A 144,179-nucleotide genomic window follows, 5' to 3' on the forward strand; every position below is an offset into this window, starting at 1 on the left:
CTACTATGCATGCCCCTAGAGGGATAGATTGGTAGGAAAAGACCATCGCCCGTCCCCAACCGCCACTCATAAGGAAAGCAATAAAAGAACACCTTATGCGTCAAATTTGTCACACAACTTTTACCATACGTGCATGCTACGGGACTTGCCAACCTTAACACAAGTATTTCTCAATTTCACAATTACTCAACTAGCACACTCTAATATTACCACCTTTATATCTCAAAACACTTATCAAGTATCAAACTTCTCACGATATTCAATGAACTCAATATGGAAGTTTTTATTATACTCATCTTGGATGCCTATCATATTAGGACTAATTTCACATTTAAAGCAAATTACCATGCTGTTTAAGACTCTCAAAATAATATAAGTGAAGCATGAGAGATCAATAATTTCTATAAAATAAAACCACCACCGTGCTCTAAAAGATATAAGTGAAGCACTAGAGCAAAAACCATATAGCTCAAAAGATATAAGTGAAGCACATAGAGTATTCTAATAAATTCCGAATCATGTGTGGCTCTCTCAAAAGGTGTGTACAGCAAGGATGATTGTGGTAAACTAAAAATCAAAGACTCAAATCATACAAGACGCTCCAAGCAAAACACATATCATGTGGTGAATAAAAATATAGCCCCAAGTAAAGTTACCGATAGACGAAGACGAAAGAGGGGATGCCTTCCGGGGCATCCCCAAGCTTATGCTTTTGGTTGTCCTTGAATATTACCTTGGGTGACTTGGGCATACCCAAGCTTAGGCTCTTGCCACTCCTTGTTCCATAATCCATCAAATCTTTACCCAAAATGAAAACTTCACAACACAAAACTCAACAGAAAATCTCATGAGCTCCGTTAGCGAAATAAAACAAACCACCACTTTAAGGTACTGTATTGAACTCATTCTTTATTTATATTGGTGTTAAACCCACTGTATTCCAACTTCTATATGGTTTATAAGCTCTTTTACTAGCCATATATTCATCAAAATAAGCAAACAACACACGAAAAACAGAATCTGTCAAAAACAGAACAGTCTGTAGTAATCTGTATCTAACGCAAACTTTTGTAACTCAGGAAAATCTACCAAAATAGGACGACCTAGATATTTTTTTTATTGATCTACTGAAATTGGAATCAGTATTTTATCACGTTCTGGTAATTTTTAACAATTGTTTTCGTGAGCAGAAAGCTTCTGACTTTTTCAGCCAGATCAAATAACTAGTATCCAAGAAGATCCTATAGGTTTCACTTGGCACAAGCACTAATTAAAACATAAAAACAAATCTAACCAGAGGCTAGATCAAATATTTATTGCTAAACAGGAGCAAAAATCAAAGAAACAAAAATAAAATTGGGTTGCCTCCCAACAAGCGCTATCGTTTAACGCCCCTAGCTAGGCATAAAAGCGAGGATAGATCTAAGTATTGCCATCTTTGGTAGGCAATCCATAAGTGGCTCTCATAATAGATTCATAAGGTAATTTAATCTTCTTTTTAGGTAAGTGTTCCATTCCTTTCCTTAACGGAAATTGGAATCTAATATTCCCTTCCTTCATATCAATAATTGCACCAATCGTTCTAAGGAAAGGTCTACCCAGAATAATAGGACATGAAGGATTGCCATCTATATCAAGGACAATAAAATCTACGGGCACATGATTCCTATTTGCAACAATAAGAACATCATTAATTCTTCCCATAGGTTTCTTGATAGTGGAATCCGCAAGGTGCAAGTTTAAAGAGCAATCATCAAATTCACGGAAACCTAGCAAATCACTCAAAGTCTTTGGAATCGTGGAAACACTAGCACCCAAATCACACAAGGCATAGCATTCATGATCTTTAACTTTAGTTTTAATTGTAGGTTCCCACTCATCATAAAGTTTTCTAGGGATATAAACTTCCAACTCAAGTTTTTCTTCATAAGATTGCATCAAAGCATCAACGATATGTTTAGTAAAGGCTTTATTTTGACTATAAGCATGAGGAGAATTTAGCACGGATTGCAGCAAGGAAATACAATCTATTAAAGAGCAATTATCATAGTTAAATTCCTTGAAATCCAAAATAGTGGGTTCATTGCTATCTAAAGTTTTAACCTCTTCAATCCCACTTTTACCAATTTTTGCATCAAGATCTAAAAACTCTGAATTATTGGGACGCCTTTTAACTAAAGTTGACTCATCTCCACTCCCATCATTATCAAGATTCATATTGCAAAACAAAGATTTAATAGGGGGCACATCAATTACTTTTAGATCTTCATCCTTATTATCATGAAAACTAGAAGAACACGCTTTCACAAAGCAATCTTTCTTAGCACGCATCCTAGCGGTTCTTTCTTTGCACTCATCAATGGAAATTCTCATGGCTTTGAGAGACTCATTGATATCATGCTTAGGTGGAATAGATCTAAGTTTCAAAGACTCAACATCAAGAGAAATTCTGTCCACGTTCCTAGCCAACTCATCAATCTTAGGCAAATTTTCTTCAAGCAAAGCATTGAAATTCTTTTGAGAAATCATAAATTATTTAACACTAGTCTCAAAATCAGAGGGCATCTTATTAAAATTTCCATAAGAGTTGTTGTAGGAATTACCATAATTATTAGAGGAATTACTAGGATATGGCCTAGGGTTAAAATTTCCTCTATAAGCGTTGTTACCAAAATTGTTCCTACCAACAAAATTCACATCCATAAGTTCATTATTATTCTCAATCAAGGTAGACAAAGGCATATCATTGGGATCAGAAGAAACACTCTTATTAGCAAACAATTTCATAAGTTCATCCATCTTTCCACTCAAAACATTAATTTCTTCTATCGCATGCACTTTTTTACTAGTAGATCTTTCAGTGTGCCATTGAGAATAATTAACCATAATATTATCTAGGAGTTTAGTAGCTTCTCCTAAAGTGATTTCCATAAAAGTGCCTCCCGCGGCCGAATCTAAAATATTTCTAGAAGCAAAATTCAATCCGGCATAAAAAAATTGTATAATCATCCATAAATTCAAACCATGTGTAGGGCAATTACGTATCATTAATTTCATTCTCTCCCAAGCTTGTGTAGCATGTTCATGCTCAAGTTGCTTAAAATTCATAATATCGTTTCTAAGAGAGATGATCTTAGCGGGAGGAGAATATTTAGAGATAAAAGCATCTTTGCACTTATTCCATGAATCAATACTATTTTTAGCCAAAGACGAAAACCAAGTTTTAGCATGATCTCTAAGCGAAAAAGGAAATAGCTTCAATTTGACAATATCATTGTCCACATCTTTCTTCTTTTGCATATCACACAAATCGACAAAGCTATTTAGATGGGTAGCGGAATCTTCACTAGGAAGGCCAGCGAATTGATCTTTCATGACAAGATTCAGCATCAGTAAGAGGAGCAATCAAAGTGCTAAGAAAATCATTGTTGTTGGTATTGGCAAAGTCACACAATTTAGTATTATCTTGAGCCATCGTGACAAACAAGCAATCCAACACACAAGCGAATAAGAAGCAAGCGAAAAAGAGGCGAACGGAAAGAGAGGGCAAATAAAACGGCAAGGGTGAAGTGGGGGAGAGGAAAACGAGAGGCAAATGGCAAATAATGTAATGCGAGGGATAAGGGTTTGTGATGGGTACTTGGTATGTCTTGACTTGTGCGTAGACTCCCCGGCAACGGCGCCAGAAATCCTTCTTGCTACCTCTTGAGCATTGCGTTGGTTTCCCTTGAAGAGGAAAGGGTGATGCAGTAAAGTAGCGTAAGTATTTCCCTCAGTTTTTGAGAACCAAGGTATCAATCCAGTAGGAGACCACGCTCAAGTCCCACGTACCTACACAAACAAATAAGAACCTTGCAACCAACGCGATAAAGGGGTTGTCAATCCCTTCACGGCCACTTGCAAAAGTGAGATCTGATAGAGATGATAAGATAATATTTTTGGTATTTTTATGATAAAGACTAAAAGTAAAGAAAGCAAAATAAACGATAATAGAAATAACGGTAGATTAATATGATAAAGAATAGACCCAGGGGCCATAGGTTTCACTAGTGGCTTCTCTCAAGAGCATAAGTATTACGGTGGGTGAACAAATTACTGTCGAGCAATTGATAGAATTGAGCATAGTTATGAGAATATCTAGGTATGATCATGTATATAGGCATCACGTCCATGACAAGTAGACCGACTCCTGCCTGCATCTACTACTATTACTCCACACATCGACCGCTATCCAGCATGCATCTAGAGTATTAAGTTCATAAGAACAGAGTAACGCTTTAAGTAAGATGACATGATGTAGAGGGATAAACTCAAGCAATATGATATAAACCCCATCTTTTTATCCTCGATGGCAACAATACAATACGTGTCGTTTCCCCTTTGTCACTGGGATCGAGCACCGCAAGATTGAGCCCAAAGCTAAGCACTTCCCCCATTGCAAGAAAGATCAATCTAGTAGGACAAACCAAACTGATAATTCGAAGAGACTTGCAAAGATAACAGATCATACATAAAAGAATTCAGAGGAGATTCAAATATTGTTCATAGATAATCTTGATCATAAACCCACAATTCATCGGATCTCGACAAACACACCGCCAAAGAAGATTACATCGAATAGATCTCCAAGAGAATCGAGGAGAACTTTGTATTGAGATCCAAAGAGAGAGAAGAAGCCAGCTAGCTAATAACTATGGACCCGAAGGTCTGAGGTTAACTACTCACACATCATCGGAGAGGCTATGGTGTTGATGTAGAAGCCCTCCGTGATAAATGCCCCCTCCGGCGGAGCGCCAGAAAAGGCCCCAAGATGGGATCTCACGGGTACAGAGAGTTGCGGCGGTGGAAATAGGGTTTCGGCTCTGATGTCTACTACACAACCTTCTTCTTGTAGACGTTGTTGGGCCTCCAAGTGCAGAGGTTTATAGGAGAGTAGCAAATTTCCCTCAAGTGGATGACCTAAGGTTTATCAATCTGTGGGAGGCGTAGGATGAAGATGGTCTCTCTCAAGCAACCCTGCAACCAAATAACAAAGAGTATCTTGTGTCCCCAACACACCCAATACAATGGTAAATTGTATAGGTGCACTAGTTCGGCGAAGAGATGGTGATACAAGTGCAATATGGATGGTAGATATAGATTTTTGTAATCTGAAAATATAAAAACAGCAAGGTAACTAATGATAAAAGTGAGCGTAAACGGTATTACAATGCTAGGAAACAAGGCCTAGGGTTCATACTTTCACTAGTGCAAGTTCTCTCAACAATAATAACATAATTGGATCATATAAATATCCCTCAACTTGCAACAAAGAGTCACTCCAAAGTCACTAATAGCGGAGAACAAACGAAGAGATTATGGTAGGGTACGAAACCACCTCAAAGTTATTCTTTCCGATCAATCCATTGGGCTATTCCTATAAGTGTCACAAACAGCCCTAGAGTTCGTAGTAAAATAACACCTTAAGACACACATCAACCAAAACCCTAATGTCACCTCAAGTATCCGTGGGTATGATTATACGATATGCATCACACAATCTCAGATTCATCTATTCAACCAACACATAGAACTTCAAAGAGTGCCCCAAAGTTTCTACCGGAGAGTCAAGACGAAAACGTGTGCCAACCCCTATGCATAGGTTCATGGGCGGAACCCGCAAGTTGATCACCAAAACATACATCAAGTGAATCAATAGAATAACCCATTGTCACCACGGTTATCCCACGCAAGACATACATCAAGTGTTCTCAAATCATTAAAGACTCAATCCGATAAGATAACTTCAAAGGGAAAACTCAATCCATTACAAGAGAGTAGAGGGGGAGAAACATCATAAGATCCAACTATAATAGCAAAGCTCGCGATACATCAAGATCATGTCGAATCAAGAACACGAGAGAGAGAGAGATCAAACACATAGCTACTGGTACATACCCTCAGCCCCGAGGGTGAACTACTCCCTCCTCGTCATGGAGAGCGCCGGGATGATGAAGATGGCCACCGGTGAGGGATCCCCCCTCCGGCAGGGTGCCGGAACAGGGTCCCGATTGGTTTTTGGTGGCTATAGAGGCTTGCGGCAGCGGAACTCCCGATCTATTCTGTTCCCCGATGGTTTTAGGGTATATTGATATATATATAGGTGAAAGAAGTCGGTAAGGGGAGCCACGAGGGTGGGCGCGCCCCCTACCTCGTGCCTCCCTCGTCGCTTCCTTGACGTGGACTCCAAGTCTCCCGGGTTGCTTTCCTTCCAAAAATAACTTCTCCAGAAGGTTTCATTCCGTTTCGACTCCGTTTGATATTCCTTTTCTTCGAAACACTGAAACAAGGGAAAAACAGGAACTGGCACTGGGCTCTGGGTCAATAGGTTAGTCCCAAAAATAATATAAAAGTGTTTGATAAAGCCCATAAACATCCAAAACAGATAATATAATAGCATGGAACAATCAAAAATTATAGATACGTTGGAGACGTATCAGGCTCCTGTTCTGATGTTTCCAGGGTATATGAGTATATATAGGCCAAAGAGGTCGGTCAGGAGAGCTACGAGGGGCCCACGAGGGTGGGGGCGCGCCTCCTTGCCTCGTGGCCTCCTTGTTGATTGCTTGACGTCCACTCCAAGTCCTCTGGATCACGTTTGTTCCGAAAATCACGTTCCCGAAGGTTTCATTCCGTTTGGACTCCATTTGATATTCCTTTTCTTCGAAACACTGAAACAAGGGAAAAACAGGAACTGGCACTGGGCTCTAGGTCAATAGGTTAGTCCCAAAAATAATATAAAAGTGTTTAATAAAGCCCATAAACATCCAAAAACAGATAATATAATAGCATGGAACAATCAAAAATTATAGATACGTTGGAGACGTATCAGCATCCCCAAGCTTAATTCCTGCTCGTCCTCGAGTAGGTAAATGATAAAAATAGAATTTTTGATGTGGAATGCTACCTAACATATTTATCAATATAATCTTCTTTATTGTGGCAAGAATATTCAGATCCATAAGATTCAAGATAAAAGTTCAATATTGACATGAAAACAATAATACTTCAAGCATACTAACAAGGCAATCATGTCTTCTCAAAATAACATGGCCAAAGAAAGCTATCCCTACAAAATCATATAGTCTGGCTATGCTCTATCTTCATCACACAAAATATTTAAATCATGCACAACCCCGATGACAAGCCAAGCAATTTTTTCATACTTTTGATGTTCTCAAACTTTTTCAATCTTCACACAATACATGAGCGTGAGCCATGGACTTGGCACTATATGTGGAATAGAATGGTGGTTGTGGAGAAGACAAAAAAAGGAGAAGATAGTCTCACATCAACTAGGCGTATCAACGGGCTATGGAGATGCCCATCAATAGATATCAATGTGAGTGAGTAGGGATTGCCATGCAACGGATGCACTAGAGTTATAAGTATATGAAAGCTCAACAAAAGAAACTAAGTGGGTGTGCATCCAACTCGCTTGCTCACGAAGACCTAGGGCATTTTGAGGAAGCCCATCATTGGAATATACAAGCCAAGTTCTATAATGAAAAATTCCCACTAGTATATGAAAGTGACAACATAGGAGACTCTCTATCATGAAGATCACGGTGCTACTTTGAAGCACAAGTGTGGTAAAAGGATAGTAGCATTGCCCCTTCTCTCTTTTTCTCCCATTTTTTTATTTTTTTTATTTGGGCCTTCTATTTTTTTATGGCCTCTTTTCTCTTTTTTTTATTTGGGCTTCTTTGGCCTCTTTTATTTATTTTTTCGTCCGGAGTCTCATCCCGACTTGTGGGGGAATCATAGTCTCCATCATCCTTTCCTCACTGGGACAATGCTCTAATAATGATGATCATCACACTTTTATTCACTTACAACTCAATTCTTAGAACAAAATATAACTCTATATGAATGCCTCCGGCGGTGTACCGGGATGTGCAATGACTCATGAGTCATGTATGAAAGAATTATGAACGGTGGCTTTGCCATAAATACAATGTCAACTACATGATCATGCAAAGCAATATGACAATGATGGAGCGTGTCATAATAAACGGAACGGTGGAAAGTTGCATGGCAATATATCTCAGAATGGCTATGGAAATGCCATAATAGGTAGGTATGGTGGCTGTTTTGAGGAAGGTATATGGTGGGTGTATGATACCGGCGAAAGGTGCGCGGTATTAGAGAGGCTAGCAATGGTGGAAGGATGAGAGTGCGTATAATCCATGGACTCAACATTAGTCATAAAGAACTCACATACTTATTGCAAAAATCTATTAGTTATCGAAACAAAGTACTACGCGCATGCTCCTAGGGGGATAGATTGGTAGGAAAAGACCATCGCTCGTCCCTGACCGCCACTCATAAGACAATCAATAAATAAATCATGCTCCGACTTCATCACATAACGGTTCACCATACGTGCATGCTACGGGAATCACAAACTTTAACACAAGTATCTCTGAAATTCACAACCACTCAACTAGCATGACTCTAATATCACCATCTTCATATCTCAAAACAATCATAAGGAATCAAACTTCTCATAGTATTCAATGCACTTTATATGAAAGTTTTTATTATACCCATCTTGGATGCCTATCATATTAGGATTAGATTCATAACCCAAGCAAATTACCATGCTGTTCTAAAGACTCTCAAAATAATATAAGTGAAGCATGGGAGTTCATCTATTTCTACAAAATAAAACCACCGCCGTGCTCTAAAAGGATACAAGTGAAGCACTAGAGCAAATGACAAACTACTCCGAAAGATATAAGTGAAGATCAATGAGTAGTTGAATAATTATGCAACCATGTGAAGACTCTCTCATTTTAAGAAGTTCAGATCTTGATACATTATTCAAACAGCAAGCAAAACAAAATAAAATGACATGACGCTCCAAGCAAAACACATATCATGTGGTGAATAAAAATATAGCTCCAAGTAAAGTTACCGATGAACGAAGACGAAGGAGGGGATGCCATCCGGGGCTCCCCAAGCTTAGGCTCTTGGTTGTCCTTGAATATTACCTTGGGGTGCCTTCGGCATCCCCAATCTTAGGCTCTTGCCACTCCTTATTCCATAGTCCATCGAATCCTTACCCAAAACTTGAAAACTTCACAACACAAAACTTAACAGAAAATCTCGTGAGCTCCGTTAGCGAAAGAAAACAAAACACCACTTCAAGGTACTGTAATGAACTCATTCTTTATTTCTATTGGTGTTAAATCTACTGTATTCCAACTTCTCTATGGTTTATAAACTATTTTACTAGTCATAGAGTCATCAAAACAAGCAAACAACACACGAAAAACAGAATCTGTCAAAACAGAATAGTCTGTAGTAATCTGTATCAAACGCAAACTTCTGGAACTCCAAAAATTCTAAAATAAATTGGTGGACCTGAGTAATTTGTCTAGTAATCATCTGCAAAAAGAATCAACTAAATATCACTCTCCAGTAAAAAGTTGAAGCAAATCTCGTTAGCGCTAAAGTTTCTGTTTTTTTTACAGCATGATCATAAAGACTTCACCCAAGTCTTCCCAAAGGTTCTACTTGGCACAAACACTAATTAAAACACAAAACCACATCTAAAAATAAGCTAGATAGATTATTTATTACTAAACAGGAACTAAAAGCAAGGAACAAAAATAAAGTTGGGTTGCCTCCCAACAAGCGCTATTGTTTAACGCCCCTAGCTAGGCATGATGATTTCAATGATCCTCACATAAAAGATAAGAATTGAAACATAAAAAGAGCATCATGAAGAATATGACTAGCACATTTAAGTCTAACCCACTTCCTATGCATAGGGATTTTGTGAGCAAACAACTTATGGGAACAATAATCAACTAGCATAGGAAGGCAAAACAAGCATAACTTCAAAACTTTAAGCACATAGAGAGGAAACTTAATATTATTGCAATTCCCACAAGCATATATTCCTCCCTCATAATAATTTTCAGTAGCATCATGAATTAATAAAACAATATATCCAGCACCTAAAGCATTCTTTTCATGATCTACAAGCATAGAAATTTTATTACTCTCCACATAAGCAAAATTCTTCTCATTCGGAATAGTGGGAGTATCATAAGAGACTTGAATACTATAAATTGTTTCCACATGAAAATAGTAATGTTTAGAAAAAGGGTACTCACAATCATGAAAAGTTTTATAAATATAATCATCACTACTTTTTATAGCATGAGTTTCATCACAATAATCATCATAAGTAGCAACTTTGTTCTCATCATAATCAGTTGGAACCTCTTCCGAAATAGTGGATGCATCGCTAAATAAAGTCATGACCTCTCCAAATCCACTTTCATAAATATTATAAGATTCCACATACTCCAAAATAGTGGGATAATTACTTCCTAAAGTTGACACTCTTCCAAACCCACTTTCATCAATATAATCATCATAAGTAGGAGGCATGCTATCATCATTATAAATTTGCATATCAAAACTTGGGAGGCTAATAACACCATCTTCATTAAACATAGCATCCCCAAGCTTGGGACAAACATTAATTTCAGCAAATATATTCTCAAAAACATCATCTTCATCAAACATAGCATCCCCAAGCTTGGGCCTTTTCATATCATAAGCATATTCACTCTCATCATTAATAGTATGGATAGCACCAATAGTATAGCAATTATCATATTCTTCCAAGCAAGTGCCAAAAAGATTTTCAAGATCATAAGAAGTATCATAATCTTCCCAATCATAATCATCACAACAAGCAATAGGCATAACGAGATCATCATCAAGTGCATCATCTCCCACAATTATTTTTGATTCATTTTCATGAGGCACAGCAATAATAGGAGCAACATTATTTGGGAGAAATATCTTTTTACCTCTCTTCCTTTTTCTTGTCTTCTTCTTCACCACATCATGTGTGGGTTCAATCCTCTTTTTGGAGCTCCTTATTAATGAAATTGGTTGAATAGAAGGCTCCTCCTCGTTACCTGATTCATCATAAGAAATAATAGGAGGATATTGGGAAGTCTATTCCCTTTCATTAGTATTCTGTTCATCTTCTATTTGCTTTATTTTCTTTATGTAATTGGCAATATAAGGATTTTCAATGCAATTCACCGCACAATACATATAAATTTCCTCTAGATCAAAACCAAGAAGTTTATAACGGGCAAATTCTGGAAGATGCTTAGTTGTACATTTCATTTCTTCGTAACCCATAAGCAAACTGAGTTCATTATAATGTGCAAGGGAAATCAAGTCATCACAATTTTTGGACACGATTAGACCATGAAACAATTTGCATCGGATAGCTGAATGACCCTGTTCATTGCAAAGTCCACAAGTACGGCCAAGAAAATTTAAATTTTCAGCACAAACATCTAGCCTTTCTTGCAACAATTTAGTTTCTAAGTGCTTATGCCTCTTGCAATATCTATCTTCCCTATTTGGTGTGTACGTGCAAACCCAATGCACTCCACAAAAATTGACATGTTTATAGGAGACATTTTCATCATAACTAGTGCAATCATCATTAGTACCATGGATATTCAAGGAGTTCATACTAACAACATTGCAATCATGCTCATCATTCAAAGATTTAGTGCCAAACATTTTAATGCATTCTTCTTCTAACACTTTGGCACAATTTTCCTTTCCATCATACTCACGAAAGATATTAAAAAGATGAAGCGTATGAGACAAACTCAATTCCATTTTATTTGTAGTTTTCTTTTATAAACTAAACTAGTGATAAATTAAGAAACTAAAAGATTCGATTGCAAGATCTAAAGATATACCTTCAAGCACTCACCTCCCCGGCAACGGCGCCAGAAACTGCTTGATGTCTACTACACAACCTTCTTCTTGGAGACGTTGTTGGGCCTCCAAGTGCAGAGGTTTGTAGGACAGTAGCAAATTTCCCTCAAGTGGATGACCTAAGGTTTATCAATCCGTGGGAGGCGTAGGATGAAGATGGTCTCTCTCAAGCAACCCTGCAACCAAATAACAAAGAGTCTCTTGTGTCCCCAACACACCCAATACAATGGTAAATTGTATAGGTGCACTAGTTCGGCGAAGAGATGGTGATACAAGTGCAATATGGATGGTAGATATAGATTTTTGTAATCTGAAAATATAAAAACAGCAAGGTAACTAATGATAAAAGTGAGCGTAAACGGTATTGCAATGCTAGGAAACAAGGCCTAGGGTTCATACTTTCACTAGTGCAAGTTCTCTCAACAATAATAACATAATTGGATCATATAAATATCCCTCAACTTGCAACAAAGAGTCACTCCAAAGTCACTAATAGCGGAGAACAAACGAAGAGATTATGGTAGGGTACGAAACCACCTCAAAGTTATTCTTTCCGATCAATCCATTGGGCTATTCCTATAAGTGTCACAAACAGCCCTAGAGTTCGTAGTAAAATAACACCTTAAGACACATCAACCAAAACCCTAATGTCACCTAGATACTCCAATGTCACCTCAAGTATCTGTGGGTATGATTATACGATATGCATCACACAATCTCAGATTCATCTATTCAACCAACACATAGAACTTCAAAGAGTGCCCCAAAGTTTCTACCGGAGAGTCAAGACGAAAACGTGTGCCAACCCCTATGCATAGGTTCATGGGCGGAACCCGCAAGTTGATCACCAAAACATACATCAAGTGAATCAATATAATAACCCATTGTCACCACGGTTATCCCACGCAAGACATACATCAAGTGTTCTCAAATCATTAAAGACTCAATTCGATAAGATAACTTCAAAGGGAAAACTCAATCCATTACAAGAGAGTAGAGGGGGAGAAACATCATAAGATCCAACTATAATAGCAAAGCTCGCGATACATCAAGATCATGCCGAATCAAGAACACGAGAGAGAGAGATCAAACACATAGCTACTGGTACATACCCTCAGCCCCGAGGGTGAACTACTCCCTCCTCGTCATGGAGAGCGCCGGGATGATGAAGATGGCCACCGGTGAGGGATCCCCCCTCCGGCAGGGTGCCCGAATAGGGTCCCGATTGGTTTTTGGTGGCTACAGAGGCTTGCGGCGGCGGGACTCCCGATCTATTCTGTTCCCCGATGGTTTTAGGGTATATTGATATATATAGGCGAAAGAAGTCGGTAAGGGGAGCCACGAGGGGCCCACGAGGGTGGAGGGCGCGCCCAGGGGGTGGGCGCGCCCCCTGCCTCGTGCCTCCCTCGTTGCTTCCTTGACGTGGACTCCAAGTCTCCCGGGTTGCTTTCCTTCCAAAAATAACTTCTCCAGAAGGTTTCATTCCGTTTCGACTCCGTTTGATATTCCTTTTCTTCGAAACACTGAAACAAGGGAAAAACAGGAACTGGCACTGGGCTCTGGGTCAATAGGTTAGTCCCAAAAATAATATAAAAGTGTTTAATAAAGCCCATAAACATCCAAAACAGATAATATAATAGCATGGAACAATCAAAAATTATAGATACGTTGGAGACGTATCAGGCTCCTGTTCTGATGTTTCCAGGGTATATGAGTATATATAGGCGAAAGAGGTCGGTCAGGAGAGCTACGAGGGGCCCACGAGGGTGGGGGCGCGCCTCCCTGCCTCGTGGCCTCCTCGTTGATTGCTTGACGTCCACTCCAAGTCCTCTGGATCACGTTTGTTCCGAAAATCACGTTCCCGAAGGTTTCATTCCGTTTGGACTCCGTTTGATATTCCTTTCCTTCGAAACACTGAAATAGGCAAAAAAACAGCAATTTGGGCTGGGCTTCCGGTTAATAGGTTAGTCCCAAAAATAATATAGAAGTGTATAATAAAGCCCATTGAACATCCAAAACAGATAATATAATAGCATGGAACAATCAAAAATATAGATACGTTGGAGACGTATCACATACCATGGCACCACGCTAGGCCATATGTTTTCCAACCATGTGTTTCATTTTTTGTATAGTTGTTAACCCAGTAAATGAAGCGTTTATGGTTGACTATTGCTTTCTTTTCAATTTCCATTCAAGAGTTTCTATCTGTTTCCACGCCCTTTCCGACCTTCCTTGAAATATCTGCCCATTCCTTGTAAAAGGCATGAGAATGTACTAAATAACACGAGCATGGTTTTCCAGACCGTTCTTGTGCACCTTTTCATGCACCGATTGTTCGAATTTGAATTATGTCCATTAATGCCTAGAAAATGCACATAATCCCCTAAATATGGTAAATGAGCCCGGAAAAATGTCAAATTTGAACACGTTGCATTTGAGGCGGTGTGTTCATCGTTGGAAAAAACTGAATGGCAAACTAGGACGGAAATTTGGATTCCCCTTCAATCTTGGGGATTTCCCTCTCGAAAGCATGGAACTTCCTCGGTGATGGTTCGATTTATGAAGGTTGTGCATGACGACATAAGCCAAACCTTCTCAAATTTTTACCATGGCACCATGCGAGGCGTCATGTTTTTTAAGCATTTATTTCATTTTTTCTATAGTTGAAAACCCAACAAACAAACATTTGTGGTTGACTATTGCCACACATTTCATCGAAATATCTGTCCATTCCTTGTAAAAGGCATGAGAATTTACTAAATGGCACGAGCATGGTTTTCCAGGCCATTCTTGTGGACCCTTTCATGCACCGATTGTTTGAACTTGAATTATGTGCATTAATGCCTAGGAAATGCACATAATCCCCTAAATATGGCAAATGAACCCGGAAAAGTGCCAAATTTGAACACGGTGATTTGCAGGCTGTATGTTCATCATAGAGAAAAACTCATGGACAAATGACAAAGGAAATTTGGATCTCCCTTTAACCTTGGTGATTCACCCTCGAAACCATGAAACTTCCTCGGTGATGGTTCGTTTTATGAAAGGCGTGCATGACAACATCCCAGGGCATGGTGAGGTCATACCATGGCACCACACCAGGCGTCATGTTTTCCAAGCATGTTTTTCATTTTTGTATAGTTGTTAACCCAGTAAACGACGCGTTTATGGTTGACTATTGCCACACATTTCCTTGAAATATCTGCCCATTCCTTGTAAAAGGCATGAGAATGTACTAAATAGCACGAGCATGGTTTTCCAGACTGTTCGTGTGCACCTTTTCATGCACCGATTATTCGAATTTGAATTATGTGCATAATTAATGCCTAGAAAATGCACATAATCCCTTAAATATGGTAAATGAGTTCGGAAAAATGTCGAATTTGAACACGTTGCATTTGAGGCGGTATGTTGATCGTTGGAAAAAAACTGAATGACAAACTAGGACGGAAATTTGGATTCCCCTTAAATCTTGGTGATTTCCCTCTCGAAAGCATTGAACTTCCTCTATGATGGTTCGATTTATGAAGGGCGTGCATGATGACATAAATCAAACCTTCTCAGCTTTTAACCAGGGCACGGTGAGGCCATACCATGGCACCATGCCAGGCGTCATGTTTTTCAAGCACATATTTCATTGTTCTATAGTTGATAACCTAGTAAATGACGCGTTTGTGGTTGACTATTGCCACTAATTCCATTGAAATCTTGAGAAATTACTAAATGCCATGAGTATGGTTTTTCCAGACCGTTCTTGTGCATCTTTTCAAGCACCAATTTTTTGAATTTGAATTATGTGCATTAATGCCTACAAAATGCACATAATCCCCTAAATATTGTAAATGAACCCGGAAAAGTGTCAAATTTGAACACGGTGATTAGTAGGGTTTATGTTCATCGTAGAAAAAACTCATGGATGAAGGACAAAGGAAATTTGGATTCCCATTCAATCTCGGTGATTTACTATCGCACATGATTCATCTCCGTCGCCTCTGCGAACTGTGTGTGTTCACTCACACATGCAAAAGGAAAAAAGAAAACCCTCGCCCACTTCGTCACCACTCACTCGCCGTGGACTCCTCCACAACTTTGCACCCTAAGCTTGACGGCTGTTGGCGGCGGGCGTAGGTCGCGCTCCAAATGGCACGGGATTTCGCCCCTACCACTTTCCGCCGCCTATCTGCACCGACGTTCTAGACTCTGGTCGACTAGGGTTTTCTGCGGGATTGGGCCGGGGATTTTTCTCATGGAGAAGGTAATCAACTTAATTAGCAAAATATTCACTCATCTCTTATCGCAGTCCATCCGTCACTGTTAATCAACCGGCGGAAATCGCCGTGGAATCATTTTTGTTCTAGCTGATTCGTGGGTGTTCATTCATGTGTCCACAGTGCGAGCACAAATCGAGCAACTGTGGTCGTGACCAGTCAGAAACAAAGTTCTATCTCACCATTCCGGGTGACTTCACGGAGCGCTCGGTATGTTCAATCTCAACCTACCACGGTCGGCATGGCCTAAATTTGTGAACATATACCGTCTGTTGCTATATTATCTATATATTTGCATCAAATCTTTGTTACATTATCTATTTTTAATTCTATATTTTTGTACTTTGCTTTCATCTATATATTGATCTGTTTTATCAGTTACTCGCATTGCTCTGTTATTTCAATATATCTAATTTACAATCTTAATTTCATTTCAAGCAGTACATCCATTGCTTTGCAAGAACAGGAGTAGAAGGAAATCTTGGGCTTTACTTTGCTGATGACTCCCAGGATGTCATATTGACAATGCAGCATGGATTTACAATGACGGTTAGCGTAGAACTTGATAAAGATGGTCACTCCTATTTTAATGCGGACCTTTGGAGAAAAATGTCTAAGTTTTATGAACTGAAAGCTGGCAATAAAATTCTAGTGCGTGCACCACAGCCTGGTCTAATTAACATGGATGTTAACTTCCCCAACGTCATCAGCCGATCAAAGTCTGATCGAGGTTAGTGTCCTTTCAACTTTCTCCATGCTGTCATATTACTATTTAAGCAACCAATTGATCACTATTTAAGCAACCAATTGTGATATCATATTCTTACTCCGTTCCTAGGCAGCAACAAATTCTATTTACCAATTTATGTGCACTATATATTCTTCTGCCATGTTCTCAATAAATAATACCTTTCCACCTTTTAAGCAGGATATGTTGGATGCATAGTGAATGATTTGTATGTTACTAAGCGTACCAAATTTCACTAGAAGGACATGAAGCATGTCATAAACTTTGTTGATAATCTGACAGAGATAGCACATCGTATGAAAACGCTGGATTTTGGATGGGATTAATTAGACCTATGGCGCACACACTGAACAAGACCAATTGTGTGCACAAAACGCTAGTGAAAAGTCTTATTTTAATGTTGATGCTCATAAACTATATATATCTTCAACGATATGTTACAATTGTTTTTTTATTATACATGTCAACAGAAATTGCCCCCTATAGCAGTTCCTGGATTGATTTCCCGGCGTGGTCGAATTACACTTGTGCCTGCTAATAACGCCAAAGTGATTGCAAGGTACTACATTTCCCGCAGAAATGGAACCATTCAAATTAACAAGTTCTCGATTCTTGTGGCAATGCATCCATACTGGAAAATTGGAGACACTATTCTACTCATGCTCTACCAAGGCACAGGAGGGCTCTTCCTTTTCATTGACGAGATGCCAAGTCGCCGTGATCAAGCTGCTTCTAGTGGATAGTTGTGGTTGTTGGCCCTCAGCCTCTTAAAATGTGCTAGCTATTACTATATATGTTAAGTATGTAGATATGGACCATATGGTTGTTGACCCTTAGCCTCTTAAAATGTGATAGTTGTTACTATATTAAGTATGTAGATATGGACCATATGGTTGTCAAAACTGTGTTACGAAGATCCTCCTTTTGTCGAATAGTGTAAGCACTATATATATGTTACTCAAATGCTGTTACCCAAGTTCATAAATTTTCATGGAAAGTATTAGTATCGTACACAGTTCATTGAGTTTAAGCATGTGCCTGATGTCCAGAAGGCATTTGCATATTAACTGTCCATATTGCAAATTCACACACATGTTAACATAAGGAAACGTATGTGTAACATAATAATCATCGCACACGAGTACTCGCAGACGCATTGTGTGCGATACTCCTAGCCACCGCAAGCAACTAGTTTGCATTTTTCAAAGTTTTTTGTACACACAGAATCGCACATGAAGTAACTGTATTGACCGTCTGTGTTGTAATTTCTCATCGCAAACAGTTCATCCGAGTCGGTTGTTTGCCATGTATCACACACATCTTGTTTACACGACTCGCTTGTGTTCTTTTGGCTCATCGCAAACAGTTCATCCATGTGAACTGTATGCCGCATATCACACACATCTTGTTAAGTTCAACCGTTTCTGTTGTGTTCCCTAATCGAAAACAGTTTGTCCGAGTGATCCGTATGCCGTATATCGCACCCACATTGATATGGCTGCCCGTTTCTGTTGTTCTACCTCATCGCAGACAGTTTGAATGGATTAACCGTGTGCCCTGCATCACACACGCAACTAAAATCTAAACCGTGTTTGATGGCTCCGCCATCGCAAACGTTTTGCACCTTTTTGACGTTTTTTGCACCACCGTTTGCGATTATTGCATCACACACAGTTTTGGCAAAGGGTCTCTGATCATAGTGTCGCGTTAGCAGTATCCTGCAGTAGTGGACAATGGTAATCCTTACAATATGCATCCTAGCCAATGCCTTTATGAATTTGATAACTACATTAGAAAGCAAGATCACTTCAATGCAAATGTTATGAAACAATTGAAATACAATTCTGATATGATTGCTCGCTTGTGACTTGTTATTTAGAATTACCAATGATGTTAGAGGTGTAGGAAAACATGCCTTTATGGTTCAAACTCAATTAGAACAAGTTGCTAAATCTCAAAGAGAATTTCTTGATGAAATGAATAATAATATCAATGATCATGCTGTTAGAGTAATGACTAGAGGAGGTAGAATGACTCAGGAACCACTTTATCCTGAGGGACACCCAAAAAGAATTGAACAAGACACTCAAAGAGTTAACACTGATGCACCTAGTCCTTCTAAAAAGAAAAAGAAGAAGAAAAATCATAGGACTTTGCATGCCTCTAGTGAACCCGAAGTAGAAAAACCTCCTGATAATGATAATGAAGTCTCTATCTCTGATGCTGAAACTCAATCTGGTAATGAACAATTACCTTCTGATAATGAAAAATATAATGATGAGGTTCATAAAGATACTCCAACAAATAATAAAGAACCAGACAATGATGTTGAGATAGAACCAACAGTTGATCTTGATAACCCACAACCCAAGAATAAAATATATGATAAAAGGGATTTTGTTGCTAGAAAACATGGTAAGGAAAGATAACCATGGGTTCAAAAACCTATGCCCTTTCCACCTAAGTCAACTAAAAAGAAAGATGATGAAGAATTTGAACGCTTTGCTGAAATGCTTAGGCCAGTCTTTTTGCGTACTCGCTTGACTGATATCTTAAAGATGCCTCCTTATGCAAAGTACATGAAAGACATCATCACCAACAAGAGAAAAATACCGGAAGCTGGAATCTCCACCATGCTTGCTAATTACACTTTTAAGGACGGAGTACCTAAAAAACTTGGAGATCCAGGAATACCAACTATACCTTGCTCCATCAAAAGAAATTATGTGAAAACTGCTTTATGTGATTTAGGAGCTGGTGTTAGTGTTATGCCTTTCTCTTTATATAAAAGACTTGATTTGAATAAACTCACACCTACTAAAATATCTTTGCAAATGGGTGATAAATCAACTGCCATACCTATCGGTATTTGTGAGGATGTGCTCGTTGTTGTTGCTAATGTTACTATCTTAACTGACTTTGTTATACTTGAGATGCCTGAGGACGACAACATGTCGATTATCCATGGTAGACCCTTTTTGAATACTGCAGGGGCTGTTATTGATTGCAATAAAAGCAAGGTCACTTTTCATATCAATGGTAATGATCATACGGTGCACTTTCCGAAGAAACAATTCCAAGTGAATGGTATTAATGTTATCAAAAAATCTCCGACAATCACTATTGGAAGTTTTCAACTACCTCTACCTACTGCCAAAAAGAAATATGAAATGCTTATTGTTGGGGACATTCATATCTCTGTTGAGGTAACCTAGTGATTTACGAAAGTTCTTCGGTTTCATGCCAATCGAAAGTGGTTGTTAATAAGACTTGATCAACCATATTAATGGATCATTTTTGAGAAGTATGGAGTTGATGAATTAGTGAGCACTACCTTCTGTCCCTACCTTTTTTTTCTATTTTTATTAGTTAAAGAAAATGAATGCCATGTTTTGTCTGTTTTTTGAATTTCCAGTGCAATAAAAAATGACCCAAAAATAAAAGTTCTCAGAATGCTCTAAAAATTTCATACGATTTTTTCTGAATATTTAAGTCTTTTTTATGCAAATAACATCAGAGGGGGGTGCACCAGGTGGGCACAACCCACCTGGGTGCGCCAGCACCCCCAGGCGCGCCCTGGTGGGTTGTGGTCCCCACGTGGCCCCCCTCACTTATCTCTTCATCCCATATCACCACCTACCTCTAGAAAAAATCACCATTGCTCTCTCTCTCTCTTGTGTTCTTGCTCTCGAACCCACGGATTTCGATCTCTTTATTCGAAGCTCCATTTCTGAAACTGTTTCAGAGGATTGTTGCTTGGTATGTGACTCCTCTGTTGGTCCAATTAGTTTTTGCTTTAATGGTTTATATTTTGAATAATTAGTTACTCTTGGTGCTACTGTAGTTGAGCTTGCATGTTGAATTCTTAGAGTTCTAAGTTGTTTGAATGCTTGATATGGCCTCTATGCATCCCTATGAATAGTTGCTTTCAATCTTGTGAAGTTTTGTTCAGAAAAATTTTGTGGACTAAAAATTTCAATTTTGTTCGTAGGAAAAAGATGAGTATCTTCAGGAAGTTTGCTTCCAAGAAGAACTCCAAGGGAGTTATTGTGGAGTCATCTGACAGTGATCTCCGGCATTCGTACGGCCGTGCGAATGACCGCATAACCCATTCATGGAAGGGGCCAGAATCCTTCAAGAGTTTGCACAATATGTTGCTAATGCCGGCCTCACCGACTTCATCGCAGCTGAATGTGAACGGTATCATCTCTCACAAATTCCTTTGTGCAAAAATTCATTTATTGATTAGGAGTAATCCCCCTGAGGTGCAGTTTAACTTATATGCTTAACCCCATCAGATACCACTTACTGAATTTTGTGACATATGCTTGATCCCTTCTGATGGGAATTTAGTAGAACCGTGGCCCGCAGAGTTTGATGGTTTTTATCACACTCTTACAGTGGGGGATGAGAGAGGGGTGTCAGGTGTCACCGCCACTAGCTTACACTTTACGGTTGTGCATTATTTTGCTCTATTCATTACGAAATGTTTGCTTGCTAGAGAGAAGGTAGGTGCACTCAGTGCCCCAAACTTTGTTGTTATGCCGTGCACTTTACGACGACAACACTTATGGCTTGGGAGCTATTGCACTTCGCCTCCACATTAATAGATCCGAGGGTAAAATACATGGTGGTATTTATGCTACTCTCCTAGCGAGTCACTTTAACATCTAGATACGCCAGCATGATTATCCCTTGCCCAAGGTTTACCTAGATCGCTCGGCTATGGCACACCACCACTTTATTGATAGCGAGAACACCACTATGGATGTTCCATATAACTTGGTCTTTAGTGAGACTACCCGTGATGTTATTCCTTTGCCTGCACCTGCTTTGTTTGATCCTATTTCCATGGGCAGATACATGATTATGTTTGAGGACATCGTCGCCTACCGGAACAACCTGGCTGCGGCACAGGAGGAGCCTCAGCAGTGGGACCCTCAGGTGCCCGCTACCCAGCACTTAAACGTGGGACTGATGGCTTCTTCGAGTGGTGATTACCAAGTTAGGCCAAAAGCCTCAGCTTGGGAGAGTACGTATTTCCATTGACATTACATTCATGTTCACACATTTCATTCTAGTTGTCGGTGTCCACACTCTTTCATTGTATTATCCATGTTAGATTTATTTTCTCGCGCTTCTTCCTGTGAGTTTGAAAAACTTTGAGAAAATCCAAAAATACTTCTTGCTTCTTTTCGGGTTTTCTTCCTAGTTTAATTTGTTGTAGTACTAAAAAGAAAACCCAAAAATATTTCCTTGTTCCTCTTTTACTTGTTGGGAGCTTTCCTGTGTAAATATTTTTTCTCGTTTTTGCTTTCCCTTTTATTTGCTTGTTCAAGAAAAAACAAAAACTCCAAAAATATTTTAGTGTGTTTTTCTGAATTTCTTTTCCATTTTACTGAGTCATACCGAGGAGAAGACCACGATGAAAATGTTGATTGGCTCTCATATGCATTATTGTTGATCTAACAAAGAGCCCATATTACTTTGTCTTCTCCTGTTGAATAAAATGTTTGCAGATTCCAGCTTAGTCCACGACACTCTTGCACTATTATTATTTTCATATCGTTCGGTCGTGCAAGTGAAAGGCAATAATGAAAATATTTGATGAACTGGTTGTGGCAGAGAGAAACAGGTATGAACTTAACTTGTTCTGTTTTTGTAAATATGTTTAACCTAGTATCCATGATTCAACCTATTATGATCAAACATGTTTGCAATGAAAATTAGAGATTATAGTTTCTCATGCCATGCTTAAGTAGCTAGGAGTGGATAATGATTTATCTTGGATGTCAACATTGCGTTAAAATGATTGTGATGTAGTGTGATGATATGGTATCCTCCTCTGAATGTTCGAGTGGCTTGACTTGGCACATGTTCATGCATGTAGTTGAATCAAAACCAACATAGCCTCTATGATATTTATGTTCATGGTGTTCATATCCTACTCATGCTAGTATCCAATGTTACTTATGCATAATGCATGTTCATGACCGTTTTCGCTCTCTAGTTGGTCGCTTCTCAACTTAATTGCTAGCCTTCGCTTGTACTAAGCGGGAATTCTGCTTGTGCATCAAAAACATGAAACCCAAGTTATTCCAGATGAGTCCACCATACCTACCTATATGCGGTATTACCCTACCGTCCTAGGTAAATTTGCATGTGCCACCTCTAGAAACTTCAAATAAATATCCTTTTTTGTGTGCCTGGATTGTTCATAGAGCGATAGGGGATAGTCAGTATCTTCCATGCTAAGCGGGTTATTCCCATGATGAGTGTTTATTCACTCGTCCTTGCACAAGAGGGGCGGTAATAGGGATTCGCAGTCCCGAATTCAAACTGCAAATAATTAAACAAAAATCCCCCAGGACTGTTGTTGGTATGGACGGTACCCGTTGTTTCGGACAAGCCGTGTAGTGTGATTATTGGTGGAAGGGGAGTAAACCTTTACTTTTATCGCTTGGGAACCGCCACTAATGTGTTTAGCATGGAAGATACCGATAACTAATGGTCGCGAAGTAAACAAGAAGGGTTCATTTCTCAAAATTTAATTTATCTCTGTTTAAAAAAACTTGAGCTCTGGGACTACTGCAAATTACTGCTTCCCTCTGCGAAGGGACTATCTATTTACTTTTATGTTGTGTCATCACCTTCTCAAATAGTGCCAGAACCTGAGAGCACTATTGTCATCCTCATGCATTGTGTGTAGCTAATGTTGGGTGCATCATGACTGGATCAGTTCTACCATGAATTACAATGTTTAGTCACTGCTTGAACTTTGGAGGTGCTCTGCATTTATGTTTTGCGGTCTCAGAAAGGGCTAGCGAGATACCACTATTGTCATATTCTATCATGGTTGTTTTGACAAAGTGTTGTTGTTTGAGATATCTTATTATTACTCGCTAGTTGATTATGTCATTGATATGCGTTAATATAATTTTTAAGAGTTATTGTCGACATGGTTAGTTATAATCTTGGCTGAAAACCTGGGTGCTACTTAAGCTTATTTATGTAAACAAGAGAAAAAGAGTTCGTAAAAGTTTTTCTTTTTCACTTTCAGTTTATCAACTGAATTGCTTGAGGATAAGAAAAGGTTTAAGCTTGGGGGAGTTGATACGTCTCCGTCGTATCTACTTTTCCTAATGCTTTTCCTCTTGTTTTGGACTCTAATTTGCATGATTTGAATGAAACTAACCCGGACTGACGCTATTTTCAGTAGAACTACCATGGTGTTATTTTTTGTGCAGAAATAAAAGTTCTCGGATTGGAATAAAACTTTGCGAGGATTTTTTATATAATAAAAGGGAATTTCTGGAGCCAAGAACCACCAGAGGGGGGCACCTGGGTGGGCACAACCCACCAGGGCGCGCCCCCCTCCAAGCGCGCCTAGGTGGGTTGTCCCCACCTGGTGGCCCCGCAAGCCTCAACCCTGATACTATAAAATCACATATTTGGAGGAAAAAATCAGGGAGAAAGAATTATTGTGTTTCACGAGACGGAGCAGCCGCCACCTCCTGTTCTTCATCGGGAGGCCAGATCTGGAGTCCGTTTGGGGCTCCAGAGAGGGGGATCTTCAATCTTCATCATCACCAACCCTTCTCCATCGCCAATTCCATGATGCTCCCCACCGGGAGTGAGTAATTCCTTCGTAGGCTCGCTGGTCGATGAGGAGTTGGATGAGATTCATCATGTAATCGAGTTAGTTTTGTTAGGGCTTGATCCTTAGTATCCATTATGTTATGAGATTGATGTTGCTATGACTTTGCCATGCTTAATGCTTGACACTTTGGGCCCGGGTGCTATGATTTCAGATCTGAACCGTTTATGTTATCACCATTATATCTATGTTCTAGATCCGATCTTGCAAGTTATAGTCACCTACTATGTGTTATGATCCGGCAACCCCGGAGTGACAATAATCGGGACATTTCCCGGTGATAACCGTAGTTTGAGGAGTTCATGTATTCACTATGTGTAAATGCTTTATTCCGGTTATCTATTAAAAGGAGGCCTTAATATCCCTTAGTTTCCAATAGGACCCCGCTGCCACGGGAGGGTAGGACAAAAGATGTCGTGCAAGTTCTTTCCATAAGCACGCATGACTATTTACGGAATACATGCCTACATTATATTTATGAACCGGAGCTAGTGCCGTATCGCCCTAGGTTATGACCGTTATATGATGAATATCATCCAGCGAATTCACCGATCCAATGCTTATGAATTTCTCTTATATTGTTTCTGCTAAGTTACTACTGCTACTGTTACTATTACACTTGCTACAAAATCATTGCTATCACTGCTACCATTACTATTGTTGTTGCTACTACTATCAAAACTATCTTACTGATCACTTTGCTGCAGATAATTAATCTTCAGGTGTGGTTGAATTGACAACTCAGCTGCTAATACTTGTAAATATTCTTTGGCTCCCCTTGTATCGAATCAATAAATTTGGGTTGAATACTCTACCCTCGAAAATTGTTGCGATCCCCTATACTTATGGGTTATCAAAGCCCAGCAAGGTTATCCTCCGGAGTCGCCAGCGGCTCCTCATACCCGTCCCCGTAAAGGGAACGCAGCGTCATGCGAGACCTCAGCTCAAAGGAGACGAAGGCTTCGTGCTCCACGGCTGCCGGCTTCTCGGCGGCGGCGAGGGTCTTCTCCCTGGCCTCCAGCCGGGCCGTCTCCTCAGAGACAAGCTTGGCATGGGACGCTTGGGCTCTGTCCACATCCTCCTTCAGCTTGCCCAGGCGGCCCCGCTCCGCAGCTTGGTCCTTGGCCGCCTGGGCCAGCTCGGCGTCGCGGTCGGCGAGCGCAGCCTCCCGGGCCTTGAGCTCCTCCTCCCGTTCTTGGAGCCGACGGGTGTGGGCAGCCTACTCCTCACGGAGGGCCTTCAGCTCGGCTTTCGCCGTGTTGCAGCGCTCCTTGGCGGACGTTGCGTCAGCCAGCGTTTTGTCACGAGCCGTCGTGGCCTCGCCGGCCTCTTTCCTGCCCTCCGCAGCGGCAGCCTCAGCCCAGCCCCAGGCCGCCCTGACAGACGCGTCGGCCTGGAGCCACCCGAGATCAGCCCCATGCACCCCGTTGCCATGCACCTGTCGGCGCCCTGAAGGTCGGTCCAGAGCTGGTTTAGCGCGGTGTAGGCTTCCTCCAGAGCACCGGGCTTGGCGAGGGGGGCATAGTTCGCCAACGCGAGGGCCTGGGGAGGAGGTGGCACCGGTGCCTGGACTGGCGCCGCCATAGTAGCAAGGGCCGTAGGGGGCTCTGGAGCCTCCGAACCCCCGTGGGTACAGCGGGAACGAGCGGCTCCGGAGCTTGCTGGCCCACGGAGGCAGCCGCCTCCTGAGGCTCCATCACGGCGCTCTGAGGGGCCTGTTTCGTCACATGGGAGTGCGAGGTGACCTCCTCCGTCTGCGCCACGGTCGCCGTGGCCACGGCGGGCGGTGGTGCCTCTGGCGTCCCGGCTTCCTCCTTCCTCTTCTTCACTGCGGTCTCCGCCCTGGTCACCAGGAGGGGAGTGTTAAGGATGGCAAACAAAGGTAAAGCAAGATGCTCACTCGTCAGTAGCGATGTACGCCCTCTTCCTGACCGGGGCCAGGGCGCCCCCAATCTTCCTGAGCACGGGCTTCACCGCGCCCTGAGGATTGGCGGGGCGCACGGCGACTGGCCTCGGTGCGGAGGCGACAGACGGCGAGGCTGAGGCGTCGCCTCGGAGAGGGGATGCCGCCTCACCCTTCTTTGGGGTCGCTCGGCCTAGCCTCCGCAAGGGGGTGGCCCCAGACCTCGTGACTACCCCAGTGGAGCGCGTGGATCCCTCGATCGGGGGCCGGCGTCGTCGTCATCAGAGAGACCGCGGAGAAGCTCGCTCTGCGACGGGGGAGAGGTCTCCGCCACATCGTCTACAGTCGCCTTTGAGTCATCCTCTCCCTTCCCTGCAGAGTCCTCAACGGAAGACACCGGCACCGGGAGGTGGGGAGCTTGGGCGGCACGAGCCCCAGCTCGTTGAAGACGGGCATGTCAGCAACCAGCTTTGCCCCGTCGCCATGATGGTACAACGGGATGTAGGCCGCCGGGAGGCCGCCCGAGTCCTTCTCCAGCAGGGTGTGCACGGCCTTGTCCAACTCCTCGCCTGTCAGGCTCCCTGGGCGCAGCCGGATGTTGTCCCTCGCGCCCTTGAAATCCCACATGGGGCGCGAGTGTGCCTGGAGCGGGGCCAGGCGCTGCGTCAAGAACTCCTTAACAAGCATGACCCCCGTCAGTTCCCCGGACTCCATGTCCGCCTTCATCTTCCTCAGGACCGGCGCCGCCCGGGGGTCGGTGAGCTTCTCATGAGCCCACTGTTCCAGCTTCTCCAGCATCTCGGTCGGCAATTCCAGCCATGCATGGAGGCCCCTGGCGTCCATGAAGACCCACTTGTGCCAGAAGTTTTCCACCTTCTTCCCGGCCCTCATGAGCGCGTTGCCGCTACGGACCGCGGTGAAGGAGACGCATGCGGAGTGCTGGTTCGGGTCGTGCATCCGGAGGTAGAAGAAGTGACGGAGGGCATCACGCCCACGAATGCCTCATAGTAGAAGGCGAAGATGGGCAGGAGAAAGATGGAGTTGGGCTGGACGTGCAGAGCCTGAACCTGGTAGTGGTCGAGGACGACGATGAAGAACTTGGAGAAAGGCGGGACGAGCCCCGCGAAGACACTGTGAAGGAAGAAGGGATAGAACATCTCTGCCAGGGTCCGTGGGTCGGTGGAGTCGGCCAGGAGCACCGTCTCCTTCCGCTCGTTGTGGTTGCTCGTCGTCAGCGGGAGCGCGGCGGCGAGGTGCCTCTCCTCGGTGATGGAGGACGCGCTGAGGGCCAGCGCAGGAGAGGAGGAGGAGCTTGCGGCTTGCGCGGCCGACTTCGCCTTCCCGGACGCCATCGACGAAGAACTTGGGAGGAGAGATTCGGGCAGATCTGGAGATGCTCTTGGCAAGAAGAAAGGGGATCTGGAGCAAGACGAAGAGAAGGCAATAAAGGCTCGGCGGCAGGCGCCAGTCTTTTTGTCAGCCTGGGCAGTTGCCAAGGCAGTGTGGGGAAGTGGAGGCGCCCACGTCCCATCAAGCGCCATGCGTCGGCTGGTCCGCAGGCGATTGGGGCCTGCGGCGATTCGCCTTTGCCCTTTGGCTTCGCCTCGAAGCCAAGTCCGAGCGTGCCTTGGGCCCGGGGCTACTGTCGGCATTCCGGGAACCAGGGTATCCAGACTTGCCTGCCTGCGGCCCATGGCGTGGCTCCATGGACGGCCTGGTACGGCCCATCTTCAACACAAGCAAGACAAGACCCTCGCGAGGGGCCAAGCCTCGCGAGGGGGACGACGCCAAGACCTCCGGAGGGAGCAGCTTCCCTCGGCTGGCTCCCGAGGAGCGGAGATTCCTATGCACGCGCCCACCTCATGAGGTTGAGGTGACGCAAGCCATGACGACCAAGGCCAGGCGGGCGCCAGCGGGTGCAGAGTGGCAGGTTTCCTCTTTGGTGCAAAGGAGGCAAGCACAGGTGCGGGGTCCCGAGGAATCGGCCAAAGGTTTCCATTCCCGTGCAACAAGACCAGGACCGCCAGGACGGCAGGACGGATGTCATTGTCGAGCCCACCACGACGTCACGACAGGAAGCTTTGCAGGCGAAGACCACCTTACGTCAGGATAGGATGTACTTCTTGTCCCCCTTCAAAATTGGCCACTGTGGGATCCCTTCCCGCCTTTGTTTGGAGGAAGAGGACCAAGGCCACTATATATATAGCTTAGCCACCACCATAGAAGGGGGATCCCAGATCGGAGGAGAGACAGAGAGAGAGAGAGAGATCTCACTAGATCACACCCACACAAGAACAGACCTCCTTAGGTTGTTCTTCCCTTGTACTAGTTCATCCTCAACCCCTCGCGAGGCTAATCCACCCCAAAGAAGGAGTAGGGTCTTACATCGCAAGGTAGACCGAACTTGGGTAAACGGTTGTATCCCTTTCCTTTCTTGTTCGCCGAGCTAGGCCATGGGGGTGACGAATTGGTTGGCTGGAGAGGTTGAGTTCTTCGCACACGCCCCCGAGTTCGAACCTTTCTTAGGTCTGCGGAGCCCTGAATCTGACATCATCAGCTTGAAAGTGGGCGGCGTTTCTAGATCGAAGCCGAACATGAAAGCTTCCATCGATATCGCTCTGCTCGAAGTCTTTTGTTCTACTCCGAGTTGTAGACGGATCGCTCGCTCTACTCCAAGTCCTAGACGAATCGGTTTTTCACATGAAAAATATTAAAATCAGAGGTGTATTTGTAAGAACTAAAGGACCAAGGATCGACGGTCAAGCATGTGCATAGCTGTGCATAGGGGCGCGGCTGCACCGCCACTGCTGCAAGCTGTATATTTCCTTTTCTTCAAGACCTAATCTTTCCTTTCTTTGAATTCAATTCCATTTGCTTCCTTAGTTACCTATCTACTCTTTGACTATTTCCTTTTGGTTTCAGCAGCCAGATTCAATCTATTTCCTTCTTCAAGACCCGAAATCCTCTTTCCTTCTTTGTATTCAATTTCATTTGCTTCCTTATTTGCCTATCGACTCTTTCCTTTTTTTTTTGTCACAGACTTGAAATCCCTCTTTCCATCCTTATTTTCCTCTCTTTTCCTTACTTACCGGGACAATTTATTTTCTTCCTTATTGATTCCCGAATCTGCTCCTTGATACCCGGGAAACTTGAAGACCTTTTTAAATTACGAAGTTTAGGTTGAAAGGAGCAATGTGGGACTATTTGAAACCTGAATGAACCTTCTCTTATACCATAGAGGGAGGTAACCTATTTGAAACTGCTCCTGTTCACCTCCGAGTGGACTTTGACTATTTTTTTCCTTTGAAAAACCAGGACGTAGATTAAAAAGATCGATGGACTCGAAAAATTAGGAGGAAGCGTATTACGACACGGAAGAAGCGTATTATGACGGTGAGCGGGATGAAGCAATTCGTGCTTTATTTAGGTATAAAGATTTGATACGGAAACTGTTGGTACGTGGCAAAATACATTTGATATGTGTGACTGTAATATAATGGTTGGGATCCCGAGGCAATTGAATGGGTGAGATACCAGTATGCATAGTCGCCGTGTGCTCCTAGGCATTTCCGTAGTCCTCGTTAACTATCGTCTCAATAAACTACAAATCAATGACATGAATGCATGTGTCCTTTATACCAAATTTTCTTCTCTTCCATTTGCTCCCTGCTATTAGGTAATTGAGTGCAAATATTTATGTGATCAGTGATATGCTATATTCTCCAAAATAATAATAATATGCTATATTTATTAATTTAAAAATAGAATCAAATCTCCCTCCGTCTCGAATTGCTTGTGTAGACAGTCTATGAAGCAGCAGTTTCTATTTTCCCATAGGAGCTGCGGCCTGGCCAGCTTGCATCCCAGTCATCCGTTTCCTCGCCAGTAGATCCCCTTCGTCCATCCACTGGCGCTTCTTCCAATTCCCCTCTTCCTTCCAATCCCACCCGCCTCGAGTCGCCCGCACGAGATCCGCCCCGCCGTACTGCGACATGCTGACGCGGGGCCGCCGCTCGTCTTCCGACTCTCCTCGTCCTGGCCGCGATTGAGTCAGGCAGACCAGCGCCGACAAACGAGCGGATCCGAGGGAGTCCGACGAGGATGGAGGCGGTGGGCGGCGCCGCGGAGGAGCGGTGGGCGTCGCTTTGCAACTGCGTGGTCAACTTCCTGCTGGAGGAAAAGTACCACCTCACGGCGCTCGAGCTGCTACAGGAGCTGCAGGAGGACGGCCGCCACGCGCAGGCGCTCCGCCTCCGCTCATTCTTCTCCGACCCCGCCTTCTTTCCCCCCGACCTGGTCGCTCGCGCCTCCTCCTCACCGCCGGGTACCACCATTTGTCCGTTCCTGTTCTGTCCGAGCTCCCGGTTCTTTTCCCCACCCGACGGAAGATCACGCAGTGTGTCTCTGACTCACGTGCCTCCGCTGCTCGCTGGCTGGATCTCGCGGGTGTTTTGTAGTAATTGCGACCTTGCCTTCTCTGACAGGCCCCCCTTCTCTATGATCGGGTTTGAGATGAACTTACTTCCTTGTTCTTGCGCGGTGTTAAATTTATCCTGTAGCTCTGTTATGCAATGTATTGGCATTCTTTGCAAGGAATATTATCTGCAGTGACGTGTTATATAGTAGTACCAATAAACATTTTAGTGAAAAAGAAACAATAGAACAAAACATTCAGTACATTGGTAATTTTTTGAGATGGTGGAAGTAAAGTGCCCGCTTTTTCTCTCACCTGCATGCCTTGATACTGACATGTCATTTGTGTTGAACAACAACACATGTATTGGGTTAGATCTCGTTACACCCAGACGTTACTTCTGTATGTGTCACAATAAGGTATGAGGAATGCGATGGATGAGTAAAGTGAAGTAGTTAGTCTAGACTCTTAGTGTAATACTTCCTCCGTTCCTAAATATAAGTCTTTTTAGAGATTTCACTACAGACTACATACGGAGCAAAATGAGTGAATCTACACTCTAAAATATGTCTATATACATCCGTATGTAGTTTGTATTGAAATCCTAGAAAGACTTATATTTAGGAACGGAGGGAGTATAATATTTCCTCTGATACCAAATGTTAGTCCCTTTAGAATCTGTGCCAGGAAAAACATTTTCATGTTTGACTACCAATATAGAACAATTACCAACATCGGCAGCATCAAATTGGGATCCATCATAAAAATATATTTTTATCATATGTAGGCAGTTTACTCACCTTTATGTGAAACAATGTATTTGTAGAAATTGATGGTCAAAATATCACCTTTGAGATTGTCTCAGTGTCTGAAAGGATTTACATTGGATTCAGAGGGAATCCAGTTTAATCCGTTGGCTCATTTTTTGTGATACTTATCCAGGCACATATAATTGCAAGATACCACCTGTATTAGCAGGTCTGTGTGATGAATCATGTCTGTTCTTTTTTACAGGTGCTGATCCACAGAGTTTGTTAGAAGAGAAAATTGCAGCAGAAGAAAAGTTGGCACTCACTGAGTATGATCTCCGACTAGCCAAGGAAGACCTTACATGCTTGAAGCTTGAGTTGCAAAAGCAACAAGAATCATCTCCTGATAATACAATTGGTTCGTCTCTTTGGAAATGATAGATTTGCTCGCTCTTTTGATGTTGTAGCATTTGTCGGTCTCCATGATGCCACATTGCGTGTGTCGTCAACTGGAGATATCTATGAATTTATATAAGAACGTGATAATGCTATAAAGAGATGAAAAAAATATCCTAGTGATGGCAGGTTATTCAAGATTCCAAGAAAGCACAAACATCTTTAATTCCTTGTTGGATGAAAACTATAGTTTAGATAAAACGAGAACAATTACATACAATGAAAATAAAAGGCAGATCTTAATATATGAAACTCATGCTTTTGAGTATTCAAGAAAAAAAAGGCAGATCTGCAAAACTTAATAAGCATTCCGCCTGGGCTGTATGGGAGGCGTCCGTATGAGCTTTGATAATACAGATTTTGCTAAACTGTAATAATTGATTATGTGTTGTCTTTGTTCAATGTCCACACAACCTCGCTTGAGACCTGTTAATTTGATTAAACGAAAAATGTAACACTTTCTTCTTGAAGAGCAGGTAGGTGATCTGCTGGTGCCAGTGACTCTGGTTAGATTGTATTGGCATCATCTATTGCATTTTGGCTATTCCAAAGTGAGCCATTGTATTCGCTAGGAACTGTTGTAACATACATATAGAATAACAAAGAGAAAGTCCTAGTGATAGCGTGCATCAAACCCATATCTATTATGAGATATATGACTAAAACATAGAACCAATTCTCACCTCTTGATGTGACATGGGCATTGGACCAGGACATATACCTGCTTCAAAGTGCACAGTTTGACTTTTGCTAGTAACCATGTGCTGGTAAATGTACACAGGCTTGGCCACTGGTTCTCCTGTCAAAATCCTTGCATGGTGTTCCACCAATTAGATAGCTTATATTCACTGATTTCATTTTCGTTTATTATTTGAACTCCACGAGAAGGTAGATTATTTCCGTGACATATAAGCTTTGGTGCTTTCACGTTTCACTTTGATGCTGTAGAGCAAACAATTTAACTCCTTTTGGACTATGTAAATAGTACTGCTGACAGGGCCTCTTTCAGATGCTTCTGCACATGAAGGATTCAACCAACAGGACCAACGAGATGTCAAAATTTCAGCATTAGGCCCTCTGAAAGATAATGAACGGAAAGATCTGAACTGTGCTGTAAAGGAATACCTGCTTTTGGCTGGGTATCGACTTGCAGCCATGACTTTCATTGAGGAGGTCTGCATTATCTGCGTCTCAGCGTTTATCTTCATGCTGTAACTTCCTCAGTTTTAAATTTGTGTTTTCAGTTATTTTTAAAATTCATGGAGAATGGTATTTAATGTTACACAACTACTTATGATCTATTTGTCATGGCAAGGTTGATGATGCTAAACTGTCATAATGCTTATTAGCTTGCTAGATCATTTGTTGCTACTAGTGATCTAGTGAGAGAATGAGAGATTCTTCATTGCTATCCAAACAGGGAAAACAGAAAATTTTAAAGTATATATGAATGATGTCACTTATTGTTAGAAATCAACTATAAGTGGAAACTGGTGCAAATCCACTGGAGTTGCATTTGCATGCTGCCATTACATGTAGTCAATGCACTTTAGACGTGCATATTTCATTGGATTTCTTATAATCTATTAATCTTAGAAGTTATCCATGCAAAGTAATTATTTACTTTCTCTTAGATGATCATATCCTTTTCCTATCTTCTTTACTCTGGAATGTAAAGTCTGTTTATGATTTGCTCAGTCATCATTTGCAGGTTCTTGATCAGGATCTTGATGTTTGGACAAACAGTTCAGCTTGTGTGCCTGATGCCCTTCGTCGTTATTACTACCAGTATCTTTCATCTACTACTGAGGCGGCTGAGGTAATCATGTATATCAAGTTGCTAGTAACCCTATAAAATGTTGCTAATCTTGTACTATTAGCTGTGCAAGTGTGCATGTGTAATGCACGTGGCTATTTTCTCTGAAGGAAGTCACCATCAAGAAAGTTTGTTCTGAGATTCAATTTTTCACATTAGTAATCTAAGGCAACACCTGTCTATTAGAGCATCTCCACTCGCCCCCCAACAGGCCCCCCAAGCCCCTTTTCTATCGCCGGCGTGAAAAAATCGGCCCAGTCGCGCCCCCAGAAGCCCATTTTCGCCGGTTAGGGCCGAATATGGCGCCGTCAGACCCAGGCCGAACCTGGCGCGCTGGCGGGCGCCTGGGGGTGCCGGGGGAAACGGTTTTGGCGTGAAATCGACCCGCCGAGTCAGCGACATGGGCGCCTTCGTCGTCCTCATCGCTTCGGTTTCCTGCGGCACAGTGAAGGCGCGCCGACGCGTGTCCCGCCCCTCCCGCCACGCGTACACACGGCTGCCGCCCGCTCGCCGCCCACCCGCCGCTATAAAAGCCGCCCCTCCCTCGCCGGAGCACGCTCGGCAGCAGCCGAGGTATGCCCCTGACAGCCACACGCCGTGGACGGCGTACTTCGACCGCCGCCACGCCGACCAACTGTCTGCCACGAACGGCGTCGAACCGAGCGGGCGCCTCAACTCCGAGGGGCGGCGCCAATGGTGGGGCGTCCCCGGGCGGACCCTCGAAGCCGTCCTCGAGTACATCGAGGGCGGCAACTCGCCGCAGCTGGAGTACCCGGCGCCCCCCTCCTCTCGCCGCCGCGGTAGCTCCTGGACGCCGAGGCGGATGGAGACGCCGTCGTCGTCCTTGTCGGGCTCCCGCTCCTTCGGGTTGCCGGCGCTCCTCCCTGTCAAGTCGGAGCCACGGGAGACGCCGCTCGGGCGGCGCACCCGAGGCGGTGCCCTCGTCATCAACAAGGGCGGCCGTGGCCCTTCTCCTCCCTCCTCCCGCCTCGTCAAGCCGAAGGCCGAGCCGGCGCTCCTTCCCGTGAAGAAGGAGCACGAGGCCATGGCCGCCGACGAGGAGACCGACCTCAAATGGGCGCGGGACGACTACGTCCGGCAGGAGATGGAGCGCCAGCGCCGCGCCCTTGAGGATATCACCGCCTGGCGCCGCGGCCGCGAGGAGGGCGTCGTCGTCATGTAGCTCCCACTTGCGCAGGGTCGAGGGAAGGGTTCGACCACTTTGGGTCTTTTGTACACAGCCTCTCCCTGCATTTCTGCAAGCGGCTGTTTCCAGGACTCGAACCCATGACCTCATGGTCACAAGGCAACAGCTTTAGCGTTGCACCAAGGGTCAACTTTGAATCTTTATCTTTTTGTTTTCGTGATGGATGAGGTCACAAGGGATATACGGGATATACAAGGAGATATTCGATGGTGTATGCTCTTTGCAGATGATGAAGTGCTAGTTGGCGATAGTTAGACGAGGGTTAATAGAAAGTTAGAGCCGTGGAGACAGACTTTGGAATCGAAAGGTTTTAAGCTTAGTAAAACTAATACTGGGTACATGAGGTGTGTTTTCAGTACTACTAGGCACGAGGAGGAGGTTAGAGCATCTCTAGCAGACCCCGCAACCCGTTGTCCCATATAAATTGTTTATGATATCCCCAGGACGCCGGGCGCGCAGTCAGAACAGATCCGCCATATTGATACTGCAAATTTAAACATACTAGTTCATGCTAAAACATCTCGCCGGAGTTCATCACACTCATAGCATAGCATAGGGGAGTTCATCACACGCATAGCATAGGGGAGTTTTTAATAATACAAACCGAAATGAAAACACTAGCATAGATCTACACATTGCCGAAGTCGTTGTCGCTGCCGTCGCGGGGCGGGGGCTCGTTGCTGTGGGGGATGTTGTAGATGAACGTGCTGGAGAGGGTCGTCGCGAGCTGGTACTCCTCCAGGAGCGCCGGCAGGTGCGAGCCGCAACTGCATCTCCGGCTGCGGCAACCTGCTTTGCCTCAAACCACGCGGTCTCTGCCACCCTACGGCGCTGGAGGGCTGGATCGAAGAGGTTGCCGAAGCGCCAGAAGCTCGCCCACGCCTGCGAGCAGGCGCTGCGGGACTTCGCGCCGCGGGTGCGCGCCGCCTCCCTCTGCCTGCCCGACACGGGAGGGTTGAGGCCGGAGCCGCCGGCCTCCTCGTCGTTGCGGCGCTTGCGGCTTCGGCCGCCATGGCCCCCGAACCCCCCGCGGCACCCGAAGCTGCCGCGGTCGCCAAACCCCCTGCCGCCGCCATGCCCCGCACCGGCGGACGCCATCGCCACCAAGATCCTGTGGAAAACTAGCCGCAAAATGCTGCCGGAGCGGGCTTGATTTCTCGCCGGAGTAGATGATATGCGGCGGAGAGGGGTAGAGGAAATGGGGGACGGATACCCTAAATCACCCAGACGCTGGCATATATACCGGATTGGAGGGCGGTTTACGGGCGTCCTGTATAGTTTTTACTGACCGGGCCTTTTTTGTGGGATCTGCTCGGGCCGATTTTTTGGGCCATCCCGTATAACGGCCCGAAAAGCGTAGTTCGCCGGGCTTTTATGGGATCTGCTAGAGATGCTCTTAGCCTTGATGGGCAGAAGGTACCTCAGAAGGACAACTTTTGATATTTGGGGTCAATGTTGTAGAAGGATGGTGAAAGTCGCGAGAGGAGTCGTTGAGAGTGACCAGCACAGCCTGCGGAAGACGCTGGGAGGGGATGGCGTCACAGGCGAACGAGCAAGCACCAAAAGACGACGCATGTGCGAGACAGGATCAGTGTAGGGAACACCGTCAAGAGTCAGCGGGCAGCAAGAAAGATGCATACCCGATGAAAGCATTGTTTTTTTAATTGATCTTGGTCACGTCGTCAACCGCCGCGCGTGTTGGCGGAAGGCACAAGCGTGTTGGAGAAGGTAGGAGGGGTGTTGGAGAAGGTAGGAGGGTCTGGCGGAAGGCAAGAACACCCGGGTGGAAGATAGAGCCGAGCAGCTGAGTGTACGAGGGAGACCTACAGGCGGGCGTACTCCAGTGGGCAGCTAGCTGGGTGAGTTGACCTGTGGGCGTGGAGGGGATGGGCGGCAGCCAGAGGAGAGGTGCCGCAGGCAGTTGCGAGTTCCTGGGCGAAGTGGCCGGTGTCCTAGGGGGAGCTGGACAAGAGCAGCTCGAGGCGGTGGCTGCCTGTTGGGGAGTCAGGGGAGACGACTTCCACATGGAGTAATCGATCTGATCGACGAAGAGATCAAACTGAAGGAGAGATAAAAAAAAGTCTGATCGAGGACGACAGATTGAGATTGAGCGTGGAGTTGCGGTACGTGGGAGGAGAGCTAAACCCAGTCCGTTTCTAAAGATTTGGGGCCCCGGGGCGAAATCTAATTTGGGACCCTAAAATTTGTATAGTTCATATGACATATCGGTTTCATAGCTTGAGATTAAAATGGAAAGAATCGCTCACATGCATGTGTGGTTGCTAGAGTCGATCTAATTAATTAGGTTATATTTGTATCCATCCCCATTATTTCTAATTATCTGATATGAACTGGTTAGTGCTGGTAGTCTTTTTCAGTAGAAACGGGATTAGCTAGCCTAGTTGAAAAAAATCGATTAATAAAGAACAGTTGATTATTATAGCAACAAGAATAATGTGATGATTGAACAAAATCTCAATCCACTTTTTTTTTTCTGATCTACAACTTGAAGATAAATAAAGTTCGTGCAACAAATCAAATCAGATCAGATCAACTTACCCTTTCTTGTTCTTGTCCTCACCATCGCTGCCGCATATGGCCGTCTCCTCCTTGCTCTCGTCTTCGCCCTAGCCCACCTCCTTCATGCACTTCCTGGCTTCCTTCTCCTCTCCGCCTCCCAACACCGGACTCGCTCGGCATTGATGACATAGACAGGCTGTGCAGGATCAGCAACGCCATCCTGCCCGGCTCGCCGCCAAGCACTTCCATGATAACGGCACCGGCACGATCAGTTACGACTTACGATAAAAAACTCAAAAAGGCAGACGGCGATCAGCAGAACAGGTAGGCAACGTGCGATTGAGCGAAGCCATTTTTTTTAGCAATAGAGAAGGCATCTGAATTCGATCGGTTCTCAATAGATTATTTTGGGCCTTCTCTTTCCTCCCTCGTTAAAAAGGAAACCTTCTCTTTCCCTGATTAAAAATGGAAACTGCACATATATTACAGGCTGCCTAATACCTATTGATGTGGGCCCCCCAAATTTTGGGGGCTCTGTGCGGGCGCCCACCTCGGCCCTCCTCATCAGCGAGGCTGCCTAAGCCTACGCTCTGATACCATGTTATGGATGCAACTTGATTGTATTGCAAGGCCCAAGAGGTATATATATATATATATATCTGTGTATGTATGTATGTATGTATGTATATTACACAAGACTTGGGGTACAAGGGAAGGAAACATAGCCTAATAGGACTCCTAGACTTAATACTAATACTCCTTCATAAAAATACTCCTTAATAACACTATCAATATTGCGTGAGATCCTGTGAAGCATGAGGTCACCAACCTGTACGTCTATATATACTGGCCTATGGCCCCATGGGAACACAAGTTGCATATTCCTAACAACCTAGAACTGCAGCTGCCAGTAGCTCTTCAACTTGATCTGTCACTGGCCGTTCCCACCACCTTTGTCCCCTCTTTAATGCCAATGAACCCTAACCCTGGCACTGGGTGCAGCTTCATGAAAAAGATGCCTCATGCATATAGGTTGGTTGCCTGCTCTCCCTACCAGGAAGCAATACTTGGGCCTTGGCATCCCATCCACCCTGCTCCAAACACTGAAAACCCGGTGCCAGATCGCGCACGTGTAGACACAGCCGAGAAGCATATGGTCTAGTGTTTCACTGTGTTGGTCACAGAAAGGGCACGCCTGGTGATCGGGGAGGCAATGCTGTGCCAACCTGTCTGAAGTCCAGCACCGGTTCTGGGCAGCGAAAGCGCGCAAGCTCCATATTGCCTTGGCCGTCAGCACATCTGCCAAACCGGTAAAGAAGGCTCTATATGCCTATCTAGTTGAGAAAATTCCTTTTTTCTTCCACGACCAACAAAGCATGTCTCTGATCCCAGCAGTTGGCTCGAAGAAGAGCAGTCTGGTCCACACTGAAATGAACTCCTGTAATGCCTCTGGGCTAAGGTCAGACCCAACGTCTTCAATCCAGAGGCCTCTGACGTTCGTCTCCGCCACCGTGTGGTTCGTCTTGAGGCGTGGCTGAACAGATGCACAAAGGTTAGGAGACTCAGTACTGCAGCCTATCGCCATCCAGTCAACGGTCCAACCAAAAAAGCGTTGCCTCGCCATTGCCTACAACAGATCTACCCTCAAACAGTACCCTGGACTCCTGTGTCACTTGCAGATTAAATTCCTTCCAGGGATTCGAAGCACCGATATGCTTCAGCCAAAGCCAGCGCGAGCGCAGGGCCATGTCCAGCCATTTCAGATCAGGCAAACCTAAACCACCAGCCCTCTTCGGCGTGCAGACTGCACGCCGGGTCACCACAGTGCCCGCCCCTGGCGTCGGCATGACCTTTCCAGAGGAATTTTGTTTATCCCTTCCACCACCTTAGCTGCTAGGTCAAGCGACATCTTGGTGTAGACTGGGGATGCGCACAGAACTCTCTTCACAAGGACTAGCCTCCCCCCTTTGGCCATGGTAGAGGCCCTTCATGAAGTCAGTCTGTTTGTCATGTCTAATTCCCCTGGAGCTGTGCCGCCGACTGCTTTCGGATGCTTAGTAATGGGCCCAGGTAAGTGCAAGGAAATGCTTCTTCCGGACAACAGAGATGGTTGGAGATCAGCTGAAGATGCTCCTGCTGGTGCCTGATCGGTAGGGCAGCACATTTATTCAGATTGACATGCAGCCCCAATGCGATTCCAAAATCCTCCAGCATGACCAAGTACGCACTGGTGTCAAGCTCCAAGTGTCTCAAGAAGATCATAGCATCGTCCACAAAGCAGGAGGGCCATTGCCACATACCTGTGCGTGCTAGCGGAGAGCCCGAGACAAAGCTCCGAGATCCGCTGCCTGGAAAAACAAGTGATGAAGAACGTCCATAAAAAAATAAAGATCATGGGCAACAACGGGTCGCCCTGCCCCAAGTCTAATCTGTTCCATAAGGTATCTCCTGGCAATCCATTGAGAAGAATCCGACTCGAGGCCGTCGAGAGCAGGCCACAAACCCCCGTATCCAGTGGGAACCAAAATCTAGCTTCCACACAGCACCTCCAAAATGAATGGCCAATCGATGGTGTCGAGTGATTTGGGTATATCCAGCTTTAGCAGCATGGCAGGTTGTTTCAAAGAGTGCAGCCATTGCTCCGTGCACTGGACGAGCATTATTGTGGAGGCAGCGTCCATGCACAAAGGCACTGTGATCTTCGCCAGATCAGCCGTGTGTCTGTTAGCTATGGTTTAATTGAAAATCTTAACCACCCCATGGATAAGACTCACTGATGGCAATCCCACATGAGTAGATGACTCATTTGGTTTTGGTGCACTGCATGCATTTTCAAATAGAACAGTTAAACAATCAATCAGTAGCCAAATTTACCATTCAGCAATACCTTTGCCTTGAACAATGTTCGTATCGCTGTTGAGTTTTAGATTTTTTCCCCTGGGTTACTTCACATGTCGGATTATCCTTTTTTCCCCTTGTAAGCCCAGAAGTTCGAAGTAGTATTAACTTGATCATTGATATTGTGTATTGAAGGAAAAAATATCCATCCTTCGCGAAAACGAAGCACTAAAGAAGGACAGTGAAAGGCTTTATGCTGAAAAGGACTCCTTGATGAAGACCTGTGAATTGGCTAATAATCAGGTTGCAGCTTTAAGGAAATCTTTGGATGCTGCTCACATGGACATAAAAGAGAAGGAGAAAATGGTAATTTTCTTAAGAATCATCCGTATGATTGATATGTTAACTCGTCTGAACTTCTAACATAGTTGTTTTGTGAAAGGTTCGAGACTTGAAGCAATCATTGGATGTCCATAGGAAGGAGCTGAATGACTGCAGAGCTGAAATTACAGCCCTTAAGATGCACATTGAAGGGACTCAATCAAGTAAACAAATGCCTGTTGGAGATACTGATGGTTTTTCTACCCAGTTAAATGCCAATTCTATGGGAGAAGCAGCAGCATTGATCAATGAACATGAAAACCTCAAAGGAACTGAATCTATAACTATTAAGCTAGTATCAGCAGCGGCTCTGACTGAGGACACACGGAAAGATCATAAAAATACCGAAAGTACTATTGAAGGTTCCCCAGGTTCACAAGCACCACTTTCTTGCTCAACTGCTGGGGGCGGTGGTTATGGTACTTCAGGAGAAGATGACTCTGGCACAGATACTTCTCCGGAAGGTATATCTGTTAATGGCACTCAGCATGGAGCTGGTAACAGCCAGGGGAATTCAGGCAGCATATCAGTTTATGTATCGGAAGATAAAGTTAACACTGAGATAGTAGAGAGTCCAAGTATACATAAATCGTCATATAAGATGGTTAGTGGCTTGATTTGTTCTGTTTTCATATGGTATTTAGTGGCTTGATTTGTTCTGTTTTCATATGATTTTTGAGTGGCTTGACTTGAGCTGTTCTTGTTCAATCCTGTAGGCCTTGGAAACTATCAAGATAGTTTCAGATGCTCTTCCAAAGATAGTTCCATATGTGCTCATAAACCATCGCGAGGTTCATCTGTAACCTTTGTAATTTGTGTCAATATTTATTTTAATATAACTAGTGTTACATGCTCCTACATGGTTACAGGAGCTTCTTCCATTGATCATATGTGCTATAGAAAGACATCCAGATAGCGATGTACGGGATTCGTTGACTCACACATTGTTTAATCTGATAAAACGGCCTGATGGACAACAGAGGCGCATCATAATGGATGTATGTTTTTGACTATTGCTTGATACGGATCAATCTGGGTTTCTCATGATGTGGCTTGCAACTTATTCTACAAGTGCACACTTATTATTATTCTTATCATGTAAATTACCATTTTGTATTTATTCGCTCGCTACCATGCAGGCTTGCGTGGAATTAGCCACGAGTGTTGGGGAGATGAGAACAGAGACTGAATTACTACCACAGTGTTGGGAACAGGTATTCCAAATTTTCTGATAAGTCTTTTGGCCATCTTCATTTTGAGATCTTATTTTAGTTACATTGCCTGGTGTTTAGATAAATCACCAGTATGAGGAGCGTAGGTTGCTTGTTGCTCAGTCCTGTGGAGAACTGGCAATATATGTTCGTCCCGAGATACGCGATTCCCTTATCCTATCTATTGTGCAACAACTTGTCGAAGATTCTGCAACTGTTGTAAGGGAGGCTGCAACACATAATCTGGCCTTGCTGCTTCCTTTGTTTCCGAACATGGATAAATATTATAAGGTCAGTTTAAGTCTCACTAATTCTCAGAATCAGTAAAGGAGTGGAAATTTTATTTCAGTGTATTAGCTAAATGCCTGCTTTGTTGTGGGCTAATATTTGGTTACGAGAGCTTAAAAGATAGCAAATCACTGAAAGATAATACTCATCTGGAAGTTGCTTAAATTTCTGTTTGTTTGGTAGGTTGAGGAGCTATTGTTTCAGTTGGTCCGTGACCCTTCTGGGGTAGTGGTGGATGTTGCTCTCAGAGAACTTGTTCCTGCAGTAGTAGGATGGGGAGGTAAACTGGATCAGATATTGAGAGTGTTACTGTCACATATCCTGGCATCTGCTCAGGTATGCATGGTTTTAAATTTGGGGACCTTATACTTTATGAATTGTAATACGTGTTCTGATAGAACTGTTATATTTCAGCGTTGTCCATCCGTTTCAGGGGTGGAAGGTACAATAGACTCCCATCTCCGTGTTTTAGGAGAACAAGAACGATGGACCATTGAAGTGCTCCTTCGGATGCTGACTGAGTTGTTACCATTTATTCATCAGAAAGCTATAGAGACTTGTCCATCAATAGACCCCTCAGAAAACTACATTTCAGAATCCAGCCTAAAGCTGTATGCAACGTAAGCTGTTTGCATATGTGATGTTGTCTTTTAACTAACCAATTACGATAAACAAAAAGAAATACTTCTCTTTTATTGATCAATTGCATCTTGGGGCACTACAGAGGTGAGACAGAATGGTCAGCATTTGAGTGGATGCACACTGAGTGCCTGCCGGATTTGATCAAGCTTGCCTGCTTGTTGCCTGCAAAAGAGGATAGCTTAAGAACAGTGATCACAAAGGTAAAACATACAAACAACAACATCTCCTATACTGATCCTACCATCTTTAAGTATAATTTATGATAAATTATTTCCTGGACAATTCAGTACCTGTTGGCCGTATCTGGACGCTATGGAAAAGATTATCTCGAGCACATTATGTTACCTGTATTTCTTATAGCAGCTGGTGATATTGATAGCGGTGATTTTACCTATTTTCCTCTGTCAATCCAGTCCAAAGTTCGTGGTAAGAATCCATGTGTTTAAATGGCGGGTCTGCTTTGCTATAGTTTTTTTGTTCAGACATATTGATTGTGCTGCAGGTTTCCGTCCGAAAACTTCTGTTGCTGAAAAAATCGCTATCATTTGTGTTCTTCCATTGCTATTGTCTGGTATTTTGGGTTCTCCTTCAAGTCGTCAACAGTTAGAAGAATATTTAAGGAAATTACTTATCCAAAACACGAAGGATGGTTCATTTTCTATGCATCACACTGCCGAGATCATTGATGCGATCCGGTTTCTTTGGTTTGTACTTTGTCTAAACATGCAGCAAATATCATGATGTTGTTGAATATGCACTATTTTCATGTATTTAACTTATCATGTGTAGCATATTTGAGGAGCACCATGGAGTCATCTTTCATATTCTGTGGGAGATGGTTGTGAGCTCTGATACCAATTTAAAAACCAGTGCTGCAGCTTTACTGAAAGCACTTGTAAGTTTACTGTTACATGAATGAATCAGGGGTATGGTATGTTTTGTTCCTTGCAGTACTATTTATTGCTTTTACACACAGGTACCATATGTTGGCGTGAAAGTTGCATCGACTCATGTTTTGCCAGCACTCATTACTCTTGGTTCTGATCAAAACTCGGCTGTAAAATATGCTAGTATAGATGCATTAGGAGCTGTTGCTCAGCATTTCAAAAGTGACATGGTATGGAAGCATCATTTTCTAATATTCCTTTATACTCCCTCTGTCCGAAAATACTTGTCATCAAAATGGATAAAAAGAGATGTATCTAGAACTAAAATACATCTAGATACGTCCCCTTTTATCCGTTTTGATGACAAGTATTTTCGGACGGAGGGAGTACATTACAATAGCTTTTGCAATGCCCTTACTCCATGACTGCACTGCCAGGTTGTTGACAAGATACATATTCAAATGGATGCCTTTCTTGAAGATGGATCACACGAAGCTACTATTTCGGTCATTCGTGCACTTGCAGTAGCTGTGCCGCATTCAACAGATAGACTACGTGAATATATCCTACTCACTACATTTAATATATACATTTTGACCAAAATTTGCATGTTTGATTCGCTCACTCGTGTGTTCACACATCTTCATATCAATCCGTTCCTCTGTTTCCTTTGACCTTGCATACATCTTTTAACCAAGATATTTAGACTTACAAGTGCCCCACCTACTGAAAATGATATTGAACGGCGTCGTGAAAGAGCAAATGTATTCTGTGAAGCGCTGCGTGCTTTGGATGCTACAGGTTGACCTTTATCCGAAATTGTCAGTGTTTCACATATTTAATAGCAGAAGCAAACTTTGTATTGAGTGTGCCTCTTATCTTTATCTGTAGTGCTGCCTGTGCCTTTTGTTTATAATCTCAGTATAATTTTGTACTTATTTGCTACATTGTTCACAACCTGAACAATGCCTAGGCAATAGAAACTGCATTTGGATTCATATATGGACTGTAATATCTAGCTAGTAATAGGTTACTGGCACATCCCATTTGTCCTACATATCAAAATTGTACCCGACAATAGAACAAGCCTTTATGTATGCTTATGCGTTTCTATTTCCCTTTTTCCGTTGCAGATCTTCCTGCTACAAGTGTACGTGATCTACTTTTGCCCTCTATACAGAACTTGTTAAAAGATGTGGATGCTCTAGACCCTGCACACAAGGAGGCACTAGAAGTTATAGGCCGGGAAAGGTCCGGAGGTACGCTGGAGAGCATCGGCAAGGCAATGGGGGCACACCTTGGGATCGCGACCTCTGTCAGCAGTTTCTTCGGCGAGAGCAGTCTGCTTGGGAAGAAAGAGGGTGGAGAGCAGCACGACCCTGCTGCTGCTTCTGTTCCTCCCCAGGTGGGCTTACAAACTCAGCAGGAGAACACGAGGTTTGGTCGCATAATGAGGGGTGGATTTGGAGACATGTTGCGAGGCAAAGCAAAGGGCGGTGATGAACCCAGCTGATATTATCAACGTTGTCAATCAATACAATATTTTCCAAGCTTGATTTCGGTCGTCACAGCATGAATAAGTTAATGTAGAACAACATGTTTGTTCATTGTTTGTACTTCGTAGTGAGATGGTATCCATGAGGATGCTGCGCTTTCCCTAGCTAAGCGATCCAAAACTAACGAGGTGTAATCTCAGACCAAACATGTTATATACGTACATGAAGGTAGCAAGTGCTCCTGTATTTTTATTTTATTTATATATAAACCATGGGGACAGTTTCTGCGTCGACAACTATTCACACCCGCCCTCGCAAAAAAACCTTGCCGGTCACGAGTGAGGTAGTTGCATTTCAAGCTTTTTTTAGCACAAGCGCTCATATACATGTACTCACCTCTATGAACGCACACACGGACACCCTATCCTTATGAGCACCTTCGAAAGACTGAGTCGGCATGATTCCTTTCGACCACGCCCGCAGCCTTTGGCACTTGTGGCGGTCGGGACCTCTCAGAGGGTGCCGCGTGACTCGGCTGGTTCCCCGTCGCGCCCTGCACCACCACTCCCTCATTTATGTCCACATGGCCATCCATCAATCCCTCCGCCTCCGTCCCAGAAGAGCAGCCACGTGCATCCAACGGAGCCGAGCCATCCCCCACCTTCGGAAGCACCTTCTCCCTCCCCACTATCTTCTCGGGATCCGCAGCGCGATCAGACTGCACTCCAGTGTCATCAAAGGAAAGCTTTTTCTTTGAGCCGCCCCGGCCCCCACCATCCGCAATCTTTAGGGGACTAGTAACCTCTTGGCCTCGTTCTTCCTCCTCCACCATGTGCTCTTCTTCCGCCATGACGATGCGTCGCTTCCTGATAGAGCTTCCTGACAGGGCACGGAGACCGATGCCATGCAAATGGCCATGCAGATCGACGTGAGCACTATGGGTACAGATGTAGGGGTGCTGCAAAACAGTGGCCAAACGAAGGAAGGAACGTGCATGGTTGGCAGAGGCACGTTCAAACGCGTGAAGGGGAGGGAGCTACCGAAAGGCACAGGTAGAGATGTAGTGTCTTGGGTGAAAAGCGGGGGATGTCAGTGGAGGTGGAGGTGGATGAAGAGGAGGATAGAAAGAAGAAGGTGAAGAGGATGGAGACGGAAGAGTGTGCGCAAGTTGATGATGTTAACGCCGGGCTGGAGGTACAGCCTGGCGGACAGCAATGAAGACTATCGCCTGGAACTGTCGAGGTTTGGGAAATGGCCCGACAGTTCGTGGTCTTCTGGCTCTCCAGAAAAAGGAGGATCCCGACATTCTCTTCTTGTCTGAAACTCATCTGGATAAGAAGAGAATGGAAAAGTTTCGTGGTAGGTTGGGGATGCAAAATATGCTAGTAAAGGATTGTGCGGGAAAGAGTGGTGGGCTAGCGTTATTCTGGAAGAAAGGGATTGATGTTACACTCAGATGGATGGGAAGGATGCATATTGATGTTATTGTGCAGGAGGAAGATGGTTTTAAATGGCGTCTCACGGGTATCTATGGGGAGCCGCGTATGGAGAAGAAGGTGGAGACTTGGCGGCTTATGAGGACGCTAAACCATCAATCCAATCTGCTCTGGGTCTGTCTTGGAGACTTCAACGAGATTCTGTTCAACCATGAGAAGCAAGGGGGCGTCCCTAGGGGGCAGTCCCAAATGCAAAATTTCCGTGATGTTTTACAAACGTGTAATCTCAACGACCTCGGTTTGAGGGGGACGTGTTTACCTGGCGAAATAATAATTTCCGTATAGAAGGGTATATCTGAGAGAGGCTGGATAGGGTTGTGGCCTCGCCGGTGTGGTGTGCTCGCTTCCCATATTACAAAGTTGTGAACGGCGATCCACACCACTCCGACCATAGACCTATGATTTTATGGCTGCATGGTACTCGGAGAATGGGGGGAAGGCAGTGTGGTCCACAGGCCAAACGTTTCGAATCTCGCTGGCTCCTTGAGGAGGGATGTGACGATCTCGTGCGGGAGACGTGGGAAGGGGCACAAGGACCGTCGGTGGCGAGCAAGCTGGGGGCTGTGAACAGAGCCCTTCACACTTGGAGCCGAGATGTTCTGGGTGATCTCCAAAAGAGGGCCAGGAAATTAAAGGATGAACTCGATCAGGTCCGCCGCCAACCAATCTCTCAGGCCCAACTTCGAAGGGAGTTAACAATAAAATATAAGCTGGATAAGTTAGAGGACCGACTTGACCTGGTATACCGTCAAAGAGCCCATGCTGACTGGCTATCAAAAGGAGACCGAAACACAAGGTATTTCCAGGCTTTTGCATCGGAGAAGAAGAAAAAGAACACGATCCATAAGTTGAAGAGGGAGGATGGAGTGGAGGTGTCGGGGGAGGAGGGTTTGAAGGCCCTCGTAACTAACTATTTCTCTAGCTTGTTTACCCCCATGGCAGGTTCGGAGGCGGCGGAAATTTTGAACCACATCGCTCCCAAAGTTACTCACCAGATGAATGACTTCCTCCTCGCTGAATTCACATCAGCTGAAGTAAAGGAAGCTTTGGATAGCATTGGTGATCTTAAAGCCCCGGGGATGGATGGCCTCCCGGCCATTTTCTACAAACATTATTGGCATTTGATTGGGGAGGATGTTGTACGCGAGGTTTTGCACGTGTTACAAGGCGACAGTATACCTGAGGGATGGAACGACACACTGGTGGTGTTGATCCCAAAGGTTAAAAACCCAGAGAGTTTGAAGGATTTACGCCCGATTAGCCTCTGTAACGTCGTGTACAAGCTGGTTTCCAAGGTGCTCGCCAACCGGCTGAAGAGTATCTTGTGCGAAATTATATCTCCCAACCAAAGTGCCTTTGTACCGGGCAGGCTCATTTCGGACAACACAATCTTGGCATATGAAATGACCCACTTTTTGAAGCGTAACAGAACGGGTGCCACGCATTTTGCAGCTTTGAAACTTGACATGAGTAAGGCGTATGACCGGGTGGAGTGGGCTTTCATGGAGAAAATCATGATCCAGCTGGGTTTTGCACCGGAGTTTGTGGCCCTGATGTGCAAGTGCATGAGCACGGTTCGGTATCGTTTCAAAATCAATGAGGGTTGTACAGATACGGTGATTCCAGACCGCGGTTTGAGGCAGGGAGACCCCGCCTCCCCGTACCTGTTCCTAATATGCGCAGAAGGGATATCTTCATTGATCAATCGTGCGGAGGAGATGGGGCGCATTCGGGGTATAAGGATCGCACCTACTGCCCCGTCGTTAACTCACCTCCTTTTTGCGGACGATTCGCTGCTGCTCCTAGAGGCCACGGAGGAAAGTATGACCACTGTCAACGAGATTTTGGAGGTATATGAAAGGGGTTCAGGCCAAACGATCAATAGGGACAAATCTGCGATACATTTCAGCAAGAACACCCCGGGCCAAAAGAAACAAGCTTTGCTCCACGTATTGGGCCTTAGAGGAGAAGGATCCAAAGGGAAATACCTGGGCCTCCCTAGCTATGTGGGCAGATCACACCAGATATGTTTTGAATACATCCGGGACAAAATTTGGGAGCTGCTCCAAGGGTACAAGATAAGGTTGCTGTCTAAGAAGGGAAAGGAGATTTTGATCAAAACGGTGGCCCAAGCAATTCCCACCTATGCCATGGCTTGTTTTGACCTGACGAAGGGCCTCTGCGATGACATCTGCACTATGATATGCCGCTTCTGGTGGGCAAACCAAGATGATGAACATAAGCACCACCGGGTGGGTTGGGAGAGAATGACTTTGCCAAAAGAGCAAGGCGGTCTTGGATTTTGGGATCTTCACGCTTTCAACATCGCCATGCTAGCACGTCAAGTCTGGCGCCTTCTGCAAGCGCATGACTCCCTCTGCGCCCGTGTCTTGCGCGCCAAGTACTACCCTAGTGGAGATCTCCTATCGGCTGTGCCAACACCGGGAATCAGCTATGTCTGGCGTAGTATCTTGCAAGGAGTCCAAGTGGTCAAGGAGGGAATGGTGTGGAGAGTGGGCGACGGGCAGCAGATACACATATGGCATGATCCGTGGCTGCCGTCGGGGCCAGTACGTTTCCCGCGCTCCCTTCGGGGGGCAACTCTGTTGACAAAAGTCTCTGAACTCATTGACCCGGATAGGGATGGCGCCCGCAGGGTTTGGGTATGGATGGAGCCAGCCCATACCCTTACCCGTCATCTCAAACCTTACCCATCACCCATACCCATACCCATTGACGGGTACAACTTTTTCCCATACCCATCACCCATCAGGGTAGATGGGTACCCGCGGGTAAAATTATCTAGATTTGCAATACATCAATTTGAGCATTACATAGTCATAAACAACAACTTTAACAATAATTTATAAACAACAACACATCATGACATCAACGCATACTTGTTTATGGGCTAGCTATTGTGGTGCGGGGGCCTACATGAATGCATGATGAGGTCTTGTTAGGTTTGTCGAATTTATGTATATATAATATGTTTACTATGTGAATAAATAATATATAAGGTCTATTTGTCAGAATATATGCGGGTAAATGGGTACATGGGTATGGGTTATACTAAACCATACCCATACCCACTATACCCGATGGGTATGAAATTTTCCTATTTATGTTCCCATGGGTATTTTTTGACCCATACCCTTGCCCTAATAGGGTTTTTACCCGCAGGGTACGCGGGTAATGGGTATCCATTGCCATCCCTAGACCCGGATTCTCACACCTGGGATGAGCAGCTTGTGCAACAAACTTTCAGCGCGATGGATGCAGAAATAATCCTAAAGATCCCAATTTTTGAGCACCATGAGGATTTTGTGGCTTGGCAATTTGACAACAAGGGGCTGTTCTCGGTAAGATCGGCATACAGGGTTTATACTGACATGCTCCAGAGACAACGACCGCGCCCGCGTGGGGAAAGCTCGTCCGGGGGAGAGGAGGACAGAAGAATGTGGCAACAGCTGTGGAAGGTGCGATGTCCCGGGAAGATACATCACTTTATGTGGAGACTGGCCCATAATAGCCATCCTCTTCTGAGGAATGTGGAGCGAATTAGCGTGCAACTGGAGACGGGCCGCGTGATATGCCACCGGCTACAGGAGGACGGAGGCCACCTGTTCCTTCGTTGCAAGGAAGTGAATAAGATGTGGAAGGCATGCGGTTTAGAGCAGACACGGCAGAAGCTACTCCCATGCCAGTCACCACGCCAACTCCTTAACCTCATTGTTTCCTTGCCGGAGGATGAGAAACTACATACTATCTGCCTTCTGTGGATGTGGTGGACGGAGCGAAACAAGGCAAACCACAACGTCCAGAGAGCTACGATCCAGGAGTTCGGCTTCATGATGGCAAAGCACATTACGGAATGGCGCCTATATTTTGGGGAGCAGGGTAATAGCAAAGCAAAACCAAAGCCCAGCTGGACCCGCCCGGCCACCGACGTCGTCAAGATCAATTTGGATGGATCTTTTGATCCGGGGGCTGGGCTCGCGGGTTGGGGTTGCATCGCTCGGGATCACACTGGAGAGGTGATCTTTGCCGCGGCAGGCAGCCTCTCACACATGGGCGAGGCCCTACATGCGGAGGCGTGTGCCCTGATGCATGCAATTAAGCTGGCTGAAGTGAATGGTATGGGACGTGTCGTTTTCGAGACGGACTGCATCGGGATCCAGCAAGCTGCAACGACGACTTCTCTTGACCGGTCCACCCTGGGCGCCCTGTTCCGTGAGATCAAATACCTCCTCCAGCTTGGTTTTATTGAGTGGACTGTTTCCTTCTGTCCTCGCGTGTGTAATGTTCCTGCCCATGAACTTGCGGCTATTGGTAAGCGGAATGTCAATGCCGGCTACCAAGTGTGGTCGGTAAACCTCCCTAGAGTTGTATCCGATGCGGTGACCGCCGATTTGGCTGGTCCACGGTGATTTTTGGAATGCAAGGTGTTCCAATTCAAAAAAAAATGAAAGACTGAGTCGGCATATCATCTTGAAATTTACGAAGTCACCGTAGGCACCTTGTCGTCGACGGGACTCCTCCCACTAAATGCGCATCGCTGGAAATCCTGAAATAAATCCAGGAATAAATACGAGCATTAGGACTTGAACCCTGGTGGGCTGAGGATACCACAGTCCCTCTAACTATCCAACCACAGGTTGATTCGCTTGCATTTCAAGCCTTGTTACTTGTTAGAGTGGCGCTTCTCTTCAGGAATGTTTACCTTTGTGAAACGAGCAGCAGCGATCGCCCGCGAATGGACACCAGCAGTTGTCCCAACAATAAAATTGACTGATTACCAATGTCGATGATAGGTAAATATTTGTTTTTTCTTTGCGAAATAATTCTTGTATTACTCAACACTCAAGCGTTACAATCACGACAGACAATGACAAGGACTTCCTCCGGTCCAGACTCCAGACCTAAGCCATACTACAGTTCATACTTGAGACCTATCAAAGTTGGCCATACAATGACTAGCTAAAATTTTGACTACGTATATGAGTAATGCAAGAACATACAAGAACTACGTTCCTTCAAATTATCATTGATCTCCTTAACCAAAAAGGCATATTTAGGCCTATTAATTTCTCCACTCTGCACTGCTTCAAGACAATCAGATTCAACATCTATTGAAAGATTGCTCCATTCCGAGGTCAGCATATGACCTTCCTTTATGGCAACACATCATCACAGGAGAGCAAGTGTCGACATGAGCTGAAGATGATGCCCCCATCATAATCTTTGCGTGCTCCGACTATTCCATTAGGAACCAACCCATCGGTGTTAAGCTTGACAAGGGGGAAGGGGAATGGGATAACATGAATCACTACCTCGTTATAGCATGTAGCAGCCATGAGCAGGAAGCATGTTGTGGCAGAGAACTTTCCTTTAGGCGAGTTTGTTTCTGCATCAAGTGCAATGTACTGTAAAGAGGCGAGGTAGCTCGCAAGAAATTTGCAAGATACATCAACAAGTGGTGCTGGCTTTGCATGAACGAGCTCGTTGTGGATGTACTTCCTATATTTAAGAACATTATAACTGGGCACCCTAGGAGCTTCCTCACACTATCAGCCTTTAGAGCCGTCCGATATCAAGATACGGCCGTCTCTAGACGTTGGATGCACACTAGATTTTTTCTTGCTCCCGTTCCCGCAGTTTCATGAGGGCAGCTACTCCCATAACAATTTTGGACCAGCGAGGTTAATTGGGCCAGATAGCCCACCACATAGCCGGCCGAAGCGAGGGAGCATTCGCTGATCCAAAAAGCAGCGAACCAATCAGTCGTAGGCGATTCGAGTGCTTGCTAACCCTAACCAACGCCAGCGGCGACGGCGGCGGCAGCGAGCCGAAACGTCTTGGAAGCGGGGCGGCGTGCCATCGGTGTCGATCTCCACTTGCATGGATTCGAAGCGCGGCAGCGTGGTTGTGGACGAGGGGCGCGACGTCCATGGCGCTCAAGCTTTGGCGACCATGCTGGTACCAATTTTGGGTGTTTGAATTTGTTATACTGACCGAACTGTACTGTGCTGGTAGCCATGGCGTAGTGAGTCAAGAAGCCTCATGTTCCTCCGCATTCCAGGAACAACCCAACTTACTCCGCAACGACGACCACCATGCATTTTTACCAACTGTCAAACCATCTTATCTCATCCTAGAAAAACATACTGTGTAGAGTAGGTGCTCGCTACAGTTGTCTATCCGGGCCTCCGGCCACCAAATTCGAACCATAAACATATGTTTTGTCCAATAGTAGGTGCAGATGCTAGGGGCTAGGCGTCGATACCTCCGGTCTCATGGCACTCCATGCAAAGCCAAGGCAGGTGACACTCCTTGCAATTGTTTGCATGCTTGCATTGGAATAAATGGCCATGTGATTTCTGCTGCATGGCGATGCTATTTTAACAAAGTATTGTTCAGTTTGCAGTAACAAGTTGGTACCCTCTTATCCTCTACAGGTACTACATCGGTTAAGCAACATATCTTGTCTTTCCTAGACATCAGCATTATTTTGCTAACATAATACAGATCTTAAGTTAAATCAATTGATAATGTTCTTCTTCTGACCGAAGAAAATCATTTTTAGATAGTTAGTGGCAGGGGCAGTTGGTCAGATATAAAGCCTTCTGGTAAACCAGGCGGATTTAATGGTCTAAGTAGCTACTGATTTGCTAACGGGTCACTGCTTTGCAAGATAAAACTGGCCCATCTTCGTCCCCCACATAGCTGACTTGTGCTGCAAAGACTGGATTCCCTCAAAGGAAAAAAAAAATTGAGACTGATGGTGGCAGAATGACGAAGAAGCTTGGTCATCTCTCTTCTGTTACTATTGCTGGCATTAGGCCTCGAGGTAGTCTGGCCTATCAATGTGTGATTCCCCGCCTTGATCTGTATATATCCATGATCTCATTGGTTTCAATCCTTTTGGTTTTTTTTCTGTTATGTATGTAGCGTCAGGATCATGAGTAGGGTGTGGAGGCTGTCGGGCTGCAGTCCCATGGAGTTCTATGCCTCCATATATAGGAAGTGGATATAGTTGAAGCGCCATATCCAATTCATCGACCTCGCCATGATGAGGGTAAAGCACCTATCACACCTTCAATATTGGTTGGGAATTGTGAGTTTAGGTTTGCTCAGTCTGTTGGTGGATTGTTTCTGTTGGGATGTGACAGGAGAAGGTGGTGACCAATAGGAGATATTCGAGCTCAGGAGTAACATGGCACAAAGGGATGTTGGTTGATAAGATTCATCCACATACCATGTCAATATTCTTGGACAAGTACGTATAGTGTTTTATACTCTCAAGGACTTTAATAACTTATTATTAGGTTGATCTACAGTCTCTAGGAGTTTGATAACTTATTATTAGTTTGATCTTCAGTCTATAGCTCTAAAGGAGCTCATACGACATATAGAGTTTTACTTTAAACTTTGGAGAGGATACTCGGATGTGTACACATTAGATGGCCACTTGCTATAAAAACAAAAGCCGTGGCTGGGAGATAAGTTATTTTTTCATACATAACTCCCACTTCCAGTTTAGGCCGGGGAACCGCATAAGCATTTGGAATACCATATAATTGCTGGCTCGAACATGACATGAATGTAGTGGCATTTATGTTTCATATTTAGCTTTGGGGATGAAATGGCGAAATTTGAGTAGCTTAATTTGATGTGACTTTGTGAATGCATACGTATTTGTAATGCTCATGGTCACTCTTGAGAAGATATGAAAAAATTGATACGACTGATCGTGCTACTTGGCACAAGGCCATAAGTTCATTAGTTTCATTATTAGATGAAATTGATTACCTCGATTCATGCTGGGTATTTAATTACTTTACATGCATGGCACATCTGTCTAAGGACAGAGCTTGCGTTACTTTAGTCACTGATATTTGCTTGCTTTAAAATGATGGCCGATGATGAATTATTTGTTGGTTAGAAGACAATTTACTGTATTTCAGTTGTAAATGCGGTTCTGATTGGCAGTGGAAGTGATGAAGTTCCATAACTTGAGAAAGAGACATGTTTTAAGAGATGGTGATTTAACTAATATGGCAATGATAGAATCAAAACAATATCTCTCATTTCTTATTTTTACTTAATTTACGTTAGGTTTTCTTTCTTAGATTTACATTGAATTTTTGGTGCTTCCACTTTAATAAATTTAAGAACTATCCTACTGATGTTTTTAATAAGGTGCCCAAGAGTTCCAATGTAGCCATCTGCAGAAAATGCATGCTGGACTGCTCAGAACATACTAAAGAGGAAACAGTGACAACAACTCAGTGGTTGAACATCATGTACTAAATTTTGGCCAATAAAAATTTAGAAGGAAGCTAGAGCCGTATTGCATTGGTACTAATAACCTTTGGCACTGAATCTAAGCGGACAGTGAAATTTTGGCTTCAGCTTTCATTATTCTTAAGTCCTTGAGATGACTTGTTTTTCATTTGAACCATTGTTATTCACCAAGGTCTCCGAACCATCTAAGCGGCGATCTCGACCTCTCCTGGCCCGCCACCCCTCTGGTGCTGGACGAAGACAACGAGGTCCCTGCTCCCGTGGTGCCGCTGCCTTCTCCTCCGCCCGTCGCCACCCCTATGGTGGCCTCCCCCGCCCGCCGCCGGAGCGCCCGCCTTGCCGGGATCGAGCCTTCGGAGTACGTCTCCATCATCCAGAAGGCCACTCAGCGCATGCGTGTCTTGAAGGAAGGAAAGATTTCTGCTGGTGGAAAGGCGCTCCTCCCAGTTCAGCTCATCGACTTGGCGCCCGAGGTCTCCTCGCCCCTCCCTCGGCAGGACGTGCTGGAGCTTGCCGCTGCCTGTGACGTGCCTGCCTCGGCTCTCCTTGATGACACCGCATGTGTCTAATGTTGCGTCTTCAACTGTCAGCCCCGGATCCCCTCGCGGTCCTTCTCTGCCATCGCGCTTTGGCTTGTATCAGTCTGTCGTCTGTATCCCGTTTTAGTCCTACCTTTGCTCCGACCATAGGTCTTAGCTCTTCTGAGCTTGGTCGCAGCCTCTTTCCTTTTCTACTTTCACGTCTAGTTGCAGCTGTGGGTCTCAACCCGGCTGTACTTGGCCTAGACTTGCTCCATGTATCTGTTTGTAGGTGGCCCTGTCCGGCCATGTTTCGTTATGTTTTCGTTGCCCTTTATAGCTTCCATGAATCTTAAAACTCGTTTCATCTCTTGGAATGTTCGTGGTCTCGGTAGAAACAAAAAATGTACTGACGTCAAAGCTGCTCTCTTCGGCCTCGACCCCTCTTTTATTTGCTTGCAAGAAACAAAGCTTGATGATATCTCTACTTTCAAAGCCAGCTCCTTCTTACCCACTAGGTTGAAATCATTCCATTTCTTGCCTTCAAATGGTTCTGCTGGAGGAATACTAACAGCTTGGAACGATCAAGACTACTCCTGCACTTCTGTCACTGCTCTTAAGTTCTCCTTAACCTTACACTTCTCGGCCAGAGCTAGCAACGATGATTTCTCTATCTCTAACATTTATGGTCCTTGCGTCAGCCTTGAGAAGCAAGCGTTTGTTGACGAACTTCTTCTCTTAGGCTCCTTTGTAACCGGCCCCTGGGCTCTTTTAGGCGATTTCAACTTTACTCTAAAGCCAAACGAGCGCTCGAATGACAACTTTAACCATTTCGAAGCCTTGCTCTTCTCGTCTAGCTTAAACCGTCTTAATCTTCAGGAGCTTCCCCTTCTCGATAGGCTATTTACTTGGTCTAACCAACAAGACTCCCCGACTTTGGTGCGCTTGGATAGGGCTTTTGTCAACACAGCTTGGAGTTTCCTCCTCCCGGACTCCACACTCACGTCCGCTTGCCGGTCAACTTCTGATCATGTGCTGCTTGTTCTCATTGCTGCGTCCAAAGTTCCCACGCCTTCGATCTTTCGGTTCAACAACGACCTTCTGCACTTACAACCTTTCATGAACATCATTTTGCAAAATTGGAATAGTGTTGTCCCATCTACCCACTTGGGCCACTTATGTCTCAAACTTAAGAGAGTGCGCGCAGCTGCTAAGGCCTGGGCCAAGCAAGCTAGATCTCCTCTTGTGATCACTAAAAACTGCCACACGGTCATCACCTTCCTAGACAAAATAGAAGAATTCCGCTCGCTCTCCTCCTTAGAATGCTCTCTTCGCACGCAGGTTTCTCTGTCCCTTCACCGGCACAACGCCCTAGCTGCTGTTTACTGGCGGCAACGGGCTAAAATCAAGGACTGTGTGCTCGGTGATGAGAACACGGACTACTTCCACCTTTGCTCTACGACCAGGCTGCGTAAAAACCAAATTAAATCCCTCAACATAGATGGTAGCGAGGTCTCTTCCCACTCCGGCAAGCATCGTGCTCTTCGTGACTACTTTAAACTTGTCATTGGTACCCCTATAGCCTGTTCTATTCCTCCCAATCTAAACGAGCTAGTATCCGGTTCTCGTCTAAGACCCTCTCAGTCTCTCGATTTGACTCGCCCCTTCTCTCTCGAGGAGATTAAAACGGCTCTCTTCGACATGAACGATAATGCTAGCCCCGGACCAGACGGTTTTGGGCCAGCTTTCTACAAGGCCAATTGGGACCTAGTTAAAAACGACCTTCTATCCCTTCTCAACAGTTTCTACTCCTGCTCTGTAGATCTTAGGCGTATCAACAAAGCTTACATTGTTCTCATCCCCAAAAAACCTGGCACAACTGACCCTGACCAGATGCGTCCGGTTTCCCTTCAAAACTGCTCGGTCAAACTCTGCTCCAAGTGCCTTTCTATTAGAGTTCAGCCGGTTATTTGTGATCTTGTCCATGCGGATCAATCCGGCTTTATCAAAGGACGGTGTATCTCGGAAAACTTCATTCTCGCAGCTGATATTGTGCAAGCTTGCCACAAAAGAAAATGCCCGGCCTTAGTCTTAAAATTGGATTTTAGGAAAGCCTTTGACTCTGTCTCTTGGGAGAGTCTTTATCGTATCCTTCAAGCCAAAGGCTTTTCAGAAACTTGGATTCGTTGGATTATGATGCTGAACGACTCTGGCCAATCGGCTATTCTTCTTAACGGCGTTCCCGGGAACTGGATTCAATGTAAAAATGGTCTCAGACAAGGCGACCCCATTTCACCTTACCTCTTCATCATTATTGCCGATATCCTCCAATGCATGATCCTAGAGGCCTCAGCTTAGGGGCTGCCGCAGCACCCAATTGTTCCCAACTCGCCATGTCCTGTTCTTCAATACCCGGATGACACTCTAATTATCATAAAGGCAGATGAATATAACCTTGCCTCCCTAAAATCTATCCTTCTCAATTTCTCCCTCGCCACGGGTCTCCACATCAATTTTGTTAAAAGCTCTTTTGCTCCAATCCATGTTGACCCTTCTGTGGCCGCTCGCATGGCAAGTATGTTGGGTTGCTCGGTCGCTACTTTCCCGCAAAACTATCTTGGTCTCCCTTCGTCTACCCACAAACTTCGTCTAATAGATTTCCACCCGTTAATTGCTAAGGTTGACAAAAGGTTAGCTGGTTGGCGAGGACACCTTCTCTCTGCAGCCGGTAGGGCAGTTCTTGTCAACTCTGTAATTCGAGCTCTTCCCACCTATGCTATGAGCGTTATGCTGCTTCCTGTTGGTTCTATTCAGGAGATTGACAAGCGGTGCCGTGCTTTCTTTTGGGCTGGCGATGACCACGTGAATGGGGGTCAATGCAAAGTTGCTTGGGCAGACGTCTGTGCCCCCACTAAGAAGGGCGGCCTGGGCTTTAGATGCCTTTGTACTCATAATATTTGCCTGCTTCTAAAATCCCTCAGTAAAATACATGTAACGCCCACGATGCGGCTATATCTCCCACGTGTCGAGGCACGACTTAGAGGCATAACCGCATTGTGGTTTTGTCGCAAGAAGGGTCATCTTCACACAATCCCATGTAATGAACAAGAACGGGATAAAGAGTTGGCTTACAATCGCCACTTCACACAATACAGAAATATAATTCATACATCATCCAAAATACACACATAGACCGACTACGGTCAAAATCCAAATGAAAAATAAGATAACCCCAAATGCTAGATCCCCGATCGTCCCAACTGGGCTCCACTACTGATCATCAGGAAAAGACACAAAGTAACGACCACGTTCCTCATCGAACTCCCACTTGAGGTCGATCCCATCATCTGCACTGGCATCGTCGTCACCTGCAACTGTTTTGGTAGAATCTGTGAGTCACGAGGACTCAGCAATCTCACACCCGCGAGATCAAGACTATTTAAGCTTATAGGAAAGGATGGTGTAGTGAGGTGGAGCTGCAGCAGGCACTAAGCATATATGGTGGCCAACATACGCAAAAGAGAGCAAGAAGAGAAGCAACGGAACGGTCGTCATCTAGTAATGACCAAGAAGTGATCCTGAACTCCTACTTACGTCATACATAACTCAAACCGTGTTCATTTCCCGGACTCCGCCGAGAAGAGACCATCACGGCTACACACACAGTTGATGTATTTTAATTTGGTTAAGTGACAAGTTCTCTACAATCGGACATTAACAAATTCCCATCTGCCTCATAACCGCGGCACGGCTTTCGAAAGATAATACCCTGCAGGGGTGTCCCAACTTAGCCCATCATAAGCTCTCACGGTCAACGAAGGATAAACCTTCTCCCGGAAAGACCCGATCAGTCTCGGAATCCCGGTTTACAAGACATTTCGACAATGGTAAAACAAGACCAGCAAAGCCGCCCGAATGTGCCGACAAATCCCGATAGGAGCTGCACATATCTCGTTCTCAGGGCACACCGGATTGTCCAAGCTTCCGATAGGCGAGCCCAGAGTTGCCCCTGGTGGCCACCGGCGACTGACAAGTTGGACCAATACTCAGAGGAGCACTGGCCCGGGGGTGTAAATAAAGATGACCCTCGGGCTCGCGAAAACCCGGGGGAAAAGGCTTAGGTGGCAAATGGTAAAACCAAAGTTGGGCCTTGCTGGAGGAGTTTTATTCAAGGCGAACTGTCAAGGGGGTCCCATAAATCACCCAACCGCGTAAGGAACGCTAACTCAAGGAACATAATACCGGTATGACAGAAACTAGGGCGGCAAGAGTGGAACAAAACACCAGGCATAAGGCCGAGCCTTCCACCCTTTACCAAATATATAGATGCATTAATTAAATAAAAGATATTGTGATATCCCAACATATCCATGTTCCAACATGAAACCAACTTCATCTTCACCTGCAACTAGCAACGCTATAAGAAGGGTTGAGCAAAAGTGGTAACTTAGCCAAACAACGGTTTGCTAGGAAAAGGATGGTTAGAGGGTGACATGGCAATATGGTAGGCATGATATAGCAAGTGATGGGTAGCGCAGCATGGCAATAGAGCGAACAACTAGCAAAGCAAAGATAGAAGTGATTTCGAGGGTATGGTCATCTTGCCTGCAAGGTTCTCAGAGTTGTCGAAAGCTTGATCCTCGTAAGCGTACTCAACAGGTTCCTCGTTCACGAACTCGTCTCCCGGCTCTACCCAAGACAAGAACACAAGCAATGGAACCACAATCAATCACGAGAAAAGCACAAGCAACATGATGCAAAACATGTATGATATGCGAGATATGATATGCGATGCATATGCGTGCTCCGGAAGGAAAATAAAGAACAAGGCAGTAACTTGGCAAACCAAGCATGCCACTGGAAAGATGAGATGATTTCGGTTGAAATCGATATAAAGATCACCGGAAACGGATGCACGGTTTGCAAATGGCAAGCAAAACAAGAATGACACGAATCTGCGATTAACAGCATGATAGCACTTAGAATGCAACAAGTAACAATGCTACAACACCCCAACATAGCAACAAAGCATATGACTGTAATCTACAGGAGATGTTTGACAAAAGATGAACACTGAGCTACGGCTAGTTCACAACATAACAAGCTCAAACAAGCATGGCAAAAGTGCAAAAGATAACAGGTTTACAGACTTTGTGAAATTACTGGACATGCCTGAAACAGCATCAGGTAGCAATGTTCAGAGCATGAAATCAACATGCTACAGGAATATAACATGGCAAAACAAGGCATGGCCGTATTCTACTAAATGCATATGACAAAAGTCCCTTACTGACCATAAGCCAAAAAGGACCAGAAGATATGATGGCAACCATGTGAACATAGCAAGTTTCGTTAACAGGTTTCAGACTTAGCAGAAAACAGAGCATGGCAAAAACAATAATATGAAGGCCTCTTCGTGAGCTTGATGCACTCACCACAAAGCAATGCATGACAAAACAAGCATACCTACAGCAAGATGGCATGTTTATGAAGCTATCCATGGCAAGAGCAAGTACATAGCATGAATGGATCAACTACAATAAGCTTAGGCAAAATTAAATAACACGTAAACAATCTGCCAGAAATATTTTATAGCAAAAGTAGAGCAAGATTGGGTCATGCTATGGCACTCCATAAATGCAAACAAGGGCAGGAATGGATCAATTACAATAATATCTACAAAACATCCTTACTGAACATCTCCAAAATATGCATGAATCTCTCTGTAGCATCAAGTTTACATGGCAACAAAATAACAGCAGACAAGGACTTAAGAGAAATTACTAAGTCCCTGAAATCAGAAACATTACGGGGCCTAGTTTGCATGCTTGTGCTAGTCACCACAGAGATCACAAAAATACATAACAGCAGACAACTAGCAAGCAAAGATAGAAGTGATTTCGAGGGTATGGTCATCTTGCCTGATATCCCGCAAGGAAGAAGATCGAATCCATGAAGAAGACAAACGGATGTAGTCGAACGAATCCTCACAACTCCGGAACGAAACCGAAGCTAACGAGAGAAACAACCCGGAAAGAAAAAAACAACATAGTAAACAACCACCACATACACATGGCATGATGCACAATCAAGTATGATGCATGTCCGGTTGAATGATTCATGACGAAACACCACATCAAATATTTAGTTTTCTCCCGTTTATGTACCCAACAATATTAAATGTTGATTAACATGGCAAGAGGTGAAGCATAAGTAAACTACCTAGCTAGGCAAGTTTAAATGAGGCCGGAACAACCAACAACAATTCCGGAAAATCCCCATATGCATATTTTGAATTTGGTACTGTTCTGCCTAAAACCATATTTTATTGTTGTTAAACAGTAAAACAAGATGCACCATGTTAATCTATGCATTTTTCTACCCCATTTACATATAAAGTTTATTAAATTCCGAGTTACGGTTAATTAGTTATGAATTAAATCATTTTAACATGGCATTTATGCAAATTTAAACAAACAGCATTTTAAACATGCATGAAAGTTGGATATTATGAAACTAGATGAATTTCTAAGCACTTTTCATATATAAATTATTTACATATGATGCATGATTAATTAGCTATTAGATGCATGAACACTAGAGTTTTTTTTGAAAAACAACAGTTTTCTGGAAATTAGAAAAAAACGTCCTGGCAGGGAAAAAAACATCACGGGCCAGATCTGAGGCAAACTGGGCTGGAGGGGAGCTGCTGGTTGCTCACCATGGGCTAGTCCCAGTCGGTGAGGAGCCAAGGCAGGCCGCGAAGGGGCGCGCTGGGCCTGGAGGCGCGGTCAACGCTCGGGGCTGAACCGGACGAGCCGCTGCTGCTCTCGTTTCTGAAGAAACAGAAGCAGCAGCTGGAGCATGGCAATGGAGAAGACGACGGCAGGGGGCCCTGGCGACGGGGTCGGCGGGAACCGGGCGGAACGGGCGCATCGAGTCGTCCGGCCTCGGTTCCGGGCAACGCCGGCGGCCAACGGAGCTCGGGCGCGGGGCACAGCCATCCATGGCGGCGGCGGCGGTCCTGCTCGAACAGAGAGACACAAGCGACAGAGAGGTGAGAGAAGGAGAAAGAGCGCGACGCAAAGGGAGAGGGAAGCGGCGGTAGGGCTCACCGGAGCGCGTGGGGCGGCGAGGGGTAGCTGCTTGCTCCGGCGGCTTCCATGGCGCAAGGAACACCTGTTGCAGGAGAGAACAAGGGAGTTGAGAAGAGGAGACGAAGGAAGGAAGGAGAAGGGCGGAGGCGAGGGGCACGGCCTGCTGGTGATGCTCGACGGCGATGAGGTTCGGGACGGGGATGCCGGCGTGGAGAGGAGCGCTCGGGCAGAGGAGGAGCGGTGCCGGGGCTTGCGAACTGCTGCTGTTGCCGCGGCGACGAGGCAGTGAGGCGAGGGACTTGGCGCTGGCGGGACTTGGGGACGAGCTCCCGGCGACGGGGTGTGATGCAGAGGAGGCAAACGAGGCAGGCGCCAGATCCGGGGCGGAGGGACTCGTTCCCGACGGCGACGGAGCTGCGGGCAACCATGGCGGCTCCTGGAACACAGAGGGAGAGGCATGAGAAAGAGGGGGATCGAGAGCAGGTAACAGAGGAGGTAGGGAAAAAGGGCGGCGCTGGGGACCTACTGGTCACCGGAGGTTGCTGGGGGTGGGGAACGGCGGTGAGGCCGAGCAGAGGAGGCGCACGGGAATGGAGCTGCGGGCGCTCGATGCGGCTGGTGATCAAATGCAAAGCAGAGAGAGGGCGGAGCGCTGCTCCTCTTCCATGGTGCTCGACTCGGGGACGAGGCATTGGAGGCTGTGGATTGGGCGATGGGGAAAGCGAGGAGAAGGCAGGTGGGTGGCTTGACCGCACTGGGATCCCGAGGAAGACCTTGGAGTGGCGGCGGCCGAATGGGGGGGATGGGACAAGGCTCCTAATTTCTAGGGTTGGTCAATATATATCTCATGGGATTAGATTAGAGGCTATTTGGGCCCTCCGATTTAAATCGGACGATCGAGAAAAATAGGCTAGGAGAGTCCAACAAAGAAAACGGTGATGTTATATAGTTGTTTGGGGATGATCCGGATCCAACGGTAACGAAAATCCGGTTCGGGTTCGGGGAAGTCTCGGACACGGGCGAGGGGTTGACGAAAGGCCAATGAAGACAAAGCGGTCAGCGAGAGGGTGACGAAGGCAAAGGAAGAAATGACAATGACGAACGATTGCAAGTTTTAAAACATGACGGCAACAGAGTGCCGATGCAATGCGAATGATGCGATGATGAATGCAACAAACAAATAAAAAAACACAACTGACTCGCAAAACAAGGAAGGCATCTGGAGCGTTGGTCTCGGGGTGTTACAACACTCCACCACTACAAGAGGATCTCATCCCGAGATCTAGGATGGCACCGGAGAGAAACGGAAGGGGAAGAGGTAAAACAAATTGCTTCTTGACAAGAGTGAAACCAAAGAACCTTGGAAGTTGAACAATTTCGAGAAAATAATACAACGGAGATGAACAAAGTTGAAAACAATCCGTTAGGAAAGAGGAACAAGGAACAATACGGGAACCTTGTAGCTCAACTCCCCGGGACACTGCCACAACCCCTAAGTGTCAGGAGGCACCCAGAACAATGTTCTCGTCACAAAACCATCGGAACGATTCCAAGATAACCGCGTGATCCTAAATTTTTTTTAGTGAAATTTGAGGAGAGAATAGACAAAACTTCTACGTTAGGAGACATCACCAGAGCGACGAAGGGACTGAGGAGTAAAAATAATCCTACTCTCCGATATATATAATCCTAAGACTCAAAACATTTTTGTTCTAGACTTAACAATGCCAGCGATTCGATCAAGCAGGGGGCTCCTAAGTCGGGGATGGCTCTGATTACCAACTTGTAACGTCCACGATGCGGCTATATCTCCCACGTGTCGAGGCACGACTTAGAGGCATAACCGCATAGTGGTTTTGTCGCAAGAAGGGTCATCTTCACATAATCCCATGTAATGAACAAGAATGGGATAAAGAGTTGGCTTACAATCGCCACTTCACACAATACACGAATATAAATCATACATCATCCAAAATACAATCATAAATAGACCGACTACGGTCAAGATCCAGATGAAAATAAGACAACCCAAATGCTAGATCCCCGATCGTCCCAACTGGGCTCCACTACTGATCATCAGGAAAAGACACATAGTAACGACCACGTTCCTCGTCGAACTCCCACTTGAGATCGACGCCATCATCTGCACTGGCATCGTCGGCACCTGCAACTGTTTTGGTAGAATCTGTGAGTCACGGGGACTCAGCAATCTCACACCCGCGAGATCAAGACTATTTAAGCTTGTAGGAAAGGGAGGTGTAATAAGGTGGAGCTGCAGCGGCAAAAGCATATATGGTGGCTAACTTGCGCAAAAGAGAGCGAGAAGAGAAGCAACGGAACGGACGCCATCTAGCAATGACCAAGAAGTGATCCTGAACACCTACTTACGTCATACATAACACAGACCGTGTTCACTTCCTGGACTCCGCCGAGAAGAGACCATCACGGCTACACACGCAGTTGATGTATTTTAATTGGGTCAAGTGACAAGTTCTCTACAACCGGACATTAACAAATTCCCATCTGCCTCATAACCGCGGGCACGGCTTTCGAAAGATAATACCCTGCAGGGGTGTCCCAACTTAGCCCATCATAAGCTCTCACGGTCAACGAAGGATAAACCTTCTCCCGGAAAGACCTGATCAGTCTCGGAATCCCGGTTTACAAGACATCTCGACAATGGTAAAACAAGACCAGCAAAGCCGCCCGAATGTGCCGACAAATCCCGATAGGAGCTGCACATATCTCGTTCTCAGGGCACACCGGATTGTCCAAGCTTCCGATAGGCGAGCCCAGAGTTGCCCCTGGTGGCCACCGGCGACTGACAGTTTGGACCAATACTCAGAGGAGCACTGGCCCGGGGGTTTAAAAAAAAAGATGACCCTTGGGCTCTAGAAAACCCGGGGGAAAAAGGTATAGGTCGCAAATGGTAAAACCAAGGTTGGGCCTTGCTGGAGGAGTTTTATTCAAGGCGAACTGTCAAGGGGGTCCCATAAATCACCCGACCGCGTAAGGAACGCAAACTCAAGGAACATAATCCCGGTATAACAGTAACTAGGGCGGCAAGAGTGGAACAAAACACCAGGCATAAGGCCGAGCCTTCCACCCTTTACCAAATATATATAGATACATTAATTAAATAAGAGATATTGTGATATCCCAACATATCCATGTTCCGACATGGAACAAACTTCAACTTCACCTGCAACTAGCAACGCTATAAGAGGGGCTGAGCAAAAGCGGTAACTTAGCCAAACAACGGTTTGCTAGGAAAGGATGGTTAGAGGCTGACATGGAAAAAATGGGAGGCATGATATAGCAAGTGATAGGTAGCGGAGCATGGCAATAGAGCGAACAACTAGGAAAGCAAAGATAGAAGTGATTTCGAGGGGTGGTCATCTTGCCTGCAAGGTTCTCAGAGTTGTCGAAAGCTTGATCCTCGTAAGCGTACTCAACAGGTTCCTCGTTCACGAACTCGTCTCCCGGCTCTACCCAAGACAAGAGCACAAACAAACGGAACCACAATCAATCACGAGAAATGCACAAGCAACATGATGCAAAACATGTATGATATGCAAGATATGATATGCGATGCATATGCGTGCTCCGGAAGGAAAATTATAAACATGGAAGTAACTTGGCAAAACAAGCATGCCACTGGAAAGATGAGATGATTTCGGTCGAAATCGATATAAAGATCACCGGAATCGGATGCACGGTTTGCAAATGGCAAGCAAAACAAGAATGACACGAATCTGCGATTAACAGCATGATAGCACTTAAAATGCAACGACCAACAATGCTACAGCACTCCAACATAGCAACAAAGCATATGGCAGTAAACTACAGGAGATGCTTGACAAAAGATGAACACTGAGCTACGGCTAGATCACAACATATCAAGCTCAAACAAGCATGGCAAAAGTGCAAAAGATAACAGGTTCACAGACTTGGTGAAAAACTGGACATGGCAGAAAACAGTATCAGGTAGCAATGTTCAGAGCACGAAATAAACATGCTACAGGAACTTAACATAGCAAAACAAGGCATGACAGTGTTCTACTAAATGCACATGACAAAAGTCCCTTAATGACAATTGCAGGAATGGATCAATTACAACTATAGCTACAAAACATCCTTACTGAACATCTCCAAAATATGCATGGATCTCTCTGTAACATCAAGTTTACATGGCAACAAAATAACAGCAGACAAGGACTTAAAAAATCACTAAGTCCCTGAAATCAGAAACATTACGGAGCCTACTTTGCATGCTTGTGCTAGTAACCACAGAGATCACAAAAATACATGGACCACACCACTGGAAAGATGGCATGGCATACAACAAAACACATGTAGATCTCATGCCCATAAGATGCACAGATTAAATGAAACAAAAATAACAAATCTCCAAGTTCTGCTAAGTAACAGCAGATAACAGCAACTAGCACTCTTGCATCACAGATTTGGGCATCAAGATGGCCTCTAATGAACATGGTGCAATTGAACAAAATGTAGAGCATCATGAGACGAACAATTCGATATATTACACGCGCGAAACGGAACTATATGCAGAGAGTTATGATGCTATGAACATGGGCACATGCTGTAAAAATAAATGACTTAGGAAATTTTCGGGGGTCTCGGGAAAGTCAATCTGGATCGGGACGACCTTCGGCACGGCTGCTCGAGCTCGCCGGTGACGGGAGAGGAAGGGGCGACGGTGGCCGGCGTCGGGAGAGGAGAGGAGGCGCTCGGGCGCGCGGCGAGGCGGGGCGCCGCGGGCTCGCGCCGGCGACGGGTGGCCGGGGCGGCGGAGATGGCGGCGGGGCCGCGGGCAGCGAACGGCGGCGGAGATGGCGGCGGGGCCGGCCGGCGGACGCGGGGAAGGACGGCGGCCTCGGGCGCGCGCCGGCAGGCGGCGGCGGCTGCGGGCTCGCGCGGGCCCGCGGTGGGCCTGGTGGGCCGCAGCGGTGGGGCGCGAGGTGGGAGGCGCGGAGGCGACGTGGCGGCGGCTGATTCGTCGGGGCGGCGGTGCGATTTCGTCCGGCGGCGGTACGGACACGTCCGCCCGCCGAGAGGGGAAGGGGACTAGGGTTGGACTGCGAATGTAAATCGGAAGAGATGCAAATTTATAGGTAGAGGGAGTTAGGAGAGTCCAAATGAGGTGCGGTTTTCGCCCACACGATCGTGATCGAACGACCTACATCATGGAAGAGAGTTTGGTGGGTTTTGGGCTGTTTAGAGAGGGGTTTTTTCTGCACACATAAATGGACTTTGCGGATGCCCGGTTAACCGTTGGAGTACCAAACGACCTCCAAATGGAACGAAACTTGACCGGTGGTCTCCCGGTAGTATACCAAGGCCACTTGACAAGCCTCGGTCCATTCCGAGAACGTTTAACACCCGCTCACGAAAAGAAATAAGAGGGGTACGCTGGAGGAGGTGGGAGCGCCGGATTGCAAAACGGACAACGGGGAAAATGCTCGGATGCATGAGACGAACACGTATGCAAAAAGAGATGCACATGATGACATGATATGAAATGCAAGACGTGAACAAAATGCAAAACGAAAACAAAACCCGACCACGAAGGAAATATCATAACACATAGCCGAAAATGGCAAGAGTTGGAGTTACAAATATGGAAAGTTACATCCGGGGTGTTACAACACTCCACCACTACGAGAGGATCTCGTCCCGAGATCTAGGACTGAAAGAACTCCGGATATTCGGAACGGAGATGGTCCTCGCGTTCCCAGGTGGCTTCCCGGTCGGAATGGTGCGACCACTTCACTTTCAGGAATTTGGTTGACTTGTTGCGAGTCTTGCGCTCAGTTTCTTCAAGAATAGCAACGGGGTGCTCATGATAAGACAAATCTTCTTGGAGGTCAATCTCTTCGAAGTTGATGGTGCGCTCGGGCGTCTTGAAGCACTTGCGGAGCTGTGACACGTGGAACACATCGTGCACGTTCGCGAAGTTGGAAGGAAGCTCAAGTTGATAGGCGAGGTCGCCTCTTTTGCCAATGATCTTGAAAGGACCCACGTATCTAGGGGCAAGTTTCCCTTTGATACCGAAGCGACGAGTGCCTTTCATTGGAGAGACGCGGAGGTAGACATGGTCTCCGATCTCGAAAGCCAAATCGCGGTGTTTACTATCATAGTAACTCTTCTGGCGTGATTGCGCGGCTTTGAGATTATCACGGATGAGTTTATACATTTCCTCAGCTTCTGTGATTAAGTCATTGACAAGAAGTTGGCGTTCACCAGTCTTTGACCAATTGAGAGGAGTACGGCACTTTCTGCCATAGAGGATCTCGAATGGGGCCTTGCCCGAACTCGCTTGGAAGCTGTTGTTGTAGGAGAATTCGGCATATGGAAGACAATCTTCCCATTTCATACCAAAGGAAATGACACAAGCCCTGAGCATATCTTCAAGAATTTGATTGACTCGCTCGACTTGGCCACTAGTTTGAGGATGGAAAGCTGTGCTGAAGCGAATGTTTGTGCCCATGGCCTTCTGGAAGGAGTCCCGGAACTTAGAGGTGAATATGCTTCCACGATCTGAAGAAATCAATTATGGAATGTCGTGCAAGGAGACAATTCTGGAGGTGTATAGCTCTGCCAACTGAGCTGCTGTGATGGATTCTTTGATTGGAAGGAAATGAGCCACTTTAGAAAGCTTGTCGATGACAACGAAGATAGCATCATTTCCGCGCTTGGACTTTGGAAAACCAGTCACGAAGTCCATTTCGATATGATCAAATTTCCACTCTGGGATAGCAAGAGGTTGGAGGAGACCAGCTGGTCGTTGGTGTTCCGCTTTCACTCTTCGACAGACATCACATTCATTCACGAATTGAGCAATTTCTCGCTTCATTCGAGTCCACCAATACGACTGCTTGAGGTCATGATACATCTTCGTACTTCCAGGATGAATGGAAAGAAGAGAATTGTGCGCCTCGTTCATAATGACTTTCCTTAGATCACCTTTAGGAACCACAATCCGGTCCTCGAAAAATAAAGTGTCTCTGTCATCAATGCGATAGCACTTGTATTTGGAGAGACTATGAGGTTGGTAAGAAAGCCTTGAGGAACAACTTGGAGATTCAGCTTGCGGAAAGCTTCACAAAGATCCGGTTGGAATGGCTTGAGAATTAGGCTGTTGCAATAAGCCTTCCTGCTTAAAGCATCTGCAATGACATTGGCCTTGCCTGGAGTATATTCAATACTCGGATTGTACTCTTGAATCATTTTGACCCATCGAGTCTGCCTGAGGTTGAGGTTGGGCTGAGTGAAGATATACTTGAGACTCTTGTGATCGGTGAAAATGTCCACTTGTCTTCCCAACAAGAGATGTCTCCACGTTATTAATGCATGGACAACTGCCGCCAACTCAAGATCGTGAGTGGGGTAGTTCTTCTCATTGGGCTTCAACTGACGAGAGGTATAGGCCACAACTTTCTTCTCTTGCATTAACACGGCACCGAGACCTTGGAGAGAAGCATCACAGAAAACTTCAAATGGCTTGGATTCATCAGGGGGAGTTAAGACAGGAGCTGTGACTAGTTTCTCTTTGAGAGTGTTGAAAGCAACGTCACACTCAGGAGACCAGACATACTTCACATGCTTCTGGAGGAGGTTGGAAAGAGGCTTTGCAATCTTAGAGAAATTCTCAACGAATCTTCGGCAAGAGCTTGCAAGACCAAGAAAACTGCGAAGCTGCTTGACATTCTGAGGAGGTTCCCAATTCACAATTGCGGACACCTTCTCGGGGTTAACAGGGATGCCCTTGGCAGAGATGATGTGACCAAGGTAAAGAACTTCATCAAGCCAAAACTCACATTTGGAGAACTTCGCATAGAATTGATACTCTCTGAGCTTGTCGAGCACAAATCGCAAATGTTTGGCATGGTCCTTCTTATTCTTGGAGAAGACCAAGATATCATCGAGATACACCAGGACGAATTCATTGGTATAGGGGTTGAAGATGAAATTCATCATCCGAGAGAATGTTGGAGGAGCATTGACAAGGCCGAAAGACACGACAGTATATTCATAAGAAGCAAAGCTTGTTCTGAATGCTGTCTTGGGAATATCTTCTTCACGAATGCGAATTTTATGATAACCCATACGTAGGCCAAGCTTCGAGAATACTTTAGCACCTTTGAGTTGCTCGAATAGCTCATTGATGTTGGGAAGTGGATACTTGTTCTTGATTGTCTTCTTGTTCAATGGACGGTAGTCGACACAAAGTCGGTCCGTGCCATCCTTCTTCTTTACAAAAAGAACACCACAACCCCATGGAGAAGAACTCGGTCTGATCAAACCCAGACGCTCTTGTTCATCGAGCTGTTTCTTCAATTCCTTCAGCTCCTTGGGTCCAAGCTTGTATGGACGCTTGCAAACGGGTTCAGTACCCGGCTCAAGATCGATAACGAACTCAACTGGCCGGTGAGGAGGCATACCCGGAAGCTCTTCTGGAAAGACATCTTGATACTCACAAACGACTGGAATTTGAGAGATGGCATTCAATTCGCCCTTCTCATTGAGAAAATAACCGAATGGTTTCATCACGAGCGGCATAAATAATCACATCCTCAGAAGAGTGTGTCAACTGAATTTCCCTGGCAGCACAATCAAGTTGAGCCTTGTGCTTAGAAAGCCAGTCCATCCCGAGAATTAGATCAATATCCGAGTCACCAAGAACAACTGGAGAAGACCAAAATTTATAGTTTCCCATCTTGATGGAAATATCTGGAACCATGGAGCTTGCATTCATGCATTTGTCCGGAGAGACAACTGCTAACGGTCTAGGCAAACCTTGAAAAACCAACTCATGCTTGGATGCAAATGGTCAGATGTTTCGTAACATCTACAGACGACGCTCGAGGTTCAACACACCGAGCGGTGCATTAAGGACATAAGCCTTCTGTGCAGCAATGAGGACAATCCTCAGTTTACGGACCCAGTCCGCATAATTGCTACTATCAACTTTCAACTAAATTTTCTCTTGGAACATATCTTAGTAGAACTAAAGCGTAAGCTACGACATTATTTGCAAAGACCTTTTGACTATGTTCATGATAATTAAGTTCATCTGATTATTTAATGAACTCCCACTTAGATAGACATCCCTCTAGTCATCTAAGTGATACATGATCCGAATCGATTAGGCCGTGTCCGATCATCACGTGAGACGGACTAGTCATCATCGGTGAACATCTCCATGTTGATCGTATCTACTATACGACTTATGTTCGACCTTTCGTTCTCTTGTGTTCCGAGGCCATGTCTGTACATGCTAGGCTCGTCAAGTCAACCTAAGTGTTTTGCTTGTGTTCCGAGGCCATGTCTGTACATGCTAGGCTCGTAACACCCGTTGTATGCGAACGTTAGAATCTATCATACCCGATCATCACGTGGTGCTTCGAAACAACGAACCTTCGCAACGGTGCACAGTTATGGGGAACACATCTCTTGAAATTTTAGTGAGGGATCATCTTATTTATGCTACCGTCGTTCTAAGCAAATAAGATGTAAACATGACAAACATCACATGCAAATCATAAAGTGACATGATATGGCCAATATCATCTTGCGCCTTTTGATCTCCATCATCGTGTCTTCATGAAGTTGTCTCGCCAACTATTACTTCTACTACTATGGCTAACGGTTAGCAATAAAGTAAAGTAATTACATGGCGTTTTTCATTGACACGCAGGTCATACAATAAATTAAGACAACTCCTATGGCTCCTGCCGGTTGTCATACTCATCGACATGCAAGTCGTGATTCCTATTACAAGAACATGATCAATCTCATACATCACATATATCATTCATCACATCCTTTTGGCCATATCACATCACATAGCATACCCTGCAAAAACAAGTTAGACGTCTTCTAATTGTTGTTGCATGTTTTACGTGGTTGCTATGGGTTTCTAGCAAGAACGTTTCTTACCTACGCAAAAGCCACAGCGGTGATATGCCAATTGCTATTTACCCTTCATAAGGACCCTTTTCATCGAATCTGATCCAACTAAAGTTATTTAGATTAGAAATAGCTCCTGAACCTATTTGTTACCATTCAGTTGAGTAGCGTGTGGCGTGCTTAAATTTTTACTGGGAAGCTAAGAATGAAGACAATACCAGATAGTAACTTTAATTTGCATTGACGAGGACATAGAACAAAATTTCCTCTCATAAATCATATGTCGGTATCGCAATAAGACTTTGATCATCATTTGTAAAATTGTTCCAGGGTTGATGTTATGCAGCATAGCCACACATTTTCCTCCAAGTTATGTTGGGTAATCAAAATATTACCCCTCCAACATTTATTGTATCACAGTTTTCATCAAATATTTGGTTGAGTCATGCATGTAGACTTGGTCCTTCTTCTTTGTTGCATGTGCCGAACTTTAGGACAAATACTCCTCTAGGAGCGACGGTGATTCTGTTGTTTCATATCCCTATGTGGTTTATTTCCTTCTGTACTGAAAATGTATGTAGTCTTGGTCATATATCAATACATTTGTCAACCTCTAGAAATGAAAAGAAGAGTATAACTTTTTGTCACCTTCAGTGCTTCATATTGTTAGTGAAATTATATTGTTGTATTTGCTAGCTAATTTCGCTAAACAAATGAGCAAATCTTATTTTAACCTACTGTATTGTTGTTATATGGAATATTTCCTATGCGTATCCAAATTTGTCCTATCAGGCTGCCATTCCACACTAAAATACTTATACAGTTTGATTTGTTGAGACTAGAGCCCATCTTCATACTAATTTAAAAATGCAATACTAAGACGACTTGTATTTATCTTCCATCTTTATGTAGGTTGCCTGTAGATCTCATTTTAAAAAATTGATCCTGTGATTGAAAGTGCATCCCCTCATAGTAGTCTTTTTAATAATCAATATATGCAAGAAGCAAGAAGGATGAATGATTGCGGTGACGAGAGGATAATATTTGTTAAATGTCTTGGTGATTCTCCTTTCTAAATTAGTTGTACCCATTCGCTGGTATACACAGATAACCTAGACTGTTCGCATCTCTTGGAGGGTATTTTTTGGCGAAATTATTAAGATGACGGAAGAAGAGCTTGGGACCTCCACATCGGTAGTGAGCAAGTCCCTTTCTACTGTTTGTTCATTTATCTCATCCTCGCCGGTTAGTGGCCTATATGTTCATATATACCTCAAGTTTTTGGCATTCGATATTATTACATCGACTTATGAATTGCTTGAATCCACTTCCAAGCAGTCACGAACCATAAATTTGCCCGTTTGTAACCTATTAGGTAACATTGATTCACCCGCTGCACGGAACAAGGAGTGTTAGAGTATGTAATGGGCCTAATGGCATGGGCTGGCAGTATAGCTCGTTAGTCTTAGGGTTAATTAAAGATAAGGGTCGCTTGCTTAGGGGTCAAGTAAGCCTTGCTTGGGAGTCAAGTAAACCTCTCTATATAAAGAGAGGAGATGTATCAATCTAATCAAGCAAGAATTAAGAAGGAAATCCCTTCCCTTTTGCCCGGCCGCGGGCAAAAGGTCCCCCTCTCGCGCCCTCATTCTAGCAGCGCCATAACAATTTGGTATCAGCTAGCTTCGGTTCGATCATGTCTTCACCGCCGCCCAACCCGTCTCTTCCGCTGCCGGGGTCCTTCGTCGCGCCCGTCCCCGCCGTCCTCACCCTGGAGGAGGTGTCCGGGGTGCTGCGGGACCTAACCCAGACGGTCCAAGAGATCCACCTGTTCTTGGCCGGGTCCTACGGGCCGCACCCGGCTGCGCCGCCCATCGCCGCCGCCGTGGCTGCCGCTGCACCAAGCGGCCTCCGCCGCGCTCGCCGGGCAGCTGCAGCTGCCGCTGCAGCTGCCATCCACCGCCCCGCCCTGACTGCAGTGGCAGCCACCGCTCCTGGCGGCCTCCGCCGCACCCGGCGCTCCGCTGCAGCAGCCACCGCCGGTCAGCTCCGGCCCCACATCGACCGCGCCGGCGGGAGTCCCCATCCAGCAGATCAAGTTCCCGCCGTCGCCGACGCCGTCACCGCTTCCGGCTTGGATCACTACCCGCCACGTGTCGGCGGCGGTGAGGCTGTAGGCTGCTGCGCGCGGCCTCCTAGCGCGTCGGCGTGTGCGGGAGATGCGTGGTCTGCAGCTATCGCTCCTCCCAGCTGCGTTTCGCCGCGCAAAGGATCTCGATCTCGTCCGCTGCATCGGGGATCTTGGGCATGTTGTTTTTCGCGCGGGCAGCGACCTCAAAGTCTGCGACATCGGTGGTTGGGGTGGGGGGGAGGGGCGCACCCCTCCTCGTCATTCTCCATCGCAAGCCCTCCACTCTTCCCTGTGCGGTGCAGACCAACCGCCATACACATGCACTCCTTTTGTCCAGGTGGTGTCCATGGGATCCAGGTGGTTGTACACGTGCACGTCCGACATGCGGATGGTGTCCACTTTTTGTTAAGGGGTCCAAAATAAATCGTCCTAGTCCATTTCAGGTTGAGAGTAATAAAACAAGTCGAGATGTAAAAGGCTTTGTTTTTAGGTGTTAGGTTTGTGTTGCGTCGAGTCATGGTTATAAGTTGGTTAGGCTGCAGCTCGAGGACAAGCTGCATGTCCAGGTGGGGTGTAGTGTTAGAGTATGTAATGGGCCTAATGGCCTGGGCTGGCGGTATAGCCCATTAGTCTTAGGGTTAATTAGAGATAAGGGTCGCTTGCTTAGGGGTCAAGTAAGCCTTGCTTGGGAGTCAAGTAAACCTCTCTATATAAAGAGAGGAGATGTATCAATCTAATCAAGCAAGAATTAAGAAGGAAATCCCTTCCCTCTTGTCCGCCGCGGGCAAAATGTCCCCGGCCGACCCTCTCGCGCCCTCCTTCTAGCAGCGCCATAACATCTTATCCATCACGGAAGGATTATTTTTCAATCATGGTGTACATTATTTGTCGCTATAATTTAAGTATATAACATGTTCACCACTGGGGATCAAGTTTCTAATGTAAGCGGTCCTTCAAGTTTCAGAGAATGACATGCCTATTTCTTTGTGTTATTGAGAAACTTCTACCCACTTCGTAATTCATAAGTGGTCCTTACAGCTTCAGCACATATATGTCTTTCTTTTTCGCAATATTACTTTAAACAATTATTCACCAATAATGTTTGTGTTCCTCTCTTCATGTCTACTTTGGCTCGTGTTTGTCTCTTACGTTTGGTGTTTATTTGCTAAACATACAAGGGAAAACTTTACTCCCTTTTTTGTGAAACAGATTTGCTCTATTGACACAATGACTTGGTAGCGAGCTACAAGGGAGTACAAATTTGACAAGACAATTAACAAGACGGCAAGAGTTGTATGCCCGGGGGTAAATCCCTTGTAGAATATTTGTTTGTTTAGATTGCAAATGTAGAACTCTTGCAGACCAGCAACGATGTAAGCAATGCATTGAGATTGTCTAGATAGTAAATTTGGTCTAGAATTTATAGTATAATATTTGTACCGCCTATTTAATTTTAATTTTTTCAAATATTTGTAATGTCTTACATCAATCTTTTTAATTTAGCTAGCTATCATGACATGAGCCTTTTGAAAAAAAAAAGTAGCTAAAAGAGGTCATGATCAATCATAAAATATGCATCCATCAACCATTCTAATTCAAATCCCATATGCTTAATACCACAACTTGAACCAACAAGTCTGTTAGATGCAAGAAAGTTTAAAACATTTTGCAAACAAATGTATATAAATTATGCTATACACCTGACAAAAAAGACAAAAATTGGGAGTATGTACTCTCATCTTTAATATACCTCATATACACATTGATTATACCTCTATCATTCTTAATATACTCCACTAAATATTTTAAGATACCTCAATATGAGTTTTGTTGAAAAAATACCATTTGCAACGTACTTTTTGTAATATACCTTTTTCACGTACAAATAAATCAGTATATACGTAAATCTTCAAAAATATGAGGCACACATGAATTTTTTTCATAAAACTCATGGGGTATCTACTAATTATTAATGAAGTATATCAATAATAAAGAGGTATAAAAGATTCATCTATGTGGTATATGAGGAGCGAGAGTACATACTCTCAGGAGTACATAACCATTTTCCTATATGGAGCAAGAGAAAATGCATAGGACAAATGTTTCCTATCATCAGTATGTTTTTGTATGTTGTATATAATATCTATCAAATCGAAGAGTATGTATATATAGTATGTGATATATAAGAATGTTTACATATTATATATTCTACTCTTTTGATAGTATCTATCATATTTTGAGTATACTCTTTTTTATGTACAAATATATACATATTTCATAAATATAATAAAAATCATGGGCCAACTTGTAATTTTTTCGTGTAAATCGTTTTAAAGTATCTTATATATAATATATGTAGTATCTTATATATAGGACAATCGTTTGGAACACCGAGTGCCCAGGCTACTTGCCTGTCCATCATCAGATTACATTTAGATATGCGTTGTTATATGAATATTAAATTAACGGGTATACTTATAGAGAAAATACATCCTACCACCTGGGGTAGTTACCCCACATGTGTCATATACTATCATGTGCTACTATGTTCATATATTAATATAACATATTTCAAAGTGAGTTACATTTTTTTTTTGCAAATTAGCCCATAGTTTTAAATATATTACAAAAGTAGTGTATATATTGCAAAAGTAGTGTATATATTACATAAACATTCTTATATACTACATATTACGCGTATATACTCTACGATTTGATAAATACTACATACAACATATAAAACTCAAGTGGTGGTAACCTAACACCGGGTGGTAGGGAAAATTTGAGATGAATTGTTGATTTTTGCCATGATTGAAGAGGAAAGTTCTAAATGGTGCTTTATGGCAATGTACACCAGGAATGGAAACCTAGTGTCTGACTGTCAGTGCATTTGAGGGCAAAGGCAGACCCTCCTTTCTTCTACGGCAGTGGGCGCCAGGAACCATTTTGGGGAAACAGCTACAGGGTCTACTTCAAGTCAATTTTACCAAAAGTTCTTAGCTGTGTTACCCTCGTGCTGACTCTGAAAGTTGCCATTTTGGTATTGGCCAGCTCAGTATGCAAGGTTCGGCACCGTTTGCCGCAATGAGTGGATGTGTTTGGACGGCTCTTTTTATGTTGCAGCAGCAAAGTCCCGTTGAATCCAACCCAAAAAACGTAGGTGAGTAATTGTCTAGCACCGTGCACGACGCCGACCAGCTGCGTCTGCCCTCTGAACGCCACCGGCTGGGAAATCAGCTATTGCAACCCAAAAATGATACTGTAGTAAAGGTGTCCATTTATTAGACCGGCCATCTTTTCTCAGAAGTGCCATTTTTTTTACGGTGGCTCAATCCATGCTTTCTCTATATGTAGTTGCCTCCCTCTGAGTCTCTGTTGAATAGACCCACCAAATGGCTTCTCCATGAGACTTTGTTAAGGTTGTAATGCAAACGGAAGCTCCTCCATGAGCGTACGTTGTTAAGGTTGAAGTACATGCAGTCCATCCACACGGCTAAGTACCCTTTTAATCTGTTTTTATTAAAGAGAAAGACCCCCGGCCTTTGCATCTGGACGATGCATGCAGCCGTTTTATTAATTATTCCCAAAAGATCCTATAAAGAAATACAACAGTAAGTCTGAAGCCATAGTCTAGGCAACATCTTTCCCTACTCCTATCCAGTTGATGAAAAAATGTTGGAAGTCCGGGCCTAATGCCAAACAGACCTCGCAGCAAGCCTAACATCCAAGACTTGAGGCCCCAATCAAGCCACTTGCCGAGTATGGACACACACCGGTCCGGCGCACTCTCAGAGGCCGCCGCCGCCAACTGCCACCGCTCCATCTTCAGAGTTATACAGATGCATCAATCTTGCCCGGTCTAGCTGCCGTCGACACCACCAGGACCCCAGATGGCGCCACCATCATGCGCTCGTCAATCAACACACGCCCAGCAGCAAGACCTCGCTGCTCCTTGCCACTGAGACCCATCGTTGTCGACGTGTCAGATGCAACGCCGCTCCTCCTTCGTGAACACCACCTGCTGCCACTGGTCCCATTCCCTTCACCTGCAGTTCCTCTGCACTCCCAACCGAGCCCCAGTGCCCCTGTCAACACCTCCAGGAAGGTCATGGCGCGAACAGCGCCGTTGCCACCAAATCCGAAGAGGATTGAAGGCTTTCAACCGGCAGGGGATCGGGGTGGGTAGATTGGACCGTCACCTGCACCTTCATGAAGGAAAGCGGCGCCCATGGGCGTCGCCGCCGCCGGGCCGGCCAGACCGGCCAAGGTTTCTCCCAGACCCAAAGTACACCACCAGGGCTCACCATCACAGGAGCCTGCAGCCGCAAAACCACCGGGACGACGAGAGATGCAGCAAAAGAAAGGGGAACCTCCAGATCTGACGCAATGGAGCACCGCGCCATGGCCGGACTCCACCAGCGACCCGCCGCCCGCGCGGCCGAGCACGCTGGCCAGCGTCGCCTGCAGACGTCGCCAGCCGCTGGACGACGCCGCCTCGCCGACAGGGCCGCCGCCCAAGGATCCGCAGGCCACTGATGCGATACTCCGGCCCGCATGCCGAGGGGATCGATCCGGGCGCCGAGATCCCCGCCTCCACCTTCCCCGGCGCCCGCGCGGGCTTTGCCGGCGGCCGTCTCCAGTGACAGCGAGGGAGTGAAGGGGGATGAGGGGAGGCGGCGCGGCGAAAGATCTGATCGCCCGGGGGTGACGCGAGGGACCCTCTCGCTTTGTCTCTTGGTTCTTTTTTCCTTTTTAATCTGCTGTCGGGGTCATTGTTCACTATGCATTTCGTCTGATTGTCTGAATGTGTTTTTTTCTGGTCACTTACGTAGGAATGGCGATTACATTGTATTTTTTTTGGTGGAGAGGCGATTACATTGTATTGAACAGTAGTATAAGAATTAAGAAAGGGAAAGGCTAATCCGGCACGCACACACGTGCCTATTCCTTAAGGCAAGTTTTTTGTGATATGCTGTGTGTACTTAAAACGGTTTAATTTTACACTCACATTGATACACTTCTCTATGTGATTTTTGTGACATTTTAGCCTTGTCAAGAACTATAGCGACATCATTCACCACTTCCTTTCACGCATCTACGCTCTTTTGGATCTACAGAAGAAGGCGAGTATTAGTTCCACGGGATCCACCTTTTTTTTACATTGGCATAGTTGTACACAAGGTAGAAGTTGTCATCACATCGTGATGCAAACTGAAGTACTATATCAAGCATCTATTCCTCCAACGAGTACTAGAGTTAAGTTTGTATCTCCGTGCAGCCATTGTACTGGCCTGAAGTTTCCAGTGCAGCTTACCATAATGGTGATTTATAATTAGAATGAATGGATCCTGTTTTCCCTTAATGCCATTGAACAAGCTAGTGCACTATCTATCATTGCTTTCGTTTACTAGTACTTCCCTTTCTCAGCTCGTTTTTATTTTTGCAAGTGCCCTTTCTCTGCTTGTTGACTTTGAATCTCTGAACTCTGAGGTTATATGGACTGACGACTGAACCTCTGCTCTTTGTCACGCCTGTGCGACGGTACATGGACCACATTACCAGCGTGGCTGATGGACCTTGCAGGGGGCGTATGAAGCACTACCTTACTGCCTGTCAGACCCGTCCGATGCAAGAAAGTAGAAACTACAGGGTAGCGCCGCTGCCGTCTGAGAGGGAAGAAAACAAGCATGCAACAATGGAGACGGTGGTTTTGTGCTGTGAACAAGATGCAAATTTTCTGCTCTTCCATTCTCCTTTTATTCATCGTAATTCTCGCATTTACACCACAAATTATTCAACTGTCTCCATGAATAGATTTGCCTTACAAGATACACATGCAAGCCGGTGATAGTGCTATGGTCCAGTGGCGGAGCCAGGAATTTGCTGTTGGGTGTTCTTTTTAAAAAGATATGCCAAAGCAGTGCAATAGAACAATAAATGTACAGCAAGATGATAACATCAATGACTCAATGACCATACATTGATAATAGTAGCAAAATATCATTGTGGCAATAACTCTAACAATTACGAAGATTACAAATAGCAAAGGAAATTACAATATAACTTTACGATCCCCTTTTCGGAAGAGATTGATGACATCCTCATCTTTCACTTGCCTGAAGAATTCTCTCTCAACGAATGTAACCAAGCAATCGTTCAAATATTCATCACCCATTTTGTTTCTGAGTGAATTCTTCACGTATTTCATCGAGGAAAATACCCTCTCAACGCTAGCAGTGGCTACCGGAAGAATGAGAACCAACTTAAGAATTTTGTAAACAATATAATATTGTTCATTCTTTCTTGTCTCAACCATCAAAACTGAAAGCTCACATAGATTCTTCAACTTGCTAAACCTTTTATCCTTACGCACATGAGAAATGAACATGCTTAATTGCACATGAGAAACCAACTTAAGAAGTTTGCACTAGTGCTAGCTGCAGATTGCTCTCAACCTCAACGGAAAGAGGAGTTGGTGTGGATGTAGAAGTTAGTTTCCTTGTCTTTGAAGATTTGTCCCACATTTGAAATATGCTAACATCCTTCTTCTTCATCTACATCACAATCACATAAACAAAATAGAAATTAGTGACAGTGACAATGTGGCATGGACACAACGAAATTATTGCAATTTCAGTTTACTGCATTTTCCTTTCCCCTACCATAGTTTTGTTCCCCTTCTTCTTCATCTACATCACAATCACATAAATAATATTCAGATTTGTTAGAAACGGAGGAACGGACGGAAATAATAGATGCAAACTGTTGAGGAACGGAGGCCGGACCTGCTGACTGATGGATGGCGCTGTCGCGGCGTCGGGGAGGCCGGAGGCGGACTGGTGGAGCCGCGGAGAAGAGGGCCGGACGCCGGAGGCAGAGGGTAGAGCCGTAGGGGAGGGACCGAGGGAGATGGCCGGCACTGGGGTCTGGGGGAAGCGGCTAACCGAGGGAGGAGAAGGCCGGCCGCCGGACCTAGAGTCGCTCGCCGCCGCCAGAGCCTTCAGGTAGTGCTAGGTTTGGGGGAAAAGGATAGGGCTGAAGATTGTTCGATCTGTAATCGGAAGATGCCCGCTCGAGCGGTCGGCTCCTCGCGCGCCTGCCCAGACGCTCCCTGGCTCGTGTCTGGCGCCCCACGTCGCTGCCGTGGTGCGTTTGGGCTGGGCCAAGACCAAGTCAGCCTTTATACCGTATATAATACATGTAGTAATTTTTTTTGCAAGAAATTCTTTGATATTCCAGGGAAGTCCCAGGAATACCCCAGCTCCGCCATTGCTATGGTCCACTGACATGCACAACCGTGGGTGTTGAAAAGAAAACAAGATAACCAGTGCACTGCTTTTGCCATAGATGTATGAAGGTGTCATGTGCTACGCAGCATTGCCAAGACAAGGACAGCCACATACGAACAAGATGCAGAATAACCGAGGTCAACTCTAGCCGGCCAACCCTAATGCCATGGATTTTTTTGTCCCTTTGGGTCGACCGAACGAATGTATGTGTGTGCTTTTTATTTGGGTCCGCCGGTGCGTGCAATGATGATAGATGCATTTCCTGCTTGGTCTTAAAAAAAGTTCAACACATGCACACAAATTAAACATAAAACAGCCGGTCAACCGCCGGCCAAAATTCACTTAGACATAGTTAAATATAAACTTAAAAACTAAAAAACACATGCACCTCCTAGCCGCCCAGCACGCTGCCCTAGGCGTCGCCATCGTCCTCAGAGCCGGTGAGGTCGACGAAGTTCAGGGGTGGCGCAACCCACAGGAAGGCATGCTGCCACGCCGCCCGCATCGCCTCCTTCGTCGTCTTCTGAGCCGTCGGCTCTGCTGCGCGGCCCGCATGCTCCTCTGCCTCCTGCTCCCGGCGCTCCTCATCTTCCTCCCGTGCCGAACGGGCATGTCACTCCTCCTATTGGTGCTCGGCCTGCATTTGGCATTCCCGTCGGCCCACTCCTCCGCCAGCGTGCGCTGCCTTTAGTGCTCGAGGTACGCTGCTCCTGCTTCGCATCACGCCAAGCGCGATGGCCGACACGCTCATGTGACGCCCCCGATTCGACCGTACACTAATCATGCACGCAAATGTGTACGATCAAGATCAGGGACTCACGGTAAGATATCACAACACAACTCTACAACATAAATAAGTCATACAAGCATCATAATACAAGCCAGGGGCCTCGAGGGCTCGAATACAAGTGCTCGATCATAGACGAGTCAGCGGAAGCAACAATATCTGAGTACAGACATAAGTTAAACAAGTTTGGCTTAAGAAGGCTAGCACAAAAGTAGCAACGATCGAAAAGGCAAGGCCTCCTGCCTGGGACCTCCTAACTACTCCTCGAAGCCGAACTCCATGCAGAATCATCCTCGGGATCTCTAGCTCCTGGACTCCAGCGCCTGGTTGCGACAACCAGGTATAGAAAGGGGGGAAAAGAGGGAGAAAAGCAACCGTGAGTACTCATCCAAAGTACTCGCAAGCAAGGAGCTACACTACATATGCATGGGTAAAAGTGTAAAGGGCCATATCAGTGGACTGAACTGCAGAATGCCAGAATAAGAGGGGGATAGCTAATCTTGTCAAAGACTACGCTTCTGGCCATCTCCATCTTGCAGCATGTAGAAGAGAGTAGATTGAAGTCCTCCAAGTAGCATCGCATAGCATAACCCTACCCGGCGATCCCCTCCTCGCCGCCCTGTTAGAGAGCGATCACCGGGTTGTATCTGGCACTTGGAAGGGTGTGTTTTATTAAGTATCCAGTTCTAGTTGTCATAAGGTCAAGGTACAACTCCGGGTCATCCTTTTACCGAGGGACACGGCTATTCGAATAGATAAACTTCCCTGCAGGGGTGCACCACATAACCCAACACGCTCGATCCCATTTGGCCGGACACACTTTTCTGGGTCATGCCCGGCCTCGTAAGATCAACACGTCGCAGCCCCACCTAGGCTCAACAGAGAGGTCAGCACGCCGGTCTAAATCCTATGCGCGTAGGGGTCTGGGCCCATCGCCCATTGCACACCTGCACGTTGCAAGGGCGGGCGGAAGCAGACCTAGCCTAGCGCGTTCCAGTCCAATCCGGCACGCGCCGCTCCGTCGCTGACGTCAAGAAGAGCTTCGGCTGATACCACGACGTCAAGTGCCCATAACTGTTCCCGCGTAGCTGGTTAGTGCGTATAGACCAAATGGCCAGACTCAGATCAAATACCAAGATCTCGTTAAGCGTGTTAAGTATCCGCGAACGCCGACCAGGGCCAGGCCCACCTCTCTCCTAGGTGGTCTCAACCTGCCCTGTCGCTCCGCCACAAAGCAACAGTCGGGGGCCGTCAGGAACCCAGGCCCACCTCTACCGGGATGGAGCCACCTGTCCTTTCAGCCCCCTCACCAGAATCACTTGCGGGTACTCAACGAGCCGACCCGACTTTAGTCACCACATGTGTCATGTATATAAAGTATATAATATATACCCGTGATCACCTCCCGCAGTGATCACGGCCCAGTAGTAGCATGGCAGACGGACAAGAATGTAGGGCCACTGATGCAAAAAACTAGCATCCTATTCTAAGCAGTAGGATAGCAGGTAAGGGTAACAACTGTAGCAACAATGACAGGCTATGCAGCAGAATAGGATTAACCGAAAGTAGTAACATGCTACACTCTTCTAATGCAAGCAGTATATAGAAGAATAGGCGATATCTGGTGATCAAGGGGGGGCTTGCCTGATTGCTCTGGCAAGAAGGAGGGGTCGTCAACAGCGTAGTCGGTCGGGGCACCAACAGCGGCGTCGGTCTCGTAGTCTACCGGAGAGAAGAGGGGGAAGTAACAATGAATACAATGCAAACAGATGCATAACGATGCATGACATGACAAAGCGTGATGCTAGGTGTGCCCAAACGTGGTAGTAGGTGATACCGGCGAAGGGGGGGCGGGGGACATCCGGGAAAGTATTCCCGGTGTTTCGCGTTTTCGGGCAGATGAACCGGAGGTGAAAGTTCCATGTTCGCTATGCTAGGAACGTGTGGCTGACAAACGGACTACGTATTCGGATTCGTCTCGTCGTTCTGAGCAACTTTCATGTACAAAGTTTTTCCATCCGAGCTACGGTTTATTTTATATTAAATTTTAAAGATTTAATTCATTTTAGAATTTAATAAATTAATTTAATTCGAAACTTAATTAATGCATCAGCATGACGTCAGCAGTCAACGTTGACCGTTGACCTGGTCAACCTGACAGGTGGGTCCCACCTGTCAGGGGCTGTTAGCTAATTAACAGTAGTTAATTAGGTTAATTAGTTATTAGGTTAATTAATCTTAATTAGTTAATATTAACAGGATTAATTAAGTTAATTAATTAATTAATTAATATTTCAATTATTTTTATTAGTTAATTAATTATTTTTAATTCTTTTTTTAATAACGTTCTAGGCGTGGGGCCCCAAGGTCAGTGGCTCAGGGGGAGCCCTAGCGGGCGAACGGGCACGGGTCTCGGGCGCGGTTGCAGGCGCCCGATGGGGCGAGCCCGGGCGCAGCCAGCGGCACGGCGCCGGCGAGGCAGAGCGCGCCGCGGCGGGGGCGGCGGGCGGCACAAGGAGCAGAGCGAGACGGGCGACGGCCGGCTGTAACGCCCACGATGCGGCTATATCTCCCATGTGTCGAGGCACGACTTAGAGGCATAACCGCATTATGGTTTTGTCGCAAGAAGGGTCATCTTCACACAATCCCATGTAATGAACAAGAATGGGATAAAGAGTTGGCTTACAATCGCCACTTCACACAATACATAAATAAAATCATACATCATTCAGAGAACACACATAGACCGACTACGGTCAAATCCAAATGAAAAGAAGACAACCCAACTGCTAGATCCCTGATCGTCCCAACTGGGCTCCACTACTGATCAACAAGAGAAGAAACAACACAACGGACAAGATCTTCATCGAGCTCCCACTTGAGCTCAGTTGCGTCATCTGCACTAGTCTCATCGGCACCTGCAACTGTTTTGGAAGTATCTGTGAGTCACGAGGACTCAGCAATCTCACACCCGCGAGTTCGAGACTATATAAGCTTATAGGAAAGGACGGGGTAGTGAGGTGGAGCTGCAGCAAGCACTAAGCATATATGGTGGCTAACATACGCAATTGAGAGCGAGAAGAGAAGCAATGGAACGGTCGTGAACTAGCAATGATCAAGAAGTGATCCTGAACTCCTACTTACGTCAAACATAACCCAGAAACCGTGTTCACTTCCCGGACTCCGCCGAGAAGAGACCATCACGGCTACACACGCGGTTGATGCGTTTTAATTAAGGTCAAGTGTCAAATTCTCTACAACCGGATATTAACAAATTCCCATCTGCCACATAACCGCGGGCACGGCTTTCGAAAGTTAATACCCTGCAGGGGTGTCCCAACTTAACCCATTATAAGCTCTCACGGTCAACGAAGGATAAACCTTCTCCCAGGAAGACCCGATCAGTCTCGGAATCCCGGTTTACAAGACATTTCGACAATGGTAAAACAAGTCCAGCAAAGCCGCCCGAATGTGCCGACAAATCCCGATAGGAGCTGCACATATCTCGTTCTCAGGGCACACCGGATGAGCAGTCCGTACAACTAAAACCAGACATCAAGTTTCCCCGAGGTGGCGCTGCAAAGGGCTCTAGTTTGGACCAACACTCCGAGGAGCACTGGCCCGGGGGGGGGTAAAATAAGATGACCCTCGGGATGCGCGACTCCCAAGGGAAAAAGGCTAGGTAAGGCAAATGTAAAACCAAGGTTGGGCCTTGCTGGAAGAGTTTTATTCAAAGCGAACTGTCAAGGGGGTCCCATAAATCACCCAACCGCGTTAGGAACGCAAAATCAAGGAACATAACACCGGTATGACGGAACTAGGGAGGCAAGAGTGGAACAAAACACCAGGCATAAGGCCGAGCCTTCCACCCTTTACCAAGTATATAGAGGCATTAATAATAAAAGAGATATTGTGATATCCCAACATAAGCATAATCCAACATGGAGCAATCTTCATCTTCACCTGCAACTAGCAACGCTATAAGAGGGGCTGAGCAAAAGCGGTAACATAGCCAAACAACGGTTTGCTAGGAAGGGTGACAAAGGTTAGAGGTTCATGGCAATATGGGAGGCATGAAATAGCAAGTGGTAGGTAGCGCAACATAGCGATAGAGCGAACAACTAGCAAGCAAAGATAGAAGTGATTTCGAGGGTATGGTCATCTTGCCTGAAAACCCGCAAGGAAGAAGAACGAGTCCACGAAGTAGACAACCGGACGTAGTCGAACGAATCCTCACAACTCCGGAACGAAACCGAAGCTAACGAGAGAAGCAACCCGGAAAGAAACAAACAACATAGTAAACAACCACCACATACACATGGCATGATGCAAAAACAAATATGATGCATGTCCGGTTTAATGAGGCTTGGCATGGCAAAGTGCAACAAACAATACTACAAATTAAGTGGAGCTCAATATGCCACGAGTTGCATATTGAAGAAACACCACATCAATTATTTAGTTCTCTCTTGTTTATGTGCCCAACAATATTAAATGTTGTTAAACATGGCAAGAGGTGAAACATAAGTAAACTAACTATTTAGGCAAGTTAAATGAGGCCGGAAGCAACGAACAACAATTCCGGAAAATCCTCATGTCCATATTTTAGATTTGGTACTGTTCTGCCTAAAACCATATTTTATTGTCGTTAAACAGTAAAACAAGGTGCACCATGCTAAACTAAGCATTTTTCTACCCCATTTACATATAAAGTTTATTAAAATCCGGGCTACGGTTATTTAGTCATGAAATAAAGCATTTTAACATATTATTCGAGCAAAATTAATCAAACAACATTTTAAACAATTTTAACATGGGTGAAAGTGGCATATAAATAAACTAGATGAAATTCTAGACATTTTTCATATATAAATTATTTACAAAAGATGCACGGTTAATTAATTATTAGTGCATGAACATGCGGGGTTTTGCTGTAAACATGCAGTTTCTCTGGAAAATAGATAAATCGTCCAGTGCAGGAAAAAATTAGATCGGGCTGGATCTGGTGCGCTGCTCACATTGGGCCCAGAGGCGAAGATGGGCCGGCTTGGTGAAGGAGCTGGCAGGCCGCGGCTGGAGCTGGGGCTGCGCCGACTTGCGCGGGAGGCTAGGTCGAGGCGCTCGCTTGGCTTGGTCAACGCGAGCGGGCTGGAGCGGTTCGACGCGAAGCAGGGGAGGCAGCAGGCGCGGCTTGGACTCCGGCGAGGACGAGGCAGAGCAGCGGCGCCCTGGAACTTGCGGGAGACGGCGAAGCGGGACTTGGCGAAGGCAGGAGACGGCATCTTAGCGCGGTTTCGACGAAGGGCAACGCCGGAACGACGGGGACGCGGGTCTCCAAGGCGGCGGCCGCACGCACGAAGCAGAGGCACGGCGGTCTGCAGGAGGCTGAAGAGGGACTTGGCGGAGCGAGGGCGTACGGGAACCGGGCTCCAGGCGGTGCTCGGGCACCGCGGACGAGGCGAAGGCCTCCGGCGAAGAAAACTCCGGGCGGCGGCGCAGCAAGAAGACGAACTTGGCGCGGGGTGCTGGTTCCGTCAGCCGGTGGCGGGGCTGCAACTACTGGGTACGGAGGACGCCGGCTGCGGGCGAAGACGGCTGCTGGAGGAGCTCCTCTGCTCGGCACTTGGGCGACGGGGATTTGGCGGCCTGGTGCTGCAGTGGGAGGCGGCGACGGGCGACGATGCGATGAGGAGCGGGACGGGTGCTCCTCTCCTGATCCAGATTGGATCGAGGAAGCTGTGGCTGCGGGAGCTACAGGGGCACCTCTTGGACGTTGGATTTCGATCCAACGGTTCGGATGGATGGATCTGGAGTCTGGGGTGAACCGGGTGGTGGCTGAAAACGAGGAGAGAAGTGGCTACGCAGGTGACGGCAGGGAGGATCCCGAGGTGGAGCTGGATTGGCAGCGGGGTGAGGAAAATGAGGGAGTTGGTCTAGGGTTAGATTGTTTATATAGGTAGGGGATTAGGGTAGGGGCTAATCCGGTCCTACGATCAAAATCGGACGGTCCCGGAAAAATAGGCTAGGGACACCAAATAAGAAAACGAAGATGTTTTGTAGATGTTAGGGGATGATCCGGACCCAACGGTAACAACAAACCGGGTCGGGTACGGGACAACTTTCGGACGCGCGGGAGGGGATCGCGGGCTGACGAGAGAGGTTAGTTGGTTTGACAAGAGGGAACCGAAAACACGGTTGGTCTCGGACCGGTCAACGAAGACAAGGGGGGAACGCGGCAACTACGAACGAATGCAAGATGAAAACAATGACGGCAACGTAGTGCCGATGCAATGCGAATGATGCGATGATGAATGCAATAAATAAATAAATCACACGGCGACAACGAAAAACATGGAAGCCGTCTGGAGCGTCGGTCTTGACTACAAGAGGTTCTCGTCCCGAGATCTAGGATGGCACCGGAGAAAAGCGGAAGAGGAAGAGGTAAAACAAATTGCTTCTCTGACAATTGAATGAAACCAAAGAACCTTGCGAGGTTGAACAAATTAAAAGAGAGAATACAACGAAGATGAACAAAGTTGAAAACAATCTGTTAGAAAAGAGGAACAAGGAACATTACGGGAACCTTGAGGTTAAGTGACACGATAGATATTTAAACCACTCCGGTTAAAACAAGGTAGGGAAGGAATAAGAACGATATAATTTGGGCAGCACTCCGACTGTAAATGGAAGGAATTGAACATGATCTTGACAAGATGAGAGGATACTCGATGAAATTAACAACACATTGCCTCCGGAACTAATGAAAGAATGGCACAAGGGGTAAGAAAGATTTCAGACAGCACTCCGGTTGAGGAAGGAGACAAAACTTGATAAGATGAGAGAACTCGAATGAAAACACGACACTCCGGCTAAATGGATAAGAAAGGAAATATTACATGATCTTGACAAAACAAGATGATTGGTCGAAGAGAGCAACATCGCAAAGCCTCCGGAAACAATGCATGATAGTTAGATAGTTGGAGTGAATAGAACGAAGAATGAAACCAACATCTCCTACCATATATGAATTTTAAAGAGCATCCTTACGAAGTAGGATTGAACGGAGTTGTTGGAAAACCAACAACGAAAAGAACAAGCTTGTTGTGGGCTTATGGAACACATCTCAAAATTATGAGGTGACAACCCGCCACTACCGGAAACAATTGCTTGCTTGAGATCAACGAAGAGATGAAAACTTCTCTCGCCGAGAGGATAGCAGAAAACTTGGATCATTGATAGACACCACAATTAGCAACATTCCTTAGGGAAGGCTTTAGGTGAAATATAACCCAAGATAACTCCAACAAAGAGATTATTATGGGTTGAAACAACTCATGGACAAAGAAAAATATGATGGGTTTAAATATCTCATTCATGACAACTTGTGAATCATGAAACATGAAGAAAATTATCAAAAATGACATAACACCACCTCAAAAGATAAGAGAGAAAGAATTGCACTTCGGAATGCAAGATGAAGAATGCTTGAACTTCTCAAAACAAACATGTGTTGAGCACCATGTTTATTTTTTAGAGTATAGCTTGGCGAATCTTAACTCTGAGAGAAATCTTGAAGAACAATTGAAGAATGAAAAGAATCCTTGCAATGATTTAGATGGAGCTTCGCGTGAGTTAACTGAGAGAGATTGGAACTCCGGAAACAAAAGGTGAACAACTTAGCACCGACAAATTGATATGACGAATGAACTCCAAAAGAAGGGATTAAACACTTGGATGAAACAAGAATAAGAATTATGTTATGCATATCCTTCCCCAGTTTAATTGATGACAAGCAACTGATCTTGCATACTACTTATTCTCGTAGAAAGGATTAAGATAGATATTGCGCAAACTTGAGAAGGTCTTCAACGAACCACCGGTAGGATTGAAACAACGAATAAATTGATATGATAATGAGGGAAGAGAAATCTTGAACGAACCACCGCGAGAATTGAAAACAATTGAAGAAAAGAGGACGAAACACCGTAAGAATTAAAGAACGCGCGAAAATACTCGAGGGAAATTAGATACATGAGAACGAATAGATCACGAGCTGACTAGAGGATACTTGAACGATGCACCGGTAAGATTTGGAGAACGAGAGCTGAAAGCTTAGAACGAAGAAATCTTCTGAAAAGATGGCCTTTGGATGATCAAGAAATGAAAACAACTCTGAAATACTCCGGATGGGTAAGAAAAGAATTCTCACAATCGAAAACAATTATGAGAGGATGGCATAAGCTAGAACTATGAATTTTTAAGAGAGCGGACCAAGATTTAGGAGAAATTCTTCTTTGGTCTTCAAATGTTGAGAATCATGATGAGAAACACCACCATGAATTGTTGAGGCACTCCGGATGAAAATTAGAAAGGTTGAAACAACGATGAAAAGAATTTGAAAGATCTTGGAGAAAGACATATGACTGATGATAATTTATTCTTACGTCAACCTTTGAAATGAATTTGAGAATAACTCCAGAAAAATTAGAAGAGTCAGGTAAGATCCTGGGAAAATACCTGTGGGTTAGGGCCCACTCAAAAGATACACCGTTGAAAAGATTACTTGAAAAGGAGATTGCACCGGTTGAATTAAATGGCTTGAATGAGATAACAACCTCAAAATAGCTTGAACGAATTTGAAATGGAAATGCGAATCTTCAAAGATATCTTCAGCACTCCATATAACATGAATAGCAAGAGGTGGATGATTAAGAGGTGCACCGGCATGAGAAAAAACATTTGAAACGATGAAAAGAATACGATCAACACTGAAAGCTTGAATTGGATTCACCGGAGAAGAAAGAGAACGAATAATGATAAACTTGAAGAACATCTACATGAGAACCACTTGGTAAGAACATTGATTGAAAAGAATGAAGGGACTTCGCATCAATAAAAAGGATACTTAATTAAGAAATCTGAGTCCTTAAAGAAAAAGGGTGGGAGGGTGGGAAAACAAAGACAACTTGGGTCGGATGAAACGAACACCGTTGAGAAAAGCTTAGAATTGATCTTGCGAACGTTGGAAAGACTGGATGCACTTGGAGAGAAACACGCCGGTTGGAAAAGAATTAACATGACGATCTCGATGATCAAGAAGGATTAGTATTCACATAGCAATATGAGAACACCGTTTAGGGAAGGTATGGATTCAACATTTGACTTCGAAGCAACTCGAATACCACAAATAAAAACAAAACAAAGGATTGGCTCGCAGAATAAGCCGGAACAAACATATGATAGAGATTTCGTCCGAAGTTTTCATGGTGGGGCCCACACGGGCTCGATCGTACAGATCCATCATGTACAAGGCAGTGCACATGACATACGAAGCGTCCCCGAGTCGGCATAGCCACGGACTCTTTAAGACACTACGAGACCACTGTAAAACCAACCGTGGAAAGGCGGACCACTAGACGTCGAACCCCAATCTCATATCATGCATCTGTCGGAAAGATATCCTAAGAGCTACTTGAATTCCCACTTATAAACTCCCGAAACTTTCTGGTTATGCAATCAGGTGTTGGGGATACAGGGGACACAAAAATATATCACCCAAACTAGCAATCCCTAGATCCAGCTGTATCCATCCGTCAACACATAACCAAGAAACCTTCGGAAGTCATTTACCTCAACCTTCGAAAAGCATCCGTTATACGAGTTATGGCAATACTCCCGAACTCCCGCCCCAGTACTGGGTGGCGTCGAGGTGATCTCACCAACAACTGCATAAAAGAGATTTCGATATCGGCGAAACTCAGGTATTCCAAAACTGCAACGATAAAATTGTGACGACAACACCTCGGAGCTCAACTCCCCGGGACACTGCCACAACCCCTAAATGTCAGGAGGCACCAAGAACAATGTTCTCGTCACAAAACCATCGGAACGATTCCAAGATACCCGGGTGATCCTAATTTTTTTTAGTGAAATTTGAGGAGAGAAGAGTCAAAACTTCTGCGTCAGGAGACCTCACCAGAGCGACGAAGGGACTGAGGAGTAAAAAAAATCCTACTGTCCGATATATATAATCCTAAGACTCAAAACATTTTTGTTCTAGACTCAACAACGCCAGCGATTCGATCAAGCAGGGGGCTCCTAAGTCGGGGATGGCTCTGATTACCAACTTGTAACGCCCACGATGCGGCTATATCTCTCACGTGTCGAGGCACGACTTAGAGGCATAACCGCATTGTGGTTTTGTCGCAAGAAGGGTCATCTTCACACAATCCCATGTAATGAACAAGAATGGGATAAAGAGTTGGCTTACAATCGCCACTTCACACAATACATAAATAAAATCATACATCATTCAGAGAACACACATAGACCGACTACGGTCAAATCCAAATGAAAAGAAGACAACCCAACTGCTAGATCCCTGATCGCCCCAACTGGGCTCCACTACTGATCAACAAGAAAAGAAACAACACAACGGACAAGATCTTCATCGAGCTCCCACTTGAGCTCAGTTGCGTCATCTGCACTGGTCTCATCGGCACCTGCAACTGTTTTGGAAGTATCTGTGAGTCACGAGGACTCAGCAATCTCACACCCGCGAGTTCGAGACTATATAAGCTTATAGGAAAGGACGGGGTAGTGAGGTGGAGCTGCAGCAAGCACTAAGCATATATGGTGGCTAACATACGCAATTGAGAGCGAGAAGAGAAGCAATGGAACGGTCGTGAACTAGCAATGATCAAGAAGTGATCCTGAACTCCTACTTACGTCAAACATAACCCAGAAACCGTGTTCACTTCCCGGACTCCGCCGAGAAGAGACCATCACGGCTACACACGCGGTTGATGCGTTTTAATTAAGGTCAAGTGTCAAATTCTCTACAACCGGATATTAACAAATTCCCATCTGCCACATAACCGCGGGCACGGCTTTCGAAAGTTAATACCCTGCAGGGGTGTACCAACTTAGCCCATTATAAGCTCTCACGGTCAACGAAGGATAAACCTTCTCCCAGGAAGACCCGATCAGTCTCGGAATCCCGGTTTACAAGACATTTCGACAATGGTAAAACAAGTCCAGCAAAGCCGCCCGAATGTGTCGACAAATCCCGATAGGAGCTGCACATATCTCGTTCTCAGGGCACACCGGATGAGCAGTTCGTACAACTAAAACCAGACATCAAGTTTCCCCGAGGTGGCGCTGCAAAGGGCTCTAGTTTGGACCAACACTCCGAGGAGCACTGGCCGGGGGGGGTAAAATAAGATGACCCTCGGGATGCGCGACTCCCAAGGGAAAAAGGCTAGGTAAGGCAAATGTAAAACCAAGGTTGGGCCTTGCTGGAAGAGTTTTATTCAAAGCGAACTGTCAAGGGGGTCCCATAAATCACCCAACTGCGTTAGGAACGCAAAATCAAGGAACATAACACCGGTATGACGGAACTAGGGAGGCAAGAGTGGAACAAAACACCAGGCATAAGGCCGAGCCTTCCACCCTTTACCAAGTATATAGAGGCATTAATAATAAAAGAGATATTGTGATATCCCAACATAAGCATAATCCAACATGGAGCAATCTTCATCTTCACCTGCAACTAGCAACGCTATAAGAGGGGCTGAGCAAAAGCGGTAACATAGCCAAACAACGGTTTGCTAGGAAGGGTGACAAAGGTTAGAGGTTCATGGCAATATGGGAGGCATGAAATAGCAAGTGGTAGGTAGCGCAACATAGCGATAGAGCGAACAACTAGCAAGCAAAGATAGAAGTGATTTCGAGGGTATGGTCATCTTGCCTGAAAACCCGCAAGGAAGAAGAACGAGTCCACGAAGTAGACAACCGGACGTAGTCGAACGAATCCTCACAACTCCGGAACGAAACCGAAGCTAACGAGAGAAGCAACCCGGAAAGAAACAAACAACATAGTAAACAACCACCACATACACATGGCATGATGCAAAAACAAATATGATGCATGTCCGGTTTAATGAGGCTTGGCATGGCAAAGTGCAACAAACAATACTACAAATTAAGTGGAGCTCAATATGCCACGAGTTGCATATTGAAGAAACACCACATCAATTATTTAGTTCTCTCTTGTTTATGTGCCCAACAATATTAAATGTTGTTAAACATGGCAAGAGGTGAAACATAAGTAAACTAACTATTTAGGCAAGTTAAATGAGGCCGGAAGCAACGAACAACAATTCCGGAAAATCCTCATGTCCATATTTTAGATTTGGTACTGTTCTGCCTAAAACCATATTTTATTGTCGTTAAACAGTAAAACAAGGTGCACCATGCTAAACTAGGCATTTTTCTACCCCATTTACATATAAAGTTTATTAAAATCCGGGCTACGGTTATTTAGTCATGAAATAAAGCATTTTAACATATTATTCGAGCAAAATTAATCAAACAACATTTTAAACAATTTTAACATGGGTGAAAGTGGCATATAATTAAACTAGATGAAATTCTAGACATTTTTCATATATAAATTATTTACAAAAGATGCACGGTTAATTAATTATTAGTGCATGAACATGAGGGGTTTTGCTGTAAACATGCAGTTTCTCTGGAAAATAGATAAATCGTCCAGTGCAGAAAAAAAATAGATCGGGCTGGATCTGGTGCACTGCTCACATTGGGCCCAGAGGCGAAGATGGGCCGTCTTGGTGAAGGAGCTGGCAGGCCGCGGCTGGAGTTGGGGCTGCGCCGACTTGCGCGGGAGGCTAGGCCGAGGCGCTCGCTTGGCTTGGTCAACGCGAGCGGGCTGGAGCGGTTCGACGCGAAGCAGGGGAGGCAGCAGGCGCGGCTTGGACTCTGGCGAGGACGAGGCAGAGCAGCGGCGCCCTGGAACTTGCGGGAGACGGCGAAGCGGGACTTGGCGAAGGCAGGAGACGGCATCTTGGCGCGTTTTCGACGAAGGGCAACGCCGGAACGACGGGGACGCGGGTCTCCAAGGCGGCGGCCGCACGCATGAAGCAGAGGCACGGCGGTCTCCAGGAGGCTGAAGAGGGACTTGGCGGAGCGAGGGCGTACGGGAACCGGGCTCCAGGCGGTGCTCGGGCGTCGCGGACGAGGCGAAGGCCTCCGGCGAAGAAAACTCCGGGTGGCGGCGCAGCAAGAAGACGAACTTGGCGCGGGGTGCTGGTTCGGTCAGCCGGCGGCGGGGCTGCAACTGCTGGGTACGGAGGACACCGGCTGCGGGCGAAGATGGCTGCTGGAGGAGCTCCTCTGCTCGGCACTTGGGCGACGGGGATTTGGCGGCCTGGTGCTGCAGAGGGAGGCGGCGACGGGCGACGATGCGACAAGGAGCGGGACGGGTGCTCCTCTCCTGATCCAGATTGGATCGAGGAAGCTGTGGCTGCGGGAGCTACAGGGGCACCTCTTGGACGTTGGATTTCGATCCAACGGTTCGGATGGATGGATCTGGAGTCTGGGGTGAATCGGGTGGTGGCTGAAAACGAGGAGAGAAGTGGCTACGCAGGTGACGGCAGGGAGGATCCCGAGGTGGAGCTGGATTGGCAGCGGGGTGAGGAAAATGAGGAGTTGGTCTAGGGTTAGATTGTTTATATAGGTAGGGGATTAGGGTAGGGGCTAATCCGGTCCTACGATCAAAATCGGACGGTCCCGGAAAAATAGGCTAGGGACACCAAATAAGAAAACGGAGATGTTTTGTAGATGTTAGGGGATGATCCGGACCCAACGGTAACAACAAACCGGGTCGGGTACGGGACAACTTTCGGACGTGCGGGAGGGGATCGCGGGCTGACAAGAGAGGTTAGTTGGTTTGACAAGAGGGAACCGAAAACACGGTTGGTCTCGGACCGGTCAACGAAGACAAGGGGGGAACGCGGCAACTACAAACGAATGCAAGATGAAAACAATGACGGCAACGGAGTGCCGATGCAATGCGAATGATGCGATGATGAATGCAATAAATAAATAAATCACACGGCGACAAGGAAAAACATGGATGCCGTCTGGAGCGTCGGTCTTGGGGCGTTACACCGGCGACGCAGGAGGGCACGGCTGTGCGGCAGTAGCAGCCGCCGCTGCAGCCGCAACAGCAGTGCAACGCATGAGCAACAGCAGGGGTAGGCAGGGCGGCGTCGAGCGCGCGCGCACAGTGAGGGGGGAGCAACATCGAGGCGGAACCAATGCGGCACGCGGCGTAGCAAGGCCACGGTAGAGCGGGTCGAGGGGAGCAGGGGGCGTGGCCACGCGCGGGGCGCGGGCGCTCGGCCATGCCACGGCTGCGGCAGCTTGAGCAGCAGCTACTAGGAGCAGGGGTGCAAGCACGGCGCGGTGAGCGCGGGCGGGGCGAGGCGGAGTGCGGGAGCAGGGAGAGGAGGGGAAGGCGAACGGGGCGCTCACGACGGTTCGTAGGGGACTGGCAGCAAGCTCGGGGAGGAGGACGGGGACGACGAGGCCGGGGTCGGGTCGGTGACGGTGATGAGGATGACGGGGCGGCGTCGAGGAGCCGAGCGCAGTCCGATGGGGAGGAGGACGAGGACGCGGCGACGGCGGGGCAGTGTCAGGCGGCTTCGGGTCCTCGTGCGGCGGCGGTGGTCGATGACGACGGGCGGCGATGGTGACGGCGAAGGGGGGGGGGTGGGATCGCTCCCCTTCCCGATCCAGATCGGGAACGAGAGGGGGATGGGAGAGGCGAGCGACTGGGAGTAGTGGGGGGTTAGGGTTTCGTGCGAGAGGGGATAAGGGAGTGGGGGTGGCCGGTTGGGCCTGATGGGCCGGTCGGGCGGCCTGGAGGCCTGCTGGGCCGTGGCCCAGTGGGGGGTGCTTTCCTTTTCTTCCCCTTTTTTATTCGTTTTGTTTTCTTTTACTTTTATTTATTTTTCTTTTCTGTTCTATTTTCTAGTTTCATTTTATTTTAGTTTTTTAAAAACATAAAAAGTTGCACCTAATTTATTATCACTAATTATACGTCAGCCACAAAAAGTTTAAACCCTAAATAAAATAGCTTAACATTTTATAAATAATAAAAGGCATTTATTAAATTGGTTATGTTACTGTTTTATTCATCTTAGAGTAGTTAAGCATTTTATAAAAGTGTGGTTCCTCCACCATAATTACCTATGCAATATTTGGTTCACCCGAACATTTTAATTTTTAATATTTGAAAACTTTTATTGTTTGCTGGATTTTGAATTTGAATTTTAATCGGTTTTGAACTAACGCGAGATTAGCAACAGTAACGGAGGTGACGTGGCATCGTTAGCAGAGTTTTACTGTAGCCTAATTATCCGGGCGTCACAATTCTCCTCCACTACAAGAAATCTCGTCCCGAGATTTAAGAGGGGAGTAAGGGGAAAGTTCTGGTTACGAAATTTTAACGGGTGTCCTCGGTCTTGGTTGCTCTTCTCGAAGAGGTCGATCCATTATGTTGATGTCTTCATTCCTCTGCTTCAGGGCATCATGGTGAAGTCGTCATCCTTTCTTCGGGGGTTCCATCGTACTTACGAAAAAGGATAATGGGTATCTTCGGAAGAACTGGCCTCTAGAAGGTTGCTTATCTAGTAGATAACACCAGGAAAGGTGGCGAAAAGTAACTCTCGAATTGTAACTGAAGAAAATTTCGAGAGCAAAGTAAGAAGGTACCATGAGAAGTTTCGATCGGGCAGGCAATCGTTCGTTGCCTGAAGCGAAGTGTGAAAGGGGTTTAGAACAAAGGGAATAAGCATTGTGTCTGATACCAGAATAGATCACTAGGAAGGTGGTCCATGAATTACATATGAGGCCACGCGCGAGGAACAACTTTGGCAACGGGGTGTACAGGAGAGTCAGGTTTCGATCCTGTGGAATTGTGGGTTATGGGTCCACCATGTGGGTTAAAAGTAGGAAGGCGGAGACGTCTTGCGTGATCATGTAAGCAAGGCATGTCAGAGGATAGCCTGTCATTTATGTCGGCAACAACATCGATACCAAGGGCGGGGAACGAAGAGACCCATTTCCTGCTCATTGAACGAGGCAGACCAATAGGCAAAGTTCTCGTCCATCGGTGGCTACCGGAATGTCACCAACAATAGTAACAGGTTCTTACTGACAGAGTTGTACAACAAGATGCTTACCTAAGCAGGCGGTTATCACTGCTCAGTTAAGTCAGATTGCAAGAAAGGTTAAACAGAACAATGGAAAGGAAATACGATTATTAGATCAAACAGAACAATGGAAAGGAAAATGTGTTTAAACACATATTTCAGGGGTATATCCTTCCCAAGGACAAGCAGAGCATGATAACCATGGCAGGATATTAAGTAGAAAACCCGTTAGGAAAGGGGAGAGAAATTTCATGGCATTACCCATACAACGATGTTTGGATAATTTGATTAAGAAAATTTAGCATTGTGCTTCAAGCGTTCTTATTGATGATAGGAGTACCACATACATGCTTCGAGATAGCATTGACATGGTATTCAAGCAAAGGTCGGACTTCGGATACACGAAGGATCCATCAGGATAAACTTATTACACAAGGCATTCAATTTCCTCATGAAAAAAATGGATAACCTTGTTAAAAAGGAAACTATAACAATAGGGCCTCCGGCCAGGTGTGCTAGGCACGACATCACCTTACCGGGTCACATAAAGACCATTGTTATAACTCTTGGAAATATATTCCAACCATCATATCTGACCGAGATTCAGATCTGATGGTGTCAGGGTATCTCAGACTCAGGATGCCTGAGAAGAAAAGGCGTGACACAATTTGACGAGATGACATTGTAAGATTCTCGGGAAATGAACTATGAGAGCGAGTTCCGAACAAGGGTTCATCATTAAACCAAGGAGAGGATGAGGGGGTGGCTGATGGACTCAGCGACAATTCCTCGAGATTTCCAAAAACATGGATTTCCACAATCATGTGAACAAGGAGATAACATTTGTCAGATCAAATGATATAATGATGTATGCCTGAGGAAAACATACGCAAGTAAACATTGGTTGAAAGGTACACCCGAAATATGGGTTGGGTTGCACGACCAATGTCAGAATGTTGATCCAATAATCAATAGTCTAAGAATGAACGGCCGACCATTAACTTCAATGCAACAGGGTTGCTTGAATTACGGAGTCCAAGCAGCATCGTTCACTTGTCGATATTCCTGGTTAGGCAATACGGGGATCAAGAAAGAATGGTGCTTGTGAGAAGTATCATTACACCAAGAATTCTTAAGATGTGGAGCAATCCTCACAACATCCTTGCCATAAAAGACAGTAATACTTCAAGGTAGAACATAACATAATTCGGATAACAAGGAACTCAAGGTATAACACAAAACAAGAACAAGTTTTGTGTTGGAGGGAATGCAAGAATGTTGTCGATGTTAATACCAATCATCGAGGGGAAAGGATGGTATTTCTCATCAAGAATTCGATAGATATCTTGGAAGACCACAGAATGTTGATGATGATCCTGACACATTTGTCAAGAGGTTTCGAGAAGATGTAACTAATCGGCGATGACATCAAGTCAACGGAATGATGAAGCAAAAAGGTTATTGGAATCATGGGTACGACACAAACTTGAAATCAAGCTTGTTGTTCAAGGAAGAATGATATGACGAGGAAGATCAACGTAAGATTAGCTCATTGTCGAAGTTTGTGCGCTGGAAAGGTCCAGGTAGCACAGTTAAATTCGGCACGATAATGACATAGCCGAGCAGGCTAGGAATGACTTGAAGTATTATTAAACTCGTAAGCAACAAAAATTACTTAGAGTTATTGAATCGGAGTGCGGAATTGATTCACTTATCGGTGTCCTTGAGGGGTTCTAACAACTCAGAACCCGTTGGAAAAATTGGAATCGGCAAGAATATTAGTTGATGAAGAACTCATAAGAAGTTAAGTAGTTCCTTGGCATTCTCGAGATACCAGGGGGGTAATACTCGATGACAGACCAAAGTAGAGGTTGGACGGGGGTATTGCTCTGCAGAGGACAAGTGCTTAAACTTGCACGAGAAATGGTATTTAAAGGAGAACATGGTTGGAACCACGATTGCAAAAGGATCAATACACAGATACTAGACGATATCATATCAAGGAAATAGTTATTATTACAAGAAGCTTCTATGATAGGATCTACATCGTGTCCATGGGCATGAACACAAAGTTCAAGGTCGACTCCCACTTCTCCAATGCATACCCTTTCATTCACTTCTCGCGTTTGATGAAGTTGTAGTGTTGAAAATTTTTATCTGGCAAAATACCAGAAGAGTATGACTCATGAAAACTTTTGAGTTCACACATACTATGAAAGGCATAGGTTCAACCCATCGGGGCATCGTGGAAACATATACCACAAGCTTCAGGGGTAAATAACTCAAGCTCGATAGTAGAGCATGGGTGACAAAACGAGAGGATACAATTTACTGAAGGCATTATGTATCAGGGAAAGAACTTCCAAAGTGATTGAATATGAAGGACGTTGTCGGATAAAATCCAACAAGGTTCTGATGGTCCATAAAGGATCTGATGTGAGTATCGGCACACAACCAGAGGTAGAATCAATGCAAGGACCTTGGATTATAGAAACAACTAAGTAACTTATAGCTCAATTGCAAAGGAATTATGATTTACAAAGCGAAGGATCAGAAACAGACGCTCTGATCAAGGATGGATAAGTTCAATAGACATAGGGGCAAAATCGACGAAAATTTGATTGGCGAGAACCAGCTCACGTTTCAAATGACGTCTGAGCCGGAAGGATGAATTCTAGGCTCTGATTGAGGATTGCGAGCATTCGCAACAGATTGAATCAACTGACTCAAAATGATAATGACAAGAGATGCCAATAAGATTACGAGACTTAAGATTAATCATAATGCAAGTAAGCAAGAATTTCAAGAGCAAAAGACTCCTGAGGATTTTCGGAAGATCGAATGGTATTTTGAACACTTTTGTGAAATACTTGAATCAACTGGGGATGAGCAGATACTCGGTAAGCGCGAGAATTATCCGTAGGGGTATTCAGGTGACAAAGAACAGCAAGGCAGTAAGCTCAAAGGATTCTCGGAACAACAGAGAGAATTTCGGGGTATCTTGTAATAACAAGATCAACTGGGAAACATTGTATGAATGGCGAGTGTACGTTGTTATCCATAGGAGTTTATCGATGAAAGGTAATTGCAAAAGCGATGAACACAAGTTCTCGGGTTATCAGCGGAGAGTATCTTCAGGGTCTTCACGTGCAGCAGACGATCATCAGTAATAAGGGGCTCTCCGGGTGAAAGTGATAACGAGATCCTAATGTTAGATTTAGCAAAACTCACTTAACCCGAATAGAAGAGAGATCAGAGTCCCAGAGTATAGACAAGGAGTAAAAGATCCTAATACCACCCAATGGCGACGTGGGCCCGTAAGCCACACAGCCATGTCAGTAAAAGTTTAGCAATGACTAGACTCAACTTCGGCCAAGGAGTTGGAAAGAGGGATTCCTACAGGCAGTTGGCTCTGATACCAACTTGTGACGCCCCCGATTCGATCGTACACTAATCATGCACGCAAATGTGTACGATCAAGATCAGGGACTCACGGGAAGATATCATAACACAACTCTACAACATAAATAAGTCATACAAGCATCATAATACAAGCCAGGGGCCTCGAGGGCTCGAATACAAGTGCTTGATCATAGACGAGTCAGCGGAAGCAACAATATCTGAGTACAGACATAAGTTAAACAAGTTTGGCTTAAGAAGGCTAGCACAAAAGTAGCAACGATCGAAAAGGCAAGGCCTCCTGCCTGGGACCTCCTAACTACTCCTCGAAGCCGAACTCCATGCAGAATCATCCTCGGGATCTCTAGCTCCTGGACTCCAGCGCCTGGTTGCGACAACCAGGTATAGAAAGGGGGGAAAAGAGGGAGAAAAGCAACCATGAGTACTCATCCAAAGTACTCGCAAGCAAGGAGCTACACTACATATGCATGGGTATAAGTGTAAAGGGCCATATCAGTGGACTGCATGGCAGAATGCCAGAATAAGAGGGGGATAGCTAATCCTGTCGAAGACTACGCTTCTGGCCATCTCCATCTTGCAGCATGTAGAAGAGAGTAGATTGAAGTCCTCCAAGTAGCATCGCATAGCATAACCCTACCCGGCGATCCCCTCCTCGTCGCCCTGTTAGAGAGCGATCACCGGGTTGTATCTGGCACTTGGAAGGGTGTGTTTTATTAAGTATCCGGTTCTAGTTGTCATAAGGTCAAGGTACAACTCCGGGTCGTCCTTTTACCGAGGGACACGGCTATTCGAATAGATAAACTTCCCTGCAGGGGTGCACCACATAACCCAACACGCTCGATCCCATTTGGCCGGACACACTTTTCTAGGTCATGCCCGGCCTCGTAAGATCAACACGTCGCAGCCCCACCTAGGCTCAACAGAGAGGTCAGCACGCCGGTCTAAATCCTATGCGCGTAGGGGTCTGGGCCCATCGCCCATTGCACACCTGCACGTTGCGAGGGCGGCCGGAAGCAGACCTAGCCTAGCAGGCGTTCCAGTCCAATCCGGCGCGCGCCGCTCCGTCGCTGACATCAAGAAGAGCTTCGGCTGATACCACGACGTCGAGTGCCCATAACTGTTCCCGCGTAGCTGGTTAGTGCGTATAGACCAAATGGCCAGACTCAGATCAAATACCAAGATCTCGTTAAGCGTGTTAAGTATCCGCGAATGCCGACCAGGGCTTGGCCCACCTCTCTCCTAGGTGGTCTCAACCTGCCCTGTCGCTCCGCCACAAAGCAACAGTCGGGGGCCGTCAGGAACCCAGGCCCACCTCTACCGGGATGGAGCCACCTGTCCTTTCAGCCCCCTCATCAGAATCACTTGCGGGTACTCAACGAGCCGACCCGACTTTAGTCACCACATGTGTCATGTATATAAAGTATATAGTATATACCCGTGATCACCTCCCGCAGTGATCACGACCCAGTAGTAGCATGGCAGACGGACAAGAATGTAGGGCCACTGATGCAAAAAACTAGCATCTTATTCTAAGCAGTAGGATAGCAGGTAAGGGTAACAACTATAGCAACAATGACAGGCTATGCAGCAGAATAGGATTAACCGAAAGCAGTAACATGCTACACTCTTCTAATGCAAGTAGTATATAGAAGAATAGGCGATATCTGGTGATCAAGGGGGGGCTTGCCTAATTGCTCTGGCAAGAAGGAGGGGTCGTCAACAGCGTAGTCGGTCGGGGCACCAGCAGCGACGTCGGTCTCGTAGTCTACCGGAGAGAACAGGGGGAAGAAACAATGAATACAATGCAAACAGATGCATAACGATGCATGACATGACAAAGCGTGATGCTAGGTGTGCCCAAACGCGGTAGTAGGTGATACCGGCGAAGGGGGGGGGGACATCCGGGAAAGTATTCCCGGTGTTTCGTGTTTTCGGGCAGATGAAGCGGAGGTGAAAGTTCCATGTTCGCTATGCTAGGAACGTGTGGCTGACAAACGGACTACGTATTCGGATTCGTCTCGTCGTTCTGAGCAACTTTCATGTACAAAGTTTTTCCATCCGAGCTACGGTTTATTTTATATTAAATTTTAAAGATTTAATTTATTTTTAGAATTTAATAAATTAATTTAATTCGAAATTTAATTAATGCATCAGCAGTCAACGTTGACCGTTGACCTGGTCAACCTGACAGGTGGGTCCCACCTGTCAGGGGCTGTTAGCTAATTAACAGTAGTTAATTAGGTTAATTAGTTATTAGGTCAATTAATCTTAATTAGTTAATATTAACATGATTAATTAAGTTAATTAATATTCCAATTATTTTTATTAGTTAATTAATTATTTTTAATTCTTTTTTTAATAACGTTCTGGGCGTGGGGCCCCAAGGTCAGTGGCTCAGGGGGAGCCCTAGCGGGCGAACGGGCACGGGTCTCGGGCGCGGTTGCAGGCGCCCGATGGGGCGAGCCCGGGCGCGGCCAGCGGCACGGCGCCGGCGAGGCAGAGCGCGCCGCGGCGGGGGCGGCGGGCGGCAGAGGGAGCAGAGCGAGACGGGCGACGGCCGGCGACGCAGGAGGGCACGGCTGTGCGGCAGTAGCAGCCGCCGCTGCAGCCGCAACAGCAGCGCAACGCATGAGCAGCAGCAGGGGTAGGCAGGGCGGCGTCGAGCGCGCGCGCACTGTGAGGGGAGCAGCAGCGAGGCGGAACCAATGCGGCACGCGGCGGAGCAAGGCCACGGTAGAGCGGGGCGAGGGGAGCAGGGGGCGTGGCCACGCGCGGGGCGCGGGCGATCGGCCAGGCCACGGCTGCGGCAGCTTGAGCAGCAGCTACTAGGAGCAGGGGTGCAAGCATGGCGCGGTGAGCGCGGGCGGGGCGAGGCGGAGTGCGGGAGCAGGGAGAGGAGGGGAAGGCGAACGGGGCGCTCACGACGGTTCGTAGGGGACTGGCAGCAAGCTCGGGGAGGAGGACGGGGACGACGAGGCCGGGGTCGGGTCGGTGACGGTGATGAGGACGACGGGGCGGCGTCGAGGAGCCGGGCGCAATCCGATGGGGAGGAGGACGGGGACGCGGCGACGGCGGGGCAGTGTCAGGCGGCTTCGGGTCCTCGTGCGACGGCGGTGGTCGATGACGACGGGCGGCGATGGTGACGGCGAAGGGGGGCGGGATCGCTCCCCTTCCCGATCCAGATCGGAAACGAGAGGGGGATGGGAGAGGCGAGCGACTGGGAGTAGTGGGGGTTAGGGTTTCGTGCGAGAGGGGATAAGGGAGTGGGGGTGGCTGGTTGGGCCTGATGGGCCGGTCGGGTGGCCTGGAGGCCTGCTGGGCCGTGGCCCAGTGGGGGGTGCTTTCCTTTTCTTCCCCCTTTTTTTATTCGTTTTGTTTTCTTTTACTTTTATTTATTTTTCTTTTCTGTTCTATTTTCTAGTTTCATTTTATTTTAGTTTTTTAAAAACATAAAAAGTTGCACCTAATTTATTATCACTAATTATACGTCAGCCACAAAAAGTTTAAACCCTAAATAAAATAGCTTAACATTTTATAAATAATAAAAGACATTTATTAAATTGGTTATGTTACTGTTTTATTCATCTTAGAGTAGTTAAGCATTTTATAAAAGTGTGGTTCCTCCACCATAATTACCTATGCAATATTTGGTTCACCCGAACATTTTAGTTTTTAATATTTGAAAACTTTTATTGTTTGCTGGATTTTGAATTTGAATTTGAATCGGTTTTGAACTAACGCGAGATTAGCAACAGTAACGGAGGTGACGTGGCATCGTTAGCAGAGTTTTACTATAGCCTAATTATCCGGGCGTCACAGCTCACCCGCTCGCGGAGGACGCCAGTCCATGCGTACCTCTCCTTGACGGCGGGTGGTTCCGACGCGGCCTCCGTTGGCTCTGCCATGGGCGTGGCCGGCGCATGTTCAGGCGGAGGCGGCGGTAGCATAGGGTAGACGCACTCCCCCGCCGCCAACAGCTGCAGCGCCTCCTCCGTGCCTGGCTAGCGCGCATCCTCCTCGCATTGGGACTCCTCCGTGGCATGCTGGAGCACCTCCTCGAGTGTGGCCTGGTATGCCGTCGCCTCCTCCTCGTCCTCCTATGCAACCATCAAGGGGGGTGGTGCACACCCGGCGCCGCGGCGGCACATGTCGTGCTCGGTTGTGAACCATACTTCCTAGTTCGGGGAGTCTGGCGCGTACGCCAGGTCGCGGTGCTGCTCGGGCGTCAGGAGGGTACGGTGCCTAAGCACCTCCTCCGGGTGTGCGCGCAGTGATCGCGGTACCGTCGGCACCGGGATGCGGTGGGGGCTGACGTGCCAGCGATGGGGAGGTTGACATTGGGCCACGACAGTGGCACGCGGTACTGCCAATGGTATTGCGCATGGTGCACCGGCATGTAGAGCCGGTCCCGTGGCCAGCGAGCCCTCCCCGCTCGTGGCACATGCTAAGTTGTCCAGCGGCGACGATTGCGCGCGAAATGAGTCAGCGCCAGCGTCGAGCTTGCACTTGCCCTTGCCCTTGTTGTCGAAGAACCCCATGGCGGACGCGCGGGCTAGTTAGGGTTTTTTTCGCCGGCGAGGGAGCGAGGGTGGCCAGATGTGTACGGGTGTGGGAGGAGAAGTTGATGAGGCCGCCCCCCTGCATACATGCATTTAGAAAAGATGTGGACTTCGAGGCTTCCATATGTTGCCATGAGGCCCAAGGTAGGTGTATGCATTGACTACGACTACGTATGGTAGTTGTGCTTCTGCGGCCGACACATGGATATTCAGATGGACCGGCTCGCCGAGGGTGGTGACCATGTCGAAAGCATTAGCACCTAGACACACACAAAGAAGAGAGAGGGGGAGGGGGTGCAGTGTTATATGTAATCTAACGGCCACCTTTTTCCTGCTCCCTCTCTCTATCTAATCCTTTAACATCTGATTTAGTGTGCATGCATCTCTAAAAAACTTACATGGGGCGTGAACGGCCACCTTATAGTGAATGTGCTCGTGCACAAAAAAAGGGTGCCCTCGGGTGGATATGCACGGTTCCAACAATGTAAAACGAAGGTTCTTTTGTAAAGACCAACTTATAGAGAAGGCTCTCATGCACCAAAAAAGGGCGCCCTTGGGTGGGTATGCATGGTTCCGACAATGAAGTACGGAGGTTCTTGTGTAAGCGTTGCGATGATGATTTATCTAGCTATCTATAGCTCCATCCGCTATAGTCCTTTAACATTCGATTTAATGCGCACGTAGTATAAAACCTTACACCAGGGTTGAATGGTGTCGGTGGGTGCAACGCCCACCAAAGTCCAGTGCAAAGAAAGGGTGTGGTGGTTATATGTAATCTAACAATGCGATGACACACTGTGAATGGTTTATGGAATCGACTGGAAAAATGACATGGCATTACAATGTAAAACAGAGGTTCTTGTGCAATGACCAACTTATAGAGAAGGCTCTCGTGCACAAAAAATGGGTGCCCTCGAGTGGATATGCACGGTTCCGACAATGTAAAATGAAGGTTCTTGTGCAACAGCCAACTTATAGAGAAGGCTCCCATGCACCAAAAAAGGGTCCCTCATGTCGGTATGCATGGTTTCGACAATAAACTATGAAGGTTCTTGTGCAAGCATTGCGATGATGGTATATCTAGCTCTATCGCTCCATCCCTTTCTAGTCCTTTAACATCTTATTTAACGTGCACACATCATAAAAAACTTACACAGAGGTCGGATGGTGTTGGTGGGTGTAACATCCGCCTTATAGTGATGATGGTGGGTGCAGAGTCCACTGCAAAGAAAGGGTGTGGTGGTTATATGTAATCTAACGATGCGATGACATGTCGTGAATGGATTATGGAATCAATTGAAAAAATGACATGGTATTACAATGTAAAACTGAGGTTCTTGTGCAGCGACCAACTTATATTGAAGTCTCTGGTGCACAAAAAAGGGTGCCCTCAGGTGGATATGCACGGTTCTGACAATGTAAGTAGAGGTTCTTATGCAACGACTAACTAATAGAAAAGGCTCTCTCGTGCGCAAAAGAGGGTGGTCTCAGGTGGGTATGCATGGTTCCGACAATGTAAAATGGAAGTTCTTGTGTAAGCATTGTAGTGATACTATATCTAGCTATCTATCGCTAATCCATCTCTAGTCCTTTGACATCAGATTTAGCGGGCACACATCATGAAAAACACACACGATTCGAATGGTGTCAGTAAGTGCAACGTCCGCCTTATAGTGATGATGGTGGGTGCAACGTCCACTGCAAAGAAAAGGGGGCAGGTGGTTATGTTTAATCTAACGATGTGATGACACATAGTGAACGGGCTATGGAATCAATTGGAAAGCTGACATGACATTACAATGTAAAATTGAGGTTCGTGTGCAACGATCAACTTATAGAGAAGGCTCTCGTGCAGAAAAAGGGTGCCCTCAGTTGGATATGCACGGTTTCAACACTGTAAAATGAAGGTTCTTGTGCAACGACCAACTTATAGAGAAGGCTTTCGTGCACATAAAAAGGGTGCCCTTGGGAGGGTATGCATGGTTCTCCGTTGGGGCCAAATTTCATGTAATCTTGATTTTTCTTCTCGTCAAATGACCAAGGGCAGGGGAGTGCATCGCGGCGGCGCACCACGGACAGTGGGGGTGGTGTGGCCTTGGGGGCCGGGCCTGGAGTCGTAGTGGCCAGGTGGAGGCAGGCGGCGCGCCGCTCCTGCATTGATGAATCTCCGACGGCGTAGATAGCAGATCTGATATCGGGCGGTTTTCGATCCCTTCGAGGAGGACCGATCTTGGTCGGTTGGGCCCGCATATGAACAAAACGCTGCAGGACCATTATTTCATGTTGGTGCCAGTGTACTGCCCTCTTTAGTGTTTTAGTCTGCTACTTGTAAGATTACCATTTTGGTACACTAGCATTACTTTGTGCTTTTACTCTTCATAAACTGCAATTGAAGGACCATGTCACTTTGTCCATTGAGGAGACGCATGTGTTGTCTCATTCCAAATAATGTCCGGTAACATAGATTTTGATCCTTTTCAAGTGAGTCACATTTGAAAACATATAATTACAAAACTACTATATACATAAATTTGAAATGTAAAAAATGAACTATTTAGTTGGTAGGTTTAGATGACATTGGGGTGAAAATGTTGTACCACAAATTTGGACCATGCACATGCCTGCTGAAGTGAGCGATGATGTATCTTCAAGTACGTACATCCTGTTTTATTTCCTACTACTCGAAAATACTTGTTGTAGGAATGGATGTATCTAGATGCATCCATTCCTACGACAAGTATTTTCGGACGGAGGGAGTATATCTTAGTCTCGTCAACAAGTAGCAATGGGGCATGTACTTGTACATGGAGAAATGCACTCACGAGATCATAAATGAAAGAAGGCAGGATGCAGCTAAGCAATGATAGAAGCATGTGCTGTGGCACGCAACCATTTGATCATATTGCACTAGTCCACTATGGAACCATACGGATAGGGGGTGTTTGGTTCCCTGTGCTGCATGTGGTTCGCATCCACCATGCAAATTTTCATTGTTTGGTACCCTGCATGGGCTTTTCAGCCTGGCCTAGTGGATGCAAAAAGAGGCCTCTCAGCCAGGCTGAGGGAAACGCAGAGATTGAGCGTAGCTCGCGTGCAGGCGCGTTCCTTCGCTTTTCTTCTCCCCTTTGTTCTCTTCTGACCAAGCACTCTGCAGGCGCCCTTGTCAAGCCGTCGCCGTCCTCAACCAACAGCCGCTGCTGCCCTCGTCATGCCCCGCCGTCCTCCGCCGCCGCCGTCCTCGACCAAGCGTCGCCGCCCTCGTCGACCAAGCGCTGCCACCCTCGTCAAGCCGCCGCCGTCCTCGACCAGCAGCCGCCGCTGCCCTCGTCAAGCCCCGCCGTCCTCCGCTGCTTCCGTCCTCGACCAAGCGCCGCCGCCCTCGTCAAGCCCCCGCACACCAGATCTTGCAGCCTCGCGCCGCCACACGCTGGATCCTGCCGTCTAGAGCCGCTGCGCTTCGGATCTCGTCGTCCCGTGCTGCTGCATCATCGAGTGTGTCATGATTCAGTTCAAGTATGCGAGATAGTTACTGGAGTAGTGCAATGTTGGCCATGGCTGGCGGCTCGAGCGCAGGAGATTATATGCTAGCCATCTCCTCTGTCGCTGTAGTAGCAAACGATGATTTGGCAAGCCTAGCAAAATTCAGAAGATGGTCATCTCCTCTACACGAGGTGCAGCCATATGATGCAAGTTAACCAAACACCCATCTCTGCTCGTCCTTGCATCGGCCAACTAGGCTGAGCTCACCCAGGACCCCTCGTGCAATGCAGCCTGTAGCTACCCAGGGAACCAAACACGCCCATAGCTGTTGCAGCCATAGCAAAGGCGGTATGACAGATTGCTCCAACGAAAATCACACCACCCTAATGTTGGGGAACGTAGTAATTTCAAAAAAATTCCTACGCACACGCAAGATCATGGTGATGCAAAGCAACGAGAGGGGAGAGTGTTCTCCACGTACCCTCGTAGACCGAAAGCGGAATCGTTATGACAACGCGGTTGATGTAGTCGTACGTCTTCACGATCGACCGATCCTAGTACCGAAAGTACGACACCTCCGCGATCTGGACACGTTCGGCTCGGTGACGTCCCACGAACTCACGATCCAGTAGAGTTTCGATGGAGAGCTTCGTCAGCACGACGGCATGATGACCGAGGTGGATTATGGTGGAGGGGGGCACCGCACACGGCTAAGAGATCAAGGATCAACTTGTGTGTTTATGGGGTGCCCCTGGCCACATATATAAATGATGGAGGGAGGAGGAGGCCGGCCATCATAGGGCGCGCCCAAAGTGTGGAGTCCTACTAGGACTCCCTAGTCCTAGTAGGATTCCACGTCCCACATGGAATAGGAAAAAGGGAAGGGAGAAGGAGAAGGAAGGAAGGGGGCGCCCCCTTTCCCTAGTCCAATTCGGACCAGTCCATGGGGAAGGGGCGCGGCCACCCTTGAGGCCTTTCTCTCCTTTCCCATATGGACCATTCAAGCCCAATACGAATTCCCGTAACTCTCCGGTACTTCGAAAAATACCTGAATCACTCGGAACCTTTCCGATGTCCGAATATAGCCTTCCAATATATCGATCTTTACGTCTCGACCATTTCGAGACTCCTCGTCATGTCCCCGATCTCATCCGGAACTCCGAACAAACTTCGGTCATCAAATCACATAACTCATAATACAAATCGTCAGAGAACGTTAAGCCTGCGGATCCTACGGGTTCGAGAACTATGTAGACATGACCGAGACTCATCTGTGGTCAATAACCAATAGCGGAACCTGGATGCTCATATTGGTTCCTACATATTCTACGAAGATCTTTATCGGTCAAACCGCATAACAACATACGTTGTTTCCTTTGTCATCGGTATGTTACTTGCCCGAGATTCGATCGTCGGTATCTCAATACCTAGTTCAATCTCGTTACCGGCAAGTCTATTTACTCGTTCCGTAATGCATCATCCCGCAACTAACTCATTAGTCACAATGCTTGCAAGGCTTATAGTGATGTGCATTACCGAGAGGGTCCAGAGATACCTCTCCGATACACGGAGTGACAAATCCTAATCTCGATCTATGCCAATTCAACAAACACCATCGAAGACACCTGTAGAGCATCTTTATAATCACCCAGTTACGTTGTGACATTTGATAGCACACAAGGTGTTCCTCCGGTATTCGGGAGTTGCATAATCTCATAGTCTGAGGAACATGTATAAGTCATGAAGAAAGCAGTAGCAATGAAACTGTAACGATCATAATGCTAAGCTAACGGAATGGGTCAAGTCAATCACATCATTCTCTAATGATGTGATCCCGTTAATCAAATGACAACTCATGTCTATGGCTAGGAAACTTAACCATCTTTGATTCAACGAGCTAGTCAAGTAGATGCATACTAGTGACACTCTATTTGTTTATGTATCCACACATGTACTAAATTTCCGGTTAATACAATTCTAGCATGAATAATAAAAATTTATCATGAAATAAGGAAATAAATAATAACTTTATTATTGCCTCTAGGGTATATTTCCTTCACCTAAAATTTCCATCGTACTACCCATTAATGTTGTCTGATTTCCACGGAAACAAATGTATAGGGGCTAAGGTATTGTAGGTTCTAGACTTCTATTTCATGCCACATTTACATGTTTTTGCTGATATGAGTACTCAAACCTAAATGAAGAAAAAGCTGTCGTAGCATCCCTGACCGCTCTAGTCTTCTTACTTCACGGAGGTATCCAACGCAGGTACCGTAGATGCTGGTGTTGCTGCCTTTCAAAACTTGCACTAACATTGGCTTCTCCTGGCAAGCAATGTCTACATCAATCGCTCTAATCTTCAAGCAACAAAACACCTTCCATGACAGCTAGTCGCCTAGTCAAAAGGGAGTTTTCCACTCAAATAGTTCATTCCACAAAAGATTACAAACATATACGTAATGCTTCCATATTACAGGGTGAAACTTTGTGCACTGTGAGCAATAAGGCCACCTCCAACGCGCGACCCCATCTTGTCCGCGTGCGTCCGTTTGACCAAAACGGACAGTTGACATAGCCTAACGCGCGACCGCATCCTCAAATTTTATCCGTTTGGCGTCCGGCCCGCCCCATTTCCAGCGCAAACATGCGCCCGGTTTGCGTCCACACGGACGTCGAACGAACGGGCACGCGCATGCTCGGTGTCCGCCTTGGGAACGCGTGGCGGCCTTTCACCTACCTCCACCGCCCATATTCAATGCACACGAACGGCGGGCCCCGGTAGTCAGTCACACGACGAGGGTCATCGTCCTTCTTAAATTGCCGTGGACCGGCCAGTCCACAGCTTCCATTTCCTGGCCGACCTGTCTCCTCGAGCCATGACAGGTCTAGCAAACCCTAGCCAGCGCTGCCACACCCCCACTCGCCCACCTCCCCGCCGGCGCCATGGGATAGCCTTGGAGCAGCAAGGGGAAGCGCATGAGGCCGGCTCCTCCTCTGGTCGACGCCGCTCCAGCAGATCCGCGCCGCCCGCACCACCTTCTCCTCCCGCACCACCTGCTCTGCCCGCCTTTCAGATCGCGCCACCGGTGGCCGGCGATCGCAACAGGTAGTACATCCACGTCAACGTCTGCCGCTGGTACTGGGAGACGTCCATGCCACTCCCGTGGGGAGATGTCCATTTGCCAAACTGCTGGCATCTCTCCGTGGACCGCATGCCAATCCCAGCGGTGCCGGTGAGCAGTCGTGCCCGCCGCGAAGAGATCAGCCGTCGTCGCACCCACCTGCCACCGGATCTCCTCCAGGACGCCAGGTACGCCATTGATTCGCCGCTGTGGGACACGTGGTTCCGCAACGAGCACGACCTGTGGCGGCGGTCCTTCTTTGCTGGTCGCCCTCCTAGCCCACGGGCTCGTGCACACAGCCCGCCCCAAGTGCGTGGCCGTAGGCGTGTGCACGACATCTCGCCGTCGCCATCTCCGTCGCCTCCACCGCCGCCACCCATGACCGACGAGGAGGACACCAGGATCAGGCGGCATGTCATGGAGGACTCCATGAACACGCACGACGAGCGGCAGTGGGACGGCATGGAAACTGCCATGGCCCTCTCGACGGCCGGTGACGTGTGCTACCTCTTGAGCACTGCGTTGGTTTTCCCTTGAAGAGGAAAGGGTGATGCAGCAAAGTAGCGTAAGTATTTTCCTCAGTTTTTGAGAACCAAGGTATCAATCCAGTAGGAGGCCACACACGTGTCCCTCGCACCTACACAAACAAATAAATCCTCGCAACCAACGCGATAAGGGGTTGTCAATCCCTACACGGCCACTTACGAGAATGAGATCTGATAGACATGATAGGATAATATTTTTGGTATTTTTATGGTAAAGATGCAAAGTAAAGTAAAAGGCAATAAAAATAACTAAGTGTTGGCGGATTAATATGATGGAAAATAGACCCGGGGGCCATAGGTTTCACTAGCGGCTTCTCTCAAGAGCATAAGTATTTACGGTGGGTGAACAAATTACTGTTGAGCAATTGAAAGAATTGAGCATAGTTATGAGAATATCTAGGTATGATCATGTATATAGGCATCACGTCCGAGACAAGTAGACCGACTCCTGCCTGCATCTACTATTATTACTTCACACATCGACCGCTATCCAGCATGCATCTAGAGTATTAAGTTCATAAGAACAGAGTAACGCTTTAAGCAAGATGACATGATGTAGAGGGATAAACTCATGCAATATGATATAAACCCCATCTTGTTATCCTCGATGGCAACAATACAATATGTGCCTTGCTGCCCCTACTGTCACTGGGAAAGGACACCGCAAGATTGAACCCAAATCTAAGCACTTCTCCCATTGCAAGAAAGATCAATCTAGTAGGCCAAACCAAACTGATAATTCGAAGAGACTTGCAAAGATAACCAATCATACATAAAAGAATTCAGAGAAGATTCAAATATTGTTCATAGATAAACTTGATCATAAACCCACAATTCATCGGTCTCAACAAACACACCGCAAAAGAAGATTACATCAAATAGATCTCCACAAGAGAGGGGGAGAACATTGTATTGAGATCCAAAAAGAGAGAAGAAGCCATCTAGCTAATAACTATGGACCCGAAGGTCTGAGGTAAACTACTCACACTTCATCGGAGAGGCTATGGTGTTGATGTAGAAGCCCTCCGTGATTGATGCCCCCTCCGGCGGAGCTCCGGAATAGGCCCCAAGATGGATCTCACGGGTACAGAAGGTTGCGGCACTGGAATTAGGTTTTTGGCTCCGTATCCGGTAGTTTGGGGGTACGTAGGTATATATAGGAGGGAGAAGTACGTCAGTGGAGCAACATGGGGCCCACGAGGGTGGAGAGCGCGCCCGGGGGGTAGGCGCGCCCCCTACCTCGTGGCCTCCTGGTTGATGTCTTGACGTAGGGTCCAAGTCCTCTGGATCACGTTCGTTCCGAAAATCATGTTCCCGAAGGTTTCATTCCGTTTAGACTTCGTTTGATATTCTTTTTCTGCGAAACTCTGAAATAGGCAAAAAACAGCAATTCTGGGCTGGGCCTCCGGTTAATAGGTTAGTCCCAAAAATAATATAAAAGTGTATAATAAAGCCCATTAATGTCCAAAACAGAATATATTATAGCATGGAACAATAAAAAATTATAGATACGTTGGAGACGTATCAACGTGGCCATCCCGAAGCTGGATCACCGTCAAGGAGGAGGTGCGGGTGGTGCAGCCCCTCGGTGCGTGGAACCTTCGCCTCGAGGGCCAGCGGTGGAGCTGGTCCTGCACCGCGGCGGAAATGGCCGACTCGGTGGGAGTCGACACATGGTCAGCCACGCCACTGCGGTTGCCGGAGCAGGAGCCACGGGAGGAGGTGGTGCAGGCGCCGCCGGCGCCTCCGGTCTGGCAGGGGCCGCCAGCCCACCTTTGCCAGCCACCTCCGTACGTCGACCTCACCGGGACGACAACGAGTAGAAGGGCGGCTTCTAGAGACGACAGTGGCCTCACCGGCAACGGCGGCGAACATTTTTATCAAGTTTTATGTCTTTTTTGAAGTTTTAGTTTAATTATGAACTATGGTGAACTTGGGTACTGCAGCCGTCTGGCCTTTTAATGTTTATATTTATGAGTTCGTATTATTTGCAAGTCTATTTGGCCTTTTTTCTTTTTGCACAAATGCAAGTCCAAAACACACGAACGTTTTGGGGTGAGCCGTGCCCGTTGGGCGAACTGATGGGTGCACGACCGAAACGGACGGCCATGTCCGTTTTGCTACCCCAGACAGAGAAAAAGCGGACGAAGCGGACATCCGTTTGGGTCGCATTGGACTAAATAACAAGCTCTAGAAAAAGAAACTCAATAGAACTCACATCCTGGGCTTTCTGCCAGCAGAAGGAATTGAGTAAAACAGGTCATGGTTGAATTTGGCTTGCATCAGTCAAAGCCTGCTTTATTTTTCAGTATTTTCTTCCGCTTCACACTACTTTTCTTCTGATAGTGAATCTTTCTCGTCAGATTCAGCTCTTAATTCATTGCTTTTGTACTATGTGGCATCCTCGAATCCTTTCTGGGGTAGTACTGCTAATCATCCATGTCAGACAAAAGTAACAAAGCAGTTAGAAAAGAAGTACTGCTAATACAAGTCCAAAGCGTTAACAACGTTGGACACAAAGTCCTGCTCATACACATACACCACACAATTTAACAAGTGCCCATTGATTTAGAGAAATAGATGGGGGCCAAAGGAGGTTTACCTGTGCACCACTGCAGCAAAGGGTCAGCTGTCTCCTGGACAACGAATCCTGGACAACGATGCATGTCCTTTCGGCTGTGCAGATCAGGAAAAAGTGGCGCATTTTGCTCTGCGGTTTAGAGTAACTAAATAGATCTTCAATATTCCGAGGGTATTCCCTTAGAAAGGTTGCTGAAAATCGTGACAATTTGGACAACACGTACGCAAAAAAATAAAGAAGCGGGATACAGTTGCGAAAGTGTCTTGGACTACGCCCACTGGAATCGCTCCCATTCAATTTCGTCTTGAGATCCCAGCCACTATATTAAGGTCGTATGTATTAGATGAATTTGCACCATGTATAGCTTTCCAGCGTTTTCGTATCAAACGAACTCCACGCGCTATCTGCAACAACTACCAACGCCCACCAACCCAGCATCAATTCAGCACCCCCGCTCCTCATCCTCCCATTACTGCCCTTCCCCCTTCTTCCCCACAACCCAGGACACCTGATTCTTCCCATCAAGGTTGCCATGACCGGCGACCCTGTGCTGCCATGGACGGCGACACCACGTCCTCCATGGAACCAAGTCTTGCGTTCTGGAGGCCAGTGACAACGTGTGTGTGTGTGGAGAAAGCCAGGTAGCCGTCGTTGCTGTGCTTATCACGTTCTGGGCACCACGTCTGCCCTAGGCGCTGACTCCATGTTCTGCGTTCTGGCGGCCAGCGACCACATCATTGCCGGCACCGCTTCCTAGCAAACCTCGTCCGCGTCACGGTCATCCCCGTCGCCATAAAACTCGGTATGGCCATGCTACGCCTCGGCAACGGTGCCATGTACACCGTGCTTGCCCTGGTCGTCGTGGCCGGCGTCCTGGACCTTGGCTTGCGCATGGCTCGCGTGCACCGAGTCTCTGACCCTGCCCCCGCTTGATAGCCATGAATGTGATATCGATCCACTTTGCCTCAGCTGAGCTAGCTCACATGTGACACAAGTACACAACAGATTCGTGGGGGCCTAATAAATGTGATTCAATGTATACCAGCAAGTATCTACTGCGTATAGGTTCAAAGCAAAATTAAACTGCATTTATAGAAGCCATCCCAAGACAATAACGTACGTGTGGATTCAGGGGGGTGAGCTCCCGCGAGCTCCTCGTCCGCGTCAGATACAGTTGACATTAGCATTTGTTGGACTATAGTTGGCCCACATATTGAAAAATGAGGGCATATGCTCAATACAGGTTGCACCTGTCCTTCAGTTACTGGATAGGCTTGCTAGGCTACTAAAGTGTTGTTGCTCTCCCGAACGAGGCACGCTATTGTTTTTATGAAATGAAAAATGGTAGGGGGCCTCCCTCTGGATTTAGTTCAAAAGGAATCACTTGGAAGAAAACCATCACAAAGTTCAGAAAGGACCCCGCAAAAAAATCAGATAAAAGGAGCAACGAAGAAATCCAACTGCAAACGAAGATAGCGAAGGGAAAGAACAAACCTGGAATGATCCACAACATGGGTGGACGCACAACAACAATAACAACAGGAAAAGGATCTCCTTCTGAAACAGGCAGCAACAAGCCAACTACTCTGCTTACAAGACAAAAAGGGAAGAACATCACAACTGATACATAAGAAGAGGAAGTAAAAAAGGCAATCACAACTGCAGTCGTCCACCACCAAAGGATCATAGTCCAGCCGCATCTCCAACCTGCACAAAGGAGTCAACACTTAGATTCTGCAGCATCAATGGGGACGGCAGCACTCAAATTCGTCCGAGGAAAGAGAAGTGGTGGTACTCAGATCCCGCTGAACTCACCGGAGAGGATGGTGATGTGGTGAACAGCGTCCGCATCCACGGGGGACAGAGGTGGGGAGGAGCAGGAGATGATGTTCGATGGCGATGTGGAGGCGGAGGCCGAGCAGTGCGGGTGGCGCCAGCCACGCTGTAGCTCGTCGGCCGGGGCTTCCAAACGCCGTCTAGGTCGTGATGGCGGCGAATCCCAACACATCTTGTCACGGGCTGTCGACCTCGAGGTCGAGGCGCTCACGTACTTCAGTTCCCTCTCCACATCCCGCCGATTGGAGCAGCTTCTCCAAGTGAGGCCTCGACGGGAACAAAGACTACACAAAGGAGAGTCGTCTCCATCAAGATAGAGTAGGGGTGGTGGGGATTCATGACCGCTGTGATGCTGTCTGCCCACACGGGAGGAGTATATGCGGCCGACAATGATTGACGGAAAAAAGTGAGGCATTTCTCATGGGCTAGGAACCGTGGGCGGTGTGGAGCCTCTCGTGGGCTGGAACCGTATGCGAAGCGGGTTGAGGACTGGCTCCCTGCCAGTTGGACACTGGCTCTACTGGCCTATGAACAGGGGACCATGGCCCCATTTTAGCTACAAGGGGAAATAACAATCAACCATCTAAAATAGAGAAAATGAAAAGAGGGAAAGTAGGGGGACCGGATCCCAACAAGGAACGTCTGGCTCTGATTGCCATCTCTAAAGGGAAACACAATAGCTTTGCTTTTCCACACACACACACACACACACACACACACACACACACACACACACACACACACACATATATATATATATATATATATATATATATATATATATATATATATGTTACTATTCATCACTCAGGATGCAGAATAAGTTATTCTTCACCCGAGGTAATCTTACGATCACTTCCTAAATAAATTACGTTTAGAATATAAATAATTACATGCACATTAATTCAATATGTAAAATTTGGTCTAAAAAAAGTTATAAGATCAGAAAAATCACATTTTATGTATGTTTTACAATATGTTTTTACATTTGTAATTTTATGTAACATAAAATATTTTTTGCGGCGAGTACATATTTTCTTACGTTCTTTTTTTATGTATGAAATATGACAAAATTTACAAAACGTAAAAATACGGTGCATTGATGTCAAAATAAAGAAGGGGTGAAGAATAACTATTCCTCACCCAGGGTGACGAATAGCGCGACCCTATATATACATGACAAATGTTTCCTACAAATAGTGGTAGTTACCACCTCTTGTGTTTTGTATGTTGTATATAGTATCTGTCGAAATCGAGAGTATGTACGTGTAGTATGTAGTATATAATAATGATTAGGTAGTATATATACTAATTTTTAGGTAGTATATAACATCTTTTGAGCATTCTCTATTTTACGTACGAATATGTAGGTATTTCACAAATATAACAAAAACTATGGGCTCATATGCAATTTTTTAATGTAACTTGCTTTGAAATATCTTAGATATAGTATACGAATATATTTAAAATGATAAAATAGTATATATAGTACCACATGGTAGTATATGAGACATATTGGGTAACTACCACCGGGTGGTAGGATGGATTTTCCATCCCGGGATTGACTATTCGTCACCCTGGGTGAGGAATAGTTATTCTTCACCCCCTCTATTTTAATAGCAATGCATTGTAATTTTATATTCCGTAAATTTTGTCTTATTTTATACGTAAAAATAGATCGTAAGAAAATATGTAGTCGCCGTAAAAAATATTTTATGTTACGTAAAATTACAAACGTAAAAATATACTTAAAAAATACATAAAATGCATTTTTTCTGATCTTATGACCTATATTTTTGTTTTTTATGCCAAATTTTACGTAGTGAATCAAGTTGAATGTAACTATTTTTATTTTAAACGTAATTTATTTATGAAACGACCTAAAATTACCTCGGGTGAAAAATAACTTATTCTGCACCCTGGGTGATAAATAAATATATATATATATACATTCATATCGGTTTTACTACATAAAATTTGGCATAAGAAAGCAAAAATATAGGTTTTAAGTCTAGAAAATTTGCATTTTATGTATATTTTACCTTATGTTTTTACATTTGTAATTTTAGGTAACATAAAATATTTTTTACCGCGGTAACAATTTTTCTTACGTTCTTTTTTTACGTATGAAGTAAGAGCAAATTTACGGAACGTAAAAATACGATGTATTGATGTTAAAATATAGTGGGTGAAGAATAACTATTCGTCACCCAGGGTGACGAATAGCATGACCATATAATTTTCCTACTACCGGGTGTAGTTACTCCCAATTTTGTTTCATACGTTATAGGTAGTATCTATCATATCAGAGAGTATGTACGCGTAGTATGTAGTATATAAGAATATTTAGGTAGTATATATATACTACATTTTTGTAGTATGTACCATATTTTGTGCATACTCCATTTCGCGTATAAATATGTACGTATTTCACAAATACAATATAATTACAAGCTCACTTGCAATTTTTTCATATAACTCACTTTGGTGTATCTTAGATATAGTATATGAACATATTAAAAATAATAAAGTAGAATATATATTTTCACCGAAAACTTTGTGCACGCACATAGAATGTCCAGATATACACACGGGATTTTTGTTCGAAATTTTTTAACTTTTCAAAATGTGTATTTAGACAATGGGTGCATATGCACCTAGGAGCCATTGCCAATTTCCGATATACTACCACATGGTAGTTTATGAGAAATGGGTGTAACTACACCTGGTAGTAGGATGCATTTTCCTTACTACCTGGTGTAGTTACTCTCACTTGTGTTCTGTATACAGGAATAATTGTGGCTAAGCTAGCATGCACGTTATGCATTTGCAATGTCGGGTAACTGCTGTTACCTGCTTGACACGTGATGCTATTTTTTTACTGGTTGTTGCTGGTAATTTGGTGACCCTTTTTTTAAAACATAAAATACAATTGAAGCCACTCACATACACGAGCATACATTCATCCATATGAACGAACGCACACACACCATACTCCTCTGAGCACCTCTGAGAGACTGAGCCGGCATAATATCTTGAGAATTTACGAAGTCACCACTAATGCCTCGCAGTCGACTGGAATGTCTCCTCCTACTGAATGAACATCACTGGAAGCCTGAAATAAATTCTTGAATAATGTGAGCACCAATGTCAAGTGTAGGACTTCAACCCTGGTGGGTTGGGGATACCAATGTCCTCCTAACCATCCAACCATAGGTTGGTTCTAATTCGGTGACCTTTGTCTAATCGAGTTCATGTTTGCTTTTGCCTCCGGTTATCATGGTCCTTCCCGAGGAATCCACCGCCTTCTTCCCCCTGGTGCCCATCTCCTCTACCAGAAAACTCTCTCTCATCGAGAAATCCAATACAGCTCTTGGGAGCATATGCTCCTACCCACAAAAAAAGCTTTTTGCAAATATCAAATAAATTTGAAAAAAAATACACGTGTTCATTGTCACAACAAAATTTTAACTCCAATTTTTTAGGAGGAAAGCTTAATTATTTTGATATGTGCAAAGAAAAACAAGTCAAACAACTAATGTTAACTCCAAATGTTACACTATTTTTGTTGTTTCACCGCCGAAGCACCGTCATCCAGTTTCGCATGAAAATTGGCAAGCACACTTGTTACACTAACAAGAATATCTACAAAAAATCAGAATTTATTTACTATTTATCTTGAATTTACTATTCGTTAGGGAGCACATGCACCCTAGAGTCAAAATGACCCTTTGCTCTCTCCTCTCCCATCTATCTCTCACTTCTTGGACAATAGAAAAAAGGGGGAGAAAGCATCGGCAACATTGACAATGACGAGGGCAAACTGTTGGAAATATGCCCTAGAGGCAATACTATTTGTACTATTATATTTCCATATTCATAGTAAAGAGTTTATATTCTATGTTATAACTGCTATGATCCTAGAATATGCGATTCAGTGGAAAAATCATATGCATGTGTGGAATGATAAACGGTAAATAAAAGGTTCCTTTTATCACCCTAAGACTAGCTCAAGTATTGTTGGTGATCACGTTTTCAGGATCTTAGGATATCGTTAAGTGTAACGATGATCCTAAAACAACATTGAGATTATGACAATAGAAGAACGATCATATTGAATCGACCCAAACTTGTATGTTATGAATTGAGTTAATATCATCTGCATTCAATTGTAATACAACAGAGTGTTAACGTGCGATATTGCTCCTTAGACCATGAGAGTATCGTGTTCACTTATTACCATACGATGGGCTTTGGAGTTGCTCAAACATCACCTGTAACACGGTGATCATAACGACAACTTACAGGTTCATCGAAAAGTTTGACAACTTACCAAATAGCTCGAGAGTGGGATTTGCTCCTCCGACGATGGAGAGATATTCTTAGGGCCCTCTCGGTGTGATGGCATCAATCATCGTCTGGCCAGACACATGTGAATTCATCACGGGGATGCCAGAACACAATAACGAGAAAGAAGAACAAAACCGGTAATGAGGATTTTGGTATAGCGAGCATGGTGATGACTCAGGAGGATACCGATGCATCCTGGATTTTGTAAAGTATCGCGAAGCAAATGTAACATCACATGATAACCAAAGGTTCACTCGAATATCATTCATGTGCTTATAGGGTTCGATATGGACGTCTACGGTCCCGCTGTCGGTCATTGAACGAACGGTTTTATTCATGTCTATGAGTTACCGAACCAACAGGGTCATAAGCTTAAGGCAATCATGATCTTTTGAGTGTTAGTAGGACGAGAGTGATGAGAATATATTTGTGTAATTATTTCATTAATATTCGGAATAGTTCCGAGAGGATCCGGAAGCGTTTCGGGGTCACCCGAAGGGTTTCGGTGAATATCGATATATATATATAGGTGGAAAGTGTTTCCAGGGATGTTAAATTATATATATAATGGTCTAAAAGTATTTAGAACATTTATATATTTAATTTATTATCAACGGGGCTAAAAAGGCCAAGTGGTGGAAAGCAACTTGGGCCAAAAAGGCCCAAGTGGGAATTGGGGAAGGGGAGGAGTTAGACTCCTCCTCACCTAGGCCGGCGCACCAAGGGGACTCCTTTACCTTGGTGGCAGCCCTCCCTCTCCCTCCAACCTATATATACTAGGGGATTTTGCTCTTTTGTACACATAGTTTTTGGAGCCTCCTCTAATTCTTGTAGTCCTCCCTCTCCCTCCAACATATATATACTAGGACTCCCCAGTCCAAGTAGGATTCCCCTCCTCTTTCCTATTCCTAGTAGGTGAAGGAGGGAAGGAGGAGGTGGAGAGAAGGAAAGGGGGGCCGCCCCCCCAACCCTAGTCCAATTCGGTTTGGGCTAGGGGGGCGCCACTCCATGGCCGGCCTCCTCTCTTCCACCACCAGGCCCATGAGGCCCAATAACTTCCCGGGGGGGGGGGGGGGGGGTTCCGGTAACCCCCGGTACTCCGAAACTCATCTGAAACGACCCGAACCATTCTGGTGTCCAAATGTAATCTTCCAATATATGAATCTTTATGTCTCGACCATTTCGAGACTCCTCGTCATGTCCGTGATATCATCCAGGACTCCGAACAACCTTCGGTCATCAAATCACATAACTCATAATACAAATCGTCATCGAACGTTAAGCGTGCGGACCCTACGGGTTTGAGAACTATGTAGACATGACCGAAACACATCTCCGGTCAATAACCAATAGCAGAACCTGGATGATCATATTGGCTCCTACATATTCTACGAAGATCTTTATCGGTCAAACCGCATAACAACATACGTTGTTCCCTTTGTCATCGGTATGTTACTTGTCCGAGATTCGATCGTCGGTATCATCATACCTAGTTCAATCTCGTTACCGGCAAGTCTCTTTACTCGTTCAGTAATGCATCATCCTGTAACTAACTCTTTAGTCATATTGCTTGCAAGGCTTATGTCATGAGCATTACTGAGAGGGCCCAGAGATACCTCTCCGACACTCGGAGTGACAAATCCTAATCTCGATCTATGCCAACTCAACAAACACCATCGGAGACACCTGTAGAGTATCTTTATAATCACCCAGTTACGTTGTGACGTTTGATAGCACACTACGTGTTCTTCCGGTATTCAGGAGTTGCATAATCTCATAGTCATAGGAACATGTATAAGTCATGAAGGAAGCAATAGCAATAAACTTAAACGATCATATTGCTAAGCTAACAGATGGGTCTTGTCCATCACAGCATTCTCTAATGATGTGATCCCGTTCATCAAATGACAACACATGTCTATGGTCAAGAAACTTAACCATCTTTGATTAGCGAGCTAGTCTAGTAGAGGCATACTAGGGACACTCTGTTTGTCTATGTATTCACACATGTACTAAGTTTCCGATTAATACAATTCTAGCATGAATAATAAACATTTATCATGATATAAAGAAATATAAATAACAAATTTATTATTGCTTCTAGGGCATATTTCCTTCAGTCTCCCACTTGCACTAGAGTCAATAATCTAGATTACATAGTAATGATTCTAACACCCATGGAGTCTCGGTGCTAATCATATTTTGCTCGTGAAAGAGGCTTAGTCAACGGGTCTGCAATATTCAGATCCGTATGTATCAAGTCTCTATGTCTCCCTCCTTGACTTGATCGCGGATGGAATTGAAGCGTCTCTTGATGTGCTTGTTCTCACACATCAAGTCTGGTACACAGTATTGCATACATGATAGAACCAATGGCTGAAGCATAGGGAATGACTTTCATTTTCTCTCTATCTTCTGCAGTGGTCGGGCATTGAGTCTCACTCAACTTCACACCTTGTAACACAGGTAAGAACACTTTCTTTGACTGATCCATTTTGAATTTCTTCAAAATTTTATCAAGGTATGTGCTTTGTGAAAGTCCAATTAAGCGTCTTGATCTATCTCTATAGATCTTGATGCCCAATATGTAAGCAACTTCACCGAGGTCTTTCATAGAAAAACTCTTATTCAAGTATCCTTTTATGCTATCCAGAAATTCTACATCATTTCCAATCAACAATATGTCATCCACATATAATATTAGAAATGCTACAGAGCTCCCACTCACTTTCTTGTAAATACAGGCTTCTCCAAAAGTCTGTATAAAACCATATGCTTTGATCACACTATCAAAATGTTTATTCCAACTTCGAGAGGCTTGCACCAGTCCATAAATGGATCGCTGGAGCTTGCACACTTTGTTAGCACCCTTTGGATCGACAAAACCTTCTGGTTGCATCATATACAACTCTTCTTCTAGAAATCCATTCAGGACTGCAGTTTTGACGTCCATTTGCCAAATTTCATAATCATAAAATGCGGTAATTGCTAACATGATTCGGACAGACTTAAGCATCGCTACAGGTGAGAAAGTCTCATTGTAGTCAACTCCTTGAACTTGTCAAAAACCTTTTGTAACAAGTCGAGCTTTGTAGACAGTAACATTATCGTCAGCGTCGGTCTTCTTCTTGAAGATCCATTTATTTTCTATGGCTTGCCGATCATCGAGCAAGTCAACCAAAGTCCATACTTTGTTCTCATACATGGATCCCATCTCAGATTTCATGGCCTCAAGCCATTTCGCGGAATCTGGGCTCATCATCGCTTCCTCATAGTTCGTAGTTTCATCATGGTCGAGTAACATGACCTCCAAAACAGGATTACCTTACCACTCTGGTGAGGATCTTACTCTGGTTGACCTACGAGGTTCGGTAGTAACTTGATCAGAACTTTCATGATCATCATCATTAGCTTCCTCACTAATTGGTGTAGGAATCACTGGAACTGATTTCTGTGATGAACTACTTTCCAATAAGGGAGCAGGTACTATTACCTCATCAAGTTCTACTTTCCTCCCACTCACTTCTTTCGAGAGAAACTCCTTCTCTAGAAAGGATCCATTCTTAGCAACGAGTATCTTGCCTTCGGATCTGTGATAGTAGGTGTACCCAACAGTCTCCTTTGGGTATCCTATGAAGACACATTTCTCCGATTTGGGTTCGAGCTTATCAGGTTGAAGCTTTTTCACATAAGCATCGCAGCCCCAAACTTTAAGAAACGACAACTTGGGTTTCTTGCCAAACCACAGTTCATATGGTGTCGTCTCAACGGATTTAGATGGTGCCCTATTTAACGTGAATGCAGCCTTCTCTAAAGCATAACCCCAAAATGATAGTGGTAAATTAGTAAGAGACATCATAGATCGCACCATATCTAATAAAGTGCGGTTACGATGTTCGGGCACACCATTACGCTGTGGTGTTCCGAGTGGCGTGAATTGCAAAACTATTCTGCATTGTTTAAAATGAAGACCAAACTCGTAACTCAAATATTCACCTACACGATCAGATCGTAGAAACTTTATTTTCTTGTTACGATGATTTTCCACTTTACTCTAAAATTCTTTGAACTTTTCAAATGTTTCAGACTTATGTTTCATCAAGTAGATATACCCATATCTGCTTAAATCATCTGTGAAGGTCAAAAAATAACGATACCCACCGCGAGCCTCAACACTCATCGGACCGCATACATCAGTATGTATTATTTCCAACAAGTCTGTTGCTCGCTCCATTGTTCCGGAGAACGGAGTTTTAGTCATCTTGCCCATGAGGCATGGTTCGCAAGCATCAAGTGATTCATAATCAAGTGATTCCAAAAGCCCATCAGCATGGAGTTTCTTCATGCGCTTTACACCAATATGACCTAAACGGCAGTGCCACAAAGAAGTTGCACTATCATTATTAAACTTATATCTTTTGGCTTCAATACTATGAATATCTGTATCACTACTATCGAGATTCACCAAAAATAGACCACTCATCAAGGGTGCATGACCATAAAATATATTACTCATATAAATAGAACAACCATTATTCTCTGATTTAAATGAATAACCGTCTCGCATCAAACAAGATCTAGATATAATGTTCATGCTTAACGCTGGCGCCAAATAACAATTATTCAGGTCTAAAACTAATCCCGAAGGTAGATGTAGAGGTAGCGTGCCGACGGCGATCACATCGACTTTGGAACCATTTCCCACGCGCATCGTCAACTCGTCCTTAGTCAATCTTCACTTAATCTGCAGCCCCTGTTTCGAGTTGCAAATATGAGCAACAAAACCAGTATCAAATACCCAGGCGCTACTACGAGCATTAGTAAGGTACACATCAATAACATGTATATCAAATATACCTTTCACTTTGCCATCCTTCTTATCCGCCAAATACTTGGGGCAGTTCCGCTTCCAGTGACCAGTCCCTTTGCAGTAGAAGCACTCAGTCTCAGGCTTAGGTCCAGACTTGGGCTTCTTCACTTGTGCAGCAACTTGCTTGCCGTTCTTCTTGATGTTCCCTTTTTCCCTTTGCCCTTTTTCTTGAAACTAGTGGTCTTGTTAACCATCAACACTTGAAGCTCCTTTTTGATTTCTACCTCCGCAGCCTTTAGCATTGCAAAGATCTCGGGGATTGTCTTATCCATCCCTTGCATGTTATAGTTCATCACGAAGCTTTTGTAGCTTGGTGGCAGTGATTGAAGAACTCTGTCAATGACACTATCAACTGGAAGATTAACTCCTAGTTGAGTGATTGTGGTACCCAGAAATTTTGAGTATATGTTCACTAACAGAACTATTCTCCTCCATTTTGTAGCTGTAGAACTTATTGGAGACTTCATATCTCTCAATCCGGGCATTTGCTTGAAATATTAACTTCAACTCCTAGAACATCTCACATGCTCCATGACGTTCAAAACGTCGTTGAAGTCCCGGTTCTAAGCCGTAAAGCATGGCACAATGAACTATCGAGTAGTCATCAGCTTTGCTCTGCCAGGCGTTCATAACGTCCGGTGTTGCTCCTGTAGTGGGTCTTGCACCTAGTGGTGCTTCCAGGACGTAATTCCTCTGTGCAGCAATGAGGATAATCCTCAAGTTACGGACCCAGTCCGTGTAGTTGCTACCATCATCTTTCAACTTAGCTTTCTTTAGGAACGCATTAAAATTCAGAGGAATAGTAGCACGGGCCATTTATCTACAACAACATAGACATGCAAAATACTATCAGGTACTAAGTTCATGATAAATTAAAGTTCAATTAATCAAATTACTTAAGAACTCCCACTTTGATAGACATCCCTCTAATCATCCAAGTGATCACGTGATCCATATTAACTAAACCATGTCCGATCATCATGTGAGATGGAGTAGTTTTCGATAGTGAACATCACTATGTTGATCATATCTACTATATGATTCACGCTCGACCTTTCGGTCTCAGTGTTCCGAGGCCATATCTGCATATGTTAGGCTCGTCAAGTTTAACCCGAGTACTCCGCGTGTGCAAAACTGGCTTGCACCAGTTGTATGTGAACGTAGAGCTTATCACACCCGATCATCACGTGGTGTCTCGGCACGAACTGTAGCAACGATGCATACTCAGGGAGAACACTTGTACCTTGAAATTTAGTGAGAGATCATCTTATAATGCTACTGCCGTACTAAGCAAAATAAGGTGCATAAAGGATAAACATCACATGCAATCAATATAAGTGATATGATATGGCCATCATCATCTTGTGCCTTTGATCTCCATCTGCAAAGCACCGTCATGATCACCATCGTCACCGGCTTGACACCTTGATCTCCATCGAAGCATCGTTGTCGTCTCACCAACTATTGCTTCTACGACTACCGCTACCTCTTAGTGATAAAGTAAAGCTATGGCTCCTGCCAGTTGCTGATAACTATTACAAAACATGATCATCTCATACAACAATTTATATATCATCACGTCTTGACCATATCACATCACAGCAAGCCCTGCAAAAACAAGTTAGACGTCCTCTATTTTGTTGTTGCAAGTTTTACGTGGCTGCTACAGGCTTCTAGAAAGAACCGTTCTTACCTACGCATCAAAACGATAACAATTTTTCATCAAGTGTGCTGTTTTAACCTTCAACAAGGACCGGGCGTAGTCAAACTCAATTCAGCTAAAGTTGGAGAAACAGACACCCACTAGCCACCTGTGTGCAAAGCACGGTGGTAGAACCAGTCTCATGAACGTGGTCATGTAATGCCGGTCTGGGCCGCTTCATCCAACAATACCGCCGAATCGAAGTATGACATGCTGGTAAGCAGTATGACAATTATCGCCCACAACTCTTTGTGTTCTACTCGTGCGTATAACATCTATGGATAAACCTGGCTCGAATGCCACTGTTGGGGAACGTAGTATTTCCAAAAATTTGCCTATGATCACGCAAGATCTATCTAGGAGAAGCATAGGAACGAGAGAGGAGAGCATGTCTACGTGCCCTCGTAGACCGAAAGCGGAAGCGTTTAGTAACGCGGTTGATGTAGTCGAACGTCTTCGCGATCCAACCGATCCAAGTACCGAACGCACGGCACCTCCGCAATCAGCACACGTTCAGCTCGGTGACGTCCCTCGAACTCTTGATCCAGTTGAGGCCGAGGGAGAGTTCCTTCAGCACGACGGCGTGATGACGGTGATGATGAAGTTACTGGCGCAGGGCTTCGCCTAAGCACTACGACGATATGACCGAGGTGTGTAACTATGGAGGGGGGTGAAGGAAATATGCCCTAGAGGCAATAATAAAGTTGTTATTTATATTAACTTATATCATGATAAATGTTTATTATTCATGCTAGAATTGTATTAACCGGAAACTTAGTACATGTGTGAATACATAGACAAAATAGAGTGTCCCTAGTATGCCTCTACTTGACTAGCTCGTTAATCAAAGATGGTTATGTTTCCTGACCATAGACATGTGTTGTCATTTGATGAACGGGATCACATCATTAGATAATGATGTGATGGACAAGACCCATCCGTTAGCCTAGCATAATGATCGTTTAGTTTTATTGCTATTGCTTTCTTCATGACTTATACATGTTCCTCTGACTATGAGATTATGCAACTCCTGAATACTGGAGGAACACCTTGTGTGCTATCAAATGTGAAAGCACAAGTGCTCCCTGGGTGGTTTTAGTAATTAATGTCAACATATCTCTTGTTGGACTAATGTTTTCATCTAGTATATTTTAGACAAGTTCAACAGATGGAGTGGCGTGGACAAGAGGATGTGGAACCCCTTCAAGATGCTAAGGACAAAGGATTGGCTCAAGCTCAAAAGCTCAAGACTCTACATTTTACTTTTAGTGATCCAAGATCACATTGAGTCCATAGGAAAAGCCAATACTATTAAAAGGGGATGAGGTGTTGCTTAATGGCTTGCTTGCTCAAAGTGCTTAGTGATATGCTCCAAAGCCCTCAACCACTTTCTCATATCCACATATGTCCCAAACCAAAAGTCAAACTCGGCCCCGCCGATTTGATCTATCCGGCGCCACTGCCAAAAACCCTAATCAGTTTGGTCTCACCGATAGGGATCTCGGTCTCACCGAGCTGGGATTGCAAACTCTCTGTTTCCCTTCATAAAGTTTCGGTCTAACCGAGATGAGCGATCGGTCCCAGCGAGTTCGCAATGCAAACTCTCTGTTTCCCTTTCTTAACGTTTCGGTCTCACAAAAATGAGCGATTCGGTCCCACCGAGTGCCTGACCAACTCTCTGGTTAGCTTATTACCAAAATCGGTCCCATCGAGTTTGTGTAATCGGTCTCACCGAGATTATGTTATGCCCTAACCCTAGTGAAATAGGTCCTACTGAGTTGACATATGGGTCCCACCGAAAAGCCTAACATTCACATTTTGAACTAAATCGGTCCGACCGAGTTTTCTGATTCGGTCCTACCGAGTTTGGTGAATTATGTGTAACTGTTAGATTTTGTGTGGAGGCTATATATACCCCTCCACCCACTCTTCATTCGTGGAGAGAGCCATCAGAACAAGCCTACACTTCCAGCATACATTTTCTGAGAGAGAACCACCTACTCATGTGTTGAGGCCAAGATATTCCATTCCAACCATATGAATCTTGATCTCTAGCCTTCCCCAAGTTGCTTTCCACTCAAATCATCTTTCCACCAAATCCAAATTTGTGAGAGAGAGTTGAGTGTTGGGGAGACTATCATTTGAAGCACAAGAGCAAGGAGTTCATCATCAACACACCATCTATTACCTATTGAGAGTGGTGTCTCCTAGATTGGTTAGGTGTCACTTGGGAGCCTTCGTCAAGATTGTGGAGTTGAACCAAGGAGTTTTTACGGGCAAGGAGATCGCCTACTTCGTGAAGATCTACCCTAGTGAGGCAAGTCCTTCGTGGGCGATGGCCATGGTGGGATAGACAAGGTTGCTTCTTCGTGGACCCTTCGTGGGTGGAGCTCTTCGTGGACTCACGCAACCATTACCCTTCATGGGTTGAAGTCTCCATCAACGTGGATGTACGATAGCACCACCTATCGGAACCACGCCAAAATCTCCATGCCTCCAATTGCGTTTGCACACTCCAATCCCATCCCTTTACATTCTCGCAAATTGCATGCTTTGCTTTCCGCTGCTCATATACTCTTGCCATGCTTGCTTGAATGTATTGTGAATGTTTAAACTTGTGCTAAAACTCTACCTTAACTTGAAGAAAATAAAAACTGCAACTTTTCTATGTTAAGAGTCTATTCACCCCCCTCTAGAAACCTCTTCTCGATCCTTTGGAGGAAGATGGATGAGTCTACGTTGGGGAGTCTTAGACGTAGAGTGCCTATTCTTGATGGAGAGTACTTTCATGAGTGGAAAAATGATATGCTTGTGATTTTCAATGAATACCATTTGAGCAAGTATATTACTAGCCCTTGTGCTCCTCATGTTGATCCTTTGCATCCTACCCTTGATGAGTCCATTGACATGATTCGCAACCTTAGAACTATTAATCTTATCAATAGAGGTTTGCCTAGAAACTTGATTGGTTGCTTGACTACTCTTGATTGTGCCTACACTATTTGGAGATTTCTTGAGGAACGTTTTCCAAACTATTCCTTTAAAAACTTAGATGAAATTCTTCATAAGTCTATTATCTTGAGTAAGATGAATTCCAATGATCCCAAGTTTGGTGATTGTCTATTTGAGCTTACAAATCTTATGCATGCCAAAGGAGATGTTGGAATCATTAGTAATATCATCTCCGAAGCCATTAGAATTCATAAAGATGATTATTGTGATGATCATTTATCTAATGAATCACTCTCTCTAGGAATTGATCCATCACAAGATGATGTTGAACACGGATACTATGATGAGGATGATGATAGTGACTTCGATCTCAATGAGTCTATGAGACAATTTGGTCTTATGGCTAATCTTCGCGGCTACATGGCTGGAGGAAAGGAATGGGTCCTTGATAGTGGATGTACCGATCATATGACCGGAGATAAGGATATGTTTCGTGAGCTTGCTGAAAACGACGACCCTCGAAAGTATGTCACCTTCGGTGATAACTGAAAGGGTAAGGTGGTTGGCCTTGGTAAGGTGGCCATCTCACATGATAGCTCCATACAAAATGTTATGCTCGTTGAATCTCTTGGCTATATTCTACTTTCCATATCTAGACTTGCTGACTTTGGTTTCAATGTCCTATTCACTGAAGTAGATTGCCAAGTGTTTCGTAGAGATAATCATAATATGGTCTTTACCGGTATACGTAGAGGTGATCTTTACTTTGTCGATTTCACTAAAAAGGCTCAACCTGGAACTTGCTTTATTGCTAAATCTTCTAAAGGCTGGTTGTGGCATAAAAGGTTAGGTCATGTGGGCATGCAAAATCTTGATAAGCTTATTAAAGGTAATCATATCCTTGGAGTGAAATATGTTATATTTGACAAGGATAGATTGTGCAGTGCTTGTCAAGCAGGAAAACAAGTAGGAGGAAGTCACCCCGTGAAGAACATCATGACCACGAGAAGACCGCTTGAGCTACTTCATATGGATCTCTTTGGTCCCAATGCCCACAAAAGTCTCGGTGGTAACTCATTTGGTCTAGTCATAGTCGATGATTTTTCAAGATTTACGTGGGTATTCTTTCTTGATGATAAATCGCAGGTCCAAAAGATCTTCAAGAACTTCGCTAGGAAGGCCCAAAATCAATTTTGTCGGCGTTCTGGGAACGAGGGTCCCCAGACTTGCCTGCCTGCGGCCCACGGCGTGGCTCTTCGCGTGGGCCCGTACGGCCCATCTTCATCAACATGGTGTTCAAGACCCTCGCGAGGGGCCAAGCCTCGCGGGGCGGACGACACAAGACCTCCTCAAGAGCAGCCTCACCAGGTTGGCTCGCGAGGAGCGGAGAGATCAAGGCAGGGCAAACCTCGCGAGGTTCTCGTGACGTGAGCCATGACGATCAAGATCAGGCTGGAGCCAGGCGGGCGCCAGTGCGCGCAGTGTCCTTGTTTCCCCTTTGGTGCTAAGGAAGCAAGCGCAGGCGCGGAGTACCGAGGCGTCAAGTAAAGGTTTCCACATCGATGCAACGAGACCAAGACCAGCAGGACGGCAAGACAGAGGTCACCATGGAGCCCAAGGCGGCGTCACCACCAGAGCCTTTTGCAGGCGAAGACTACTTTTGTCAGGATAAGCTGTACTAGCTGTCCCCTTTCAAATTGGCCGTTGTTGGCTCCCTTCCCGCTCAATATTTGGGGAGAGGACCAGGGCCTATATAAATAGGACTAGCCACCACCGTAGGAGGCATCTGATCTTTAGCTGATCCTTAGCCACACACCAAGCACAAGAACACCTCAACCTCAGGAGGCTGTTCTTCCCCTTGTATTGTTCATCATCAGCCCAAGAGGCAATCCACCACCACCACACCGGAGTAGGGTATTACACCACAACGATGGCTCGAACTAGTATAAACCTTGTGTCTCTTGTGTTGTGAGTTCGTTGAGTTTGTCCGCGAGACCTTAACAAGCTAGGGCGTGGATCGGTAGGGAAAGAACTTCGTGCGCACCCCAGAGTTCGAACCTTAAGGGTTTTGCCGGAACCCGTGATCCGACATTTGGCGCGCCGGGTAGGGGTGCGCCGAAGAGTCTTCCCCACCAGTCGATCCGCCGACGCACCACGGTTCCGATGTCCGGCAACCCGAGGGCTGACGCCGACCGCTGGGCAGCCTGGCCTGCCCGGGCGGCGCCGCCTGCCCAGGAAGATCTCAACCCCGCGCTCTAGGCGGCACGGGCGCCACCTAATGCTGCTTGGCGCGGGCGGCACGGCCAGGCGCCGTCCACCCTCACTCCACGACAAGTGCGAGCCGCTGCAAGGGCCGCAAGCCACGCCGCGGCAACGGCGCCACACACCTGGCGGGAGCAGGCGAACATGCGGGCCGCACTCACAGTGGCAAGGGAGCTGCTACGGTGCCGATTGATGGAGAGCGGCCGGGATGCGCTGCTGGACGCAGCGGCCACGGGAGCGCCGCCCTTCTGCTATCAGCTCACGCCTCAGGCGGCGGCTGGGTCCCACGGCGGGCCTCGCCGCGCCCGCGTGCTCTCGGGCACACCCGGGGGCCTCGTCGACATCAACATGATCCACGGTGGAGGGCGCCCTGCTGCGCCCGCACCACCCCAGGTGAGCGCGGGCACGAGCGTTGCCGCATATGGCCCCATTGGAGCACTGCCCTGCCATCCTCAGGACGGCATGATAGGCCGGGCAACATGGAGCGTGGGGCACTTCGACGAGGTCTTCGGGGCAGCGGCCTCGGAGGCCTATGTGCCCCGCATGATGGACCAGGAGTACACGCCGGAGGACGACTCTGGCTCGTTCCTCGGGCCAGGTTGGGAGGAGGAGACGTTAGGAGCTGAAGCCTTCTAGGAGCCGCCGAAGAGCCCCACCAACCACGCCGTCGACAACAGATACAGGGCACCACTAATCCCTCAGGAGCAAGCTTACGCTAACCATGAGTCGCAGGGGGATCAGGTCACCACAGCGGCTGGCGGCCCCAGCTCGGTGGCCTCCCTTCCGCCAGGGGGATCGCGCTGGGGGCTGCAGGAGAGGGGTCGGGAGCCAGATCCCTCCCTGCGTCGCACGGAGCAAGGCGCCCCCCGGAGGTAGGCCCTCTGCTGGGGAGGTGCTGAAAAGCCTACCCCCGGCAGAGGACCCGTGGTCGCCGAGGGCGCCGCTAGTGTCCCCTTTGCCCCTTTGGTGGCATCCTGGTTTTCGGTCGCCCCCAATGGTGGTCGAGGGAGGCGCAAGGCGGGGCCCTCGTCTGGCGATATGAAGTAAGGCTCACGCCTGTGAAGATCGCTGCCCGTGACACTCTCCCGTAATAATGAGTGGGGCTGTACACGCCCCGGAGTCTTAGGAGTGCCGCCCTCGGGCCTCGGGGGCTCCCTCCCACGTCCTAGTGGCAGCACTTAGCTCCGCGCTGGTGAGAAGACTTGAAGACCAGAGGACTAGACTAGGCGCCGGACGCGTCCATTTGCTTTGGATCTCTTTTCTGTAGCCTTGTCTTCTGGATTTGGATTTAAGTTGAAGTTGAGTTTTCTTTAATGCGCGCGGGGGGTGCCTTTTCTCATTTGAGCGATTTTTTGCTATCCGGTTCTTGCCTTACCCTGGACCTTACGACCGCTGCCCCCCCTCACGGGCTCCTTGCGAGTGGGGCAGGGCGCAGCATACGCGCCGCGCGCGTCGGCACCACGATCGGCGCCGGATTCTCGCGAAGCCCTCTCGGGCAAGCCAGCAGACTCTTCAGGAGTTCCTCAGGAGCTCACGGTCTCACGATCCAGCACGGGGGCTTACCCGGATAAGGTAAGCCACAACGGGAAACTTGCCACCGGACCCACGTATTCTCTAAGGTGCATACTCGGCTTGACATAAAGGAATAAAGACAGCGGTTTGTTTACATGAGGGGCTCCCCCTCTCAAAATGCTCTTACAGTCTTCAGGGGCCGTGCCCGAGTTTTTGCATACAGGATAAAACAGTAGGGGAACATGGGATCAGCCAGATATGTCGCTCGCCACATCGCCTTCGGACGCGTCGCTTGCATCATCGTCACCTTCACCGGCATTGTCGTCGCCTACGACGGCGCCTCCATCACCGTTGTTGACCACGTCGCCTTCGTCTACCGCGACCACCACCGCGTCATCTTCGGAAGCGAAGGCCCTGACTAGCGCATCCACGTTGTCCTCCACCCACCGCGCCAGGTCGCCCCGGATGGCTTGCGGTACGGGGGCAATGGCGACATCGAAGTCGAAGCCGGGGAAGGTGTTCCGAAGATGGCTGAAGACACGGGAGAACGCACGCCAGAGCAGCCCCGGATCCTCTCTTCCATGAGCTGGCGAGCTCAATCAGACCAGGCTTCCAGGTGCGTCACCACGTCGGCAAAAAAGCACAGGTGACTGGCATAGTCATCCGAGTGGGGATGCGGTGCATTCTCATCACAGACGTGGCCCAGCGCCGCGTTGGCCCTCACCCTGAGGTCATGGAGCATGGGGGCGTGCTCGCGCTCCAATGTCCGCCGCTGAAGCACTTCCTCCCTGTTTTGCCACGCGACGGCCTCGGCGTCATCAACCCGTTTCTGAAGAGAGAGCAGCTCGGCACGGGCGGAAGCCAACTCTGCCTGTGCCATAACCAGGGCGGCCGCTGTGGCCTCTTCGCGCCTCTCTACCTCAGCCAGCCTAGGCCTAAGGGTAGCGGCCCTACCTGCAGCCTCCGTCTCCGCAGGCTGCAACTTCAGATCATGCCAACCCTCAAGACCCGTGCAAACCTTGGCCACCCGGCGATCGACCTCCTCCTGAGCTTTGGCCTCGCGTGCGCCGACGACATCTTCCACTTGGGCAACTTGGCGCTCCCTCGTCTCCAGCCGCTCAAGCTCGAGGCTACGCTCCACGGCTTCTAGAGCCAACACCTCCTCGCGCCTCTGGACCTCTTCTTCCTCGGCGGGCGTCCCCCTCAGCGACGCACGGGCGGCTTTGCGCGCCTCCACCTGCTGCTCCAGGGACGCACTCCAGGCCTGGAGCTCCCACGCGCGCTTCTTGGCAGCCTCGCGAGCCTCCTCCAAAGCTCGAGAGCAAGCCTCACGAGAGACCTCGAGGGGCGCCTCGGCCTTCGCGTTGTCGAGATCGCGCTGATAGCGGCCCAGGTTGATGGCCACCTTCAGCTTACGCCGTTCCTCCGCCAGCTGAAGACCCTCAGCCTTGAGGCGCGCATCGACGTCCGCAATTTCACCGCTGAGTCGGTTCATCGCGCCCATCGCCTCCTGGAAGAGCTCGTGGTGAACGATGCTTCGTTCGCGCTTAAACTCAAGCGCACGGCCCACCTTGTCCTCCACCTCGGGGGCTGTAGGCGGGGCGTAAAGCGGCGCACCCCCCCTCAGCAGGGGCTGGGGGCTGGTACTGCCCCAGGCGCCTGCCAGGCCACACGAGGGGCCCTAGCTGGTCGGGGCCCGCTACTTGAAGAGGAACCGAAGACCGAAGCCAGCCAGCCACTGTCCATGACCAGAGGAGGGGTCCTGGGCACGCCCGCCAAGCTCCACGCCAGGCCGTGGGGGAGGGATGACGAGGCCGCAGGTTCAATGCGCCATGGAGGCAAGCGCACCTCTCCAACCAACCCTGCTCCAGGGACATCATGCAGACTCGTAGTGCTCAAGGCCAGCGGGGGAGTCGAGGAAAGAGGGGGCTGCTTCTTGGGGGACACAGCGGCCTTGACGGAAGGGACCCTGAAGAACTAACGTCAGGAAGGGAAGCAGCACTCAAGAAGTCACAAAGATACATTACTTACTTGTCAACCGCGATGTACTTCCTCCGCTTCGACGGCCCGAAGATACCACTGCTGCTCGGGGATCCTTTCCTCTTGTAGAGCTCCTCGAAGTCCACGCAAAGCTGACCGAAGCGCTGGACGTGGCGGCCGGCGCGGGGTGAGACCGGGGAAGCGCTCGGAGGGACAACTTCAGGGGCACCGAGCTGAGAAGAGCAGTCGGGCGCTGTCTGACGGCAATCCCCCGAGGCCTCCGGAGCTCCGGCCTCGGGAGCCGCGAGCTGCGTCGCCTCCGTAACCGACGCCCCAAGATCCCCAGGCGGCATATGCACCTCAGCGCTCAGGCCACCAGCCCCCGTCAGAGCTCGCCCCCTGCACCCACACTCGGGTCGAGCTCGGCACCGGCGGCGAAGAAGGGAACCACGTCGACGGGGTTCCACTACTAGAAAAAGGCCTGCTAGTGGCGCACCTGTTTTGCCTACTAATGGCGCACTACAGGTGCGCCACTAGCACCACGCCATTAGAATTTTTACTAATGGCGCACCAGGCAGTGCGCCATTAGTATAGCCCACGGTGCGCCATTACTATCTGACAATGGCGCACCACATAGAAGTGCGCCATTAGTAACAATTTTTTTTCAAATATTTTTTCAGAATTTTTTTTTCAAATTTTTTTTTCATTTTTTTCTTAATCTCGGGTCACTATGGCTTAATCTCGGGTCAATATGCTTAATCTCAAGTCAAATCGCACTAAGTGGTCAAACTTCCCGGAAGGTCACCCATCCTCACACTACTCCAGCCTGAGCACGCTTAACTTCACAGTTCTATCCAACCCCAGCACCACCTCACTTAACAGGCACTTGTTGATATATCTACCATATCAATCGTATTAAACCTTGTTGATGTCTATGACTTTGTTCATGTTCATGAGTATGATGAAAATTTGAAAAATATTTCAAACTTCTCGGTCATATTACGTATCAATTTTTGAAAAAAAATTCCAAAAAAAAATTCAAAACCAATTTTTTTCTGTTACTAGTGGCGCACCTAGCAAACGGTGCGCCACTAGTAAGTTTGAATTTTTTTGAATTTTTTTGCCTCTAGATCTTGAAAGCCCCGTAACTTTTTTTCTGTTACGTTTTTGAGGATTTTGAAAATGTTTAACGGGGTTCCCAGCCTCTAGATCTGCTGGTCGAGTAGATGATTTTTCATATAAAAAACTTTTTAATCCGAGTTCGTATGCAAAAGTTATGCCCATTTTACAAATTCCAGAGAGATTTTGCAAATAAAGTCGACATTCATATTTGTAAATTTTCCCAACAACTAGACCACATATCACATGGGAAACTTATTTTCTTTTATTTTTTTGACATTTCCATCATTTTCTTTTATTTTTTTAAAACTGAAAAGGCGGTCCACCAGGGGGGTGCATTCGGTGGAATTTTTGGGTCAAGTTAGTAATGGCGCACCGTGGGAGTGGTGCGCCATTACTAGTTCAACTAGTAATGGCGCACCGTGGGAGTGGTGCGCCATTACTAGTTCAACTAGTAATGGCGCACCGTGCTAGTTTTGAAAAAAAATAAAAAAAGTTGAAAAAAATACTAGTGGCGCACCGTGGATGTGGTGCGCCATTACTAGTTTAACTAGTAATGGCGCACTATCCCCTGGTGCGCCATTACTAGTTTTGAAAAAAAATAAAAAAATAAAAAAATTGAAAAAAATTACTAGTGGCGCACCGTGGATGTGGTGCGCCATTACTAGTTTAACTAGTAATGGCGCACTATCCCCTGGTGCGCCATTACTAGTTTAGAAAAAAAAATAAAAAAATTGTTACTAGTGGCGCACCGTGGATGTGGTGCGCCATTAGTATATAGTAGTGGCGCACCACATGTCTGGTGCGCCATTAGTGTCCATATCATCTATAGCCCTTTTCCTAGTAGTGTTCTCGCAGGGCCCCACCAGGCCGTTCGGGAAGAAATGACGGAGAAGGGCCACGGAAGGGGCAATGCCCACCATGGCCTCACACACAAAGGCGAAGACGGCGAGGAGAGTCACGGATTGGGGGTCGAGATGCAGCATGTGGATCTGGTAATGTTCAAGCACCGCGTTGAAGAAGGCGGAAAAAGGGGGAATCAGGCCGGCCCAAAGGGCATCGATGAAGATTGGGACCTCGGTGGCTGCCCGGTCAATGTGAGCGCGAGACGCAGGCCAAGCCACCGTCTCCCCCACTCGTTGAAGCTGGTGGCGATCATGGGACGCACCTTGCCCATGGCCTCATCGTTGAGCACCAGAGATCGGCCGACTGCGGGCTCGACGGCTGGAGGCACACTTGGCGAAGACAGAGGCTTCTTCCCCTTGTCTGCTTGTCTCGGCGCCATGGCGATGAAGCGGGCAGAGCACAAGCCAGATGGGGGAGGAGGAGCAGAGTCTCGGGGGAGCAGAGGAATTGGGGAAGTAAGGCATGGGCGATGGAAGAATAACTGTGTGCAGCGGGGGCCGCATAGCCAGGCGGACTCCAAGGCATCATGGGGAAGCGGAGACGCCCACGTCCAATCAACCGCCACGCGTCGACCAAGGCCGCAGGCTTTTGGGGCCCGCGACGCTCCGTACTTGACCCTGGGCTTCGCCTCGAAGCCAAGCCCGAGCGCGCCTTGGGCCCGGGGGCTACTGTCGGCGTTCTGGGAACGGGGGTCCCCAGACTTGCCTGCCTACAGCCCACAGCGTGGCTCTGCGCGTGGGCCCGTACGGCCCATCTTCATCAACAAGGCGTTCAAGACCCTCACGAGGGGCCAAGCCTCGTGAGGCGGACGACACAAGACCTCCTCAGGAGGGCCTCACCAGGTTGGCTCGCGAGGAGCGCAGAGATCAAGGCAGGGCAAACCTCGCGAGGTTCTCGTGACGTGAGCCATGACGATCAAGATCAGGCTGGCACCAGGCGGGCGCCAGCGTGCGTAGTGTCCTGGTTTCCCCTTTGGTGCTAAGGAAGCAAGCACAGGCGCGGAGTACCGAGGTGTCAAGTAAATGTTTCCACATCGGTGCAACGAGACCAAGACCAGCAGGACGGCAAGACGGAGGTCACCATGGAGCCCAAGGCGGCGTCACCACCAGAGCCTTTTGCAGGCGAAGACTACTTTTGTCAGGATAAGCTGTACTAGCTGTCCCCTTTCAAATCGGCCGTTGTTGGCTCCCTTCCCGCTCAATATTTGGGGAGAGGACCAGGGCCTATATAAATAGGACTAGCCACCACCGTAGGAGGCATCTGATCTTTAGCTGATCCTTAGCCACACACCAAGCACAAGAACACCTCAACCTCAGGAGGCTGTTCTTCCTCTTGTATTGTTCATCATCAGCCCAAGAGGCAATCCACCACCACCACACTGGAGTAGGGTATTACACAACAACGGTGGCCCGAACCAGTATAAACCTTGTGTCTCTTGTGTTGTGAGTTCACTGAGTTCGTCCGTGAGACCTAAGCAAGCTAGGGCGTGGATCGATAGGGAAAGAACTTCACGCGCACCCCAGAGTTCGAACCTTAAGGGTTTTGCCGGAACCCGTGATCCGACAAATTTGAAGTGAAGATCAAGAAGGTTCGAAGCTACAATGGAACGGAGTTCAAGAACGGAAATGTGGATACCTTTCTTGACGAAGAAGGGATTTCACACGAGTTCTCGGCTACGTACACACCTCAACAAATTGGAGTTGTTGAGAGGAAGAACCGGACTCTTATCGAGATGGCAAGAACGATGCTTGATGAGTACAAGACTCCAAAACAGTTTTGGGCGGAAGCGGTTGAGATGGCTTGTCATGCAACAAATCGCTTGTATCTTCACAAGCTACTCGGCAAGACGACGTACGAGCTTCTCACCGGTAACAAACCCAAGGTGGATACTTTTGGTTATTCGGCTCAAAGTGTTATATTCTTGATAAGCATCGTTGTTCTAAATTTGCTCCTAAATTTCATGAGGGTTTCCTACTTGGTTATGTCTCAAACTCTCACACTTACCGTGTCTACAACAATTACACCCGAAAGGTTGAAGAGATGGTAGATGTGAAGTTTGATGAATCTAACGGCTCGCAAATAGAGCAATTGTCAATTGATGTAGGAGACGAAGACCCTTCGGAAGCAATCCAAGACTTGTCTATTTGCAAGATTCGTTTAACGAAGGTAAAGGAGAGTACCTCGTCCGTCCAAGTGGAAGCTTCTACCTCACGACAAGGTGAACCAAGAGTTGACATGGAAGCATCCACAAGTGGGACACATCAAGATGAAGAAAACGAGGAAATGCATCAAGATGAACCTCATCAACCCCCTTCTCCACCACGACAAGAGAATGACAATGCCAACAATGAAGAAGGCCAAGAACAAGAACAAGATGATGAAGAAGATGTTCCACCCCGACCCAAGCAAAAGATCTCATGAGTTCGAGAAAGAGTCTCAAGAGACCATCCCGTCGAGCAAATCCTCAATGATATCCAAACCGGGAGAATCGCTCGCTCTAAAACTCGTTTGGCTAACTTTTGTGAACATTATTCATTCATCTCTAGCATTGAACCTATGAAGGTTGAAGAAGCATTGGAAGATCCGGATTGGATAAATTCCATGCATGAAGAGCGACACAACTTTGAGAAAAACCAAGTGTGGACATTGGTCAAGAAGCCCGACAACAACTACAACATCATTGGTACCAAATGGGTGTTTCGCAACAAGCAAGACAAAGATGGTCAAGTCGTCTGCAACAAAGCACGTCTCGTCACCCAAGGCTACACTCAAGTCAAAGATATGGACTATGGTGAGACATATGCCCCCGTTGCTAGACTTGAGTCCATCTGCATCTTACTTGCCTATGCTAATCACCATGATATCACCTTGTACCAAATGGACATTAAAAGTGCCTTTCTAAATGGAGAAATTGAGGAGGAAGTTTATGTTAAACAACCTCCTGGTTTTGTCAATCCTAAGAAACCCGACCATGTTTACAAACTTCACAAAGCTCTTTATGGTCTTAAACAAGCTCCTAGAGCGTGGTATAAATGCTTGACCAAGTTCCTTATTGAAAAAGGCTTTGAGATTGGAAAGATAGATTCTACCCTTTTTACTAAAAGGGTTAATGGTGAATTATTTGTGTGCCAAATTTATGTTGATGATATCATATTTGGTTCGACCAACCCTCATTTTAGTGAAAAGTTTGGGAAGCTAATGTCGAAGAAGTTTGAGATGTCTATGATGAGTGAACTCAAGTTCTTTCTTGGTTTGCAAATCAACAAACTAGGAAGGCACCTTTGTTTCTCAAACAAAGTACACCAAGGACTTATTCAAGAAGTTCAACATGCAAGAAAGCAAAGGTATGAAAACACCCATGCCTACTAGTGGACATCTTGACTTGATCAAGGATGGCAAATCGGTTGACCAAAAGGTTTACCGATCTATGATTGGTTCATTGTTATATCTATGTGCCTCCCGTCCAGATATTATGCTAAGTGTGTGCATGTGTGCACGATATCAAGCGGCCCCCAAAGAATGTCATCTTAAGGCTGTGAAAAGGATAGTGAGATACTTAATACATACACCAAATTTTGGCATTTGGTATCCTAAGAGGTCTTCTTTTGATCTTGTTGGCTACTCCGACTCGGACTATGCCGGTGACAAGGTTGATAGAAAGTCCACTTTGGGTACTTGTCAATTTCTTGGTAGATCTCTTGTGTCTTGGTCCTCCAAGAAACAAAACTCGGTATCCTTATCCACCGCCAAAGCGGAATACATTGCCGCCGATTCATGTTGTGCTCAGTTACTTTGGATGACTCAAACTCTTCAGGATTATGGGATCTATGTGAAACATGTTCCATTGCTTTGTGACAATGAGAGTGCTATTAAGATTGCTCATAAACCCGTGCAACATTCTCGAACTAAGCATATTGAAGTTTGTCATCATTTCATTCGAGATCATGTTGCTAAAGGGGACATTGATCTTAAGCATGTTCGTACCGATAAGCAATTGGCGGATATATTCACCAAACCGCTTGATGAGAAAGTATTTTGCCGTTTGAGAGGTGAATTGAACATCATTGATGCTTCAAACTTGGAGTAGAAACTCAATTTGGATACA

At 46.1% G+C, this 144,179-nt stretch overlaps 2 protein-coding genes and 2 long non-coding RNA genes across 15 annotated transcripts; 2 read left to right on the plus strand and 2 right to left on the minus strand.

Annotated features, from left to right (window-relative positions):
• The first annotated feature begins 30,256 nt into the window (after positions 1-30,256).
• On the plus strand, positions 30,257-45,594 carry LOC109774846 (uncharacterized). 2 transcript variants are annotated; one of them, XM_020333616.4, is made up of 20 exons: positions 30,257-30,717; positions 31,822-31,974; positions 33,022-33,185; positions 33,724-33,831; positions 40,589-40,759; positions 40,836-41,378; positions 41,491-41,565; positions 41,644-41,772; positions 41,914-41,988; positions 42,067-42,276; positions 42,457-42,609; positions 42,688-42,893; positions 42,998-43,115; positions 43,203-43,341; positions 43,418-43,619; positions 43,705-43,810; positions 43,892-44,032; positions 44,240-44,363; positions 44,487-44,603; positions 44,936-45,594. In XM_020333616.4, the coding sequence occupies exons 1-20, from the start codon at positions 30,495-30,497 to the stop codon at positions 45,313-45,315; spliced, it is 3,537 nt and encodes a 1,178-aa protein (XP_020189205.1). In that variant the 5' UTR covers positions 30,257-30,494; the 3' UTR covers positions 45,316-45,594. The 2 variants fall into 2 exon arrangements, with proteins under 2 accessions (XP_020189205.1, XP_020189213.1); XM_020333624.4 differs by having other exon boundaries at positions 30,301-30,717; positions 44,983-45,594.
• A 6,913-nt stretch (positions 45,595-52,507) lies between these two features.
• LOC109774862 (uncharacterized) lies at positions 52,508-76,247 on the plus strand. Of its 9 annotated transcripts, none has more exons than XR_012204725.1 (6): positions 53,126-53,252; positions 53,489-53,644; positions 53,746-53,872; positions 53,967-54,073; positions 73,760-73,897; positions 75,990-76,247. XR_012204725.1 is itself a non-coding variant. In XM_073510279.1 (5 exons), exons 3-5 carry the CDS (start codon positions 53,864-53,866, stop codon positions 55,668-55,670), a joined length of 513 nt encoding a protein of 170 aa, XP_073366380.1. In that variant the 5' UTR covers positions 53,126-53,252; positions 53,489-53,644; positions 53,746-53,863; the 3' UTR covers positions 55,671-55,980. The 9 variants fall into 9 exon arrangements, 2 of the variants coding, with proteins under 2 accessions (XP_073366381.1, XP_073366380.1); XR_006672071.2 differs by lacking the exon at positions 53,126-53,252 and adding an exon at positions 72,983-73,031 and having other exon boundaries at positions 53,253-53,644; positions 73,760-73,846; XR_012204724.1 differs by lacking the exons at positions 53,126-53,252; positions 73,760-73,897; positions 75,990-76,247 and adding exons at positions 52,584-52,773; positions 55,274-55,980.
• Positions 76,248-78,278: 2,031 nt separating this feature from the next.
• Positions 78,279-81,952, minus strand: LOC109777979 (uncharacterized). Its single transcript, XR_002236477.4, has 4 exons — positions 81,566-81,952; positions 81,443-81,469; positions 78,980-81,334; positions 78,279-78,865 (listed from the first exon to the last, which is right to left on the minus strand). It is a non-coding gene; the product is annotated as an uncharacterized lncRNA (long non-coding RNA).
• A 34,036-nt stretch (positions 81,953-115,988) lies between these two features.
• Positions 115,989-118,769, minus strand: LOC109777980 (uncharacterized). 3 transcript variants are annotated; one of them, XR_012204728.1, is made up of 4 exons: positions 118,401-118,689; positions 118,080-118,292; positions 116,607-116,714; positions 115,989-116,430 (listed from the first exon to the last, which is right to left on the minus strand). It is a non-coding gene; the product is annotated as an uncharacterized lncRNA (long non-coding RNA). The 3 variants fall into 3 exon arrangements; XR_012204727.1 differs by having other exon boundaries at positions 115,989-116,433; XR_012204726.1 differs by lacking the exons at positions 115,989-116,430; positions 116,607-116,714 and having other exon boundaries at positions 118,124-118,292; positions 118,401-118,769.
• Positions 118,770-144,179: the final 25,410 nt, after the last annotated feature.

This window comes from Aegilops tauschii, chromosome 3 (assembly GCF_002575655.3).
Source record: "Aegilops tauschii subsp. strangulata cultivar AL8/78 chromosome 3, Aet v6.0, whole genome shotgun sequence".
NCBI lineage: Eukaryota > Viridiplantae > Streptophyta > Magnoliopsida > Poales > Poaceae > Aegilops > Aegilops tauschii.

Bases quoted from the DNA above. Each gene is read 5' to 3' on its own strand.
- LOC109774846 (XM_020333616.4), top strand. From the start codon at position 30,495: ATGGAGGCGGTGGGCGGCGCCGCGGAGGAGCGGTGGGCGTCGCTTTGC. The intron at 40,760-40,835 runs GTAATTTTCTTA...GTTTTGTGAAAG, and splicing joins TAAAAGAGAAGGAGAAAATG to GTTCGAGACTTGAAGCAATC. The intron at 43,342-43,417 runs GTAAGAATCCAT...ATTGTGCTGCAG, and splicing joins AATCCAGTCCAAAGTTCGTG to GTTTCCGTCCGAAAACTTCT.
- LOC109774862 (XM_073510279.1), top strand. The intron at 54,074-55,273 runs GTACGTATAGTG...TTATTCACCAAG, and splicing joins ATGTCAATATTCTTGGACAA to GTCTCCGAACCATCTAAGCG.